The sequence below is a fragment of the Dasypus novemcinctus genome, chromosome 11, assembly GCF_030445035.2.
Source record: "Dasypus novemcinctus isolate mDasNov1 chromosome 11, mDasNov1.1.hap2, whole genome shotgun sequence".
NCBI classification, from domain to species: domain Eukaryota; kingdom Metazoa; phylum Chordata; class Mammalia; order Cingulata; family Dasypodidae; genus Dasypus; species Dasypus novemcinctus.
Window position 1 is genome coordinate 120,968,181 of NC_080683.1, and position 144,179 is coordinate 121,112,359.

The window sequence follows — 144,179 nt, forward strand, 5'->3', positions numbered from 1 at the left end:
ATAAATGTACAAAACATCCTCACTGAAGGGAGAATGAAAAGAGTGGAGGTGCTGACCTAGAATTGAATTGAGTAAATTCTGTCCAACTAAAGGAAAAAGGAACTGCACATGAGAACTGTATGTAGCCGATAAAGTTATTTCCCAAAGGCTATATATAAATAACTCTGACAGCACAGTGTAAAAGAATTGAACAATTAAGGAAATGAATGGCAGGTGGTGGGAGTGACGTCTCGTTTTTAGAGTAAGAAACAACATAGAAGTTAGGAGAGGAAGCTGGAAAGGCCCATGTGGTAATGGAAACATGGATATGACTGGACAGCAATATAAAATTCATGTCTAATTTAATACTGTATAGATACAAAGAATTACATACGGAAGTGTTTTTAGATAGGTATATATGCATGAGTTCATACCCAAACATGTTTCCTTACCCGGTCTGCTAAGAGTGCCTAGCAACATGGGCCACACCCCATCAGAGGTTGATTTTGAATACCATTCTCCAATGAGAGGAAACCAGGGCTCCTTGGAGAGATGGCTGCCTCTAGGTCTGAATGATCCTGGAGCATCTTGTAGTGACAGTAACTAATGAAGGGCTCAAAGAAAATCCACTATGACTGGAGTATGCCAAAGGGTCACAGGAGCCAACTGAAAGCTCTCCTACAGGACGAAGTTGAAACCAACTGATCAATGAAATCAATAAAATAGTACTGGTTTATAACCCAAAGTATACAATCAATATCCATAAGCACATATTGATATCAATAAATTGGGGATGATAAACAAACCTGTGCAAAAGACTTCCAAATAATTTGCTTAGATAACCTGCCCTCAAGGACTAGACATAGCCCCCATTTCTTAAGGGTGGGCTGCACATAATCATTTCCTTCCACACAGCATGAAAAGGGAGACAAAAGAGTAAGCTGGCACAGAGAAACCTGACAATGGCTGGGTAAGTCTGGTGACCCAGGTTTGAACGGTGATGAGTCATGTTTGTGACATGTACCCTTGATGTGATTTGACTAAACTGGCACTATTCCTTTGTGCTCTTCTTTCCCTAAATTCATCACCCCAGTTTAGTCATGAGAAAAGCATGAGACAAATCCTAATAGGTGGATATTCTACAAAGAACCTGGCCAGTATGCCTCCAAAGTGTCAAGGTCATCACAAACAAGAAAAGTCTGAGAAACTGCCATGGCCAGGAGGAGCTCAAGATGTCAAGAAATGTATGGTGTCCTCGGCGGAATCCTGGAGTAGAAAAAGGACACTAGGGACAAACTAAAGAAATACTGGTAAAATATGGATTTTAGTTAATAATTATAATATTAACTCAATAGTGACATTAATTTTTAACAAATCTAATGTAGGAATAGGCTAACCATATGGAAAACTAAGTGTGAAGTCTCTGAACTATTAATACCTTCACAATTTTGTTTTGTAAATCTAGAACTATTATAAAATAAAATGTTAATTTTCTTAAATGCTGAAGAACCAACTGGGCCAAATATTTTCAGCATAAACCACAGAAAATTTGCTTGTTTATTCAATTTTTAAAGTAGTTATAAATTATCAGTTGCTCTTTCACTGAACACCAGAAGTTCTGTTTCTGTATTTAAGGAGTCTCAATTACTTCAAAAATTATCTGGTGCTGATTTAATTACTTTCAAACATAATATATTATAGAAGCAAGCCAGCTATTTGAATTTTGCCAAGCTTCTACATGTTTATGTCTGAAGAGAAGAAAAATAGTTACATTCGCTATAAGAACAGTGATAATTATAGCTGCTTGAATTCTCAAATGATTAGGGGAAATTTCTAAATTCCGCTAAACCTTCCTCTTCCCTTCCTCTGGGGATATTGTCTGAGACATTGTCCACTCTCAGCATTGGTGGCAGGTATGTTTATATCAGTTATACCTGCTGCCTTACAGGAGCAGCACTGAGGTGCTCACATTTTCTGAAGATCAGGAACCCAGGCTCAGCTGGGCTGCCGCTTTCACAGGGACTTCTCCAAGACGGCAGGGCTGTGGGACTCTTTGGGCTCATTTGGGGAAGAATGTGATTTCAAAGCTCAGTCACATGGTTTGGGCAAGACTCCCTGCCGGTGGGCTATTTACCGAGGGCCTGAGGTCCTACTGGCTGGTTGGAGGATATGCTCAGTCCTTTGCAACTCCATAGATGCTCAGGGCATCTTACAAGACTCCGAGGAAGCACTACGGAAGCCACGGTCATTCCTAACTTAATATGGGAAGTAATAGCCCCTTACTTTTGCTTTCTTCTCTGTTAAAAGCAAGTTAGTGGATTACATCCATGTTATAGGAGAGCTGATTACATACTGTGAGTATGAGAAGACTTGGGTAATTAAGGACCATTTTATAAATTACTTATCACGATGTTTCTGTCCTTCTCCAAACCTATAAATGACAGATTGCTATCAGAAACATCAGTTACATTCAGTATCCTCTTGTCTCTTTATATGAAAAATCAGTCTGCATGGTTGACTGCCAAACAATATGCACTAAAGAATCATTCATCTTCACATTGGTCATTAGAAACAGCTGCCATCATTTAAAATTAAAACATAAAAAAAAATACCATGTGTATAAATAGAAATATTTGAAAACCTTTTCCTCATAAGATGTAGAGGCAGTTCAAGAAGGGAAATGTAGCCCTAAAAAAAAACTGACCCTGAAGGTCAGATGATGTCTCTTTTTCATGGACTTCCATTAAAGTCCATTACTGGAAAGCAGTAGAAGACCTCGTCAAATTGGATGTCTAAGCAGGAGCCACAGTCCACAGAGGTCTTTACTAATTGTAATCCTAAAGTAAATCATTAAGGCAAACCTTACCTTAATTAGATATGTTTAGCAAGTTGGAGGCAGAATACCAACACACCATGTCACGTGCCTGTGGTAAGGATTTTAGCATTGATTGCTTCCATTCTTTCACACTGTCAATGAAGTAAAACTTCAGTTCAATCAGATTGAGTTCAGTTCTCAGTATTTTTTAAGTGTTCTGATTAGCTGAAATTTGAGTTATTTTGAACTTTCCATCAAGAATTATATTTTCCAAACTGTGCTGATATTTCCATTGATTGGTATGAGCCTAATCGGTTTTTTGTACTCAGGCAAGGCCCTGGGGCCATTCAACTGAAAGGTAGAATTGAGCTCTGTGTTTTACCATGTAGCACTGCAGGAGGAAGAAAATAAAACGATGTGCCCATATTCAAAAATGATGACACTGATATCGAAATACACTATTTTATGCAGTACACAATCTGAAGGGTGAAATTGTACGAAATTGGAGATGGTTTATAAAAATGCTTCCTGATTCTATTTCATATTGGGGTGCTGAACTAGAGCCAAATTCCACCTGCTTTATAGTCAGTAAACGTAAGTAGCAGAAAGGGCATTCTTCTGAGGCAGCAGACTAAATGTTAAACCAGACATACAACAGCAAAACCTCAAGGGACTGCTATATATTTTCAGAGTTGAATTGGCCTTACAATAAAAAATTCCTCAGAGAAACACTAGATTATTTTTGGCAATTAATCCAATCTTTTATATTTCCACTCAAATATGTAGATAATCTTCTATGGATTCCATACAATCGCATTTGTTATGTTCCTATAATTGTTTATATAGGTTGGATTGTGGCTCCCCACCTTGTAATGTTTCTTCCAAGTGCAGGAAGCAGCACTAGCATTTCACTTCTTTCACCCTCTCCCTTCCTTTTGCTTCCTTTAGAAGGAGTAACAATCTGACTGGTGGTGTTACAAGGAGAAACAATACAATTATTCCAGTCTTCTTCTCCACTCACTCTTGCTTCCCACAGAGAGAGCATGTTCTGCTGTGCTCCTCCACTCTGTTTTGCAGAACCAGGCTGCCATATTGGAAAGTCTAAGGAGATCTACTGCTGTGATTGGTATATGGTTTTCAATATTCAGAAGCCAATCAGCACTACTAAATGTGAATTTATTAGTGATAGAGACACTGTTACAGTCTCCATCTACTTAACTTTGTTTTATGTTTTATTCATTAGAAGCTCAGGTAGAGAAAGGAATGCTATTACATATTGGACACTCTAACCCCCAATAATTTTGTGTATTATTTTCAAATTGTATTTCTTAATATATTATATTGGAAACCACTGAATTATTATCTTCTTTTAAACAACAACTCATAAGATTCTTAAACATTTATTGAATGACAAATTTGATTCTCTATAAACACCATCTAAAATAAAGATGTATTCATTTATTCCCAATATTGTGATTTTCTACAGTTATGCTGAAAATAAAACAAGTAGACTTTAAAGGGAGTGCAGAGGAAGTTTATTGAGCTAAAGTTGCATTAATGCGGAAGCAGCACCAAAAAGAGGTTTCTGCTCAAAGGGGGAAGGTGGGGGGAGGGGAGGGAAGCAGCTTATATGGCTCCTTGAGACAAAGGAAAGGTTGTGGAGGAATGGGAAGAGATAAGGAGACATGATTTATGATTAGCACACGTATTTCGTGAGTTGTGTGTGCTATGGGGTTATGTGGGCAGTGCATTAGTCGCCCAAAGCGGTCTTGATGCAAAATACCAGAAATCTGTTTTTTGTAAAGGGTATTTATTTGGGGTAGCAGCTTACAGTTACCAGGCCATAAGCATATGTTACTTCCCTTACCATGTGTTGGAGCAATAACACTGCCAGTGTCTGCCAGGGTTCAGGCTTCTTGGGTTCCTCTCTTCCCAAGGCTTGCTTCTCTTTCCTCACAACAGATTTCTTCTGTGTGCTTACTTCCCAGGGCTTCAGCTTAAACCTCCAGCATCAAAACTCTAACATCAAAACTCCAGCTCTCTTCTTTTGCCATGTCTTTTATCTGTGAGTCCCCACCCACTAAGGGGTGGAGACTCAACACCCTACAGTCATGGCCCAATCAAAGCCCTAATCATAATTTAATCATGTCCCAGTACAGATCAGTTTACAAACATAATCCAATATCTATTTTTGGAATTCATAACTGTATCAAACTGCTATAAGCAAGGGAGTCCTTGAGGCTCAGTTCATTAACTAGCAAGCAGGATGAGGAGATAGTATTGTAGTCATTTGGTTAATGTCAGCAGGCCTTGCTGGTTTAGGCTTTGTTGCAGTTCTTCCTCTCTGTCTGAGGCAGGAGGTTATATTACCACTGCAAAGGATTGTTGGTATGTCAACTTGCTTCAGTTAACCTCCATTTCTTCATTTTATGCCTCTAGATAAAATGGAAGCTCAGGCAAATCAAGATGGTTAGTAAACTCATTAGCCATTCCAATCTCACACCATCTTATTGCATTTTCATCAGTCTCTAATGATAAAATATAAATGCAGCATTTTCTGTTGTTTATAAGTGTAAATGACTCTAGGATTTACTATTTGTCTTAATTTGTCACTGGGCTGCCAATTCAAAGTGCCAGGAATGGATTGGCTTTTATAATGGGAATTTTATTAGGGGAAAATCTTACAGTTCCTAGGCTGTGAAATGTCTAAATCAAGGCATCAGCAGAGATGATTTCTCACCAGAGTTGGCTATTGGTAATCCTGACATCCAGCCAAATAGAAAAGTAAGATGGTGGACATATCTGCTGAGATCCCTGCCTTCTGCTCTGGGTTTACTATTTCCTAGAGCCCAGCTGTGGGCAATCAGGCTTACGGCTTGTCTCTTTTCAGGTCTCCTCTCTCACTCTCTGTTGATCCACTTTCTTCCTGAATTCAACGTGGGCTGTCAGGCAAATGGCTTGTCTCTTTAGCCTTGAGCTGTTCCATGGACCCAGCCTCTTAGGGTTTTCACACATTACCTTTTTCTGCTAACAATTCTTGAGCCCTCTCATGTGGCAGGGTCAAAATGGTGGCTTTCTTTACTGCATCTCTTTCTCTGTGTCTCCATTTATATAAAGCTCCAAGATAGAGACCCAACCTGAGTCATGCCTCACTGAAGTGGTCCAATTAAAAGCCTTCCCCCTCCCCAGGAATGGGTTACTTTAAGAACATGATCTTTTGGGGGGATTCACCAAATTCAAACTGTCACACTATTCAGTGTGATATAAATTTTGGTTTGTCACAAATCTTTTTTATGTATAAGGATGTATTCTTCTTTCATTGTTTATCAAGAGGTTGCTAAGTTAATTTTGTGTTCCTTGTTGCTATTTCGACATACAATGATTTAATTCCTTAATAAATAATTACCATAGTCTTAAAACCCACAAACTATGTATTTTCATTTTTCAACTTTCAAGTATTTTTATTATTTTCAAAGAATGACATACAGATGGCATTTTTGTGAGACCCAAATTATGAAAAGTTATTTATATAATCTTCATGCTTAAAAACCCACTGGACTGGACATAAAATTCAGAACTGTTGAACATTCTGCCACATTATATTTGGAGAGTCATATATTAGAGCACTTTAGTAATAGCACATAAATTACAAAGAAGCTAAATGCCCATCAAGAGAGGAATAGTCATGTATGTTTAATCTGTTAGTCAAAATATACAATCTCACTTCAAATTTTCATTTTTTTATGAAAGTCTTACTATCTGATGGGTTGAACCACTTCTTCTTGCATGCTAAACCAACATTTTATTTGTAATAGCCCAAATCTGAAACAATCCAAATACCCTTTGACAATGAATGTTTAAATAAACTGTGGTGTCTCCATGTGGTAAAATACTACTCAGCAGTGAAAAAAGAACTACCTATTGATGCACACAACAACTTGGAGAAATCTCAAGGGCATTATGATAAGTAAAAAAAACTCAATCTCAAAATCACATGCTGAATGATTCCATTTATATAAAATTCTCAAAGTGATAAAATTTTCCATAGAGGACAATTAGTGACTGCCGGGGATTCAGAATAGTGGGTGGTGTGTGCCCATAAACAGGTGGCATGAAGGAGATGTTTGTAGTGATGAAATTGCTCAGTGTCTTGACTGTGGTAGCAGTTACATGAATCTACACATGTGTTAAAATGACACAGAACTAAACATACATTATACCAATGCCAAATATCTAGTTTTGATATCAAACTATAATTAGATAAGATAAAACCACTGGGGAAAGCTGAGAGAAGGGTAAGCAGAAACTCTCTGTACTATCTTTGGAACTTCCTGTCAATCGGCAATTATTTCCAAAAAAAATTTTTTAAGTTTAAAAATAGTGAAGATTTTGAGTAATAAATTGCTTTTTGAGGAATTGATTAAACGTGGAACTTGTAAATCAGAACTGGAAATGCAGTTATCCAGGAAAGACTTGCTATGAACAACTGTCTACTGAGATTGGTGTAATCATACAATATTTCTGGGACAGATACCCAGGAGTGCAATTGCTGGATGATGTGACAGTTGCATGTTTAGGGTTTTAAGAGACTGCCAAAATGCAGACCCTTTCAGAGTTTACATTCCAACCAGAAATGACGGAAGATCCAGTTTCTCCACATCCTCAACAGTATTTGATATTGTCACTATGTCTTATCTTAGCTCTTCAAATAGATGTGTAGTGAGACCTCATTGCGGTCTTAATTTCCACATGTCTAATGACTAGTGATGTTGACCATTGTTCATGTGCTTATTGGCCACCTGTAATTACTCTCTGGTGAAATAGCTTGCCATGTCTATTGCCCCTTTCTGAAATGGATTGTTTGTTTTACTTTTGAAGTTTTGAGAGTTCTTTATATTTTCTAGAACTTCCACTGGTCTTTTGTCAGATAGGTGGTTTGCAAATATTTTCTCCCAGTCAGTATCCTCTCTTTTCATTCATTTAACAGGATCTTTCACAGAAAAATTAAATTTTGATGATTAGTTTTTTTAATTAAAGAAGTTGTGAGTTTACAAAATAATCATGCATAATATACAAGATTCTCATGCACCACCCCACCACCACTACCACCTTGCATTGTTGTGGAATATTTTGTTACAACTGATAAAAGAACACCCAAATATTATTTTTAACTATAGTCTGTAACTTACATTAGGTAGGTTTTCCCCATAAACCATCCTATTATTAACATCATTATTAATATTGTATATATGTTATAATTCTTGTAAGAATGTTCTCAGATTTGTACTGTAAACCACAATCCATTATCTACCACAAGGTTCACTGTTATATAGTCCCATGCCTCATTCAATCTGTATTAGTCAGCCAAAGAGGTACTGATGCCAAATACCAGAAATCTGTTGGCTTTTGTAAAGGATATTCATTTGGGGTAGAAGCTTACAGTCTAGTACTAAGCCATAAAGCTGAAGTTACTTCTCTCACCAAAGTCTGTTGCCACGTGTTGGAGCAAGATGGCTGCTGGTCTCTGCAAGGGTTCGGCCTTCCTCTTCCCCCTAAGACTCCATGGTCCCAGCTTCTTCCAATCTCAGCTGTAGGCTGAGATAAGTCTCGTCTCTCTCCCGGGGCTCTTTTCTCTCTGGACTCAGATGTTCCATTCTCTCTACAAGGTCAGCTGTAGACTCTCTAGCTCTTTCTCTTCCTGGGTCCTCCACCATGTCTATGGAGCCACCTCTATTACTCTGTGTTCTTCTCCTGTATATTTATTTCCCAGGGCTCCAGCATCAGAAACGCCAACTCTCTCCTCTGCCGTGTTGTTTTCTCTGTGAGTCCTTGCCTACTCAATGTCCTACTGATGTGGCCAAATCAAAACTCCAGTCTCAATTTAATCAAGTAAAAATGAAACCTCTGAACCTAATGCAATCAAAGGGGAGCACACCCAGAAGAACAGACCAGTTCTTACATAATCCAATATCTATTTTTGGAATTCATAAACAATGCCAAACTCCTACACAATGCATCCAAAATGTACACTCAGTGGCTCTCAGTTTCATTACAGAGTTGTGTTGTCATCACTTCAGTCAATTTTGGAATGTATTCATTACTCCAGAAAGAAAAATCCCTTACCCTTTAATACACCCCTACTTTTTTTACCTTAGCATTGACAGAGAATCTTCATAACTATTGTTGCAAAAATATTAAACTATTACCATTACCTATAGTCCGTAAGTTACACTATTTGTATTATACCATGTATCACCATATTCTTAACACCTTTTAATAGTGATATGTAATTGTTCTAGTTCATAGAAGAATATTCTTATATTTGGACTATTATCCACAAATCTCATCCACCATTGAGCTCACTATGTTAAACAATCCCCAAGATTATCCTCTAGCTTTTTTCTATTGACATTTATTTCCCCAGACTACCCTTTCAACCACATTCACATTTAAAAATGAGCGGTATTAGTTATACTCACTATAATGTGTTACCATTCAATCTATACATATTCTAACATTTATAATAAACCTTATTAAAAATTCTACATATGTTATGCATCAACTTCTCATCCTCAGTCCTCATTCTATCCCCTAGTGACCTATACTCTAGATTTTAACTCCATAATTTTGCACATTGTATTTCATTCATATTAGTGAGGCCATACAATATTTGTCCTTCAGTGTCTGGCTTATTTCACTCAACATAATGTCCTCAAGGTTCATTCATGTTGTCATTTCTTCTTACAGCTGAATAATTATCATATTTGTATATGACAGTTTTTCATTCATTCCTCAGTTGATGAACACTTGAGTTGTTTCCATCTTTTGGCAATTGTGAATAATGCCACTATGAACATTGGTGTGCAAATGTCAGTTCACATCATGGCTTTCAGTTCTTCTGAAGATATTACTAGTAGTGGGATTGCTGGATCATAGAGCAAATCTATATTTAGCTTCCTGGGGAGCCATCAAAGTGTCTCCACAAAGGCTGCATCACTCCATATTCCCACCAACATGAAGAGGGGAGTGTTCCTATTTCTCCACATCCTGTCTAGAATTGTTGTTTTCTGGTTTTTGTTTTTTGTTTTTTGTTTTTTAAATAATGGCCATTCTATACATTGTGAAATGATATCTCATTCTAGTTTTGATTTGTATTTCCCTTATAGCTAGAGATGTTGAACATCTTCTCATGTACTTTTTGGGCATTTGTATTTCCTCTTTATAAAAGAAGAAAGAAGTTGGAGGATTCTCACTTCTTTACTTCAAATCTTACTACTTAGCTACTGTGGTAAAAACAGCATGGCACTAGTATAAAAAGACTGACATATAGACCAATGGAACTGAGTTGAGAATTCAGATATATACCCTCACATCTATGGTCAAGTGATATTTGACAAAGCTATGAAGTCCACCTAGCTGAATCAGAACAATCTATTCAACAAATGGTTCTGGGAGGACTGTATATCCCTATACAAAGAAAGAAAGAAGACCCCTATCTCACACCTTATACAAAAATTAACTAAGAATGGATCAAAGAAGTAAGTATGGATGCTAGGTCCAGAAAAATCCTAGAAAAAAATATAGGGAAACATTTTCAAGATCTTGTGCTAGATGGTGGCTTCTTAAGTTTTATACCTAAAACACAAGCAATGAAGGAAAAAATGGATAAGTAGGACCTCCTCCAAATTAAGTACTTTTCTGCTTCAAATGACTTTGTCAAGAAGGTGAAAAGGCAGACTATTCATTGGGAAACAAATTTTTGGAAACCACATTTTGGATAAGGATTTGATTTCCATGTTATATAAAAAGATCTGGGCAGCGGACTTGGCCCAGTGGTTAGGGCATCTGCCTACCACATGGGAGGTCCACAGTTCAAACCCCGGGCCTCCTTGACCCATGTAGAACTGGCCCATCACAGTGCTGATGAGCTCAAGGAGTGCCGTGCCATGCAGGGGTGTCCCCCATGTAGGGGAGCCCCATGCACAAGGAATGCGCCCCGTAAGGAGAGCCGCCCAGTGCAAAAGAAAGTGCAGCCTGCCTAAGAATGGCGCCACCCACACGGAGAGCTGACACAACAAGATGACGCAACAAAAAGAAACACAGATTCCTGTGCCACTGACAACAACAGAAGTGGACAAAGAAGACGACGCAGCAAATAGACACAGAGAACAGACAAGCAGGGTGGGGGGTGGGAAGGGGAGAGAAATAAATAAATCTTAAAAAAAAAAGATCTTACAACTTAATGATAAAAAGTCAGGCAACTTAATTTAAAAATGGGCAAACATTTTGATAATTTTGATGAAGTCAATTTGTTTTTCATTTTTTTCCTTTATGGATATTGCATATATTGTCATGTATAAGAGCCCTTTGCCAAGCCCTCGGTTCCAAGGATTTTCTTATGTTATCTTTATAAATTTTATATTATTACAATTTATACTGAAACATAATCCAATTTGAGTTAATTTTTGCATAATGTGTGATGTTTAGGTAACGGTGCATATTTTGTGTATATGGATATCCAACTGCTCTAGCATCATTTGTTCAAAAAAATCCTTCCACTAATTTGCTTTACACCTTTTCTAAAGAGTAGTTGGCCATATTGTGTAGGGCTTTTTCTAGGCTCTCTACTGTTCCGTTGACCTATGTGTCCATCCTTCACAAATACTAGACAAACTTTATTGCTTTACTTATGCAAAAAGCCTCGAAATCAAGTAGAGGAATTCTACCCACTTTATTCTTCTTTTATTGAAATTGCTTCAAATTTGATAGGAATTGCATTAATTCTGTATATTCATGGATAGAATTGTCATCTTTACTATGTTGTCTTCCAATCGATGAACATTCTTTTGATATTTTTTAATTTATTTCCTCAGCATTTGGTAGTTTCCCTCATAAAATTCTCCTATATGGTTTGTTGATTTATATCTAAGTATTTCATTGGTTTCAAGAGTTTCAAAGTGGGATGGTATTGGTAATTTAGATTTCTACATATTCATTAAGAAGAACATTGTAGAAACACAATTGATTTTTGCATGTTCTATCCTGTGACCTTGCCAAATGATGCCATGTTGTGTAATCTATGAACAAGGTATACTATTCCATTTATTGTTCTTATTTGATTTACTTCAACAGAGTTTTGTAGATTGGGCCTACATAGTCTGTACATGTTCTGTTAGATTTAAACCTAAGTATTTTAATTTAAGCACCATACATGGTATTGCATTTTTAATTTTGGTATTCATCTGTTCATTGGGAATATATTGAAATTCAATTCAATTGGGCTTATGTAACCTAAGACCTTACTAAACTCACTAATTAAAAGTAGGAGGGTTTAACACATTACTTGGGATTCTCACCAGGTCATCTGGAAATAGGGACAGTTTTATGTCTTCCTTTCCAATTTTTATGTCTTTTATTTCCTTTCCTTCCCTTATTACACTGGCTAGACCTTTTGGTAATAAGTTAGATAGCAGTTGTGAAAGCAGACATCCTGCCTTATTGCCAAGCTTAGGGAGAAAACATTCAATCTTTTGCCATTGAATATTATGTTATTTGTAGGTTTTATATAGATGCTCTTTATGAAGTTTTGGATATTCTCTTCCTTTTCTAGATTTCTGGGATATTTTTAACATGAGTGGGTATCTGATTGTGCTTAATGCTTTCTCTGGATTAATTGATGTGATCACATGATTATGCTTGTTTAGTTTGTGAATATGGTAGATCACATTGTTTGAGTTTTGGCTATTAATACAGCCTTGGATGCCTGTAATAAATTCCATTTGGTCATGGTTTATATTTTTTACACATTACTGAATTATATTTTACAATATTTTGTTAAAAATTTTCAACTATATTCATGATGGATATTCTTTTTGTTTGTAATTTTATCTTGCTTTAGCACTCAGTAGTAATGGCTTCTTAAAATGAGTTTGTTAGGTTAGCATAGTTTATTGCCTAAGAGGTGCCTCCTGAAAGCCTCCTTGTCACTTAAATGTGTCCTCTCTTTAAGCCAAACTCAGTTTATAAATGCACTACCTTCTCCCCAGTATGGTACGTGACCCTTGGGGATGAGCCTCTCTGGCGTGGAGGGATTATTGCCAAGCACCAACTAGCAATGCATCTGGAAGGAGACCTTGACCAAAAGGGGGAAATGTTAAATACAAATGAGTTTTTATGTCTAAGAGATTTCAAAGTGAATTGGGTGTCCATTCCAGAGGTTACACTTACGCATGTCTCATCAGGGTCTTGTGGACTGCCACAGTGGACAGTGCCTCAAGTGGCAGGGCTCCTGAGAGCTCTAGAGACATCTAGATACTGTAGGCAGGGCAGACAATCTCAGGAACTAAGCACCCTGTCAGTGGGCCTTACTTTGGAATTTGTCATTCCCAATGTGATATAATTGGAGATATTTGTGATCTCTGCACATGGCTCTTCTGTCCCTTTTGTTTGAGCCTATAATTGGCACTGTACTTGTTGATTGTATGTCCCAAAGACTTGGGTCTTCAGTCTGTTTGTGTTGCAGCACCTACTCTCTGGTTTATTGGACTCATCCAGGAAATCTAACAGGGGGACGACGATGGATATCACCCACCCCTAAGAGCAGAGAGTGTCTGCAACTGCAGGTGAGACAGTTCCATCCATGGGATTTGGGCTCCTTCTCAATCAGAAACAGGGTGGGCATCACCCTATTTCTGATTCCTCATAAAGATTGAGGAATGAAAAAACATAAGAGGGTGAATGCAACTATGGGCTAAAGTAGACTTATTATTATTTTAGCAACGGAAGAACTTTTATCATTGATATAAAGGCAGTGGCAATCAGAGATTCTGAGGGAAAGGAGAGGGAAGAATATGTGTCACATGGCGGCATTTTTGGAATACTGTCCTGCATGATATTGCAATGCTGAATACAGGCCATTATACATTTTGTCAAAACCTATAAAATTATGTGGAAAAAGGTGTAAATTTATAATGTAAGCTATAGTCCATGGTTAGTAGCAATGCTTCAATGTGTGTTCATCAACTATAACAAATGTACCACCACACCAATAAAAGATATTGTTGATATGAGAAAGTGGGGGAGGGGGGAGGGGGTTATATAGGAATCTCCTGTATTTTTGATGTAACATTTATGTAATCTAAAGCTTCTTTAAAAATAAAAATAATAAAAATTTAAAAATTAAAATGAGTTTGGACACGTTCCCTCTTCTATTTTCTGGAAGGTTTTGTGTAGGATTGGCATTAATTATTCTTTAAATATTTGGTAGAATTCTCCAGGGAGATTATCTGTGCATGGGCATTACCTTTATGAATTTGTTTAGGACTATCGAAGTTCTCTATTTCATATTGGGTGAGCTGTGGTTTTCTACTTTTCCAGGATTTTGTCCATTTATCCACATTGTAAAACTTATGTGTGTATAGTTGTTCTTAGTACTCAAGGGAATACTTTTGATGTCTAAAGTGTCTGTAGTGATATCCATTGATTCATTTGTGACATTAGCAATATCCATCTTCCCTCTCTTTATCTTTGTCCATATCACTAAAGTATTGTAGATCATATTTATCTTTTCATGGAGGCATGTTATCTTGTTTATTGATTTTCTATATTGTTTCTCTGTTTTCAGTTCCATTGATATTAATTCTTATATCTTCACTGTTCCCTTCATTCTGTTTGCTTTGGGTTTATTTTGCTCTCTATTTTCTAATTTCTTAAGGTAGGATCTCAGAATATAGTTTTGAGATTTTTCCTCTTTTCCAAAGTAAACATCTTGTGCTATAAATTTCAATCTCAGCACTACTTTAGCTGTGCCCCACAAATTGTGATACATTGTATTTTCATTTTCATTCCATTCAATGTATTTTTTATTTCCCTTGAGAATTCTTCTTTGGACCATGGATTATTTATAAGTGTGTTTAGTTTTCCAGTTTTTGGAGATTTTCCTGTTATTGTACTGTTAGTGATTTATAGTCTGACTCTACTATGGTCAGAAAACAATTCTGTATGTGTTCAATTCTTTTAAATTTGTTAAAGTTTTTTTTATGGCCCAGAATATGATCTATCTTGATATGTCTTCTCTTTTTTTACTCTCTGTTTTCAGTTTTAGTGTTTCCTTTTTTCTTCTTTTCTGTGTATATGAGAACATTGTTTTAGAATTCTGTACTGAATTAACTATAATTGCTGATCAATTGATCTGTGTGTATCTCTCTCTCTGTCTCTCTCTCTCTCATGAGGTACTGGGGATTGAATTTGAACCTGGGACCTCATATGTGGGAAGCAGGCACTCAACCACTGAGCTATACCCACTCCCTGTAACTCTCTCAATAGGTCTTATAGTGACTGCTCTATGTGCTATATTATGTATGCATAACTTATCACAGTTGTTGTCATCTTCTCTATTCAAGTGATGTTTAGAGGCCTTATCTGCCTTCATATACCTTTATCCTCTCCCATCTATAATATACTTGATTTAAATATTTACATACATTAAGAACCACAACAGACAGTTTGAAGATTGTTGCTACAATCATCAAACATTATTTGAAAACCCAAGGGGAAAAGGAAAATCTTTTGCCTTTACCAAAATACTCCCACATTGTGTCATTCACATTGCATGACTCTATTGTTACATCATCAAGTTCTAGCATCTCCTCTAATCTCTTCATTCTGCTTTTGAGTTCATCCTTTGAGTTTTGAAAATTTAAGTTATTGCATTTATCCTTTCTTATATTCCCATTTGGAACTTTTCTATAACTTCTGTTTTTTCACTGAGGCTTTCTATTTCTCATTTGTTTAAAGAATGTTCCTAATTGTTCATTGAAGCAATTTTATAATGGTTGCTTTTCAGTCCTTCTCTGATAATTCTAATATCTGTTTCATCTCAGTAGCAGCCTAAGTTGATTATATTCTGTCATTTACTTAGAGATCTTTCTGGTTTTCAGAGTGATGAGTGATTTTTCATTGAAACCTGGACAGCTTGGGTAATACATTATCAGACCCTGGATGTAATTAAGTCTTGTGTTTCCGCAGTTGGTTTCCTGACACTGCTCCAGCTGGGGAAGGGGGATGGCACCCCTCATTACTGCCAGGTTGGGGAAGAAGTCCAGGTCTCCACCTGCCTTCCACTGACACGCAAAGGGAAGGGGCTCCGGGGCTGCTGCCTCCCTGGCTGGTTGGGGTGGGCCTCGTTACCGCTCTCCTGCGTCCTCCACTGTCACCACAGAGGTTGAGGTGGGCCTCACCACCCCTGCCCAGTAGTGACCATCCTGACCCCACACCAGCAAGGAGGGCGAGGAGCACCTCCTTACCCCGGGGTTGGTGAAGTCCCTTCTCCCCTGAGCCTGTGGGGGAGACCCTCTGTGCCCGTCCAGGGCCATGGAAATTCCGGACCCCCAATCCGCTTTCTTGGCACCACTTTGGCAGAGGCTCTGGGCCTGGGCCGTCTTTTTCCCACTTGGTGGAGGTGGAGCCACCTCCCCACTCAGCTTCTGCTGGTGGGGATGGTACCGCAGCTTCTCCGGGATGTTTCTCTGGGGTACAGCAGTTATTATTTAAAGGCTGTCTGTTTGTTAGCCTTCCCATTTCCTGGTCCTTCGGCCAGAGAAAGCGGGGTTTTCTTGGATCTTTTTTTCTGTCCATACTGTTGGCATTTCCTGGTGGCCGGGTCTTCTAGGACCTGTCTGGGATGTGTGAGGCAGAAGAAAACCCGGGAGCCCACAGCCTGCGGTTCCCCAGCTGCCAAATCCCCAGCCGTGGGCTTCTTCTCTCCACCTTTCCGGGGCCTCTTACCTTTGTTTTACAGACAGCATACAGGATTTGAGTTCTACTTACTGGAAAGAACAGGGAAAGGCATTTACTCTGTCTTCCCAGAAGTGGAAGTCCTGTCACTCTTATTTAATGTTCTTTTTTTTTCCTTCATGAGTCATCACAGAAATTTTAGCATAACTGTAGGAGAAGCTGGGTAAGAACTACTGTGCAGTAGAGATTTTAAGGTAGCAAACTGGAAATTATTTGATTGTATTAAGAATGGCACGTTCTTGAAAGCGGTGCCTCCGTTCCCACACCCTAAGACCTTGCACACAGTATCAACAAATTAAGTTCCTCAGTTCATGCTGAAACTAACCCAGGGCAGAGTGGGGAGACACATTTCTCTACTGGAGCTAATGAGAGTCTGATATGCATTTCAAAAATCCATACCAAGACTACAATAAACCACAGACCTTGTGCAAAAAATATGTCTCTATGGGCTCAAGAATTTAGCAACAGACTCTGAGCTAGTGAAATGTATATTGCAGGTCAGGGTGGAAGAGGCTGTGAGTCTGCAAAACGCGTGCTACTGCAAGTTGACTTTGTCTGTCAGGTGCCAGCAAGTGATCCATCCCAGCAGGCTTTAGTGGTCTGTTTACATTTAATGCCCAGGGGGCTTTTATTATACTTCTTTTGCTCTATGCATGGAGCTCTTTACAGTACCCCTTCCTAATCACCAAGGAAGTGTGAAGAAGGCTTTAAAAGTCTGTCATTCAAAGTTCTCTTACTTTGTGGCCAGCAACTATTTCTTCACTGTTAATTGCAGCAGGATTCAAAAACATTTACTTAAACCTTACACTTTAAATTCCTTTGTTTCTTTTTCTGAGACCCATAGAATAGTAAATATGTGGAACCTTGACCAAATGCCATAATTTTACTATTTGGTAAAAGGCTGCCCTTTCCCCTTTGAATTACCTTGGCATCTTTGTCAAAAAGCAGTTGTCCATACATGTATCAGCCTAATTTGGTTTCATTAATCGATACATCAATATCTATGCAAATAGCATACTGACTTTCTTATTGCCATTTTATAATAAATCTTGAAATTATTCAGTATAAAACATTCAACCTAGTTTTTATTTCTTAAATTGCTTTGACTCTTGCAGATCATTTATATCTCCAATATGTTTTAGAATTAACTTGGCAATTTCTTAAAAAGATGTGATTTTGAAATTGGGTAGCATTGAATCTATGATAACTTTGAAACTTGATATAGAATATTGTAATTTTCAGATTGATATACTTGGTATAACTTTGCACTTATTTTCTTCTTTAAGTTTTCTCCTCACATTTATCCCTAAGTAATTCATATTTTTAAATGGAATTATTTTATTTTTATTTTATTTTCCAATTATTCATGTTTACTTTTTAGAGATAAAATTGGTTCTAATGTATTGATTTTAAATCCTGCAACCTTTCTAAAGTCATTTTTTAAATTCTAGAATTTTAATAAATTCATACGTTTTTCTAAATACAAGATCATATTGTCAGTAAATCTTCCTTTCTAACCTTTAGGTTTTTAGTAAGTTTTTTTTCCTTATTCCAACAGTTATGAATTCTAATAAAATGCAAATTGAATCGCTGAGCACAGACACCAGGTTGTGTCCTTATATTCCTGGCAGTATTCAGTCTTTCCTTGTTAAAGTTGAGGTTTGTTGAATGTGTTTCCTAGATGCCAGTTTTCAAGTTAAGGACATTCTATATCTGGTTTGCTGCAAGTTTTCAGTATGAATAAGTGCTGAAAATTTATTCTAACATCTCTATACCATCTAGAAGAATAGTATTCTCTTTCCCCATTCAGTATTTGTATTTCTCTTCTCCCACTGTGAAAGCACTATTTCCTAACAACATCAATATATTTACTCATTGGTTTAACCTTACAATACACATAATTTTTGGAACTCTCACATGTGTAACACTATCAATAGAAAACCCACTAAGTAAAGGTCAAATTTTCTTTCCAGTTCTGTATCCAGCTGAGAGTATACATTCAAAGTACAAAGTTCAATTTTTTGTTGTTGTAATTCTATCTTTCTTCTCTGTGGTTATGTTATTAGTTTGATAGAGTTAGTTTACTTTTAAAATTTTAATTTCAAAAGCTACTGAATTATTTTACTTCATTGATCTTCACCCATAACAACAAAATAAAAGATATATAAAGTTCTCAAGGTCCTATATAAATTGTCAACCAGTGGCATTTTCTAGTTTTTGAATTTCAACATTGTTTATATTAATTTAAAGCAGCCATTTAGAATGAAGGACTGGTTGAAGAGTTTTAAAATAAATATATTTTAAATAATTTTAAAACATTAAATTGCATTTTATCATAAATGTATCTATGTTAAGAGCAGACTTGAAATTTCTCGATCATCTACTCTGAAGCATAAAGTATATGCAAATTTTTAAGCCTTTGCAATAGTATATTTTCTCTTTCTAAATACTGTATTCACAACATGAACAAAGCTCATATATTAATTTGTGTTTGACTTATTTTTCTACCATAGTATTTCTAAATAACATAACTTTTAAAGAAAACTTATTGCTCTTCATTTTTAAAAAAAATGGAGACACTTTGAAAAAGCTAATTAATGCATATGTGTCTCCTAGATTTTTATTTTATTTGCTTAAACTACTCAAAATTAGTCAGAAATATACATACCTGAAAATATGCCATTCCATTTTCAAATCCAGGATTATTTTCAGATTATTATTATTCATATATAGCATTTCAAACTATTATTCCTACCAAGTCAGCAAACACCTGCATTAATTGTGGCTGAAAAGCTCACATGTCCTAGAAAAGTTGATATTTATTTTCATTGTTTTTGTTACCTGAAACAGTTTGCCTGAAGTAGATGAGTCTTCAAGTTTTATGTGGTGGATAGGCAAACTATTTTTATTACTGGGTTTTGTGAGGGTAGACATGCTTTTTTTGCCTGGTGAAATTTGCATCATTGTACACTGTCATTTCTTTAGTTTATATGGATAATATTCTTAAAATAGAACCTACAGAAAAAGGAAACTGAAATTGTGAGCTGGGTTGGGAAGTCAGGACAGTTCTTGGGTAGAGTGAGGGTTTGTTCTATTCTGCTGAGTCCCCTAACTTGCATACGCAGACCCCTGGGAGCTGCAGCCCGAGAGAGACAACACTGATCCCAGTTTTCCTCCCCACCCCTAGCCTCAAGCTCCCACGCCTGGTCAGCCACGCCTGCACGGTTGGTGCGGTCCCAGCACAGAACTCTACGGGCCCAGGACCTCACCAAAGTGCAGGCAAGCACTTGTGATCCAATGGTCTTTTCTAAGCCCAAACACGTAGGTATGTGACATTCAGAATGAAAAGTCATTCTAGTCATTCAATATTTCTGACATGTATAATCATTCTAATACTTCATTGTCGAAGACATGTGTTTGTCTTGGAATTTTTGCCAAATTATTCACTGATCATCAAGGCTGGGGAAACACGGATCTTCAGCTTCACATTCTTTCTGTGGGTAAATACAACTCTCTTCTTTTACGAATTCAGGGTGGCTGATTATTTTGAGTGCGAACACTATTAACAATGACTCTCATTCTTAAAGTTGAAAAAAAAAGTTGCTTTCTGTCGTGAAGAAGATACGCAGGCTGGTCCCAGCTTAAGCCGTGGGCAGCTGCACCACTGGGTTTGGATATCTGTGGACATCCTGATGTGGATGGAATACAAAGGGTTCATTTCTGTCGTGCATATATGATGTTCCTGTGGGTCTTCTGCATGCTGCAGAATTCCACAGCTAGCTCCATGTCTATGGAGTTTCACAAACGATGGAAACAGTCACTGAGGTATTCCTGGTTTCCAAATGCATAAACAAATTTGTAGCCAGATGCAGGGACATTAAATGCTATTAACAAAGTTCTCGCTAATCTGAAAGGAGTGTTTCTGAAGGGAATGGCTGGTTTCTAATCTGTAGTGGAAATAAATCTCTCACTAAAATTTGAGGGTACATTATCACGATACTGTGTAGGGAGCAATGAAAGTGCATGAGCTGGCAATCAAATTTCACGCTTCAGGGCTTGAACTGTTTTTGCAGGAGTTATAATGGGATCTTTGCAATAAGCGAAGGAATTTTTCTTGCCTTAAAAAGTCTAGAGTTATCTATATAGATCATGGTCCAATCTGGAATTTCAAATATGTAGTGACTAACATGCTATTCAAAAAGGGAATTCAATAGACATGTAAATCTCTCTCTTAGTTTTCTCTCAAGTGACACAGAAGACTGTGATAGGAAACCTTTTGGAAACAAAAGGACTCTCTGATGTTATTCAATGGGTTTTCTCTCTCATCTCAGAGGGAACTGACACCTTACACCTTCCTGTACAAGTCATAAAAATAAATATCTTTATTCACACCTGCTAAGGGCCCCCTTCTACTCTCCAGGCCTTAGATTGTGCTCAGAATACCAAGGGGGAAGGTCATCAGGGAAGGAGCTGATGTCATCTATGTACTGCGAATCAATGCTGGATGTGTCCAAAGACAGTCTGCTGTCTTTCCCATAAGGGAATGTAGCAATTTGGTATTGTTTATGAATCCCAAAAATACAGATTATGTTTGTAAACTGGTCTGTTCCTCTGACATGATAACCCTTTGATTGTATTAGATTCAGCTGAGATGTCTGATTAAATTATGTTAAGATTAGGGCTCTGATCCAACCATGTCATTAGAATGCTTTGAAGAGAATTTGGTATTGAGGAGTGGGAAAGTGGTTTTGCAATTACCAAAATGCTGGAATGGTTTTTTAAATGGGTAAGGGGTAAATTTTGGAGGAATTGCGAGACACTTGATAGAAAAGGCCTAGATTGCTTTGAAGACACTGCTGATAGGAATATGGATACTAAAGAGACTTTTTAAGATGCCTTGGAAGTAAATGATGAAACTATTATTGGAAACTGGAGGAAAGATGATCCATGTTTTAAAATAACAGAGAAGTTAGCAAGATTGACTCCTTATATTTTATGAAAGAAAAAATTTCCTTATATTTTATGAAAGAAAAAATTTGAAAAAGGTGAGCCCAGGCATTTAGCTGAAGAACTTTTCCGAAGTAAACTTGGAGAATGTGGCTTGGTTTCTCCTTGCAGCTTATAGTAAAATGCTAGACAAGAGAGGTAACCTGAAAACTGAATTGTTGGGCACAAAGAAAACAGAAACTGATTCCAGAAATTCTAAATCAGGTTTGGAAATGCAGTTATCCAGGAAAGACTTGTGGGAAGTCTTACTGTGTAAAGGCTTGGACCCCTGCTTCTTGCATGCTAAACCAACAAGCCTTTTGTGAGCTCTGTATGAAAAAACCCACTGTCATACTGGACTAAAAAGGATATCGATGAGAGATATGCAAGGTAAAATAGCTTTAAGAGGAAAACCATGGAAGCTGAGATCTGGAATTATGACATCTCCTTGGGCCAAGAGAGGAACCCCACCCATGTGTACAGAGAGAGTGATTTTACCCTGGCAGTTGAAGAGGGTGGATGTTCCTACCTGCTGTTTAGGGAGAGTTTTGCCACCCCAGGGTACAGAGAGGATGGAGCACATTCACCAAGAATTAAGAAGGATAAGATCATCACCCCATAGGTCTGAGAGGGGTGGGCCTGTCCCCCATGAATTAGGGAAAGCCAGGTTGCCAACTTGTTGCTCTGAGCGGGTTGAGCCTGTATACCAAAGGTTAAAGAGTATGTTGGCTTTACTTCACTGTACTGGGGGGGTTGAGACTCTACTTCAAAGACTGGGTAAAATGTAGCCATCACCACAAGGTACTTGGAGGGTGATGTCTGGAGCTCGGTCATCACCCAGATGGTTGATGAGGGTGGAACCAAGAAAATGGCCACTGGGCAAGACTGTGGAAAGTGTGGGTCTCCACAAAGCCCCAGAGAGGAAAAAAAAACATCATCTTGAGTATTACTCTCAGACTTTGAAATCTAATGGAGTGTGCGCTGCACGTTTTCAGAACTATAGAGAACCTTTGACTCATGTTTCCCTCCCAATTTCTCCTTATGGTAATGCAAATGTTTATCCTTTATCTGTCCCTTTGTATATTGGAAAAAGATAAATGATTTTGCAGTTTTCAGAGGTCTACAGCCAGATAGGATTTTTGCCCCAAGATAAGGTGTATATCTTTAAAACTGATTGTGATATGATTTTTGTACTTAGCATTGTTATTGATTTAAGTATTTTTTTAGAATATTGTAATGTCTTTTTGGAACTCAAAGGGTGGAGTGTGGCAGTTTGGTATTCTTTAACAATTGCAAAAAGAAATATAGATTGTTTGTAAACTGGCAGGCTCCTCTGGAGTGATAACCCTTTGATTGTATTAGATTCACCTGAGACATCTGATTAAATTTTGTTAAGATTAGGGCTATAATCCAACCACATCATTAGAGTACAACTCAGAATAGAGTCCCAGCCCCCTTGGGGATAAAACAGATGCTCACACAGAAGCAAGCACATAGAGAAGGAGAACACAGAAGCAGGAAGAGAAACAGCTCATTAGACATGGCAGAGGACCTGGGAAGACAGATGAGTCCAATAGTCTACAGCTCACCTTATGAAGAGACCTGAGCAGCTGAACCCAGAAAGAAACAAGGCCTGGGGATAGAAATGAGCCCTATACCAGCTGACAGCTGAGATTGGAAGAAGCCGCGACCACGGAGCCTTACGAGGAAGAAGGGAGGAGAGACCTTCGCAGACATTGCCCACCATCTTGCTCCAAAATATGGCCAATGGCTTTCAGTGAGAAAGTACTTCTTATGGTACTTGAGTTGGACTCTTTAAAACCTTGTTACTGTAAGCTTCTACCCCAAACAAATATCCTTTATAAAAGCCAACAAGGTTCTAGTACTTTGCATCAGGGCTCCTTTGGCTGACTAATACAGAATTGTGTTTTCTTATATTGTGGGGTCTCCTTGATTAAATTGCCTTGTGTGGAAACTAATGAAGATTTTTTTAAAAAATCTTCAATTTCTATTTAGTTTTATAGCTCTGCTTATAATTTATTAAAATAATGTTATGTATTCCATTTTATTCTCATAAAATCACCTTACAGGACTCTTTGGGGAAATGCACCACTCTGATATTTAAATACCCTAGCAGCCTCCTCTTTCAAAGAGAAAATCAATTATATCAAAATTTGATCTGCAGAAAGTGGGACCATTCAAAAGAAAAACACTTCTCAGAAGGTATCTAACAATCAGAACATATGCATAAGAGGAATTTTATAGTGTTATTCATTAAATGAATGTTAGTGTCTGTGTTCTAGCCTCTAGTGAAGTAAGAATTCCCCTTATATCTCCTAGTAAGAAAAAACTTGATCAATTTACCCTGAACTTTGCCCCAGGATAAGTTCATATCAGAGAAACTGAAGTATAAGAATCAGTAAGCTATTTACCCAAAGTGACATTAACATAGCAATCCACACTACTTCCCAGTGTACTGGAATTGTTCTCTCAAGTTTAACAACACAATTCATCAATATTAGAGAGTTAGTTGGCCTTAGTAAGAGAGGTCAGATGAGAGGTAAGTCATCCATAAATTATTTCAGCCTTTCAAATTGTGTCATAAAGTGTCTAGATAAACATTCAAAGGGATGAGAAACTATTTCAAATATTTGTTAGTATGAAATATATGGATCCAGTCTCAAACTTCTATATCTTGAAGGTCTTAACTTACTTTCAATAAATAACACCAGAATAATTTGAAAGAAAAGAAAAAGTTTATAAGTTTATTGTTTTCTCAAAATAAACATTGTAATCATTGAAAGAAATTAATCCATGCCTTGCTAAAATACTGAAATGTTGATTGCATTAAATTACTTTACTAATTAGAAGAAAAAGCACTTTATATCCCAAATATAAAGGCAGTGGGGAGAACTGTCAAATGTCTCCTATTGTTTTCTGAATGAGACTTTGTCTCCCCAAAGCATTGCAGATATTTAAAAATATACCTAAGTCCATATTTGTGAAGAAAAAGTTTCTCCAAGAGACATAAATCATACTTTGGAAAAAAAACCAAAACCTGTCATTCTATAATCCTTATTACACGGCATCAGTTCTGTTGCTTTTTAAAGATATTGGCCCACACATAACCTGAAATGATTTTAGTATTTATTCTTGACATATTCAGAATGATGTTATGAAAAACTCATATCCCATTGTTGGGAAAAGTTTTTCTCCTTCTCTGTTTCCTCCTCCTCCTTCTCCTTGATATATTCCTCCTTGTTTTTGTTCTCCTCCTCCCTTTCCTCCCCCCTTCTCCTCATACTCTCTCCCATCCTCTTCCTTCTTCTTCAACAAACTAACAGCACAATATTAATAAAAGAAATTTTTCTAAGCAAGTGACATTTAAACTTGCTTCCTAAAAGAATAATTGTTGTTTAACTATTTTTCATTAAATGTGACATTTCCTGCACTGAAATTAAAAATCATTCACAAAGAACATGAAAATAAAACAAAAGCACATTAATATGAATTTTAATTTTTTAAAACTATAAATTTTTCTTTTTAATTTCATTTTATACAGTGCGTACACATATAAGCTTAACTATGGAAATGTCCAACAGTCTAGACATATAAAAACTGTTTCAAATTCTCATTTTATCTAGGTTGTCTAGTTTGCTGGCATACAGTTTTTCATAATATCCTCTTATAATCCTTTTTATTTCTATGCGGTCAGTTTTAATGTTCCCCTTTTCACTCCTGATTTTATTTATTTGCATCATACTCTTTTTTTTTCTTTGTTATTCTAGCTAAAGTTTTGTCAGTTTTATTAATCTTCTCAATGAAACAGCTTTTGATTTGGTTGATTTTCTCTATTGTTTTTTGTTCTTCATTTCATTTATTTCTGCTCTTTGTTATTTCTTTCTGCTTTCACTAGCATTGGTTTTCTGTTATTTTTCTAGTTCCTTCAGGTATGCAATTTACTTTTTTTTTATTTTAGCACTTTCTTTAAAAAAAAGAAACAGGCATTTGGAGCTATAAAATTTTTCTCTCAGCACTGCCTTCACTGTATTCTATAAGTTTTGGAAAGTTGTATTTCATTTGTTTTGAGATATTTACTAATTTCTCTTGCAATTTCTTCTTTGGCCCACCAATCGCTTATGAGTGTAGCCCCCATCCATTTTCAAATTTAGCCTTTTCCCACCAATTACTGATTTCCAGCTTCATTTAACTATGATCAGAGAAGGTCCTTTGTATAATTTCGTTCTTTTTATGTTTACTGAGACCTGTTTTGTGACCCAACATGTTGTCTATCCTGGAGAAAGTTCCATGAGCCATTGAGAAAAAAGTACAACCTACTGATTTGGAGTGCAATGTTCTTTATACATCCGTCAGGTCCGGCTGGTTCATCATATTGTTCAAGTTCTCTGTTTCCTTGCAGATCTTCTGTCTAGTTGTTCTATTTATGGAGGTAAGAGGCATGTTGAACTCTCTAGCTAATATTGTGGAGGCATCTATTCTTCTTTCAGTTTTGCCAGTTAGGCTCATGTGTTTTTGGGCATCCCAGTAGGTACATAGCTATTTATGACTGTTACTCTTTCCTGGTGGGTTGTCCCTTTAATGAATATATAATGGTCTTCTGCATTTCTTATCATTTTATGGCATTTTAAGTCTATTTTTTTTCTGACACCAGTATAGTTACTGCTGCTCTCTTTTGGTTACTGTTTGCATGAAATATCTTTTCCCAAACTTTCATTTTCAGTCTATTTTCATCCTTGGGTTTAAGGTGATTCTCCTACAGACAGTATATGGATAGCTCATATTTTTTTGTTTGTTTGTTTTTTGTTTTAAAGATTTATTTATTTATTTATTTCTCTCCCCTCCCCACCCCCACCCTGGTTGTCTGTTCTCTGTGTCTATTTGCTGCATCTTCTTCTTTGTCCGCTTCTGTTGTTGTCAGCGGCACAGGAATCTGTGTTTCTTTTTGTTGCATCATCTTGTTGTGTCAGTTCTCCGTGTGTGTGGCACCGTTCTTGGGTGGGCTACACTTTCTTTCATGCTGGGTGGCTCTCCTTACGGGGCTACTCCTTGCGCGTGGGACTCCCCTATGCGGGAGACACCCCTGCGTGGCACGGCACTCCTTGCGCGCATCAGCACTGCGCATGGGCCAGCTCCACACGGGTCAAGGAGGCCCAGGGTTTGAACCGCAGACCTCCCATGTGGTAGACGGGCTCCCTAACCACTGGGTCAAGTCTGCCGCCAGCTCATGTTTTCTTATCCATTCTGTCACCTACATATTTTGATTGGGAAGTTTAATCCATTAATATTCAATGTTACTACTATAAAGGCATTACTTACTTCAACCATTTTATCCTTTGACTTTCATATGTCATATCTTGTTTTTCTTCATCTTTTTACCTTTTTGGTTACCCTTTCTGATAGTCTTCTTCCACACTCTCTTCCAAGCCTAAACATGCAAGAAAAGGTCTGGCTACCTCATATTCAGTATACATCACCCTTCTTATCAATATGGTTAATCCTATATCCTCAGAGCTCACATCCAAAATGTTAATAATTCTACCAGAACTAAAAACTCTGAACATATATTGTTCTGATTCTAGAGACAATTAGCCATTTCCAAATTGCTTGGATCCTACCTGATGTAAATGAACCATAGAGGTTAGGAAATAATTTTTAAAGTAGAATATTTAAATATAGTCTGAATTAATTCAAGACTTCTCTCATGACATTTCTTCTTTGGGTAATATGTGGATCTAAATTTCCTAGAAACCTTTAGTATTTTCTCATCTACTATTCAATGATACATTTCTCATGTCACCAACTGAGCACAAAAAGAATGGTTTCTCCAAATAGCTGCTACTACTTTATCTACAGCTGCTACTCTATTTGATTCCAGGAAAGACTAGAATTGTGTTGTGACTGGAGGATGCATGTAAATAATGAAAATTATGGCACTGATGAGCAATGCTGTAGTGCCAAATGAATGATAGCCTCTCATGATTTGCTGGATAAAGCTGCCTGCCCCTCTTTGCTCTGAGCAGCCAATGCTCTGAAGTATCACTGGCAGTCTCATTCCTTACAGCTGCTAAACATCCTCATTTCATTAAAAATTTGGCTTATTCTGAGTATCTTAGAAAAAATATTGACCTGGAGTCTGGCAAATAAAAAGCATGGTAAAACTTGTGAAGTGAATTGGTTTGGAAATATTTGTAGTTGGAGAAGATGTAAGTTGGAAACAAATGGGTAAAAATGACAGAATTTGGATCACAATGGAAAAGGTTGAAGAAATTTAGGAGGGCCTCTTCCATGTGTAAGTCAGACACCAGGTTATAGATGCATCAGTCATAACCAAATAGAGGGAGAGAATGTTACAATCAATAAATATCTTCTATGTATATTACAGATGAAATGTTTTTGTCATTTATCTCTCAGACCAGATAATCTACATTGTCTAATTTAATTTTTCTTAGCTTGATTTGGCTTTTTAATTCAATTTGGAAAGGCTTCTTTGGGATGTAGTGTGCATACCATAAAATCCACTCATTTTAAATGAACAACTTAATGAATTAGTAAATGTATTGGGTTGTGCAACTTACAACACAAACCAATTGGAGAACATTTCTATTAACCCAAAAATATGTCTCAAGCCCAATTGCAGTCACTTCCTGTTCCCACTGTCAAACGAAGAGCACAAGTCTATACTTTCTCTGACGATTTGGTTTTCTGGACATTTCATGTAAATTGAATCATATAATAATGTGTTCTTTTTTTGGCTTCTTTCACATAGCATACTAGTTCTGAGATTCATCCACATTGCAACATGTACCAGATATTTGTTTCTTTCTATAGCTGAATAGTATTCTATTGTATGGTTATACCACATTTGTGTAATTTCTGCTTTGAGGCTATTAAGAATAATGATACGATCAATATTCATGAAGAAGCTACCATGGTATTGCTAGCATATAGAAATTCAATGGATTTTGTATCATAATTCTATATCCTTTGACAGTGCTTAACTGATTCTAGGATGTTTTCTGGATTTGTTGTTATTTTCCATATAGACAATCATATTTGTGAGAAGAGACAGTTTTATTTCTTCCTTTACCATTTGGATGCCTTTTATTTATTTTCTTTAACTTGCTTCCTGTGCATGTTAAATAGTTCTCAATGAAAGAAAATATCCTTGCCTGCTCCTAATCTTAGGGAGAAAGCTTTCAGTCTCTCCCCATCAAGCATGATGTTAGCTGATGGTCTTTTGTTCATGACCTTTATTAGGCTGAGCAATTTTCTTTCTATTCCTAGTTGGCAGAGAGATTTTTATCACAAATGAATATTGAATTTTGTTGAATGATTTTTCTGCTACTATTGAGAAGCCCATGCTTATTTTTTTCTTATCTTGCCTGTTGATACTGTGAACCACATTGATTTATTTTTTAATGCTTTTTCTCTTGTTTTTGTGATACTTTAAGCCTGGATTCCTGGGGGTTCTGCTCTTGGTCAACCTAATTTTATGTCAGTCAATGATTGGTCAGAGGTTGTGCTTAAAAACAGCTTGAGCCAGAAAACTTCTGTGCTGCCAATCGATCTCTATGGGCTGGGGAACAAGGGCAAGGGGTGGGCAGTTTATAAAATTACACGCTTCTCCTTTCTGTGGGTGCAAGGCCTGGCCAGTCATGGGGGTCCTCGCCTTCTCCTTTGTGCACAGTCTTCCAGACCCCAGGGGGAGTAAGGTGCACTCTGACAGCCTTATCCTGCACAACTCCCTTGGGCATTTCTGGCTGGTCTTTGGCGTTTCTTGTCCTTATCAGGCTGACTGTGACGCTGGCCTTGTCCAATTGTTTGACACTGATATTGCTCTTGTTTTCATCAGTCATTATGGACATGGATGTTTCCAAGTTCCCACCAAATCGAACCAGCTTCTCTGGCTCTGAAGACCCCCCATGGCCTGCCCTGCCCACCAACCCCAACTGTTTTTACCAATCCTTCTCAATTTATTCTATGCCTTTGATAAATGTCCAAGGTTCAGGGATGGGCTATTTTTTTTTAAATATTGTGCAATTTAATCCTTGCTTTTAGAGGAGAGGATTTTTACTGAGCTCCTCACTCAGTTTTTTCTGAAGTCCTCCTCCTTCCAGTAACTATTAATTTACTTTTTACCAAAGTTACACATTAAAAATGATACAAAGTTACATTAAAAATGATAAAGCTTCTAAATGATTTTCCAGGGCTTGTGATGTAAACCAAAATTTCCCCTTCTAACCCTCCTGTAACTTCCATTCTCTTTATCTAGGTTTCATCTGTTTTTCCACTAAAGTCCTTTTGCTGTTCTGGGATCCAATTCAAGATACCACCTACTTTCAGTCTTCACTTTTCTTTAGTCTCTTGGAATGGCATGTAGTTGAGTCTGGCTTTAGAATCCACTCTGGCAATTGATGTGACAAAATCGCTCAGATTTAAACTAATTTTCTATATTGTTACATCAAAATCTACCATCTTGCTTGCAGTTTTCTATTTGTTATATTTGTTTTTTATTTTTCTCTATTTCTGCCTTCTGTGGTTTTAACTGTGTGTTTTATAATTATTCTGTTTTAACTTCTAAGTTGATTTATTATTTCTTCTTCTTTTTATTATTACATGTTGAATGGTTGCCCCAGGATATAAGGTACACATTTTTAAATTATTGAATACATTTAGCATTCTATTATGCTGCTTCATATAACATATATGGACCTTGTAACAATATTCCCAACTCCTGCTTCCCACCTTTGTGACATTTTGTCATACATTTCACTTTTACATATGCCATAGGCACACAATGCATTGTTACTCTGTTTGCTTTAAACAATCAGCTCTCCTTTAAAGCATTAAACACTAAGAAAAATGATTTTATTTTTCCCTCATATATTTTGTTTCTAGTGTTCTTCTGTTTTTCTGCCTATTCAATTACCTGACCTATGTCATACTCCTTCTGCCTAAAGAACTTTCCATAACATTTCTCACAGAGTAAATCTTCTGCTAATGAATTTCTTTGTTTTGTGGTTTTTTTTTTGTTTTGTTTTGTTTTGGTTTTTTTTTGGTCTAAGAAAGCATGTATCTCTCTTTCCTTTTGGAAATAAAGAAATATAGAATACTGGGGATTTTTGTTTTTGTTTGGGTCTTTTTATTTTTACTTTATTTTTGTTTTTGCTTTTCTTTTACTCTCAGCACTATGAAGAACTCAATCCATTCTCTTGTTGCTTACATAGCTTCTTACAAGAAGTCTGCTGAAATTCTTACCCTGTTCTTTGAAATATAATGTATATTATACATTATATTTCAAATCTTGGATACACTCAATTTTCTAAATGTCTTTGGTTTTAAGCAGCTTGGATATAAGTACAGTTTTGGTAATTTTCATTTTTATCCAGATTGGCATTCTCTGAGATTTCTTTATGTCTGTTACTGTGGTTTTGATTTCTAACATTGTCAGTTCATAAATACATAAACACATATCTAATCTTGCATATTGTCTAATTTTTCCATTAGAGTCTTTAACATAGTAATCATAGTTATTTTGAATTACCTGCCTGATATTTCCAAGTTGTGCCACATGTGGGTCTGGTTCTTATCATTGCTTTGTTTCTTAAGATTATATTTCTTCTTGCCTTTTTTGTAGTTCACAGTTTTTTACTGAAAGTTTGGCATGCCCTATAGGCCAATGGATAGTAATATATATGCCTTGATTTTATCCCTGCACCTAGTTTTTCTTACCTTTCTACTGTTCCCTAGACATTATGTTTGTGACAACTCTCTTCAAGCGTGTTCCACTTTGACTTCCATTTGGTGTTTGTCATTGTGGCAGTAGGTGCTTGGACTGGGGTTGGGGGCTTTTGAAGTCACTGGTCCCCGGTTTCAGGGCAATCATCTTCACACATGCTCTGGCCTCTCTGTAAGATGCAGCGCTGACCCTGGCGTGTATTCCTGTCCCTCTCCTCCAAGTACAGCTCTATATCTTGTGGGTTCTACTAGTTCCCATAGGCTTCAGGTTCTGACAACCTACAGGCACATGAGCTATGACAGGTGGCTCTGGATGAGGTTTGGGCACTGACAGCAGCTCCTTGCCCAGCAAGCACTGTGGCAGAAGCTTAAATCCTGCAAGAATGCAGGATTCCTGCTAGTCTGCTCCCCTCGGGGGCTTTCCTCTTTCATCTTAGCACATACATGGCTTCAGCAAGTCATCAGTGATTTCTAGTGGAAGTTGTTGGTGACTTATATGTCATTCCTTGGCCCTTGCCCCATGTAGACAAATGCCCAGGACGTGTTTGTCCTTTTGAGTAACCCCATGGCTTTCATTCTGACTTAAGTTTGTTTGTCTCATTTTCCCAATGGGTTCTCCTCATTTGCCCAATGGGTTCAAGGGGAATTATTTATTTATAGTTTGTCCAGCTACTTTCCTTTTTATAAATTTAAGAGTGGAGCCCTTTTCAGCTTTCTGCATCCCTGAGCTGAAATCAGAAATTTAATTGTTATTATTTTTATTACTATTTCTCCCTATTTTTTTTTTTTTCTGGTTCTACTTTTCTACAACTTGGTATGTCAGATATTGGACGTCCTTGATCAGTTCTGTAACTTTCTCATCTGTCCCTTTCCATTTTCTATACTCTATCTTGACATCTTTCTGGATGAATTTTTTTACTTCATCTTTCACAACTTCTAACAGCTTTTCATTTTTATTATAATAAATTTAAGTAGACATGTTTTTGGAGTTATTGTTCAACCATTCCTTGAATGACCTTTTATGAAAGTATCCTTGTTACCAGATTTTGTCTAGGTTCTTGACTATGCTGCAGAAATGAAGAGCACGTTGGGTGAGTTGGGCCAGTAATTTATTCAGGTAGGGATGGACAAGAAATGGGAGAAGATAACAGATCAGGGTTCCCAGGTGAATAGGAAAGGGCTGAAGAGTGATAGAGAGGGCTGATTTACAGACTACAATTTCCACTATAGATGATAAAGTCCCAGGTTCAGTTGCATAGTGATCCAAGCAGGGGGAGAAGGTGGCCAGAGTTGGGGTCCAAAAGTGAGAGAAAGAGTACTCAGGCCTCACGTCTGCTTTTTTGAATTGTTTATTATTCCAGCCCTTTGCTAATGGCAGGGGAGGGGTTCCAGCTGTTTGCTATTTTGATTGATTACCGCTCCCCTCAATTGCCCGTGGGGGCCCAATGATAAAGTCCTTGGGGAATATCCGGGGCTTCTCCTGGTTTCCGGAGGAAACCCTGTACTGAAAGGCAGAATCTTGGGGAGGGTCCTCCAGCAGCCATCTCAGGGGTTACTGATGTCCACGTGGACTCTCTGCCAGGTTCCAGATCCATCTGTTGATTCCCTATTTTACTAGCTGGCTTCACCCTCATCGCTCTCTGTGAATGCTATTCTTTTCATTTTTTCCTTGCAGTATCTGCTTCTTCCAAAGTATTTTTATCCAATCTATTTGTTTTGAACTCTTTCTTTTATATCAGGTAATTTCCTCTGCTCTCTTATCATCTTTGTCTGCCCACTGAAACTCAAGTGAGTGGAAATAGAAAGCTGAACTAGGTATTTCAGACCAAATGTCTTACTGAAAACAAATGGAAACACTTAAAAAAATGAAAACAAATTTGCTTGAAGCATATGATAGCTTGAAAAATAGTAAAGTTTAGTGGATTAGGATTCAGGAAAATGAGGCTAGTGTTTATGGCTGATTTTCCTTTGAGGGCTACTGATGACACTAGTGTGACATCACAGGCTAAGAAGGTAATCTGTGCTTTGATGGTATTTGAGCACCAGGGGCCAATACAAGGAGTTCAGAAGATCCTAAATGTTGTCAAAGTGTGAATAATTACAAACTTGAAACTTGCAGGCCTTGGCAGAGATTGGGGCTTATATTTGAAACAGCTCAATCCCCAAATTACGTTGAAGTAAATCTAGATTGCTAATGCCTGGCTGAAGTCAAAGAAAGTCCTCTCTGGAGGCAGAGAGCATCACCTTCGATTGGACTTTAATTCCACAAACAATTTTGCAAATATAATGAGTGGCATAAAATAGAGCATAACTAGACACATATGTGAAAAGCAATAGCATAAAGGGAACACAGTAAGAAAAAAATTAAACAAATAGAAACAGAGCCACATAATCCCTATATTAAAGATAACTGTCATGTTTTGTTAAAATAACTGTGCTTGCTATGGTCAAGGATATAAATGATAAAATGAGAGTTTGGGCAGGAAGAATAGAAACTATACAAAATAATGAAGTGGCAAAATAGACCTAAATATAAAGTACCCAAATAATAATGAAATGGATACATTTAATAGAAAATTAGACAACTCAAGAAAAAAACTTAGTACACTGGAAAATAGGTTGGCAGAAATTATACAGAATTAACATAGAGAAAGGAATGGAAAGCAGAAAAGAGAGGATAAGGGACATACATGGTACACTAGAAAGATTTAAATCCTATGTAGTTAAAGAATCATGGGAAAAGGAGAAAGAAAATGGGCAAAATCAAAAAGAACTACAGGTTAAAAAGGACAAATAACCCTAACATTTTGGTAAATTTTAAACAAAAAAAAATTGACAACTGCATCAAAATTAAATGGGTCAGATATTCCACTTAAAAACAGATTGTTAGATTAATCAATAATTGTGTTTCCACAAAAGACAACCTTCTATAATATGGATCAATCATGAATATTAACATTTCTTCTATCAATAAATAACATGTTTCCCTTCATAATCAATCAACACACAAATCTAATTATATTGTTTTAATGAAGAGCCTATTGGGATTATAAACTGTTTTCTTCAAAATGTTTGTTTGAAAAGCAGAAATTACAGAAAATACAAGCATTTCTCAACCTGACCAACATTACTCCCGACTAATTCTCAAACTGAGCAACATACATTTCTAGAAAAAATTTCAGAATGAATACTTATTGCATTTATGTAATTAGTGTCAGAATTGACCCTTGTTGTAAACATTTTTGAGGATTAACATTAGTTAATACAAAGAAGTCTGAGTTTGGAAATATTTTCCACCATGGACAAAATTAACTGACTTTAATATTTTCATTACATGAGAAAATAGTCTTCTTGTTAAATAGTTGCATGCTGACCCAGAATTATACCTAAATTACAACTCCCCAGGAGGAGACACCTCTCCTGAAAATAGCTACATGCAAAGAAAAAAGAAAAAATCACCATTCAATGAAAACAAAAACAACAAAACTCTTGGGATACAGAAACTAGAAGCTTGGGGTTTAACTGTAGCTCTATTACTAGGGTTTGGAGAGCCTCAGATGACAAAACTAGCAATTCATTCAGTGATTCAGCATGTATTTATCAAATCTCCTATTTTCCAGGCATCTCCATGCCATTAAGTAGCATTAGTATTTGTTTGTAGTCTGCTATTCTCATAGACTTAGAAATGAACACCTGCAGGCAGTGGGATAACATTTGCGGTCAAGTCCACGGGTGGCGCTGAGCTCAGGGCCAGGGGGGCGACTGGGTGCTTCCGGGTCGTTTCCCGTCGTGCTCTTACTCTTAGCGGAAATTAAGAAAAACAGGCTCCTTGAAATATCCTCAGGGGGGAAGTTCCTTTTAAACAACTTCAGTTTTTGTCACTACTGTTCACAGAATACTTAAGACAGACTGATGGCTAAAACCTGGAAGATCATAAAATATTTAATACGAAAGAGATTCGACAAAGTCTTTTGGGGCCTAACAGTCCTCAAGTTGCAAAAGATTGTTCTTGTCTGTACTACATCCAATAATTATTTATGCTGCTTCCAAACAGTCCTGATTTACAGAGCTTTGTAAAAAAGCCTCAGTCGACTATCAAAGTTCACAAACAAATGCAGTACCTTCTTCCTAAAATTCAGTTTACAATTATATTCTAAGACAAACAAAAAGAAAGGTTGGGCTTACAAATTTTAAGCAAAAGAAATGAGGGTTTCTAAAAAAAAAAAAACAATTACCACATTCAAAGATATGTGTATGCATGTGTGCGTGCTTTCTTTTTTTAGTTACAGGGCAACACTGCATCTTTTTAACACAACTTTAACCATCTTTTTCAAACATTTGTCTCCAAATTCCTAATCCAGATGAAGTGTCTGTCTGATTTCTGAGATACACATTGGGGATCCATCCACTATCTTTATCAATTACAATTCACTGAGTGTCCCTTTGGTTTTCAGATTCATAAAGAAGCCCAGTTCTCATTGTCCAATATCTCACCAAGGACTGTCAGCAGATTGGAAAGAGAATCTACAAAGTGGTGATGGTAACCTTGAAACAAGGTATCAGGAGGTGTTTGTTTTTTCCTTCATGTTCTTCTCTATGCCTTGCTGCCTTCTTTTCTGCTCTCTACCAGCTCTGTTTCTCACTTGCCACGGTGAGACATCCACAGAACATCATTTCAAGAACAGGGAAATCTAGTCACCCCATGTTTGCACATAGCTTAATGAGATTGTCTGCGATTCCGCAGGCAAACAGAAGAACACTGAATTGCACACAAAGTCTCTCGTCCTATCATCTGTGGCTACAGATGGAAAACAGTCTGCACAAACAGGAGGAATTGCTAGCCAGGTGGATTACCAGTTTCAATATGTTTGAACAAATCTTTGGGCAACACAAAGACATTAGCAACTGTGCTATGCTGACAAGGTGTCAGGAGAAGGCCCTCTCCCTTCCAGTCCCGAACAGTCTTCCGAATTATCTGCAGAATCTTGGCAGACCAGAGCCACCTGCGTGCGGACTTGGGTCATTTCCGCAATCACCACAGCAACAGCACACTCAGGACACCCACGGCCCACGTCCCCCTGTCCCTGAGCTCTGCGTACCTGCGCGAGGAAGGAAGCCAAACCCAGACCCTCCGGAGGCGCCCACATTCTAAGGAACTTAGACTCAGGAGACAGGGCCGTTCATGCCGCGCCTGTTCTCGCCTCTCATTGGCCCTTTTTCCTTCAAGGAAAGCCGAAGCTTGCCCCTTCAGCGCCCTGAGGAGCAGCCTGGGAGAAGACAGAACTCCCTGCAAGGGCTTCTCCCATTCCCCCACCCGTCCCCGCACGTGACCTCCACAGCACGTGACCTCCACGCGGAGTCTGATGAAACCGCGAGGGTGGCGCCCCCAGGCCTGGCGCCCGCGTGTGAGCCCCACGTCTGAGCCGCCGCTTGAGCGCGTTCAGCTCCCTTCCCCCTTTCCCTCCTGGCCCTCCTCCCTCCTTAGTCTGTCCTGCGGCAGCAAAAGGGGGACCTGCCCCTGGCGGAGTCTCCCCCAGCTGAAGACGCCGCCGGCCACGGGAGCAACACAGCTTCAAGGAGAGCCTGGCTTTATTTTGCTGATCGCCCGTCGCAACGTGGTGGAACCACCACAGCCCTGCAGCAGGCCTGGCCCCTGCAGCGCCCCTCGGGCCCCGGGCCCTGAACGCCGCGCTGGTGCCCGGCCCCCGGGACCAGGAGGGGCCGCACGGCGCTTCCCTTCTCCTCTGTGTTGGGTCAGCGGCCCTCCCGGGGCCTTTTCCTGTATCCTTGAAAGAGGTTGGTCTCTTTGCCTTTAAAAGTTAAACCCACGTTCCTCGCACAGTGGAGGAAGAAGGGAATTAAACGGCAGTGTGTTCCGGAGGAGAAAACGTACTTTCCCCGGCTCCCAGCCCGCCTCTGACTCGCAGTGACCTAATTAGAGCCGGCGCGCGGCGCGGGCGCGAGGAGCGCTGCTGCCCCCTGGTGGCCGCGCCCGCGGGAGCGGGGAAACGCGGCGCCTGCGCGCCGGGGACCTTCCCGGGGCTCCGGGCCTGCGTCCCCGGGAGCCGCGTCTCACCTTGGGAGAGGCCAAGTGGCCCCGCCTTCTGAAGAGCTCTAGAGAAGGCCGAGTTAATGGCTCTTAGGAGAGCTTGAAAACTGTTTTAATAAGAGGATGTGGCATTAGAGGAGAGTGGCAGTGGAAAGGACAGTGCCTCTTAAAGCAGTCTTTTGAATGTTGGCTGCTGGATTTAACATTTGGAGGTGGGAGCATCCTGCCCCACTGAATCCCTGAGGCTACCCCGCAGCCCCGCGCGGTGTAGCGAGCTGAATGGGTTACCGCAGCGCCTTCCTTGGCTCTGGGGATTGGGAGTGGACGTTTAAGATTGCTTGGTTCTCTTTCTCTGGCTTCATTAACGAGTTATTGATCAGTGACTTGAAAGAAAAACTTGGATGAAAAATGTCGTCCGCCCCGAGTCGCTGATGCTAATTAAAACCATGGAAAGGAAGGGAGATGAAAGGCACGTAGAGACGCAATGTCAGGGCAGCCCGTCTCCTCCACCGCCAGAGCAGGTGGCCTTGCTGCCGCTCACAGAGCAGGAAACGCCCCCCGCAAAGCCTCTGCTGCACAGGGGAGGAAGGAATGGGCTGTGCAGAGTGGGCCAGCATTCTGGAACCAGGTAAGAAGGGTGCAGGGTGGGATTTGCACCAGACCCTTTCAACAAAGCACTCGACACGGTGTGGTGCTTTCCAGTGTCATATTTGGGATACCGTTCAAGTTCACCGGCTCTTTCTAATTCTGCAGGCCCTGTCTCAGTTCAGAGGCACTCTCTTTTTAGCCTAGATTATTCCAACGGCTTCCTCACGGGTCAACCGATGATTGCTTTCTGTCTACTGCAATTCAGTCTCACTCTTTCCATAGAGTTTCTGCCTGATTAATTTTTTAGGGAAGTTTGGTAATAGGGGGACAAAACAAATTGAAGTATAAGTGAAGGTATTTTGTGATGAATGTTGTAAGCAGGGGAAGGGTGGGTTGTTTGGCACACAGCGTTCAGGAAAGGCCTTTCAGAGCAATGCTCCTGGGAGGGAACTCTTGGCCGTTAGCCATGCGGTGTCCATGGGCAGGGCCACACCGGAAGAGGCAGCGGCGAGGGCAAGCCGAGGAAGGATGCGCTGGTCGGCCAAGGCCCGCAAGGGCTGGCGCACAGGGACGGAGGGAAAGGACGCAGACGGCCCTCAGAGGGCCTTTGGGCATGGGCCGACTTTTCCATCAGGTTCTGCAGGCTCAGAGCCTGGGACCCACCTACATTTAGAGGCCCACCAAATAGTATTTTTAAGCACATCCATTTTATTGATATATATTAAGAAAGCATACATTTCACCCAAACCACCAAAATGTTTTAATTTGAGCTCAGGGGAGAAATGGACTTTTAGATTGAACAATGTGTCTTAACAATATATTCATCTTTATATCAATGCAATCACAAAATCTTTATTTTTAATCCTTTTATGGAGGAAGGAACCCACCAAGACAGACATGCCTGGGGCCCTGCTGTGGATGCCACAGGGAAATGTGCGTGAAGCAATGGAAGGCTGCCATCGGGGCAGGGGGGTGGCTTGAGAAGAGAAGAGGCAAGACCTGAGAACTGGGCAGGCTGGGAGGTTCCAGGGAAGGAGGCTGAGGAGGAGTGGTTAGTGAGGCTGCGGACCCAGGAGCCTCGGTCCTGGGAACTGCGTGAAGGCGTAGGAAAGAGTGGGGCTAGATTTTCCTGTCGAAATGCAACATCAACTTGTTCCTTTGCTTTGTTTTTGAGTTAAATTAGAAACAAAGAGGTCCAGTGGGAAGAGCCCAGATGGCTTTCCCCTTGATTGCTAATAGATGCCATTTATTTCCAAATTATTTGACCTCCCTGGATATTTATTGGTATCCCAGGGATAATATCTTCTACTCAAAAATACTTTGATTTTACTAGGAAAATTTTGCCAACTAAGATCAGGCACTATAATTATTATTTTTTAATCATTCACTTAATAAACTGTTTAGTATTATTTAAGATAAGAATGCTTAAAAAACAATGATAAAATTCACTTCCTTAAGTATCATTTGTCTTTCTTATTTTATTTAGCCCTATTTCAATTTAATGTGATTGGTATTATTTGATAAAATTCTTGATTTCACTTTTCCTTCCCTTTGAGCTACATCTATGCTACTCATTTAAATTCTCTCTATTTCTTCCCACCAAGTTCTTAGTTGAGGAAACTGATAATAATACTGCACAGGATTGTCGGGAAACCAATAAGATATTACAAGGACAGAACTGTACCTGGCACACAGGAAGTGTTCAGTGGTTTTTATCTTACATATTCTTTATTTCATTAAGTATATGCTGAGCTTGTTATGTATATGAAGCACTATTCTAGGCTCTGGAAGATATATCAGTGAAAATACCAATTGATAAATCCTTGCCTGATACAACTTAAATTTTAAGAGGATAGACAGTAGGCATCATAAATGAGGAGAGCATTAGATAATAAACATTGAAAAGAAGAACAGTGCAACAAGAATTGGTTATGTTGGATGGGAGTTACTGCCAGGTAAAACTGATGACTTCTTCACAACGTGGATGAATATCTGGGCCGGTACCTGGGGAAGAACCGCCCAGGTAGAAGGGGCAATCAGTGCAAAGGCCCTGAGGTGGGACCTAGTCTGACATGTTCCACAAGGGGTCAGAAAGCCAGTGAGGCCGGAATGGAGCAGGGGCGGGGGAGAGAGAGAGAGAGGGAGAGAGAGCTGAAAGAAGAGCAAGAACATGCTCCAGGCCATCGTGTAGATCCTTGTTGGCGTTTATGTAAACTCTGGCTTTTTTTTTTAGGGAGTTAGAGCCATTAGAAGATTTTAAATAGAGGGGTGAGCTATTTTGATTTAAGCTACTTAACAGACTACTGTGTTAAGATAACTTTATTTGGAGAAAAGTTTGTAAGCTACCACAGTAATCCAGGTAAAATACAACAATGGCTAGAATCCCAGTGTTCGTATAAATATTTCCATTCTAGATATAGTTGATGAAATGTCTGTATTTCTTGAAGAAATCACTTGGGCTTTAGAATGAAGATGGAAGTGAAGGAGATGGCGCCAAGGCTTTTCATCTTTAAAACAGAAGGAGGGAGTTGACACCGAGACTGAGGTCAGAGCAAGTGTTTTGGGAAAAGATCAGAAGCTGTGTTATGGACACAAGCCTGAGATGTCTGTTTGAAATGCAAATAGAGTTGATGAGTAAGCCCTTGTATATCTGAGTCTGTAATTTAAGGGAGAGATCTGGACAGGAGATAAATTTGGAGGTTTCAGAATACATGGTATTTAAAGCCTTGAGTCGGTATGAGGTCATCCCAGAGATTGGAAAGAGAGCAAAAAGCAGAGTTTTAAGGACACTCACTATTCTCGGCCATTCCAACCTTTAGAAATCAGGAAGAAAAAAAGGAGTGGCCATTGAGATGGGGAAACCAAGCAATGTGCTAGTGCTGCTACGTCAGGTAGGCTGAGAACTGACCATTGGATTTTTCAACATAGGGACAACTGAAGATTCTGTACAGGAATACCAGTGAGTGGACCAGACATACATAAGTGCCTTGTATCTTCAAGGTATGTACTATTAATATAAAAATGAGAAAATCATAAAATGCAGATATTTGCTTTTTTTTATTAGACAAATTGTAGGTTACAGGAAAATCATGCATAAAACAAAGAGTTCCCATATACAACCCTATTATTAACACCTTGCATTGGTGTGTTAATTGATGGAAGAATATCTTTATAATTGTGCCATTAACATCTTTATAATTTTGCCATTAACTATAGTCCATGGTTTCCATTGGGGTTTAATGTTTGGATTGTAGAGGCGTATGTTTTCTTTTCGTTTCAGTAACATACAACCTGAAATTTCCCCTTTTCATTACATTCAAAAATATAAATCTGTATTAATTACATCCTCATTGCTGTGTGTTACCATTACCACCATCCAATAACAAAATATTTCCATCAATCCAAATAGAAACTCTATACCAAATAAGAATTAACCTCCTTTTTCTTACTCCCAGTCCCCAGTAACCTGTATTCTAGTTTCTAACTCTATAAATTTGCTAATTCTAATTATTTAATATTAGAGAGATCATATAATATTTGTCCTTTTCTCTCTGGCCTCTTTCATGCAATATGATATTTTCAAGGTTCATCACGTATATCAGGACTTTGTTCCTTTTTATGGCTAAATAATATTCCATTGTGTGCATATACCACATTTTCTTTATCTATTCATCAGTTGATGGATAATTGTGTTGCCTCCATCTTTGACATCTAAGAATAACACCACTATGAACATTGGTGTGCAAATATCTGTTTGAGTGCCTGCTTTCAATTTTGTTAAGAGTATATGCCTAAGAGTGGGATTGCCTGGTCATATGATAATTCTGTACTTAACTTTCTGAGGAACTGCCGAACTGTTACCACAGAGGCTAAATCGTGTGACATTCCCACCAACAATGAGTGAGAGTAACTATTCCTATCTCTTCACATCCTCTCCAAAACTTGTAATTTTCAGTTTGTCTGTTTTTAACAAAAGCCATTCTAATGTATGTAAAATGATACCTCATTGCGGTTTTGATTTTCCTTTCCCTGATGATTAATGAGATTGAACATGTTTTCGTGAGCTTTTTGTCATTTGTATTATCTTCTTTGGAAACATGTTTATTCAGGTCATTTGCACATTTTTTAATGTTGTGGGTTTTTTTTTTTGTCCCTTTGTTGAGTTGTAGGATATCTTTATATATTCTGGATATGTGGTTTCCAAATATATTTCTCCCACTCTGTTATTTGTCTTTTTACATTCATGGTTAAGTCTTTTGATGAACAAAATTTTAAATTCTGACAAGGTTTCATCATGTATCTATTTTTTCTTTTGTTGCTTGTGCTTTGGGTGTAAAGTCTAAGAAACCACTGCCTAACCCAAGGCCTTAAAGATGCTTCCCTATGTTTGCTTCTGGGAGTCTTAGAGTCCTGGTTCTTAGAAATCTAAGGTTTTTGATCCATTTTGAGTTGATTTTTGTATATGGTGTGAGATAGAGGTCTACATTCATTCTTTTGCATATGGCTATCTAGTTTTCTCAGCACCATTTATTGAAGACACTATTCTTTCCCAAATTAGCAGACTTGGCACATTTGTCAAAAATCACTTGGCAGGAGATCCAAGATGGTGGCAGAGTAAGGAGTTCTAAGATTTAGCTTTCCTCCAGGTCAGCTTGTAATTAGCCAGGAGCCGTCTAACTCACCTGTTCAGGGGCTTGTAGAGACCAGATGAGCATTGTACATCATCCAGGGAAAAGCAGAAGGAAGAGGATTTGGCTCAATAGATAGAGCATCTGCCTACCACATGGGAGGTCCAAGGTTCAAACCCAGGGCCTCCTGACCCGTGTGGTGAAGCTGGCCCACACGCAGAGCTGATGCACACAAGGAGTGCCTTTCCACACAGGGGTGTCCCCTGCGTAGGGGAGCCCCATGCACAAGGAGTGCGCCCTGTAAGGAGAGCCTCCCAGCACGAAAAAAGTGCAGCCTGCCCAGGAGTGGGGCTGCACACACAGAGAGCTGACACAACAAGATGACGCAACAAAAGAGACACAGATTCCCAGTGCCACTGACAAGAATACAAGCGGACACAGAAGAACACTCAGTGAATGGACACAGAAAGCAGACAACTGGGGTGGGGAGGGGAGAGAAATAAATAAAAATAAATAAATCTTTTTTAAAAAAGAAGGAAGAGACTGATCATCTGCAGTAAAGAATTGTGAATTGATCGTTCCACACTGTAGAGGCTGGTGCCTATCCCCAACTGGCAGGAGGGCCCACCTCAGGAGCCACTTCCTGGCTGCAATTAGAAGCTCTGTCTCTCAAAAGCAGGGGAGTGGGACATAGCCAGATACTGACTATGACTACTGATTTGCAAATCCATCTAGCTAGATTCCAATTCTGAGCACAGCTAAACTTTAAACCCTCCAAAGTAAAAAAGAAGCAGGTGCCTTCTATTTGAACTATGCCCTCAGCAAGACTGGAAGCAGGGTCCATGGAAAAATAGAGTGACTTCAACTCCAACCCTGCCCCTGGCGGGGGAGGGAGAGGGCAGAATTCAAGCAGTTTCTTGGGGGAAATTCAGAGAGTTTAAACCTACCCAGTGCAGAAATTTTCAGCCACTGCTTCTACCCTGCCCCAGGCAGGAGAGGAAGGTGGGTGGAATTTAATCAGTTTCTAGGGGTAATGAGGTCCTCCTCCCAGCACAGAAGACTGCCCCTGCTCCAGCCCCACCCCCAATGCAGGAGGGAGGGAGCTGAAGTGTGAGCAGTCTCTTGGAGAAACACAGATAGTTTAAACCCATCCAGCATAGAAAGGCAACTCCAGCCCCTGCGCTGACTCTGTCCCCTGCAGGAGAGGATAGTATGTGGAGTTTGATATGTATGTTGGGCAAAAGCAGAGAGTTTAAATCTTCCCAGCTCAGAAAGCAAACAGAAGCCTCTGTTCCTCCAGCAGAGGAGGGCCTTGGGTGAATTTAGAGTCACAGCACCTTCTTGGAATGGTGGGGACTGAAGAGCGGGGCTCTTCCCCAAGTCAAGGACATCAAGACCCAGTGAAGGCTCTAACAGTTGATGAGAGAACTCAGGTCATAGGAACTGGGATCTGTGCAATAGTTTCATCCAGGCATAGCTAGCCACATCAATCATACCCCACACACACACACTCAGGGGCTAAGGCTACTAAGAATTAAAGGCACAACACCACCTCAGGGCTTCTAGGAACAGCTGGCTAAGAAGCACCACCTGCTGGGTACATCAGGAGAGTGCAGATTCAGGGAGCTGTCAAAGAAAAGTTTGGTGGCCTTTCAGGTCTCTTCCCCTGGGCACATTAGAAATGATCAACAACCCCTTTGTGAGTCCCTGGGCCTGTTTGGGCAGGGAAAATGGATCTGAGAACATTGTCTCCAGGGGAAGCCTACCAACAAAATTAGCCCTCCAGAGAACACCAGCCAGAGAAAATGAAAGGAGTATTGAAAATATAGAGAAGTAAATAAAAAATAATACAAGATTAACATCCCAGGGGAGAAACAAGGGAAGGGAAACTTTATCTTGGGAATGAAATTAGTGGACAAATACTGCAATACCAAAACTTGTACTATATATTCAGGGCAAGAATCAGATTTGAATAAGGACTGAAAAAATTTAATTAACCATGATCTACTATAAAGCTCTAACCTAAGTTGAGCCAAGTGTCAAAGTAGAACTATAGCATGAAGCCAATTAGGCTAAAGAGAAAAGCTGGGCCCAGAATAAACATATCAAGAAAATCAGATGCTGAGACACCAGAAAAAAGTTACAAGTCATGCTAAAAAACAGGAAGATATGGCCCAAAGGAACAAAATAAACTTCCAGATGAGTAACGAGAATTGAGACAATTAATTATAGATGTTCAAACAAATGTCCTTAATAAATTCAGTAAGATGGCTGAAGGGATTAAGCATATTAAGAAGATGCTAGGTGAGCACAAAGAAGAATTTGAAAGTATGCAAAGAAAATTAACATGGAAATGAAAGACACAATAAATGAAATTAAAAATACACTGGAAGCACACAACAGCAGATTTGGAGAAGCAGAAGAAAGGATCACTGAGTTGGAATACAGGGTTTCCTAAATCAAAAGGACAGAAGAACAGACAGAAAGGAATGGGGAAAAAATGAGCAGAATCTCAAGGAACTGAATAGCAGCATGAGTTACACAAACATGTGCATCATGAGTATCCCAGAAGGAGAAAAGAAGGGAAAGGGAAAAGAAAGACTATTTGAGGAAATAATGGTTGATAATGTCCAAACTATCCATGTCCAAAAGTGCAATTAATCCAAACAGAATTAATCCAAATAGACCTACTCAGAAAACATACTAATCAGAACATGAAATGCCAATGATAAAGGGAGAATTCTGAAAGCAGCAGGAAGGTATACAAGGGGATGCCCAATAAAATTAAGTGCTGATTCCTCATCAGAAAACATGGAGGTGAGAAGGCAGTGGTATGATATAACTAAGATACTGAAGAAGAAAAACTGCCCTCCAAGAATTTTATAGCCAGTAAAATTGACTTCAGAAGTGGGGGAGGATTTAAGATATTCACAGATAAATAGAAAATGAAGGAGTTAGTTAGCAAGCAAACTTCCCCATAAGAAATACTAAAGGGAAATCTGCAGGCTAAAAGGAAAGTACAGGAAAGAGCCTTGGGAGAGAGTCTGGAAGTGAAGAGGATCAGCAAAAGTACCTAAAACTGTAAAAAGTTATATAAGTAATATGTGACATATAAAAGCCAAGGGTAAAACTGATGAAGTCAGTACTGCTTTTACAGTAATAGCATGCAATGTTAATGGATTAAACTACCCAATCAAAATACACAGACTGGCAGAATGAATGAAAAAATATGTATGAGTTGTCTACCATAAATTCACCTTAGACACAAGGACACAAATAAGTTGAAATCGAAAGGCTGAAAAAAGATATTCCACTCATGCAGTAACTGAAAAAAAAAAAGAAAAAAAAAAAACAAAAACATCCAGGATAGCTATACTAATATTGGACAAAATAGACTTTGAAAGCAAAGTTACTATTAGAGCCTAAGAAGAACATTAAACATTAATAAAAAGAGCAATTCACCAGGAAGAAATAACAATCATAAATGTGTATGTGCCTAAACAGGGTACCCCAAAATATAGGAGGTAAATGCTGGTAGAAATGAAAGGAAATAGTACACATTCCTACAATAATAGTTGGATACTTCAATACATTGTTTAAATCAATAGAGAGAACATCAGGACAGAATATCAATAAGGAAATACAGAACCTGAATAATGTGATTAATGAACTAGACTTAACAGACATTCACAGAAAAATGTACCCCAAACTGCAGGACACACATTCTTCTCAAGTAATCATGTATCATTCCACAGGATAGACCAACTGTTGGGCAATAAAAGAGGTCTTATTAAATTTATATTCATTGAAACTCTACAAAGCACTTTCTCTGATCATAATGGATTGAAATGGGAAATGAATAACAGGCAGAGAGCTGGAAAACCCACAATGAAGATAAAAAGCACTCATAAACAATCAATAGATCAAAGAAGAAATTGAAAGAGAAATCAATAAATATCTCAAGACAAATGAAAATGGGAATACAACATATCAAAATTTAGAGCATTCAGCAACAGTAGTGCTTAGAAGAATACTTATAGCACTGAATGTCTACATTAAAAAGGAAGAAAGAGTTAAAAATCAGAAACCTAACTACATACCTGGAAAAACTAGAAAATAGCATAGCAAACTAATCCCAAAGCAAGCAGAAGGAAAGAAATAACAAAGATTGGAGCAGAAGCAAATGAAATGGAGAATTTAAAAATAATAGTAATAATAGAATAAATAAAACCAGAAGTTTGTTCTTTGAGAAGATTAACACAATTGACAAACCTTTAGTGAGACTAACAAAGAAAAAATAAGAGAAGATATAAATAAATAAAATGAGGATTACTATTGACCCCACAGAAATAAAAAAGATCATGAAAGGATAGATTGTGAACAACTGTATGCCAATATTACTAGACAACTTAAATGAAATGAGCAAATTCCTAAAACACACATACAACCTACCCTGACCCTAGAAGAAATCCATTCCTGCTCAAACATTTCCAAAATATTTTTTTAAGGATTTATTTTTTATTTATTTCTCCCCCCCCCCCCCCGTTGTCTGCTCCATTTGCTGTGTGTTCTTCTGTGTCTACTTGCATTCTTGTCAGCAGCACCCAGAAGCTGTGTCTTTTTTTTTTAATATTTTATTTATTTCTCTCCCCTTACCCCCACTCTCCCCTCCAACCACTGTCTGCTCTCTTGTGTCCATTCGCTGTGTGTTATTCTGCATCTGATCTCATTCCCGGTGGTACCGGGAATCTATCTCTCCCTTCGCTGTGTCATCCCACTGTATCAGCTCTCCACATGCATAGCGCCACCCCCAGGCGGGCTGTGACTTCCTCGCACAGGGCACACTCCCCACACATGGGACTCTCCTACGTGGGGGACACCCTACATGGCATGACACTCCTTGAGTGTGGCAGCACTGAGCATGGGCCAGCTCATAACACAGCCCAGGAGACCCAAGGTTCAAACCCTGGACCTCCCATGTGGTAGGTGGACACTCTATCAGTTGACCCACATCCGCCTCCCCTGTGTCTCTTTTTGTTGTGTCTTCTTGCTGTGTCAGCTCTCCATGTGTGCGGCTCCATTCCTGGGCAGGCTGCACTTTTTTCACATGGGGCAGCTCTCCTTGAGGGGCACACACCTGCGTGGCATGGCACTCCTTGTGTGCATCAGCATTGTGTGTGGGCCAGCTTACTACATGGGTCAGGAGGCCCTGGGTTTGAACCCTGGACCTCCCATGTGGTAGCTAGGCTCTTATCAGTTGAGCCAAATCCTTTTCCCACTTTTCCAAAATATTGACAAGGAAGGAACAATACTATCAAACTCATTCCATGTAGCCAACATCATTCTAATACCAAAGTCAGATAAAGATACTATGAGAAAAGAAAATTGCATACTCATTTCTCTAATTAATATAGATGCAAAAATTCTCAACAAAATACTTGCAAATTGAATCCACAAGCACATTAAAATAATAATACACCATGCTCAAGAGGGTTTTATCCCAGGCATTGAAGGATGGCTCAAAACAAGAAAATCAATCAATGTAATATATCACATTAATAAATCAAAGGAGAAAACTTACATGATCAACTTGTTTGACTCAGAAAAGGCATTTGACAAAATCCAGCCTCATTTCTTGATGAAACACTCTGAAAGATAGGAATAGAGGAAACTTTCTTTCATCTGGCTGTGCTATGAGATTGGTATCGGAATATTCCCTCCTCTTCAATTTTTGTGGAAGAGTTTGAGCAGGGTTGGTCTTAATTCTTCTCAGTATATTTAGTAAAATTCACCTGTGAAGCCATCTAGTCTTGGGCCTTTTTTTGTTGGGGTTTTCTGTCATTGATTCAATCACTTTGCTAATTATTATTTTGTTGAGATCTCCTATATCTTCTTGGGTAAGTATGTAATTTGTATATTCTAGGATTTAGACCATTTCATCTAGATTTTCTAATTCATTGGCATGCAGTGCATTTTAATTTGCCAAAGGGCTTCCTATGCAAAGTACCAAAAATGTGCTGATGTTTGTAAAGAGTATTCATTTGTAGTAAAATCTCACAGTTCCAAGGCTGTTTAAAGTCCAACTTGAAGCACAATAAGAGGTGCTTTCTCATCAAAGTCAGCTACTGTTGATCTTGGTATTGTTACATGGTGGAGAAAGTGGCTGCCAATCTCTGCAGAGGTCTCTGCCTTTCCCTCCAGAATCTACCACCTCTTGGAGTTCAGCTTCCGGCAACCAGGCATAGGGGTTCTTTCTTTCAAGGCCTCCTGTATCAGTTTTGACTGTTCTGCTCTTTTCCCAATTTCAGCTGTAAGCTATAAGGCATATAGCAGGACTGGTCTCCTCTTGAGCTGCTCTTTGGGCCCAAAAGTCTTGCTCTTTTGGGGATTCATAAAATAATCTCAAACTGCCAAACAGTGTTTCATAGATTCCTCTTACATTTCTTTTTATTTCCTTGACATTGGTAGTAATGACCCCGTATTCATTTCTGTTTTTATTTATTTGTGTCCTCTCATTTTTCTTCATCAGTCTGGCTAAAGTTTTGTTGATTTTATTGATCTTTTCAATGGACCAACTTTTGGTTTGATTGATTCTCTTCATTGCTTTTGTAATCTCTGTTTTATTTATCTCCACTCTGATCTTTGTTATTTCCTTCCATTAGCTTTGTGTTTAGATAACTTTTCTTTTTTAGTTACCTTAGTTTCGAGATGAGGACTTTGATTTGAGCTCCTTCTTCTTTTATAAGAGCCATAAATGTCCCTCTCAGCACTGCCTTTGTAGCTTCTCATAAGTTTTGGTGTATTGTGTTTTTATTTTCATTCCCTTCAAGACATCTCTTAATTTCTCTTGTGAATTCTTTTATGACTCATTAGTCATTTAAGAGTACACACATGGAGATATTTTTGGAACTTGGAGTTGTCCTGAATGATATTGCAGGGACAGATGCAGGACATTATATATCCTCCCATAACCCACTGAATGGACTGGAGGAGAGTGTAAACTACAATGTAAACTATAATCCCTGCAGTGTAGTAGCACTCCACAATGTATTCATCAAATGCAATGAATGTGCCCACTGATGAAAGAGGTTGTTGATGTGGGAGGAGTGGGGGTGGGGGAATATATGGGAACCTCTTATATTTTTTAATGTAACATTTTGTATTATCTATGTATCTTTAAATAAAAGACAATAATGTAAATAAATATATATAAATGTCCTTTAACAAAAAAGAGTACACATTTAATTACCACATATTGTGAGGTTTCCACTCCTCCCACTTTTATTGATTACTAGCTTCATTCCACTGTGGTTAGAGAGGATATATTGCATGATTTCAATATTTTTTTAATTTGTTGAGAATTTTTTTGGCCTAACACATGTTCTATCGTGGAATAATCCATGTGCACTAGATACAAGTGGGTATCTCATGATGTTGTGAGAAGTTTCTATGTATTTCTATTAGGTCTAGTTGTTTTAGATTATTGTTCAAGTCTGCTGTTTCTTTATTTGTCTTCTGTCTAGATTTTCTATCTATTACTAAATGTGACATATTGATATCTCCTACTATTAATGTAGAAGTGTCTATTTTTCCCTGTAATTCCGTCAATATTGGTTTCATATATTTCGGGGCTTTGCTGATAGACACATATATATTTATAATTGCTATGTCTTTTTTTTTTAATTCACCCTTTTATCTGTTTATAGTGCCTTATTTGTCCCTCTTAACAGTTTTTTTTTAAATTTAAAATACATTTTATCTGATATTAGTATAACTAACCCAGCTCTCTTTTTGTTACTACTTACATGGTATATATTTTTTCCATTCTTTCAGTTTCAGCTGAAACTGAATGTCTTTGAATTTAAGGTAAGTCTCTTGTGAAAAACATACAGCTGGGTTATTCTTTTTTATCTGTTCTGCCATTCTCTGATTTTTCCATAGTTTTGAGGGAGGTTACTGTCTTTAAGATTGCTCTCCTATCTTTACCCAAGATAGGAGTTTGGAACAATGGCCACTCTCGGAGTCAGCCTTCAGTGATCTGAAGTAGCAGATCAAAGTTAGAGATCTGTGATCAGAGCACACACCTCTGGAGTTTGGAGGACTAGGACTTTATGAATTCCCTTGCAACAACTATTCAAAACAGGAGCCTGGGATACAGTCCCCACTGCTGCCAACCAACCATGAGGCCAAGCGATGGGGGTAGTAGCTGCTGCAGAGAGGGTGAAACTCACTGGTATTTACTGCAATTTACCAACCTCTTCTCTGGATACTTCACAATGTTCCACAAGACTCCAGAGTTTCATAATATTTGATTAAGATGGTTCCTGCCAGTTCAATAGCTGTTTAGGTGGAGGGATTGATACCCAGAGCTTCCTATTCTGTCATCTTCCCATATCGGATCTCCATATATGTTTTTTATTCATTTTTTAACACACTTTTTTATTTTTTATTTTTTTAAAAGAAACTTAGATTACATAAAAGTTACACAAAAATATAGAGATTACAATATGCCCACTCCCTAGTCCTCCCCACATTTTCCAACATCAGCAACATCCTGCATTAGTGTGGTACATTTGTCACAATTGATGAACACATCTCGTGGCATTGCCACTAAGTGATGAGTATAGTTTAATTGTAGTTTATGCTCTCTCCCGCACATTTTTGCAAGTTACTATGTGATATACAGTGGACTGTATCTCATTGAAATGTCATTAAGGATAATTCCCAAGTCTCAAAAATGCCCCCAAATTACACCTATTTTTCACTCTCCCTCCCCTCAGAACCTCCAGTGGCCACTGACTCCACATCCGTGATAAAAGTTCTTCCATTGCTGGGATCACAATATGTCTACAGTAGAACAACTGTAAGCCCACTCTAGTCCATCATCCATTCCTCAATCCTGAGGATTCCGTGATGGTGATGCCCACTACATGTGTAATTGAGAGGGGGCTTAGGTCACGTGGGGCAGATGGATGAGACATTCTTGCTTACAGTTGCAGATCTCTGTTCCTTGAGATGGTTGTTGTCAGTCATCTTCTCCTTGTTAGTTGTCCTGGTTGAGTTCAGTGAACTGGAGAATAGGTGTTACAAGTCTGTAGAGATTCAGGACCCAACTGGCACATGGACAGCCCAAAGCTTTAAGACTCTTGGACATACAACCATCAACAATAGTACTAACTATGGGTTCCTATAGAGGGGCAGCAGAGCCATGTGTAGGGACTGCACATGTTCACAACTGAGTACAACTCTAACTCTCTGGGGAATGTAAGTTCCAAAGTAGGGCCCACTGTCAGGAAGCTAAACTCCTTAGCTGTCTTCCCTGCCTATAGTGTCTGGGTATCTCCAGAGCCCTCAGGAGCCTCACTATGTGAGGTAATATTTACTTTGGCAGTTTATGAATTCCTGCTGAGATGAACATAAGTGTAACCTCTGAAATGTCCTCCCAACTCACTTTAAGTCCCTTAGCCATATAAACTCATTTGTCTTTACCCTTTCCCCCTTTCAGTAAAGGTCTTTTTCCACTTGCATTGCTAGTTGGTGTTTGGTAGTAATCCCTCAGTGCCAGGGAGGCTCTTCCTTGGGAATCATGTCCTATACTGGGGGGAAGGTAAGGCATTTATATGCTGAGTTTTGGCTTAGAGAGGGGCCACATTTGAGCAACAAGGAGAATATCAGGAGGTAACACTGAGGCACCCTAAAATACTATACTAACTTTCAATTTCACAAGTAAAGATTCATAAATACAGTAATCACAATCAAGGATCTGTCAATCATCCATCCTTCTTCACTAGTCTCTGCCCCTGTACTCAGGGGATTCTTGCTGTCCCATTAGAGAATGTTGTGGAGCTCCCCAGGATAGGAATTTGATATTTCTTTGGTTATTGTGTGGATCTCCACCCACTATGACCATGCCCCATGAACACTTGAGCACATTCATATGTCTTATAGGTGTGTCCCAGGTAAACCTCCTCCCATGCATCCCCCTTTCTGATACCCCACACCAATGATCCTCCCCTGCTACAGTTGTAACCCTTTTGTGATCCAAAACTTCTCCAAAATGGAAGCCAACAAAATAACCAAATTCAATTAATAGGAAAATGATATAATAATGTTGGCTTTAAAAATAAATTTTTTTAAAACTTTGAAATAATGAACTAAATAAAAATGAAAAATGAAAAATATAAAATTAAAATTTTTTTAACATTATGTCTTTCATCGTAAGATCTGTTGTCTTGCATGTATAGTGACACTTGTTTCCATTTATTTGCTGAGAGTCTAATTTTTTCATTTTGTTCAAAGACGCTTTAGGTTTCAGAAAAGTCACATATAGGATATAGGTGATTCCCATATATGCTTTTAAATGAAATAGGTTCCAGAAATAATTGTAAACAAAAAATTCATTTTCCTTCACTATAATCATGGTTGATGAATTGATAGAGGTTAATATAATTTACTGTGTCACAAGGCAACATAAGGAAAACAAAGACAATTACTTGTTGCCTTATCATTTACTTGGGATCAGTATCCCAGGAAGTACCTCATCTTTATTTATCGCATTAAACAGAAGAGAGCACAATTCCTAACCACAGAGAGTAGAAATATCAAGCAGCTAATTTGAATATACTATTTTAAAAGCCATTCAAAAATATAATCAGAAAGGGTAGACACAGAATTCATGTATCACACTGTTCTAAGCATAAAGTTTAGAGGACAAATAAGAAAGACATAAGCTGCTAGTCAACAAAATCACAGAGATCCTTCTTAATAAAAAGCAGGGCCTGGATATCTGACTCTTCTCCCCAAAGCATGATGACATGGAAAAGCCCTCCCTATTCAGTGTAAAATGTGTGCCTGGGATTAGATTATTTCATGGTTTTATTATGAAATGTCTTTAGGTTTTGACTAGGTACTTTCCAGACTCTTCTTTTAAGTGATTTATATTTTAGTCCTATAGAGCTTGAAGTTGAGTTTAGCAAAGAGAAATGAAAATTTCACTTGATTATCTTAATTCTTAAAGCAAAAAAAACAGGCTTCCCCTAGAGAAGAGAAAGCACTTGAGGAAATGACTTCTCTGGTCTTTCTGTCTGTAATATTTTAGATCCTTTTTTGTATCCTCTCATTCAGCTTTAACATTGTAAAGTCAGGAATTAGTATTTGATCTGTATGGACAAACATATGCCCACTATACGTCATTTGATGAGTTACGAATAGATTCTGTTGAAATGAAGTTTGAACTTTAGCACACAGTGTTCAACATTAGTAGACGCACACAACAACAACAACAAAAACACATATGTATTGTAAAAAGAAATAAAATAGAATATTTGTTCAGTATTAAAATTTCATCATAATATTGGGGAATAAAATATATTCACAAGCTGTTTTAAATATGTAATACAAAGTTTCTTCCTACCAAATACATTCACTAAAGAGTAATTTTAAATTAATGTTTTCCTTTTAATAAATATACTAGCTTTATTTATCCAAATCTAAATAGTATAGAAGGTAGTGAACATTAAATCCAGTGTAATTTTACTTTACGTTACATTACATTCATTGATAGCAATTTAAGTATGCATTGGTAATCACCAAAATATTTAATTGCTCAGAACAAAATTTTACTTGATCATTGCCAAACTGAAAAATTAAGCACCATCAAATGACCCATTTTGTAATGTATCCTACAAAATTATTTCATATTTTTAAACTAGAAAAAAACATAATCAGGCCATTTTTAAGTATTGTTTTTATTCAATAAATAGGATGTTAAAAATGACCATTTCAGGAAAAGTTAGGTTCTTAGATTTACAAAAATTAAGTTCTAAATGAGTGTCTACAGAATCTGTTTTCTTCAATTCTATTTAGTCTTCAAATATTAATAATCATGCTTCTCTTGAATGACCATGTGTGCATTCATTGGTCTTCTGTTTGATATTCTTTGAATTAGAAACTCAGTAGTATCAGAAGACTTGCAGGTGAGGCTCATTCCAACTTAGTAGGAAATAAATACATAGTTGCTGAATGCATGTATATTAGAATGGTTAGTGTTTTTAAAATAAAGAAATGAATGCATGTTTTAAATCTCACCTCTTCCACTGTTTTAAAGATGAAGACATTGAAGAGATGTTATTAATTGCTTACAGAGAGTTTTAATTGAGAATGAGGCAGACCATGAATGAGATAATTCTGGGCTTGATTAGGATTGTAGTTACAGAGATCGAGAGAAAGAAAGCAATATTGTGGATACCTCAGAGAATAAATCTATAACACACGGTGACTGAATGGGTAAATGAGACAGGAGTGCTGAGAAAGCAAAGGAAACTTAGAGAATCATTTTTCTTGAGGACCTAAAGAATAATGTCTCCATTTTTATTAAAAGGAGGAAAAAGATGTCATGCTAAGGAAAATATAATGATTCCAAGTTTCAAAATACTGTGTTTTAAAAAGAGCAAAGATTTTTAAATGTCCTCTAGGAATTAAAAAGCACGAGATTCAAGAAAATATTAAAATGGCAAGTCTGGTAACGAAGCATTGGGCTTTATCCACATGCAGAAAGTACTTGAATTCATACAAATGAACAAATAATCTGCTGGTTTTCTTCCTTTGCGTCCAGGAGGTCAAGCTTCTTTCATCTTTGAACTTTATATTGTTGTATCCTCTGCCTAGAGGGTTTTTTTGGCACAAATATTCTTACAGATGGTTTATTTTCATTATTCAATTATCAACCCAAATGTCACCTCCTCAAAGTGGCCTTCTCTACACTTAGTATTTATTTATTACATGAAATGTATCATTTATGATTTTACAAAAATTAACTCTTTTCATCCTGACTAAAATCCTAAGAAGTAAGTATAATAAAATTCTTAGACTTAGAGAAAAAGGAGAAAAAATTTAAGAAGTTTGTAACAACAGCGAGAAAATTGTTAGGTTACTTAATGAGAAACCATGACTTGGGTCAAGGTATATTTTGGCTGAGACCAGCTCTTCATGACTAATCATCACTGCTCTTCTAACTGCTTATTAATCCTTACCTATCATATCTTAGAATGCATCACCTTCTCAAGTTACCTTATTTGTGTGTTTCTTAGAATACTCTATGAACTCTGTTCATATAGATAAAATGCCAAAATAATATAAGTACAAATGAAATGAACCTGCATTACCCAGGCAAGAAATTTGAAAATTGCCTCAGGTTGGATTGATTTATATATTCATGCCCTTTGCACCATGTGATTTTGCAGGCCCTCCCATGAAAAAAAGTGGAGTCCATCTTCCTGTCCCAGGACTTTGCATTCAGCCCTGTGGTTTGCCTTGGCCAATGGGATACCAACAGGGCTGACCTGACCAAAATTTTGGAAAACGTTTAGGCAACTGCTGACCTTCTGCCCTAAGACGCTAGCCTGCTGGCCCAGAGAGAAGATCCACCTGGGATGAACCCAACCCCCGTGTCCCTGCCACCTCCTGAGGTAAGTACTGCTTAGCTTTATTCACTGCACTTCTGTGGATATTTGTGATGAGCATTATTATTTTTTTTGTAGTATAAGGGCTGATTGATACAGAAATTGGTACCAGGAAACAGGAATTGCCATTATAAAACCTAAAATTCCTGACATGGTTTTGAATAAGAAGGCCATGTAGAAACTGTCAGAAAGGGTTGGGCAAATTAAAGAACGGCCTTAAGAGGAAGAAAAATTGGAGATGTGTTTTGTAGTAATGAAATACTTAGTCAAACTCTTGCCTGAAGTTGCTTAGAAGATTGAAAACATACCTATGAATTTTTGGAATTGGAAAGGAGAGCTCCAGGAAAATAAAATATTGACAACTTGGACTTTGTCCTTTTAGTTGCAGAAAAGAAGTACTGTGAGTAAGAGATGGGTTTTTAAAAAACAGTTTGTAAGACAAACTTCAGGATATGTACATTACAGAACATGCCAAGTTGGAAAATATAACTCCCCCCCCCCCCCTTCTTCCCACATCTCCACCCAATGAAACATTTTCAAAGTAAGATACTAGGGAACAGATGTGGCTCAAGCAATTGGGTGCCTGCCTCCCACATCGGAGGTCCTGGGTTTGGTTCCCAGTGCCTCCTAAAGAAGACAAGCAAACAATGAGCAGACATCAAGCAAAAAAACAATAAGTAGACAATGAGCAAAGAAACAAATGAGTAGGGAGTAGATGTGTCTCATGCAGTTGAGCACCTGCCTCCCACATCCTTGGTTCAGTTCCCAGTACCTCCTAAAGAAAAAAGAAATAGACAATGAGCAGATAACAAGCAAAAACAATGAGCAGACAATGAGCACAAACAATGAGCAAAAACAACGAGCAAACAGATGAGAAGGCATCTTGGAGGGGAGGAGGATACAAGATAGTAGCAGTAAAGAGCTTCTTTTCACTATTATGTTCATGCATGACAATAAACATATACAAACAACCCTGTTAGGGACTAAAATATATTGCAAAATTTGTGTTATTTTAAATGTATGGTACTGGTGAAAGAATGGATAGATTAATGGCATAAAACAGGTACAAAAAACATATTTTTGGCGAATCCTAATTGCTATTCTAGGTATTGTTAAGCAGCAGTTAAAAAGCCAATACCCTGCCACCAATAAGCTTACATTAAGTTGGGTAGACTGTGATAACAAATATGACCCTAAATCTCTTTCTGCTTTGCTACTGAGAGGCAGAGACTGATTCCATTCCGTTTGGATTTGGCCTTGCTGACTTGCACTATGATTGGAATGAGCCACGGGGTTAGTTTCCTAGCCTGTCAGAGCACATCCCATAAAATGGACTGGATTAAACAATGGAATTTATTTGCTCACTTTTTTAAGGCCAGAAAAATATCCAAATCAAGGCTTCATCAAGATGATGTCTTTTCTTCCCAAAGACCGGCTGTCGGTGATCTTTGGCTCTCCCACCATATGACAAGGCACATGGCGGCATCTGCTGGCTCGCCTTCTCTTCTTCTGGGTCTCACTGATTTCAGCTTTTTACTTCCATGGCGTTCTTCTCTCTGTCTGAATTTCACTCTTTCCTAAATGACTCCCGTGGTAGGATTAAGACTTATCCTGATTGAGGAAGGCCACACCTTAGCTGAAGCAACCTCATCAAAATTTCCTACTTACAGTGGGTTCACAGCCACAAGAATAGATCAGATTTATGAACATATTTTTCTTGGGTACATACACCTTCAAATTACCACAGATGGTGACGTCCATGATCAATACAGCAAGCGTGGCCAACTCAGTGGACTTTTCAGCTGACCGCAGCCATGGGATGCCAACTGCAGGCAGGAGGCTGAGCCCAATCAACCCACAGAAATGTAAGTGACAATGATACATTGTAGTTTCAGTTACTAAGCTGTGTGGTGCTTTGTTATACATCAATAAACAACTAGAATGATCTAGATAATGAAGGCTTGAACTAAACAAATAAAATAAATTCAGGTAACAGTAATTGCTAAGGAGAGAAAAAATTTAGCTATCCATGAATTGATTGACTTAATTTTCACAATACTATCATCTTACAGTTAGAAACACTAGGTCCAGGAATTATCTTGCCTTCATTTGGGGCAGAATTAAATTAATATGAATGGCTTATTAATAAACATTTGGATAAGTGGTTAACTACAAATCAATAATAAGTGCCTTCATTTATCAACAAATGATATATGGAAGAAAGAATCCTATATCTCTATTAAAAAGTATGTGAGTGATGCCAAAATATTTGTAGCTAAATGTCAAAAATATTGGATTATTTAATATATAAGGAACTCCTAAAAATCAGTAAATTGAAACTGAGCAGCCTAATTTTAAAATGCACACTATAGACCAATGATTGTTAAATAAATTCATAAAGAAATGCAAATTAAAAATACATAAAATCTATTGAATCTCATAAATATTTGTAAAATGGAAATTAAATTTATTGATACATTTTATAATTTTTGTCCTTAATAAAGAAGGGCTTAGAAAACAAAAAATTAAATCTTTTTTAAAATGTATTTTATTTAAAATTTTTTTTGTCTTTTTTTTTAAAGATACATAGATCACAAAAAAATGTTAAATTAAAAAATATTAAAAGTTCCCATATACCCCACACCCCAGCCCCCTCACTCCTCTCATACCATCAACCTCTTTTGTCATTGTGGCACATTGGTTGCATTTGATGAGTACATTTTGGAGCACTGCTGCACCACATGGATTATAGTTTACACTGTAGTTTACACTCTCCCCCAGTCCATTCAGTGGGTTATGGCGGGATATATAATGTCCAGCATCTAACCAGCAATATGATTTAGGACAACTCCAAGTCCTGAAAATGCCCCCACATCACACCTCCTCTTCCCTCTCCCTGCCCTCAGCAACTACCGTGGCCACTGTTTCCACATCAATGATACAATTTCTTTCATTGATAGAGTCACAATAGTTCTATAGTAGAATACCAGTAAGTCCACTCTAATCCATATTTTATTCCTTCATCCTGTGGAAACCAGTCTATTGACAAGATTGTAAAAAGTGAACACTTAATATACTGCTACTAAAAAATATATAGTTACAGCACCTGAAGTACATCATGGAATCAAATATCACAAAACTGAGTAAGACTCAAACAACTTAACATCTTAATATATTCAAATAAATTATCAGAAAAATATGTGAGTATAAGTATATTAAAATATTCATTGCTGTGTTATTTGTACTAACACTATCTGTCAAAAATATAAAAATGCGGGATATGTTAAATAATAAATAACTTTCAAATACAAATTGCAAGACAATACTTAGTAATTACGGCAAAATGTTTTTGAAATGTTGCTTCATAGAAAACTTAAAAAGTAGGAATAGTATTGTAGCATTTTTTAAAATTAAACTGTTTCAACTTCAAAAATAAAATAGACAAAATGCAGCTTAACGAATTATGTAAGCATTACTCTAAAAAATTCTGCCCAGGCACATTTCACTCATATGATCCTAAAAACAAACTCAATTGTTTCTCCAGTATTCAGGAAGATACATAAATGAGCACAGATTGGTTAAATGATATGACCAAGATTTCCTTGCAAATGAGAGGAAAAGGACAAAATGCTTAATTATATTCATATTCATAAAACTATTATTTGACCTTTAGCATTGATAGAGCATCTTCTTTGCCTTTGCAACAAAAATATTACAATATTACTCTTAACTATAGACCATAAGTTACATTAGTTGTATTTTTCCCATATATCACCATATTCTTAAAACCTTGTAGTAAAAGAACATACTTATATTTCTATTACTAACCACAATCCTCATCTACCATCAAAATCACTATGTTCTATAGTCCGTAGATTATCCTCTAGCTGTCTTTCAATTAACCTCCTTAGTCTACCCCTTTCAGCCACAATCACATTTATAAATTATCAGGGTTATTTATATTCATTATAATGTGCTACTGTCAACTCGACTCCATTACCAGCCACAATTGTCCTTATTAATGTACAAATGTACATTCACTATCAGCTTCTGCTTCTCCACCCACATTCTGTATCCTACTAACCTATACTCTGTATTTTAACTCCATAAATTTACACATCACATGTAGTTTATATCAGTGAGACAAGACAGTATTTGTTCTTTTGTGTCTGGCTTATTTCACTCAACATAACATCCTCAAGTTTCATCCGGGTTTCCATGTGGTTCCCCGGTTTGTTTCTTCTCACAGCTGAACAGTATTCCATCATTTGTATATACCCACATTTTGTTTATCCATTTATTGGTTGACGGGCACTTAGGTTGTTTCCATATTTTGGCAATTGTGAATAATTCTGCTATGAACATCGGTGTGCAAATAATCTGTTCATACCCTTGCTTTCAGTTCTTCTGAATACATCCTTGTAATGGGATTGCTGTGTCATATGGCAGTTCTTTATTTAGTTTCTGGAGGAAACACTGAACCATCTTCCACAGACCAGACACTGAACCATTTTACCCTCTCAGCAACAGTGAAAGAGTCTTCCTCTTTCTTCACATCCTTTCCAGCACTTGTAGTTTTCTATTTGTTTTGTTGTTGTTATTTTAAGAATGGCCATTCTGTAAGGCCTGGGATGAGATTCATTTTAGTTTTAATCTGCATTTCTTAATAGCTAGTGATGTTGAACATTGTTTCATGTGCTTTTAGCCATTTATATTTCCTCTTTGGAAAAATGTCTATTCAAATCTTTTGTTAATTTTTTTAATTGGGTTACTTTTCCTTTTGTCATAGCATTGTATGATTTCTTTATTTAACATGGAAATCAAAACCTCATTGAATATGTGGTTTCCAAAGATTTTCTCCCATTTAGTAGGCTGCCTTTTCACCTTCTTGACAAAACAATTTGAAATACAAAAAATATTTACTTTTGAAGAGGTAGCATTTATTTATTTTTCTTTCATTGCTTGTGCTTTGGGTATAAGGTTGAAGAAATGACCATCTACCACAAGATCTTGAAGATATATTCCTACACTTTCTTCTGAGAGATTTATGGTTCTATTTTTTTATATGTATGTATTTGGGTCCTTGATTCATTTTGAGGTAATATTTGTATGGGGTGTGAGATTGGGATCCTCTTTCTTTCTTTTATACATGGATATACATATTTTCCAGCACCATTTGTTAAATAGGCTCTTCTGCCCCAGCTGGGTCGGTTTGACAGCCTAGTCAAAAGTCACATGACCAAAAAAGAAAATAAGTAAAAATAATCACTTGACTAGGGCTATTCAGTGACCCTTACCCTTCCGATAAATTTGATAATTGGCTTTACCAACTCTACAAAGAAGGCTGTTGGAATCTTTATCAGGACTGCATTAAATCTGTAGAATAGTTTACTTAGAATTGACCCTTTAACAATATTTATTCTTTCAACCCATGAACACAGGATGCCCTTCCATTTATTGAGCTCTTTGGTTTTTTTGGCAGTGTTTTGTAGTTTCCTGCATACAGGTCCTTCATGTCCTTAGTTAAGTTTTATTACTAAATATTGGATTCTTTTAGTTGCTATTATAAATGGTATTTTTTCTGACTTCTTCATCAGTTTGCTCATTTGTAGTATTTGGAAATGATATTGATTTTTGCATATTACTCTTGCTTCCTGCCATTTTGCTAAAATTGTCTATTCTAGTAGTTTTGTTGTGGACTTTTGGGATTTTCTAAGTATAGAATCATATCATCTGTGAATAGTTGAAGTTTTACTTCTTCCTTTTCTATTCGGGTGCCATTTATTTCTTTATCTAACCTAATTGCTCTAGCTAGAACTTCTAGCACAATATTCAGTAACAGTGGAAAGAGCTGGCATAGTCTTTTCCCCCAAGCTCACCGGGAAAGCTTTCAGCCTTTCACTGTTGAGTACAATGTTAGCTATGGGATTTCATATATGTACTTTATCATATTTGGAAAATTTTCTTCTATTTTTATCTTTCAGAATGTTTTTAATCAAGTAAGGTTATATTTTTTCTTCAATTTATTAATGTGGTGTATCACACTGATTGATTTTCTTATGTTGAACCACCTTTGCATATCTGGTATAAAACCCACATGATCATGGTATATATATGTGTGTGTATATATATATATGCTTATAGTACCATTCTGAAATGAGGTCTAGAGTAAGAGATAGAAAAACTGAAACTGAAATATAGATAGAAATGGAGACAGTGATAAAGCTGATAGCCTTAAAGATAGCAATAGAAAACCCTCTACAGTAGAAATAACGAGAGAACATGCACTAAAATGTTAAGAAAATATAATGGGTAATAAACTTGGGTAGAATTTTTAAATCAACTTTATTAGGGTATCATTTATATAAAATAAAATTCTTTCATTTTATGTGTAGTTAGATTGTTTTTAATAGATTTATACCCCTGTAACCACCCCTGCTATTAAGATAGGGAAATACTCCCATTCCCACAAAATAGTCCCTTTTGATCCTTTACACGGGTGTCTTACTTTACCGGGCTAAGATCACAAATACCACACAATGAGTTGGCTTAAACAAAGGGAACTCATCAGAGCATGGCCTCCGAGTCCAACATCGAGATGCAAGCAAGGTGTATTTGGCCCCCAAATACTGCACACCCTGGTGCTGGCTGCTGGTGATCCCGGGTGTTCTTTGCTTCCACCTGTGCCTCCCACCCCATGGCCATGTCTTCTTTCTTGGGTCAACCCTCTGGGTTCTGCAGACTTCAAGCTTCTGGTTCCTTAAAATGCTACCAGTCATGCAGATTCAGACCCACCTTCATTTAGGTGGGCCATACCTTAACTACAGATAACCTCACAAAGGGTCCTACTTAAAAAGGGCTTACACACAGGAATGCAGTTACCATTAGGAAAAAGTCTAAACCGGGGTACAGAATTCAATCTACCTCAGTGGGTTTTTGTGGGACCACATTGATTATTTTAGTTAAATTTGTTGATGTGTAATTTATATATGGTAATATGCAATTACTTTTAATTTGCCATTTGATGAATGTTGACATGTATACAGCCAATATTTCCACCTCCCAAAAAAGTTGCCTTATGTACTTTCTTGGGGTACCCCTCAATTCTGCAACAGAACCACAAATCTTCGTTCCTTTAATATACTTTAAAAAAATTAACATAGTCTGCCTTATTTTCCCAATATATTCTATTTGCAGCTCATACATCTATCCTGTGTTTAAATCCCAGGTGTAATTTTCTCCCAGCCTAAAGAACATATTGCAATGTTTCTTGTAGGGCAGGTCGCTGGAGACAAAGTCTCTCACTTTTTGTTTTCCTGAACATGACTTTGTTTTATCTTGATATTTGAAAAGTTGCTTTCATTTACTGTAAGAATCTAGGTTGATAGTTAACTTCTTTCAGTACTTTAAAGATGCCATTTTCTTGTTTGTTTTTTACTTAAATCATTACTGAAGAAAATTCTGTGATTATTCTTATGTTTGTTGTTTTGTGGTAATATGTTTCTTATTCATTGGCTGCTTTTTATGATTTTCTCTTTATATATATATATATATTTTAGGAATTTAGGTATGATGTCCCTATGTATCTGGTGTGGTATAATTTGTGTTTAGAATGTTTGAGTCTTACTGTAGGTTTATAGTTTTCAAAAGATTTATAAATTTACAGCAATTATATAGTGAAATATTTCTTCAAATAGTTGTCTTATGCTTCCTCCAGGATGCCAATTATATGTGTGTTCTACAACTTGTTATGAGGCAATAGGTCCAGGCATACATACCACCAAAAGAACCATATTCACCAGAAAACTTTTAAAAGTAGAAAAAGGAACTCCCTTTTACTTTTTATGTAAATGCATCAATTACTATTTTCCTCCATTTACTTTATCATTTGTTCATTTTCTCTCTCTTGTTCTAATTTTTGGAACTGCTTTTTCTATTTCTATTTGTCAATTGATCTATATATGATGTACATATTTTTCTTAAATATTTGTAATTAATAAGAAATTTCTTGGGAGAAATTTTGAAACTATGTAAATGTAATTGTTTATCATTTAATTTTTAAGTGCTAACTTTAGCAACCTTAATTTTTAGCTGAAACAATTATTAGTATTAGTATGACAGTTGCAAAACATTACTTTTCTAACTCCAATCTTTACTCTGCATATGAAATTTCTTTTCTACTAAAGGAAATGCTTTCCATTCTCTGTCTATATACTTTCTTTCTATACATTCACTTTTCTTTTATCTACATTTATTTGGAATATTTTATTATTATTTTATTCCATGAATATCAGGTTACTATCATTAATTTGATGGCCATATTATCTTATATTTGGTCAGTGGGAACCCTGTAAATTTGGCATTCACATTATTTGTTTTGTGTCACAACTGAACCTTCCAGACTCATTGTGGTTTTTGCTTTTGTTTTTTTTTCCCCTAGCTCTGGGTACATTTTCTCAAGGAATCCTGAGGCCCTTTATTGGGAAATGGTAATTTGTAATTAAATGGTCTGGACACTTAACAAATTTCTTGTGAAGGATATGTCTTTTCTTTTAAGACATTTTAGCAGCTGGAGCTCAAAAAAAAAAAATCTGAGAGAGACAATGTTCTTCCTTTCCATATTTTACATTCAGTTTTAATTTGCAATTTTAGTTCATAAAATTATCTACATCAATTGACATATATTTTTGAAATCATACAAGAAAAATAAAGTAAAGATGGCAATAATTTTAAGGGTATAATAATGTTAAGGAATTTTTTTCAAATTTCCTTCTAAATTTCCATATAAAGCCCCTTAACAGACCCTTCTATAAAATGATTTTCAAACATTATTTTCTTGAAAAAGAGAGTATTATATTTTCATATTAAAAGTTACTTGCCACATAAATTTGTTTCTCTAAAATTCCAATAAATTTGAGTTTAAAATTTAATAATATTTTTAAGTCATTTTTAAATCTCCTCAAGAATGGATGGTGATGAATTAAGAGAGCAATGGCATAGTTGCAAACTAAGGAAAAGGAAGAAATAATTCCTATGATAATGATCAGATAATGTTTCCTCATTTTTAAAATTTTTATTTTTAGAAGGTATCAGAGATTGAACCCAGGACCTGGACATGGGAAGCAGGTGCTCAACCACTGAGCTACATCTGCTCCCATATTTCCTCATTTTTAAGTCAAGATGATAATAATGTACTTACTTTATAGGGTTGTTGTGGAGGTTAAGTGACTAATTAAATAAGAAAAAGCAATAATGTGCTTAAAAGTGCCTGGTATATAAGAGCCATGTAAAAGTTATCATTATTATTGATATCATCATCATTATCAATATTGCTATATCTTGAAACTAAAAATTCCTTATGAGTTAAGGAAAATAAAAGACTGATAGCAGGATAAATGGGTATGTGACATAGTAGAAATATCTTGTAATTAAAATCCATCATTTCGTATTTGAATCTGAGGTGCATTACTTACCGGTGATGTTATTTTCTTGCTATGTGATCTTATGTGAAATTATTTAACCTCAGTAGTCACTTTAATTAAGTAGGTATATGCATTGACCTGTTCCACTAACCATAAAGTGAAGATAAGAATTTTGGTGATTATAATATTTTTACCTTAAAGACTTTTGAGTGCAATTATTTTATAAAATTTTTATTATAAAATATCTCAAAATACAGAGAAACTCTAATGACACCCATGTACTCACCATATATATTTAGGAAATATGAATATCTTGACAGATCTGCTTTTAAATGCAAGTTCCTTAACATACACAGCCCACCTCTTCTGCTCCAAACCCGTTCCATCCCCAAAGGCAAGCACTACGTTGAAATTGAGTGATATTTTTCCTGTCCATTTGCTGTATAAATGCTTCTGTTCTTCCTGTTCTTAGTGCTTTCTTTTACTATAACCTCTACATTCCTGTTACATTTTATACACACTTATTTTGCTGTTTATTACAAATTATGTTTTACATCATTTGGGTGGGTGCTATTATTTCTGTTTGCCATTTCTATTGACTCTTCCCTAAAGTCAATTGTTAACTTTTATGACAGCAAAATTTTAAAAGTGAGCTCTTCTTTAGCAAAAGCCAAATGAGTGGTTTTAATGCATTATCAAATGGAACACAAGAATATATGTGTATGCCCAGGTTTAATCAGAGAGACTTGAACACAGTCAAGAGCTTTCCAGGCCCACAACATCATGACTGTAAATTTCACTGGACTGTTGACTTGTAAGAAAACACAAACTAGAAAACATTTGTTCAAGCTTTAAAAAAAAATTCTATAAAGAAATCATTATAGGAAGACATTTTAGAAAAATATTAATCCAATGTCCTAATTTAACAAGTGAAGAAAGGCACAAAACCTAAGCAAACCACAGTGTCTGGTTCTGGTCTGGAAACTGGATCTCCTCCTGAACCGGCTTCCTTTCCTCCTTGCATTTTGTATCCCTAAAGTGAATCCAGGAAATTTAGAATCCTTATTCCAGTCCACCCAGGATATAATTTGCTGTTTGGGTAAGTTAACTTAAAGCTTAATTCTAGTCATTCACTGCAATGCTCTGCCCTATATAAGAAGCAATTGCTAAGCAAAATAATAAGCATTTTATACCATCAAAAATTTATAATTCTCATAAAATTTAAATGTTATATTATTTTAATTACTCATTTCCTTCACTGCCTAAATCCTAAATTTCTGTGTTGTGTGAGAGCTAAACTCATGAAACTACACAGCTTTGACTGTTTAAACCATACAAAAACAAAAATAATATTTAAAAACTCTAGTTTGTGAACCATAATTCTTGCTACAGCCTAAACACTGGTACGGGAGGCAGAAAATCACAAAAAGATTTATAGCGATCCCAAATGTCAGACAAGAAGACAAACTGCTAATATTTGCCATATGGCAAATAGACTAAGCAAAAGAAAATTTGTGAAACCTACACAACATTTTAATGTTTTATGAGGATTCCTAGGATCCAGTTCACTTTGTTTCTATTACTTTTAAATTATTCCATCACCATCACTTCTTTCTAGAAGTGGAGTTAATTTGCTTTCCAAAGACAGTCAAAGATTGCACATAGATTTGAGAAGTGCGAGGACTGCTAACTGGAGGCAGAAATTTTGTCTTGATTTGCTGTGCCTGGATGAAAAATAATATATAGAGAGAAATAGAAGAGCAACTTAATTACTATAAAAGATATATTGGAACCATTGGGAAATTTTGATATAGACTTGTATATACATTAGATAATGGTAATCTATTGAAGAAGAATTTCTTGAATTAGGTGATAACTCTGTTAAAGGTAGAATGTGTCCTTGCAAAATGCATGACAAAATATTAAGGTTTGGGAAGCCAGAATAGTCTCCCCTAAGTACGCAGTGTGATGGATCCACCTCTAAACACTCTCTGTGGCTCCCTGCTGCCCTCTCGGCAAATCCCCCAGGTCTGATTCCAAGGGCTCTGCTCTGCACAGTCATCCTGGTGCTTGGTTCTTGGCATTTGCTCTAACTCTTACTCTGAAGGAAATTATTTCCCTGCCATCTTCTCCTGTCAAATTCTTGTACCTCCATCCGTCTCGTGTGAGATTTCACTTCCTTCAACATTTCTTCTTCAGGCCCTGAGACGATCCTGCACACCCTCACTCGTGTCCCTGTGTGATAATTGTCCTTTAGCAGATATTATGCCTGCATTAGCTCTGTACGCCAGCATCTGGCAGCGTGTCGGAAACATGGAACACACTCAGTCCATAGCTGTCAAGCGACTATTGTTTGGACAATACAGTGAAACCAACTGATAATTGAATAGCTATCAATTCAGTTGCAATGTTAGAATAGGGCCACGTTGTTGTAGAAGTCGAGAGAGGTTCAATTATTTACGTATAGAAAGGCTAGGACTCAGGAATAATTTTGGGAAGGAAAAAAAGATTTATTTACTGCGGGCTGGACTCGGGAGCTTTCTATTCCAAACCCCCAAGCCTCAAACAAGATTTTCAAGTTCCTTTTATACAGGGTGGGGAGAAATGGTGCTTTTATGGAAGAAAACGACTTTCTTTGTTAGTTAAGTGTTTGTCTGAGTACCAGATAGGTTTTGAATTAACATATCACCCACAAGATGCAAACTTGAATACACATCCTTTCTGAACATTCAAAGTCTAAAGGGCCTATATTACTTAATTGGATTTCTAGGTACACTTGAACACAGAATTAGATAATTTTGAATTCATGCACAGGCTATATTATATTTCCCCATTCGTGGCCAAGTCCAAATCCCCTTAAACTTCAGCATCACCATCATCAGAGTCTCCCCGGACTGACTGGTTTGTACATAGAGTTTGCATTGCTAAATTGTTTCCCGGGACTGGAGTCGTTGCCATGGTCACCAAGGGCAGGACTGCAGCCTCTCACTGTCCCACACCCACAGCTCAGGACACAGACAGCTCAGGTTATCTCCCAAGAGACCAACAGCCTCCCACCCATAACCCACATCAATGTGAAGGTGCTAGATGACCAGTGGGAAAGATGTAAGCATTCTCTAATTTCTATTTAAAAAGGAAAGGAGATATTTTAGTCTATATGGATTAAGACGTAACTTTGATTCATTTTCTTATCCTTGAAAGAGGGTCTTAGAAAAGAGAAAACAGGGCAGACAAATACTGAAATAATCTACGGGAGCAGAAACTTCAGTGGTCGCCTGGGCTGGGAGCGCGGGGCGCGGTGGAGCCGACTGAGAAGGGTGCTGCTTGATAGAAATGCTCCAGTTCTTGACGGTGTGCTTGTGATGTGGATGTATTCCTTGGTCTAAACTCATCAAAGTGTGTACTTACAGGTGGTGCCGGATATCTCAATTAATATGATTTTTAAAATGCCTGAGCAATTTAAACAGCTTCTCAATAACATTTCCAGCAGCTAAAGCATTTAACAGTTTGGGTTTCAGAGACCAATGCTATATGATCATATTATTTAAATTTTCTCAAAGAGTAGTAATAGTGCTAGAATCAGTTCAGATAGCCCCTTTTTATGGTAGTTTGTATGTAAAAGGAAATTAATGGGATTCACACTAATTGTAGTCAGTGATCTTTTCCTTCTTTTCCTGGCTTAACTCACAGCCTGTCAGGTCATTAGGCCTGTGTTTTCTATATCGTCTGCCAGCTGTGAGGAGAATGAGAACAATGATTATTCCTTTTCATAAGATCATTAGCACTGAGATCAGGTAAACAGGCCTATTGCAAATGTTAACAACCGGACTATATATATTTCTTCACCATTGTCTGCATACTTACTGAATAAAGGCCAAGAGCCAACAAGAGATTTAGATGTCTATTTGCATATACAATTAATTTATCCAAATTTATTTGAGAGCCATCTCATATTATAGTAGCATTAGGATAATTTATAGAGATTAAGGAAAAAGTGCCTAGCAGGCATGGGATACCTCGATGTAACTTGCAGAAACACCTTTCCTGACATGTATCAATCATTATCTACAAAGTTCATACTGAATTTCTAATAAATACCATGTTGGACCAAATTGATATAATGCAAAGAGAGTCAAATGCAGTTTTTGATCTCTTAAACTAAAAATCCTCTTTCCTCCTATGTCTCAATATCAAATCTATTACACATACACACCATACATATATAACATGATTAACATTGAGGAAAATTAATGGGAAAGTAAACCATAAGAATATTAATAACTATGAGAAGAAAAATAAAATCATGGTGTATAACAGTTGGAAGCCAGGTGGAACTAACTAAAAACATCCCTTATTGTATTTGAAGTATAATTTACATAAAATAAAATGTACATACCTTAAGTGTTCCAGTCAGTGAAATTTAATATTTAAATAAACTCATGTATTCACCACCCAAAAGATGATAGAGCACATTTCCATGACCAGACAGTTCGTTGTGCCACTTTCCAGTAAATTCCTCATACTGATTGACATAATTATCGATTTAGTTTCTCCTATTCTTTAAATTCAGGTAAATGGAATCATATGAAATGTATTTTTTTGTGTCTGGCTTCTTTCACTCAAAATAATTTAACATTTACTAGTCATTGCCCCTGTGCTCGGGGGATTCTTGGTGTTCATTAGAGAATGTGGCGGAGGGATGGGAATTTGATATTCCTCCGGTTATTGTGTGAATCGCCATCCACCACACAATGCTCCATGAACATTTGTGCACATATGCCTTATAGGCATGCCCAGGTGAGCTTCCTCCCAAGTATCCCCCATCACTGACTCCCCGCACAATGATCCTCCCCTGCCACAAGTGTAACCCTTCTGTGATCCAAAACTTCTTCCAAACTGAAGCCAATAAAATAGCCAAACACAATTAATTAAAAAAATGAAATAATAATGATAGTTTTAAAAATAAGAAATACAAAAAAAATTTTTAAATAAAAATTTGGAATAATAAAAACTAATGAAAAAATATTAAAGACAAAATTTTTTGGCATTTTGCCTTTCTTCACTGTAAGATCTATTGTCCTATATGTACAGTGACATTTTCTTCCATTTATTCCCCCAGTGTCTTACTTTTTTCATTTTGTCTTCAAAGAAGTTTTAGGTTACAGAGAAGTCACATACTGAATTCAAGGGAATCCCATATAGCCAACATCCTCCTCCTTTTCCCCCTTTCCCTATTAATAGCATTTTATATGTGGATGGTACGTTTGTTACAACTTATGTACAAATATTGAAACATAGCTACCAACCATGTTTTTGGTTTTCATTTTGGACTATGAACTTTTATAAATTTTGATGTAGTTTGACATGGCCTGTATCCATCATAGCAAGATCATGTAGGACACTTCCATCACCCTCAAAATGCCCCCTGTTCCATCTATTCTATTCCTCCCTCCCTCTCCCCTCAGGACCCATGGGAACCATCAGGCTTCACTTCTTGAAGGACAAGATTCATAGTTAACTTGTAAAAGCCCTGAAGATTAGACACACTGGTCTGTCCTTCCCTATTACGTACCTCCCATGTTCTTGAGAGACTCTCACTCCTCTATTTGAGAACATAGCAGGCCTTCCCAGGATGACTAGTGAAGGATGGTCCATTGACAGGCCCTTGAAATTGATGACTGTGCTTATGAATCATTACTCTTGAAATGGAAACTTAGCCTAGAATTATAGGGTGCTTAAGAGTTGCCTCCTGGAAGCCTCGTTGTTGCTCACATGTGACCTATCTCTAAACTGAACTCAGCATATAAATACATTACCTTCCCCCCAGCATGGGGCATGACTCCTGAGGATAAGCCTCCCTGGCACTGAGGGATTACTACCAAGCATGAACTAACAATGCAATGGAAAAAGACCTTGACCAAAAGGGGGAAAGGTAAAGACAAATGACTTTGTATGGCTAAGAGACTTCAAAGTGAGTCAGCAGGATCCCAGAGGTTACCCTAATATACATCTCAGCAGGATCTCATTGACTGCCAAAATAGATATTGCCCCAAATAGTGGGGCTCCTGAGGGCTCTGGAGACATACAGGCACTATAGTCAGGGCAGATAGCTTAGGAATTTGGTGCCTTGCCAGTGTGCCCTGCTATGCAACTTATGTTCCCCAGGGTGACAGTGTTGGGCTCAGTTGTGGTTTCCCTACACATGGCTCTTTTGTCCTTCTATTTGAACCTATAATTAGTGCTAGAGTTGGTAAGTGTATGTCCAAGAGACTTAAATCTCTGAACTGTCCATGTGCCAGCTGGGCTCTGTATCTCAATGAAGTTGTAATACCTACTCTCCAGTTCATTGGTCTCACCCAGGACAACTAACAAAGAGGTGATGATGGACAACTACCATACCAAGGAACTGAGAGAGTCTACAACCATAAGCAAGAGAATCCTATCCATTGGCTCTAAAAGATCACAGTCCCCTCTCAATTAGAGGCAGAATGGACATCACCATCCTAGAATCCTCAGGATTAGGGAATGAACTATGGACTAAAGTAGACTTACTGAAATTCTACTATAGACTTATTTTGATTCTAACAATTGAAGAAGTTATATCACTGATGTGGAGGCAGGGCCACTGGAGATTCTGAGAGCCAGGAAAGAGAAAAACAGGTGTAATATGGGTGCATTTGGGGGACTTGGGAATTGTTCTGAATGGCACTGCAATGACAGTTATAGGTCATTATAAATCTTGCCATAACCTACAGAATTGGGTGGGAAAGAGTCTAAACTACAATGTAAACTTTAATCCATGCTTATTGGCAAGGCTCCAAAATGTGTTCATCAATTGGAATGAATGTGCCACACTAATGAAGGATGTTGTTAATGTGGGAAAAAATGGGAGTTATGGAGAGCAGGGCATATGGGAATCCCCTATATTTTTTATGTAACATTTATGTAACCTGAGTATCTTAAAAAAATAAAGTTGTAATAAGGTGGCATTTTCAGGACATTGAAATTGTTCTGAATGATGTTGCAGTAATGGATACAGCCCATTGTATATCCTGTCATAACTTACAAAAGTGTTTGGGAGAGAGTTAAAATTATAATGAAAACTATAATCCTCACTTAGTGGCAATGCTCCAAAATGTGTTTGTCAGTTGTAACAAATATACCACACTAATGAAGGATGTTGTTAATGTGGGAAAGTATGGAAGGGGTAAGGTGTGGGGCATATGGGAACCCCTTACATTTTTAATGGAATATTTATGTAATCTAAATATCAAGAAAGAAAGGAAAAAAGAAAGAGAGAAAGAGAGAAAGAGAGGAGGGAAGGAGGGAAGGAAGGAAGGAAGGAAGGAAGGAAGGAAGGAGGGAGGGAGGGAGGGAGGGAGGGAGGGAAGGAAGGAAGGAAGGAAGGAGGATTTTGTCAAATGCCTTTTCTACATCTACTGAAATGAGAAATGATCATGTGATTTATCTTCAGTTTATTTATGTGGTGTTTTAAACTGATTTTCTAATATTGGGGGAAAAAAGTAATCTAAACAAAGGTCCCTCAACTGAATTTGATATTTTCAAAAGGTATCACACCCAGAGAAACAGATTAGTTTACAAACATAATATTTCTCTTTTGGAGATAAATAAAATAATTCCAAACTGAAAAAAACTTTAAGATTTATAGAGCAATATGGTTGTGCCATAGTAGTAGCCTAATGCTTATAATACACCTTTTCCTCCTTTTCATGCCTGTAGATGCTTACAATCTTCTCTTGCCATCATGAACAATCTTACCATGAATTTATCAACTTCATTAATCTCATGAAAAGTCAATGCTGGAACTGGCTGTGGCTCAAGCAATTAAGCTCCCATTTACCATATAGAGTACTTGGTTCGATCCGCAGGACCTCCTATTAAAAGAAGAAAAAAGGCATCCAAGACTTGCGAGGTGAGGCACAGGCTCTCCATGCAGCAAAGACAATGATGCAACCAGATAGAAAAAAAATAAAGAAAAGTCAATGTTGACCTGATCATAAAATTATTTCTCCATTTTTTGCATCATTGATTTCTACTCCTATTTTTCTTATGACCTTTTCTTATTTTGGATTCTGAGGTTTTAGATAAAATCTTCTTTTCTAATGTAAAGATATTTGTAATAAAAATTCATTATTAAGTAATGCTGTATATCTCCATTTAAGAACCACTTAAGTTTCAACCCACAAATTTATGTTCTGCTTCTTTATCATTCAACTCAAATTATTTTCTCACAGTTTTTGAGCTAGGTGTTTTTGACAAGTGCATTTTTTTATTTTCACGTATATGTGGATTTTATCAGTACCTTATGGTAAGTGATTTCTAATTTAATGTGATTGTCATCAGAAAACATATGACGCATTTGGTGCATTGCTTTGATATTTATTGAGCATTTTTATTTATGGTCAAACCTATTGACTCCGTTGGCAAATATTTCTATGTATAATTGAAATGAATACATATTCTTCATTTGGGTTCAGGATACTAAACAGATCACTAGATTACGTTGGTGGATAGTATTATTCAATTCTTCTGCATTGTTCCTGAGTTTGTGTATATCATATGTTTTGAATCTCTGTTATTAGATACACATATAGTTTGGATTGTTATGTCTTCTTGCTAGATTATCTAATATTCCCATATATATATTCAGGAGGTGCTCATGTTTCTTTCTTGGGGTCTTGTTCATTTCACATTATATTTAATCAGATATTAATGTAATGGTCAGTGTTGGTGCACATTGTTTGCATAGTGTATATATATTCAGTGCTCTTATGTCCATCTGTTTGATGCACACTGCAACACACACATGCCCACACACAGGCACATAAGCGCACACACAAATGTATAATTTTTCTTATGCTTTTCATTCCTTTTGCAAATCTGAGCTTTCATCTGGTATTAGTTCTGATCAACTTCAAGAAATTCTTTTAGCATATTAGCATATTTTTTAGTGAAAATCTTCTGGAGACAAAGTCGCATGCCATTCTTCCACCTGAAAATATATTTATCCCCCATTTCCATTTATTTTTGCTTCTTTGGAAGGCAGAGGTTTTAATAGCTTAATATTTGCAACCTATGGAGTCAGAGCAAGAAATGTATTGACCATCTCTTTGAATATGATTGTTTTCAGACACAATATTTTTTCAATTATTGAAGTTATACATATTCTTTGTAGAAATTTTGGAAAATACTGAAAAATATAAAAGAAAATAACATCTGCCTATGATCCTAGATGCATATCTATCATTTTGATGTATTTCATCCAGTTTTTATCCCCATCTATATGTACCTTTCGTTGTTACTATTGCTTGTTATCCCTGGATATCAAATCTAGATTATCCTTTTTCCAGCACTTTAAAGATGTCATTTGTCTCTGATGAGAAGTGCCATCTTCTGTATTCACTGCTCCCCTCTATGTAATGTGTTTTCAGTCCTGTCAACGGTGAACACTTTCTTTGTACCTTTAGATTTGAGTAATTTGACTATGGTGCTCCAGGTTGTTTTTCTTTATTTTCCAATTTTAAAAATTTTTTAAGGTTTTATATGTATTTGTATATGTGTGTGTGTGTGTATATATATATATATATATATATATATATATATCAGTCATACATGAACTCTTACTATAAGTGTATAGGAAAAGTTGTAAACTTAAAAAGTAAACATGCATAACATCATACTGTGGTCCCATACATCACCCCTCTTACCATCACCTTGCATTGATTTGAAATATTTGTTACAAACTCTGCAAGAGCATCATCAAAATATCCCTGCACAGGAATTGTGGGACCATGGCAACACATTAGGCAGAGATGGCACAGCTCTCATATAAACAACAGAGAAACAGCCAAAGGCTGCCTCGGACCTGTTTTGGAGGTCAGCAGACCAGGACAATGCTACACAGCTCCCAGGAGGCTGAGGGACAGAGAGACAAAGAAGGCAAAACAACGAACTGTGAGTTACTAAACCTCCTGGCTGCCGGGAAGGGCTCCCCTCCCCCACCCCCAAACATTAAGCTGGGGTAAAACCCCTGCTCTTCTCAGCAGACTGAAAGGGGGGGCAGAGGTCTTCCTTCCAGCTATTACAAGGGAAAAGGAAGGGGGGAACTGGGGGGTTTTTCTTCAGTGAATTCAGCCAGTGGAGCCTACTTTGAATTTCAGCTCTTGCCAGACTACAACAAAGGAAAACCCAGAGAGATTCACCTCCATGGAAAAGTGTGCCAACACGTGCCATCTGCCAGCTGGTCTGGAAAATACATGGAAAGAAACTGCTTTTAGAGTTCTCTTTACCCCACAGCTGGGAGAAAATCTGTGACCAATTTGTGAGTCCTTGGCATGATTTTGGTAGCTTAAGCTGGGCATTTTTAAAGACTTAGGATAAGTTGAACTAAATATCAAAGAGCTGTGAAAAAATAATAACAATAGGCAAAAGAGAGAAATTGACCATCAGAGTAAATTCACCAACATATCAGATGCCTAGACTTCAGCAAAAAATTACGAGCCATATTAGGAAACAGGAAGAGATGTCCCAGCCAAAGGAACAAACCAAATATCCTGAAGAGAGTCAGGATTTGAGACAATTAATGATAATCACACAACTCTCCTAAATCATTTTAAAGAATCAAAAGGAAATATGATTGAAAAGATAAAAGATATTTAAAAAACTAATGAGCATAAAGAACAATTTGAAAGTCTGCAAAGAAAAGTAACTGGCCTTATGGGAATAAAAGACACAATGGATGAGATTGAAAGAACATTAGAGGCATATAAAAGCAGATTTGAAATGCTTGAAGACCAAATTTGTCTTTTTTTCATGTAATTTTACTTTATTTTTAATTTTTAAATGTTTTTATTATTTTTAAAAGATATATAGATTACATAAAATGTTACATTACAAAAAATATAGGGGATTCCCATATGCCCCTCTACCCACACCTCCTACATTTCCCACATTAACAACTTCTTTCCTTAGTGTGGTACATTTAATGCAATTGATGAACACTTTTAGAGCATTGCCAGTAAGCATGGATTATGGTTTACATTGTAATTTATACTCTCTACCACTTCAGTAGGTTCTGGCAGGATATATAATGTCCTGTATCTGTCTTTGCAATGTCATTCAGGACAATTCCAAGTCCTGAAAATGCCCCCATATTACACCTCTTTTCCCCTCTCCCTGCCTTCAGCAACTCCAGTGGCCACTGCCTCCACATCAATGATATAATTTCTTCCATTGCTAGAATCACAATAAGCCTATAGCAGAATACCAGTAAGTCCACTCTAGTCCATATTTTATTCCCCAGTCCTGAGGATTCAGGAATGGTGATTCCCAATCCACCTCTAAATTGAGAGGGAGCTTAGATCCCATGTGGTTGATGAATGGGACTCTCTTGCTTGCAGTTTTAGACTCTCTCATTTCCTTGGTGTGGTGGTTGCCAATTCTCATCTCCTTGTTAGTTGTCCTGTGTGAGTCCAATGAACTGGTGAGTAGATGTTGCAGCTCCACTGAAGCTCAGGGCCCAGCTGGCACATGAACAGCTCAAAGATTCAAGTCTCTTGGACATAAAACTAACAACTCCAGTGCCAACTATAGTTTCAATAAAAGGGACAGAAGAGGCATGTGTAAAGAAGTCACATCTGAGTCCAACTCTGTCACGCTCAGGAGCAAACTTCAAAGTAGGGCCCACTGGCAAGGCACCAAACTCCAGAGCTATCTACCATGACTGTAAGACCTGGGCATCTCCTTAGCCATCAGGAGCCCCACTATTTAGGATAGTATCTACTTTAGCTGTCTATGAAATCATGCTGAGATGTGCATAAGTGTTACCTCTCTGATGACTTCCAGACTCATTTTGAAGTCTCTTAGCCATATAAACTCATTTGTCTTTACCATTTCCCCCTTTTATTCAAGGTCTTTTTCTGGTTGCATCACCAGCTGGTGCTTGGTAGTAATCCCTTGGTGCTAGGGAGGCTTATCCCTGGGAGTCATGACCCATGCTGAGGAGAAGATAATGCATTTACATGCTGAGTTTGGCCTAGAGAGTGGCCACATTTGAGCAACATGGAGGCTCTCAGGAGGTAACTCTTAGGCACCCTGCAGCTCTAGGCCTAGCTGGAATTTCAAGCTCAAAAGGCTTATAAGCATAGTCATCAATATCAAGGGCCCATCAATAGACCATCCTTCTTCATTAGATATTGCTCCTGTACTTGGGGGATTGTTGCTGTTCTATTAGAGAATGTGGCAGAGATCCCCAGGATGGGATTTCAGTATTCTTTCAGTTGCTGTGTGAATATTTACTCCCTGTGGCAATGCCCTATGAACATTCGATCATATTTATATACCTTATATGTATGCCCAGGTAAAATTTCTCTCATGTATCCCCTATAACTGACACTGCACACCAGTGCTTCTCCCTTGCCATAGTCGTAACCCTTCTGTGATCCAAAACTTCTTAAAAAACAAAGCCAAATACATTGCCAAATTCAATTAATAGGAAAATGAGATAGTAATGATAGATTTAAACATAAGAAATAAATAATAATTTAGAAAAACTAAAAGTAAAAAATGTTGGGGTGTTAAAAAAATGAAAAATATTTTTAAAAATTTTTTGATGTTTTGCCTCTCATCGTTTTAATAACTGTTGTCCTGTATGTACAGTGGCAATTTCTTCCTCAGTGTCTTTTTTTTTTTTTTCATATGTCTTCAAATAAGTTTTAGGTCATGGTAAAATTACATACAGAATATAGGGGACTCCCATATACCCAATATCATCTCTCTTTTCCCCTTCCCTATTAATGATTATTTTACATGTGGATGGTACATTTGTTACAACTGATGTACAAATATTGAAACATAGCTACTAACCATGGTCAGTAGTTTACAATATAGTATACATTTTAGACCATACACTTTAATAAATTTTTGTGAAATTTTACATGACCTGTAGCCATCATTGCAAGAGCATGCAGAACACATCCATTGCCCCATAGATATCCCCACTTCCATCTAGTCTGTTCCTCCCTCCTCCCCCACTTGGGGCCCACAGCAACCACCAGGCTTCACTGCTTGAAGGACAAGATTCACAGATACTTACAACAATGCTAAGGGCTTGACACACTAGTCTGTCCTCCCTTATCTGGAACCACTCATGTTCTTGAGAGACACCCTCCCCTCTGTTTGAGAACGTATTAGGCTTCCCCAGGATGGAAGTACACCTTCATGCTCATTAAATGGGTCTCCATCCACTGGTATAAAACACTATGACAAGATGAGTGCTCACATACTCCTTAGAAGTCTGCCCCAGGTGTGCCCTGTCCCAAATGCCCTCCCATCCAACACCCTAAACCAGTAACCCTTCCTTGTCATATTGCCAAGAGAGTTTTCTCAACATTGTAGTTTCAACTATGTACCTGCCAATCCCCAGTGTTCACCTGCCCCCTCCCCCAAACCTTCCCCAAGTTTCATGGACCATCTGATACAGACACATCCTCTCCACCTTAGATCCCTGTCAAGCTTGTATCACCCAACCTAATAGTACCCCTACACCTCTGTCATAAACCTTCATTGTGCGACTACTCATTCCATCTTATCATAGATTTTGCCCCTGTGGTTGTTGGCTCACAAACTTCTCCCTTTCTAATTCCTGTAAACCTATCTTCCAGACTCTAGCTCTCTGATTCAGCTTGATTTGCTTAATTCATATCAGAGAGGTATGTAGTACTTGTCCTTCCATGCCTGGCTTGCTTCACTCAACATAAGGTCCTCAAGATTTATCCATGTTATCCGTATGTTAGTACTGTCTTCCTTCTTACATTTGAGTAGTATTCCATTGTATATATTTATCCATTCATCTGTTGATGGACATTTGGGTTGATTCCAACTTTTGGCAATAGTGTATAATGCTGCCATGGACATTAGTGTGGATATATCTGTTCATATCCTTGTTTTCAATTCTTCTGGATGTATATCCAGCAGTGGAATTGCTGGGTCAAATGGCAGATCTATAGTTAGTTTTTTGAGGAAACACCAAACTGTCCTCCACAGTGGCAGGACCACTCTACATACCCACCAGCAGTGGATGAGGATTCCCATTCCTCCACATCCTCTCCAACACTTGTAGTCCTGTGTTTTTTTAATGGCTGCCAGTCTAATGGGTATAAAATGGTATCTCATTGTAGTTTTGATTTGCAATTCCCTAGTAGCTAGTGATGTTGTGTATCTTTTCATGTGCTTTTTAACCATTTATATTTCTTCTTTGAAGAAGTCTTTTCAGATCACTTGCCCAGTTTTTAAATGGGTTGTTTGTCTTTTTATTTTTGTAGGATTTCTTTATGTATGCTGGATATTAGGCTCGTATCAGACACATGGTTACCAAATATTTTCTCCCATTGGGTAGGCTTTCTTTTCACTTTCATGATAAACTCCTTCGAGGTGCAAAAGGTTTTAATTTTGAGGAAGTCCCATTTATCTATTTTTTCTTTCACTGCTCATTCTTTGGGTATGAAGTTCATGAAGCCATTTCCTTTTTACAAGGACCTATAGATGCTTCCCTACATTATCTTCCAAGGTTTTTATGGTCTTGGCTTGTATATTTTGACCTTTGATCCAATTTGAGATGATTTTTGTATAATGTATGAGGTGGTGTTCTTCTCTCATTCTTTTGGATTTGGATATCCAGTTCTCCAAGCCCCATTTGTTGAAGAGGCCATTCTCTCCCAGTTAAGTGGGCATGGTGGTCTTGTAAAATATCAGGTGACTTTATATACAAGGATCTATATCAGAACTCTCAATTCGGTTCCATTGGTCAGTATGTTTATCCTCGTGTCAATACCATGCATTTTTGACCACTGTAGCTTTATAGTATATTTTAAAAGTCAGGTAGTGTGATTCCTCCCATTTCATTTTTTCTTTTTCAACATGTCTTTGGCTATTTGGGGTCTCTTGCCCTTCCAAAGAAATTTCATAGTTAGTGTTTCAAATTCAGTAAAATAATGCTGTGTTGATTTTTATTGGGATTGCATTTAATCTGTAGATTAGTTTGGGTAGGATAGACATCTTAATGATATTTAGTATTCCTATCCATGAACAAGGAATATTCTTCCATTTAAGTCTTCTTTGATTTCCTTAAACAGGGTTGTGTGGTTTTCCATGTATACATTATTGACATCTTTAGTTCAATTTATTCTTAGATATTTGATTTTTTTGTTACTATTGTAGATGGTGTTTTTTTTCTTGATTTACTCCTCAGATTGCTCATTTTTGGTGTACAGTAATGCCACTGATTTTTGTGCATTGATCTTATAACCTGTGACTTTACTGAACTCATTTATAAGTTCTAGAAGCTTTGTTGTAGATTTCTCACGGTTTTCTATTTGTAGGATCATGCCTTCTGCAAATAGTGAAATTTTGACTTCTTACTTTCCAATTTGGATGCCTTTTATTTCTTTTTCTTGCCCCAGTGCTCAAGCAAGTACTTCTAGCACAATGTTAAATAGGATCAGTGATAGTGGACATCTTTGTCTTGTCCCCAATCTTAGAGTGAAAATTTTTAGGATTTCACCATTGTATAATGTTAACTATGGGCTTTTCATATATACCCTTTATCATGTTCAAAAAGTTTCCTTTTATTCCTTTCTTTTGCAGTGTTTTTATCAGGAAAGGGTGCTAAATTTTGTTGAATGCTTTTTCTACATCTGTAGGGATGATCATGTGATATTTTTCTTTCAATTTTATGTGGTATATTACATTGATTGATTTTCTTATGTTGAACCATCCTTGCTTACCCAGGACAAAACCCACTAGGTCATGGTGTATAATTTGTTTGATGTGTTGTTGAATATGGTTAGCAAGTATTTTGCTGAGGATTTTAGCATCTAGGTTCATTAGAGAGATTGGTCTGTAATTTTCCTTTCTTGTGGTGTCTTTGTTTTGCTTTGGTATTAGGGTAATGTTAGCATCACAGAATGAGTTAGGAAATGTTCCTTCTACTTCAGTTTTTTGGAAGAGTTTAAGCAAGATTACTGTTAGTTCTTTCCAGACCATTTGGTAGAATTCCACTGTGAGGCTGTCTGGTCCTGGTCTCTTCTTATTTGGGAGGTTTTTTTTTTTTAAGATTTATTTATTTATCTATTTCTTTCCTCTTCCCACCGCCCCCCCAGTTGTCTGTTCTCTGTGTCTATTGGCTGCGTGTTCTTCTTTGTCCTCTTCTGTTGTTGTCAGCAGTATGGGAATCTGTGTTTTTTTTTGTTGCATCATCTTGTTGTGTCAGCTCTCCATGTGTGCGGTGCCATTCTTGGGCAGGCTGCACTTTCTTTCACGCTGGGTGGCTCTCCTTAGGGGCACACTCCTTGTGCATGGGGCTCCCCTACACGGGGGCACCCCTGAGTGGCAGGGCACTCCTTGTGTACATCAGCACTGTGCATGGGCCAGCTCCACATGGGTCAAGGAGGCCCGGGGTTTGAACCACAGACCTCCCATATGGTAGACAGATACCCTAACCACTGAGCCAAGTCCGCTTCCCAGGAGGTTTTTAATAACTGATTCTATCTCTTTACTTGTGATTGGTCTGTTACATTCATCAGTTTCTTCTTTCAGCAATGTAGGCTTTTTGTGTGTTTCTAGGAATTTGTCCATTTCCTCTAAATTGTCCTTCTTGTTGGCACTTAATTTTTCAAAGTATCCTCTGATGATACACTTTATTTCTGTGGTGTCAGTGTTGATATCCCATTCCTCATTTCTTATTTTGTGTATTTGCATCGTCTCTCTTTTTTCTTTGTTAGTCTAACTAAGGTTTGTCAATTTTATTGATCTTCTTGAAGAACCAGATTTTGGTTTTGTTTATTTTTTCTATTGCTTTCTTATTTTCTAATTCATTTAGTTCTGCTCTGGTCTGTTATTTCTTTTTTTCAACTTCCTTTGGGGTTAGTTTGTTGTTCTTTTTCTAACTCCTCCAAGTGTGCAGTTAAGTCTTTGATTTTAGCTCTTCTTTCTTAATATATGCATTTATGGCTATGAATTTCAAGTACAATTTTTGCTGCAGTCCATAAGTTTTGATATGTTGTGTTGTCACTTTCATTCATTTCAAGTTATTTCAAGTCATTTCATTTCTCTTGAAATTTACTCCTTAAACCACTGTTTGTCTAAGAGTGTGCTGCTTAACTTCCATATCTTTGTGCCTAATCTGGTTCTCCAGCCTTTACATATTTCCAGCTTCATTCCATTGTAGTCAGAGAAATTATTCTTAGGATTTCAATCTTTCTGAGTTCATTGAGTGTTGTTTTGTGGCCTAACATGTGATCTATCTTGGAGTATAATCCATGTGCAGTCAAGAAAAATGTATATCCTGCTATATTTGGGTGTAGTGTTCTCTATATCTATTAGGCCCAGATCCTCTAATGTATTATTCAAAGTCTTTGTTTCTTTACTCATATGTCATGATGTTCTTTCTTATGGTGATAATGGTGTATTAAAGGTCCCCACTATAATTGTAGAGGCATCTATTTCACCACTTAGTTTTTCCAGTGTTTGCCTTAAGTATTTTGAGGCACCCTGGTTAGGTGCATAAATGTTTATGGTTGTTCTTTCTTCCTGAAAGGTTACCACTTTTACTAATATATAGTGTCTGTCTTTGTCTCTTAAAATAGTTTTGCATTTAAAGTCTATTTTGTCCAATATTAGTATAGCTACTCCTGCCCTGTTTTAGTTATCATTTGCTTATAAGATTATTTTCCAGCCATTCACTTTCAGCCTCCTTGAGTCCCTGGATCCCTGGGTCTAAGGTTGGTTTCTTTTAGAAAGTATATTTTTGGGTCATACTTCCTTATCCATTCTGCCAATCTGTGGCTCCTGACTTGAGTTTAATCCATTAACAATCAGCGTTATTTATCTTAAGAAATTATGTACATGAGCCATATTTTTTTGGGTTTATGTATGCCATATGTTGTTTTTATTTCTTTTTGTCTTTTTAGCTGTTCTTACACTCCCCCACAACTCTCTCTTACTCCTGTTTTTTCCTTTAAACCTGAAGAACTCCCTTTAGTATTTCCTGAAGGGCAGGTTTATTATTGGCATACTCTCTTAGTTTCTGTTTATCTGTGAATATTTTGAACTGCTCATCATTTTTGAATGCCAGCTTTGCTGGATAGGGAATTCTTGGCTGGAAGGTTTTTTTTTTTCTTTAAATACCTTGACTATGTCATACCACTGCTTTCTCCACGTGGTATGACACTGCCTCTCCATGGTTTCAGATGGGAAATCAGCACTTAATCTTATTGAGCTTCCCTTGTAGATGATGGTTCCCTTGTCTCTTGCTGCCTTCAGTATTTTCTCTTTGTCTTGAACCTTGGAGAGTTTGACAAGCATATGTCTTGGAGTAGGCCTGTTGGGATTTATACTGTTTGGGATTCACTGCACTCTTGGAAATGTACATCCATCTCCCTCAGTAGGGTTGGGAAGTTTTCAACAATTATTTCCTTCAACACCCCTTCTGTCCTCTTTCCTTTCTCTTCTGCCTCTGGAATGCCTATACTGCATATATTTGTGCATTTTGTATTGTTCAAATCACTAAGTCCCTGCTTGACTTTTTCTATCTTTTTATCTATCTGTTTCACTGTCTGTTTGATTTCAGTTGTACTGTTTTCCACATCGCTAATTCTTTCCTCTGTCTGTTCAAATCTGCTGTTATTCACTGAGAGTGTATTTTTTATTTCTTGGATTGTGCCATTCATCACCATCATATCCACTGTCTTTTTGTGTATGTTTACAATTTCTTCAGTATATTCCCAGAATTTTCTTAATATCCTTAATCTCGTCCTTCACTTCATTAAGTTGGTCCAGGATATTTTTTAGACAGCTTGATTAGTTGTTTAATGTTCTGCTTCTCTTCCTTGTTTTTAGTTTGTTCATTGGACTGGACCATATCTTCCTGTTTCTTGGTATGGTTTGCAATTTTTTTGTTTCTCTCTGATCATCTTTTTATCTTGATGGGTTTATTCAGTTGATTATCTTCTCCCTCTAACTTAGGGTTTTCTTTAGTTGCTGTTTTTGTGTGTACATTAAGTTTACTCTTTTACACTTTTTTCTTCTTCTTCTTCTATTTCTTCGTTGTCTATGTTCCCTTGAAGGGAAAACAATTTGGGCCAGAGAAAGCAAAAAAGGTAAGAAAAGAAAAAGGATAATGGAATAATGATAGTAAAAGTTAGAGAAGGAACCATATAAGACCCAGGAAAATGAATATTTAACTCATGTAAGCAGTATAGAGTAATAGGAATTAAAAAGTGGAATACCTACAATGAAATAGGAAACTGAATATAGTGACGTTTATAGAATGAATTAAAAGTCCAGAATGATGAGAAGACAGGGGAGGAGAAAATAAAGGACAAAAAGCAAAAAATTAATAAAAGACTGAAAACTGAATAGAAGAGTTAGAAATTTAAAAAATCAGAATAATTGGGTACTAAACAAAGAGAGGTGGAATGTAAGAGCAGCAACAAAAGGTAGAAGATAGAAAGATGTAGGAAGGAAGTGAGATAGCATTAGTAGCCAAAATCTGTATGCACAACAAAGAGGAAATCAAGGAAATCCAGCTGCCTCAGCAGCTTTGCCTCTCCCCTCTTCCTGATGCCACCTTGAGCCAGCTGGTATGCTCCTCAAAGCTATAAAAAGGTGTCCAGGAATCAAACCCACAGAAGGGAAACCTCTTTCTAAACCTCACCAGAGCCCTTCCATTCTCAGAGAATGCTTCCTGGCTGGGTGACCAGTGGAAGCTGGGGCTTGCTGCAGCTTCCTGACCTGAGAATGGGGTTTAGCCATCCTGTAGCTCCAGCCTCAAGGGCCAGAAACTCATAGTTTTACCTTTACCTATCAATCTCTTCATAGACTTTTTCTCCAGATTGATGCCCTGAAGCCTCCAAAACAGTTCACTCAGGTGGGATCTTGCCCCAACTCAAGTCATTTTTTGCAAGAGAAGTGATGAGTGTGCACTTAATCCAACACCATCTTGCCCCTCCCCTCAGAATTTGTGATTTTGAAGACAGAACATCTGAACTGGAAAATAGAGGAGAACAGTAAGAGAAGAGAATGGAAAAAATAAAATGGGGTCTCAGGGAATTCAATGACATTGTGAAACACACAAACATTCACATTATTGGTGTCCCTTAAGGAGAATAGAATGGAAAAGGGACAGAAATAATATTTAAGGAAATAATGACTGAAAACTTCCCTACCCTAATGAAAGACATAAATATCAATATTAAAAAAGGCCAACACACACCAAATAGAATAAACTCAAACAGACTTACCCTGAGACACCTACTATTCAGAATGACAAATATCAGAGATAAAGAGAAGATTTTGAAAGCAGTGAGAAAAGCAAAGCATCACATACAAGGGAAACTCAATAAGATTAAGTGCCAACATCTCATTAGAAACAATGGTGGAAAGAAGTAAGTGGTATGATGTATTTAAGGTATTGAAAGAGAGAAACTGCCAGCCAGGAATTCTGGATCCAGTAAAATTGTCCTTCAGATATGAATGGAAGTTCAAAATCTTCACAGACAAACACAAACTGATAGAATATGTTACCAAAAGACCAGAATTATGAGATATGCTAAAGGGAGTGTTGCAGCCTGAAAGAAAAAAAAACAAGGGCAAGAGATTTTGAGAACAGTGTAGAATGAAAATGTTAGAAAGGATAAAAAGATAAACTATAGTATGATATGACAACAGAAAGTCAAAGGGCAAAATGATGAAGTAAGGAATGCCTTTAAAGTCATAACATTGAATGTTGATGGCTTGAACTCCCCAATCAAAAGACACAGACTGATATAATGGATTAAAAGATATAAGCCATCCATATGTTTTCTTCAAGAGACTCACCTCAGATGTAAGGACACAACCAGATTAAAAGTGAAGGGTTGGAAAAAGATATCCCATGTAAACAGTAGCAAAAAAATAGATGGAGCAGTGATACTAATATCAGACAAAATAGATTTTAAATGCAAAACTGTTAAAGGATGAAGAAGGTCATTATATAGTAATAAAAGGGACAATTCACAAAGAAGAAATAACTGTACTAAATATTTATGCACCTAACCTGAGTGCCCCAGGATACATGAGGCACACACTGGCAAAGCTGAAGGGAGAAATAGATGTCTCTACAATAATAGTTGTAGGCTTCAACACACCACTTTCAGTACTGGTCAGAACATTTGGATGGAGGATAAATAAACAGAACTTGAATAATATGATAAACAAACTAGACCTAACAGATATCCATAGGGCATTAAACAGCAGGATATAAATTCTTTTCAAGTGCTCATGGATCCTTCTCCAAGATAAACCATATGTTGGGTCATGAGACAAGTCTCAATAAATTTAAAATAATTGAAATTATACAAAACACTTTCTCTGATCACAACTGAAAGAAACTTGAAATCAATAATGGACAGAAAAAGGGAAAAGTCAAATATAGGGAGATTAAACAACACAAATTGAACAATTAATGGGTCAAAGAAGAAATTTCAAGAGAATTCAGCAAATATCTTGAGATGAATGAAAATGAGAACACAACATATCAAAACCTATGGGATATGGCAAAGGCACTCCTAAGAGGGAAATTTATAGCCCACAATGCTTATATTAAAAAAGAAGAAAGAGGTAAAATTGAAGATCTGCACACCTGGAAGAATTAGAAAAAGAACAGCAAACTAATTCTAAACCAAGCAAAAGGAAAAGAAATAATAAAGATCAGGGAAGAAATAAATGAAATTGAGAACAAAAATATCATAGAGAGAATGAACAAAACCAGAAGTTGTTCTTTGAGAAGATCAACAAAATTGGCAAACCCTTAGACTGACCAAAAAATAAGAGAAGACACAAATAAATAAAACCAGAAATGAGAGGGGGGACATTACCACTGACCCTGTAGAAATGAGAGATCATAAGAGGACATGATGAACAACTGTATGCCAAAAAACAGTAAATGTAGATGAGATGGAAAAGTTCCTGGAAACATGGGAAACATCTATACTAACTTTAGAAGAAAAATAAGACCTCAACAAACCAATCACAAGTGAAGAGATTGGAACAGTCATCAAAAACCTCCCAAAGATGAAAAGCCTGGTACCAGATGACTTCACAGGTGAATTCTACAAATCATTCAAAGATGAACTAATATTAATCTTGCTCAAGCTCTTTCAAAAAATTGAACAGGAAAGAATGCTACTAAGCTCATTCTATGAAGCCAACATCACCCTAATACCAAAACCAGATAAAGATCTTACAAAAAATGAAAATTACTAACCAATATTTCTAATGAGTATAGATGCAAAAATCCCCCACAAAATTTTGCAAACAGAGTCCAAAAGCACATTAAAAGAATTCTACATCATGATCAAGTGGACTTTATCCCAAGTATGCAAGGATGGTTCAACACAAAAAAATTAATTAGTATAATACCACATTGATAAATAGAAGAAATAAAGATAAAATGATGACCAGACAGCAACAAAAAATTACAAACCATACCAATAACCAGGAAGACATGGCCTAGTTCAATGAACAAATGAAAACCAGGAAGAGGAGCAGAACATTGAGCAACTAATCAAAGCTCTCCAAACAAATAACACAGACCAACTTAATGAAGTGAAGGAAGAGATTAAGGATATTAAGAAAGCACTTAGAGAGCATACTGAGGAAATTGTAAACATACACAAAAAGATAACAAATATGATGGTTATGAATGGCACAATCCAAGAAATCAAAAATACTCTCGGCAAATTACAGCAGATTTGAACAGGCAAAGGAAAGATAAATTGAAGAAGAAAAATCATATGATCCTCTCAATTGATGCAAAAAAAAAAAAGACATTTGACAAAATATAGCACCCTTTCTTGATTAAAAACACTCCAAAAGATAGGAATAGAAGGAAGCTTTCTCAATATGGCGAAGTGCATAAATGAAAAACCTACAGCTTACATTTACTCAATGGTGACAGATTGAAAGCTTTCCCACTAAGATCAGGAACAAGACAAGGATGCCCACTGTCATCATTATTATTCAATACTGTGCTAGAAGTTGTAGCTAGAGAAATTAGACTAGACAAAGAAATAAAAGGCACCCAAATAGGAAAGGTAGAAGTAAAACATTCACTATTTGCTGATGACTTCATCCTATACCTAGACAATCCAGAAAAATCCACAACAAAGATGCTAGAATTAATAGATGAGTTCAGCAAAGTGACAGGATACAAGGTTAACATGCAAAAATCACTAGTGTTTCTATACACCATTGATGTGCAATCTGAGAAGGAAATCAGAAAAAAAAATCCATTTATAATAACATCTAAAACAATAAAATATTTAGGAATAAATTTAACCAAGGACATAAAAGATGTGTATTCAAAAAACTAAAAAACATAGCTAAAAGAAACTGAAGAGGATTTAAGTAAATGGAAGGACATTCCATGTTCATGTAGAAGAGTAAGTATCACTAAGATGTCAATTCTACCCAAATTTACAGATTCAGTGCAATCCCAATAAAAATCCCAACAGTGTTTTTTGCAGAAATCAAAAAGCCAATAATCGTATTTATTTAGGTGGGTTAGGGCCCCCAAATACCAAAAAAAAAAAAAAAATCTTTAAAAAGAAGAAAGAAGTTGGAGGACTTTCACTTTCTGACTTTAAATCATCTTACTTAGCTACAGTGGTCAAAACAGCATGGTACCAGCATAAGGACAGACAGATTGACCAATGGAACCGAATCAAGAACTCAGAATTGATCCTCACATCAACAGTCAAGTGATTTTTGACAAAGCTGTTAAGCCCACCCAGCTGGGCCAGAAGAGTCTTTTAAACAAATGGTGCTAGGAGAATTGAATAGCCATATCAAAAAGAATGAAAGAAGACCTGTATCTCACCCCTTATACAAAAATTAACTCAAAATGGATCAAGGACTTAAATATAAAAACAACAACCATAAAACTCCAGAAGAAAATGTAGGAAAACATCTTCAAAACCTTTTTTTTTTTTTTTTCAGGTAGCAGACTTCCTTTTAGTTCCCATCTTCAAAATCTTGTGGTAGGTGATAGTTTCTTAAACCTTACACCCAAAGCATGAGCAACGAAAGAAAAAATAGATATATGGGACCTCCTCAAAATCCAACACTTTTGTACCTCAAAGGACTCTGTGAAAAGGGTGAAAAGGCAGCCAACTCAAAGGGAGAAAGTATATGGCAATCACATATATGATAAGGGTTTAATATCATGATACACAGGGACATCATACAACTCAACAAAAAAAAGACAAACTACCGGATTTAAAAATGGGCAAAAGACTTGAAAAGACAACTGTCTGAAGAAGAAATGCAAATAACAAAGAAACACATGAAAAAATGTTCAACATCACTAGCAATTAAGGAAATGCAAATCAAAACTACGAGATACCATTTCATACATATTAGACTGGCTGTTATTAAAAAGTCAGAAAACTAAATATTGGAGAGGATGTGGAGAGATAGGAATGCTTTTTCACTGTTGGTGGGAATGAAGAATGTAGAATGGCACAGCCACTATGGAGGACTTTTTGGCAGTTCCTAAGGAAATAGAATATAGACTTACCATGTATATTAGTCAGCCAAAGGGGTGCTGATGCAAAATACCAGAAATTGGTTGGTTTTTATAAAATGTATTTATTTGGGGTAGAAGTTTACAGATACCAGGCCATAAAGCATAAGTTACTTCCTTCACCAAAGACTATTTTCACATGTTGGAGCAAGATGGCTGCTGATGTCTGTGAGGGTTCAGACATCCTGGGTTCCTTTGGGCTCAGGTCCTCTGTTTTCTCCACAAAGTCAGCTTGTGGAGAACAGCTCTGTCTCTCTTCCTGAGGCTCAGCTCTGTCTGTCTTCCTGGGGCTCAGCTCTGTCTCTCTTCCTGGGGCTCCAGCTTCAGCATCAAACTCCAACATTAAAACTCCAGCAGTAAAAGCCCTCAACTCTGTCCTTCACCATGCCTTTTATCTGTGAGTCCCTACCCTTTGGTGCCCTACTGGCACAGAGGTATACATAATTACTTAATCAAGGAAACTTATGAATCCGATATAATCTAGTATGCCCAGAGGAAAAGATCAGTTTACAAACATAATCCAATATTTCTTTTTGGAATTCATCATATTATAAAACTGCTGTACCATGGCACATGTCATTGCTAGGTTTATACCCAGAAGAACTGAGAGCCAGTGATATGACCAGGTATCTGCACACCAATGCTCATAGCTGTGTTATTCACAAAGCCAAAAGTTGGAAACAACTCAAGTGTCCATCATCCGGTGAAAGGATAAACAAATTATGCAGTACACACATTATAGATTATTATTCAATGGCAAGAAGAAATGAAGTCATGAAACATATGACAACATGGATGAACCTGGAGGACATTTGTTAAGTGAAGTAAAACAGACACACAAGGACAAATACTATATGATTGCCCTATTATGAACTAAATATATTGTGTGAAATATAAATATATGAAATGTGAGTATGGGTAGAATTGCATATACAAGACCATTATTCTTTGAAGCTGAACAAGTGTAAGTAAATAGTTCAAATTGCTAATATCAGATAAAAAAAAAACAAAGAACAGTGTACTAACTAAAGGAGATCAGACACAGAGTACCTCATATTGTATGCTTCCATTTATATAATATGTAAATATAAATCAATTTATAAAGGTAAAAGGAGATTCGTGGTTATGTAGGTCTGAGGAAGGAATGCTAAGAGATATGGAGTCTTTCTTTCTGGAGTAATGAAATTGTTCTAAAATGTTTGAGATGATGAATGTACAACACTGAGATTATACTACAAGCCATTGAGTATATACTTTGGCTATAATAGCCAGAAATAACAGCTATGTACAGTGGGGGAAGCATAGAGGGATTGAGAGATGAGGAATTTTCCTGTTTGTCTGTTTTATGTTTATTATTATTATTGAAATAATGAAAATGCACTAATAATGATTGAAGTGATGAACGCACAACTGTGTGGTTATACATGATTATACATATCAAATACCATTGATTGTACATGCTGGATGAATTGTGTGTTTATTAATATATATTAATAAAATTGATTTGTTATTTTTAATAAAGTAATTATATGAAAAAATACTACTGATAACTATAGTCCATATCTTACATTTGTCTATTTTTCCCCCAATGCACCCTATTATTTTTTTAAATATATTTGTATTAAAGAGATTGTGAACTTGTAAAATAATCCATCACATATGTAGAATTCCCATACAACACCCTCACTGTGGTGGAACATTTGTTACAAATTATGAGATAATATCATCAGGTTATTACCAGCAACCACAGTCCATACCACACATTTGGCACACTATTTCTGTACCTCCCCCCCCCTGCACATTTTTCAAAACAGTGCATCTTTGGCATTGATGCAAGAATATTACAGTATTGCTGTTAACCACAGTCTATAGGTCATACCAATTGTATTTTCCCCATGCTTTTCTACATTCTCACTACCCTGGAATAGTGATGTATATCTGCTTTAGCTCACAGAAGGACACTCTTACATCTATACCATCAAACACAGTTCTCACCCACTTCTGGGTTTACTGTGTTATTCAGTCCATAGATTATCTCTAGCTTTCTTTCAAATGACATTTACATCCCTAGACTAAACTTTTCAGCCACAATCCCATTTATAAACCAGCTTCTACTCACTATGTGTTGCCATCAACTCTATCCATTTTCACACTTTTACAGTCAAGTTAATTAAAATTTCTACATACATAAAGCATATGTAGTTCTTCTCAGTCTTTCTCTTATTGCCTAATAATTTATACTCTAGGTTTTAACTCTGTGCATTTATTCTTGGTATTTAGTACATATTAATGAGACCATGCGATACTTGTCCTTTTGTGTCTGGCTTACTTCACTTAGCATAATGTCTTCAAGGTTCATCCATGTTATCATGTGTGTCTGAAATTCTTTTCTTCTTACAGCAGCATAATATTTCATTATATGAACATAACACATTTTGTTTATCCATTCATTGGTTGATCAGCACTTGTGTTGTTTCCATCTTTGGCAATTGTGAATAACACCAGTATGAACATCAGTGTGCAGATGTCTGGTTGTGTCACAGTTTTTTGTTCTTCTGGATATATTCCTAGTAGAGGAATTGCTGGATCATGAGGCAGTTCTATATTTAGCTTCTTGAGGAACTGCCAAACTGTCTTCTACAGAGACTGCACCATTTTACAATCCCACCAACAGTGAAGGAGTGCTCCCATTTCTCCACATCCTCTCCAGCACCTATTGTTTTCTGTTTTTATTTTATTTTATTTTTTTAATTCATTTTTTAAAAATATTACATTAAAAAAATATGAGGTCCCCATTAACCCCCCACCGCCCCCACTCCACCACTCCCCCTACAGCAACACTCTCCCCCATCATCATGACACATCCATTGCATTTGGTGAATACATCTCTGGGCATCGCTGCACCTCATGGTCAATGGTCCACATCAGAGCCCACACTCTCCCATTTTCCATCTAGTGGGCCATGGGAGGATCTACAATGTCTGGTAATTGTCCCTGCAGCACCACCCAGGACAACTCCAAGTCCTGAAAATGCCTCCACATCTCATCTCTTCCTCCCATTCCCCACACCCAGCAGCTATCATGGCCACTTTTTCCACACCAATGCCATATTTTCTCAATTACTAACCACAATAGTTCATGAATAGAATATCAGTAAGTCCACTCTAATCCTTACTGTATTCCTCCATCCTGTGGACCTTGGATTGGTTGTGTCCATTCCACATCTATGTCAAGAGGGGCTTAGATTCCACATGGATACTCCTGCTTTCAGTTGTAGGCACTCTTGGCTCCATGGTGTGGTGGTTGACATTCTTCAACTCCATGTTAGCTGAGTGGGGTAAGTCCAATAAACCAGAGTGTAGGAGCTGAAGTCTGTTGAGGCTCAGGGCCTGGCTATCATATGGTCAGTCCAGAGATTCAGATCCCCTAGATATATCTTAAACCCCAGCACCAACTACAATTCTGGTAAAGTAACAGGAAAGGCTTATGAAAAGAGATCACATCTGAGTCCAGCTCCATCATGCAGAAACACCAACTCCAAAGAAGGGCCAACTGACATGACAGTGAACTCCATCTGCTATGACCATAAAACCTGTGGGTCTCTTTAGCCCTCAGAAGAACCAATACCTGGGGTTGTATCTACTTTATCTGTCTCTGAGACTCTGCTCAGGTGTGCATAAGGGCAACCCTTCTGATAACCTTCAGACTCTTTTAGAGACTCATAGCCATATAAACTCATTTGTCCTTTCCATTTCCTCCTTGATTTAGGTAAAAAAGCATTTTTAACTCTTGTTATTATATGTAGACAGGGATATTCTGTTGGTCCAAGTTGAACCTTTTATTCAAGGTCATTTTCTAGTTACGTCATCAGCTGGTACTTGGTAGTGATCCCTCGGCGCCAGGGAGGCTCATCCCCGGGAGTCATGTCCCACGCTGGGGAGAAGGCAGTGCATTTACATGCTGAGGTTGGCTTCAGAGACTGGCCACATTTGAGTAACACGGAGGCTCTCAGGAGGGAGCTCTTAGGCACACTGCTGCTCTAGGCCTTGTTCTTATTTCAGGTGCACAGGCTCACAAGCATAGTCATTACTATCAGGGGCTCACTGTTGGACCCTCATTCCTTCCTGGTCCTTGCCGTTGCACCCAGGGGACTGCCACTGCTCCCCTAGGGACCGTGACAGAGCCCCCGGCCAGGAATCCAGCTGTTGTTTTTACCCCCCAGCTATTGTTTTTAATTGTTTCCACTATGAATATATCCAAACATTTCCATGTACCCCGGACACATGCCCTGTATAACTCCCTGTCAATCATATGCCCCCTGTCAATAACATCCTATACCAGTATTCCTCTGCTGCCATTGTTGAACCACTCTGTGATCCAAAACTTCCTGAAAAGTGAAGCCCAATATAATGCCAGGTTCCCTTAATAGTAAAATGGAATATAGCGATGAGTTTAAAGGTTAGATATAGAATACATATTAGTTTGAAGAAATTCTACATCCCATCTTTTTCTTTTCTTTTTTCTAATTATTAAGCTTATCTTCACAAGAGTTTTAGATCATGGTAATTCATATATACAATATACAGTACTCCCACATATCCAATATAAAACCTTTTCCCTTCCACAGCAATAATCTTTTTACATATTCATGCCATATTTACTGAAACTGATGTACAGATATTGAGGCAATAGTTTTCAAACAAGGTAACATTTGTGTTTACATTGTGGTTTATACTTTAGGCTATACAATTTTCTAAATTTTTAGTTATCTTATGTTTTACATTATGATTTACATTATTAGTCTGTCAGCCCCTATATGTTTTTGGTGTAATATTATATGTTTTATATCCATCCTTGCGTACTCTTGTGAAACACTTCTATTGCCTTCACAGTTACGTTGGTTCCATCTATTCAATATCTATTTCCCTCTCCCTTTAGGGCCCACAGTGACAGTCAATCTTCATTTCTTGAAGAGCCATGTTCAGAGATACTTGCAACAGTGTTGAGGGTTTGACTTGCTCAACTGCCCTAATGCCCTGGGAGCCACCCTTTCTCTTGAGAGATACAGTTCCCTCTATTTGATGGCATTAGTCCTCCCCAGGATGTGGGTCTACCTTCACTCTCATTATATGGGTCTCTGCCCAATGGTATAACCCACTCTGGCAAAATGAGCATTCAGGTATTCCCTAGGAGTCTGTCCTACATCAGATTATCCCCTTTGAGTATCTTAAGCAGGTAACTTTCCTAATTATATTTTGAAAAGGTTTTCTCAGCATTACACTCTCAACGAACACCTGACAATCTCCTATGTTCGTATGTTGCCCCACCCTCCCCCCAATTTCTTGGGCAATATTACCCATCCGCCCATCCCTAGCCCCCCTCAAGCCTGCAAAGCCCCACCCAAAGGTAACCCTATGCCCCCATTTTATCCCTTCCTTGTACACATACTTACCTCCAGCTTATCATAGATTTCACCCATGTAGATGTCAGCTTACATCCTTCCTCTACCTCCCGATTTCCCATAAGCCTATCACCCAGTCTCTAGCTCTCTGAGGCAGCTTGGTTTACTTATTTCATATCACTGAAGTCATGTAGTATTTGTCCTTCAACGCCTGGGTTGCGTCACTCAACATAAGTTTCTCAAGATTCATCCATGTTATCACGTGTGTTTGTAGTGTATTTGTTCTTAAAGCTGAGCAGTATTCCATTGTATGTATATGCCACATTTTATTTATCCATTCATCTGTTGATGGGCATTTGGATTGATTCCAACTTTTGGTGATAGTGAACAATGCTGTGTGTTTTTTTTAAAATAATGGACATTTTATGTGGTGTTAGGTGATATCTCATTGTTGTTTTGATTTGCATTTCCTAATAGCAACTGATGTGGAAATTTTTTTCCCATTTGTATTTCCCCTTTGGAGAAATGTCTATTTAAACCTTTTGCCCATTTTTTAATTGGCTTGCTTATTCTTTTATTCTTGAGTTGTATGATCTCTTTATACAGAATGGAAATCAACCCCTCATTGGATATGTGGTTTCCACACACTTTTCCAATTGAGTGGGTTGCCTTTTCACGTTCTTGATGAAGTCTTTTGAATCACAAAAGTATTTAAAGTTTGAGAAGGTCCCATTTATCCATGTTTTCTTTCATTGCTCAGGTAAGGTTTACGAATGCATTACCTACCATCAGGTCTTGAAGATGTTTTCCTACATTTTTTCTAAGAACTTTATGGTTCTTACTTTTATGTTTTGGTCTTTGATCCATTTTGAGTTAATTTTTATATAATGTGTGAAATTGGTGTCTTCTTTCTTTCTTTTGGCTGTGGATATCCAGTTCTCCCACCACCATTTTTGAATAGACTGTTCTGTCCCACATGCACACATTTGACAGGCTTGTAAAAATCACTTGAGCATGGATGTGAGGGTCTGTTTCTGAACCATCAGTTTAGTTCCATTTGTTTATTTGTCTATCTTTATACCAATACCATACTGTTTTTACCAATGTAGCTAGGTATTATGATTTAAAGTCCAGAAGTGAGAGTCCTCCAACTTTGCTTTTCCTTTTTAAGATGTTTCTGGCTATTTGGGGCCCCTTACCCATCCAAATAAATTTGATAATTGTATTTTTCCATTTGTTTTAAAAATGTTGGTGGAATTTTATTTGGGATTGCATTGAATCTGTATAACAATTTGGGTAGAATCAACATCTTAATAATATTTAGTCTTCCAATCCATGAGCATGTAATATTTTTCCAATTATTTAGGTCTTTTTTTTTTATTTTATTGACTTTGTAATAATATTACATTAAAAATATATATGTAAGGTCCCATTCAACCCCACCCCCCCACCCCACCTCTCCCCCCCCCCCCCCCCAGCAACACTCCCTCCCATCATCATGACACATCCACTGGACCTGGCAAGTACATCTCTGGGCACCTCTGCATATTTAGGTCTTTTTTGATTTATTTAACAATGCGTTATAGTTTTCTGAATGCAAGTACTTTGCATCCTTGGTTAAGTTTATTCCTAAATATTTGATTCTCTTAGTCACAATTGTAAATGGATTTTTTCCCCCTGATTTCCTCCTCAGATTGTACATTACAATTGTATATAAACACAGCTGATTTTTTAGTATAAATCTTGTATCCTGACACTCTACTGAAATTGTTTATTATGTCTAGCAGCTTTGTTGTAGTTTTTTGGGATTTTCTAGATGTAGGTGCATATCATCTGTGAATAGTGAATGTTTTGCTTCTTCCATTCTGATTTGGATGCTTTTTATTTCTTTTTCATCCTGATTGCTCTAGCTAGAAACTTAGTACTAACTTGCTGATTTCAATGGGAAAGATTTCAGACTTTCACCATTGAGTACAATGTTAGCTGTGGGTTTTTCATATTTGGCCTTTATCATGTTGAGAAAATTTCCTTCAATTCCTATCTTTTGTAATATTATTATCAAAAAAGGATGCTGTATTTTGTCAAATGCCTTTTCTGTGTCAATCAATAGGATCATATGATTTTTCTTCTTTGATTTATTAATGTGGAATGTTATGCTAATTGATTTTCTTGTGTTGAAACCACCTTTGCATGCCTGATATAAAACCCACTGATCATGATGAGTATTTTTTAATGTGTTGTTGGATTCAATTAACAAGTATTTTATTGAGGATTTTTGCATCTGTATTTATTAGATAAATGGGTTAGCAATTTTCTTTTTCGTAATATCGTTATGTGTTTTTTTGGTTTTAGTGTGATATTGGCTTCATAGAGTGAGTTTGATTCAATTTCTTCTTGTTCAATTTTTTGGAAGAGCTTGAGTAAGACTGGTATTAAACCTTTTTAATGATTGGTAGAACTCACTTGTAAAAGCATCTGGTCCTGGGCTTTTCAACTTGGGGAATTGTTTAATGACTGTTTCAATTTCTTTACCTGTGATAGGACTGTTGAAGTCTTCTATTTCTCTTATGGTCAGTGTAGATTTTTCATACATTCCTAGGAATTTTTCCATTTTGTCTACATTGCCTACTTTTTTGGCATACAGTTGTTCATTCTTACAATCTCTTTTATTTCTGTGGAGTCAGTGGTAATGTCCCTATTTTCATTTTTTATTTCATTTAATTGCATCTTCTCTCCTTTTTTCTTTGTCAGTCTAGCTAAGGGTTTGCCAATTTTGTTAATCTTCTCGAAGAACCAACTTTTGGTTTTGTTAATTCTGTGGTTTTTTGCTCCAAATTTCATTTATTTCTGCTCTGATCTTTGCTATTTTATTCCTTCTACTTGCTTTAGGATTAGTTTGCTGTTCTTTTTCTGGTTGCTCCAGCTGTGGAGTTAGGTCATTGATTTTAGCTCTTTCTTCTTTCTTAATGTAGCATTGAGATGTATAAATTTTCCTCTCAGCACTGCCTTTGCTACATCCTTTAGATTCTGATATGTTGTGTTCTCATTTTCATTCATCTCAAGATATTTATTGATTTCTCTTAAAACATGTTCTTTGACCCATTGATTATTTGAGTGTGTTATCTAATCACCATGTATTTGTGAATTTTCCCTTTTTCTGCCTTATATTGTTTCCAACTTTATTCCATTATTATCAGAGAAAGTGCTCTGTATAATTTGATCTTGTTGAATTTGTTGAGATCTGCTTTGTGACCCAACAGATGGTCTATCCTCAGAAAGTTCCAAAAGCACCTGAAAAGAATGTATATCCTACTGTTTGGGAGTGCAATGTTCTGTTTATGTCTATTAGGTTTAGTCCATTTACCATATTATTCAAGCTCTCTGTTTGTTCATTTATCCTCTGCTCAGATATTCTGTCCAATGTTGAGGGTAGTATATCGATATCTCCCACTATTATTGTAGAGATATCTATTTCCCCCTTCAGTTTTGCCAGTGTTTGCCTCATGTGTCTTGGGCATCCTGATTAGGTGCATATACATTTATAATTGTTATTCCTTCCTGGTGAATTGCCCCTATTATTAATATATAATGTCCTTCCTTGTCTCTAATAAGAGTTTTGCTTTTAAAGTCTATTTCAACTGATATAAGTATAGCTACCCCAGCTTTTTGTTGTTGTTGTTGTTGTTGTTGTTACTTTCACTTTCAATCTATTGGTATCCTTGGGTCTTAGGTAAGTCTTTTACAGACAGCATATGGATGGCTCATATTTTCTTATCTATTCCTCATGTCCATGTTTTTTGATTGGGGAGTTTAATCCATTAACACTCAATGTTATTATTGACAAGGCAGTTTTTATTTCACCCATTTTATCCTTTTGACTTTATTTGTCCTATTTTATTTTCACCACTCTTTTTACACTTTTAGTACTTTTATTGATATAGTCTTCATTTCTAAACTCTCTTTTAAGATTTTCTCCCCTGTCTTTTTCAGACTGTAACACTCTCTTTAGTATTTCCTGCAAAGTTGGTCTCTTTGTTATACTTTGTATAAACTCTCTCAGTTTCTGTTTATTTTTTTCTTGCCCTCATTTTTGAATGACAATCTTGTGGATATAAGATTCTTGGCTGGCAATTTTTCTTTTGCAGTATCTTAAATATATCATACAACTGCCTTCTTGCCTCCATGGTTTCAGATGGGAAAATGGCACTTAATCTTATTGGGTATCCCTTATATGGTATGTATTGTTTTTCATTTGCTGCTCTCAGAATTCACTCTTTGTCTTTTACATTTGGCATTCTGATTAGTATGTGTCTTGGACTTAGTCTCTTTGGATTTATTCAGATGGGAGTATGTTGTGCCTCTTGGATCCATGGGTATCTATGCCCTTCAATAGGGTTGGGAGATTTTCTACCATTATTTCTTCAGATATTCCTTCTGCCCCTTTTCCCTTCTCATCTCCTTCTGAGACATCCATTACATGTATGTTTGCATGTCCCTTACTGCCATTTAGTTTCCTGAGACCCTGTTCAATTTTTTCCATTCTTTTCTTCATCTCTTCTTTTGCATGTTCACTTTTGGAGACCATGTCTTCAAGCTCACTAATCCTTTCTTCTGCCTCCTCAAATCTGCAGTTATATGCCTCCAGTGGATTTTTTATTTAATTTGTTGAACCTTTCTTTCCCATAAGATCTGCTATTTTTCTATGTATGCTTTCAAATTCTTCTTTGTCTTCACCCAGTGTCTTCTTAATATCCTTAATCTCTTTAGCCAGCTCATTTACTTTAATAAGAAAATTTGTTTGAACATCTATGATTAGTTGTCTAACTCCTTTATGTCATCTGGAGCCTTTTCTCATTCCTTTAACTGGACCATGTCTTCCTGTTTCATGTTATGGATTGTAATTTTTTATTGATGTCTTGGCATCTGGCTTACTCTATGTATATATTCTGGATGTAGTTTCTCTCTTTGTTTTAGGATTTTCTTGCCTTTTATCTCTGGTTGGTTGTGTAGTAGGAGCTGAGGATATCATTGGTACTGTAAGCTGTGGAGACTGAAACTCCCCACATTGCCCTAGGAATTGATGATGCTTCTCCCACCTTTCTCCTCTGCCAGGGGTAGAGACAGAGCCACAGCTGTGTATAATAATCCAAGTTGTGCAGGACAAGACTGTCTGTAGTTGTCTGGAGACACTGATGAAGCTTCAAGGCCCTTCATTCCCTGTCTGGGGTGTGGATGGAACTGCAGACGTAGGCAGCAATCTATATCATGTGGGTCCAAAATGACCACAGTTGTCCAGGTAGACTGACATAGCACTGCCCCCTACTCCCTACCAGGGGTGAGGGTGGATCCTCTGGAGTGACCAATGATCTAACCCATGTAGATTGAATATGTCTGCAGTTGCCCTGAGAGGCTGAGGGAGTATTTTCCCTTCTACCCTTTAGGGGGTGAGAATGGAACCACCAACACCCAACAGTTTAGTCCATGTAGCCTGAAAGAGCCTACTGTTGCCCAGAAAGGCTGAGGAAATACCAGCCCCCTGTTATCCTATTGGGTAGTGGGAGTGGATCTATGGGTGGCCAACAGTTCAGTCCTCGTTGGATGAAAGTAACAACCCTTGCCTGGAGAGGTTGTGGAGACACCAGACCCCTCCTCCCCTATTGGAGGTGCAAATGGATTCACAGGCACCCAGCAGTCCAGGGTGTATAGGCCAAAAGTGCCTGTGATTGCCCAGAGAGGCTGAGGAAACACAAGCCCCCTCTTTTCCTATGGGGCAGAGGTAGAGATGGAATTGAAGGCACTCAACAAACCAGTTCATGTGGGATGAAAGCATCTGCAGTTGCCCAGAAAGGCTGAGGAAACACAGCTCTTCTCCTATCCTATTAGGGTGTGGAGATGGTGTCCTAGGTGACCAACTATTCAGTCTATGCTGGCCAAAAGTGTTTGCAGTTATCCAGAGAGACTTGTGCAGGTCCCCCCAGCTTCTTCCCTGCCAGAGGTGGGGCTGGATCTTTGGCTAGGGCTGAAATCTGATCTTGGTGGAAAGAAGCCAGTGCCTAACTTGACTGTGATTTTCAGTTAGCTGGAGACAGTTAAAACGGTGGCTACTGGCATCTTTCCAACATGGACAGGTTCAAACTTTAGCCGTTTTTATTATTATACTTTAGTCAGCCAAATTTACCTATCAGTAGCTGAAATTGGTGCCCAACCATCTCTACCTCCCCTACTTTTGGGCAACGGATCTTCCAACTTTAGCTATGGAATATTCCCTGAGGCAGCTAGTGCCATGGGCACCAGCTTCTGTAGCATGGAGTGCTTGATTCACTTATCATCTCTGCAGTTGGGCAGCCTCCTTATTCTATACTTTCAAGGATGTTGCATGATACTCTTCTGGTCTCCTGGGCCCCCAAACAGGAGTTTTAGATAGCTTTGGGTGAATAACTGCCCTGTAGGACAAGCTGACTCTTGGAGCTCCTTTGCTGCCATCTTGCCCCTCCCCTTTACTTTACTTTTTCTGCACAGAGTTCACTGAGATTCTTAGATTTTTAGGTTGATGTCTTTAATCATATTTAAAATTCTCCTCTATGATCTCTACAATTATTTAATCTGGTCTATTTATCTTCTTTTTTAATTGTTCCAATTTTACATATGTTAGACTATTTGATATATTCTCATATATCTTGGGAATTTTATTTTTTACATACCTTTTTTTGTCTTGGTATTATATGTTGGATAATTTTTGGTCACCGATATTCAAGTTCATTCTGTTGTTAAAACTCTGGTGTAAACTTTTCATGTCTAATATTGTGTTTTCCTTCTCTTACATCTCTATTCAACTTTTCCTCATAGTCCCCATATATCTGTTGATATGTTCTATCTCTTCATCCATATTATTCATTTTTTCATTTGATCCTATGATATATTTATCACAATGACCATGAATCTCTTTTCTAACTTTTTTTATTGTTCTCAATGTTTTATTGAAACAAAATATTGTTTAAAAGAACTGTTAAAAATATAAGATTTTGTCCCATCAGAAAATAACACACTCCTTACTATCAGACCACTAGAATTGAAATATGAGTCAGTTCAGTTTTTGAGTGGGTCAGAGCTAGATTTTATGTTTTCATTTTTCCTTTTGTTTTTCATTTAAATCTGTGGTGAGTTCTCTTGGGCCTTCAGCCACTGCCTCACATTTCACCCTTCAGAATATCTCACTTCAACCTGTTCCTGTTCTAGTCTTTGGAGAACCAGGACTGTGTACTCTGCAGAGGTGTGAAGTACCTGGAGGTACTGAGCCCACGCCCCTCCCTCCAGCCTTCCATGGCTGGACTGGGCTGAAAGGGACAGGAAAGGACAAATCAAAGGAAGAATGACTTCCAGGGCAGGCCTGGGAGCATATGTGTGGACTAACAGTCTCCTTGGGCCAAATGAGCAGGCTCCCCAGCACTTGGCGGGACAGGCCTTGCACCCCATCGTTCAGGAAGAGTGCCACCATACCAGTGCTAGGAGAGGGTAGGGCCTGTCCCCTGGCTGTTCATGGAAATCCTGGCCACCATCAGAGAGGTCCTTGGGGCATCATAGCCTGAGCATGCGTGCTTAGAAAGGGTGTGGCTATTGTTGCCTCAGGCCTAGAGGACAAGTATCAAGCCACAGATGGCTCTCCGAAATTGAAGTCTAATGGAGTTTGCCCTGCTGCTTTTGGGACTGTTTGGGACATATAATCCCTGTTTTTCTTCTACTTTCTCCCATCTAGAATAGGAATGTTTATTTTACTCCTTCCCACCATTGTATTCTGGAAGCAAATAAGTTGTTTTCTAAATTTCACAGGTCCATTGGAGAGAAATTTTGCCTCAGGACAGACCACAGTCATAACAGATTTTGATGAGACTTTGTAGTTAGCTTTGTTACTGAAATGACTTAAGGCTTTGTGATGTTGTGATAGAATGAATGTGCTTTGCATGTGCTAATAATAAGTCTTTCTTTTTGAGGTCCAGAGGGTAGACTGTTGGGGACTGCATCATGTCCTCCAAGAAAGGTAAATTCAGGCTCAGGTCCCACACCCTGGCCCTGTGGGTGTGAACCCATTTGTAAATAGGGCCTTTGAAGATGTTATTAGTTAAGGTATCAGGGTGGGCCTTAATCCAACATGGCTGAAGTCCTTTTAAGCAAGGTAAGTTGAACACAAAAAAGGAAGCCACGGAGACCATAGAGAAACTGGAAGTCAACAGAATTTGGAAGAGAAAGAAGAAGTCTCTGCTATATGCATACCATGTGATACAAAAGTCAAGGAACCCCATGATTGCTGGCCAGCCAGATGATGCCAACTCTGAGAGGAAGCAAGCAATCTAGCCTCTGAAACCATGAGCCAATCAATTCCTGTCTTTAAGACAACTCATTGTATAGTATCCATTTTAGCAGCTAGATAGCTAGGACAAGTGCCATCAGTGTTGCTTCTGGTATTTTAAAGTTCTGTTATCAGACTAATAAAATTTAAGATTGTAATGTATTGGAGATGAATCAATCTCATTGTGAAATGACAATCTTAACCCCTGATAAGAATCTTTGCTCTAAAATTTACTTTGTCTCATATTTATAGAGTTATTGAAACTCTACTTTTTACTGTTAGTATGGTATATGTACTTCTGTTTTTTACTTTTTAAATTTTTCCTAAAACTCCCTCTTCCCCCATCCTTCCATACTCCTCCCATTGTAACCTCTTATTGCTTCCTATTCCTAAGAATTTTCTATTTCTAGTCATCTCTTGACATCATACAATTTTTGTCTTTATGTGCCTTGCTTATTTCACTGAGCATAATATTTTCAGTTCTTTCATGTTGCATCATGTCTTATAATTTCATTTTTTCCAAATAACATTCCATTGTATATATTCTTTTCTGATTTGTATATAGGCATGCCTCGTTTTATTGCGCTCTGCTTTATTGTGCTTCATAGATTTTGCATTTTTTCACAAAATTGGAGGTTTGTGGCAACCCTGCATTAAGTAAGTGCATAGACACCATTTTTCCAACAGCTTGTGCTCACTTTGTGTCTCTGTATCACATTTCAATAAGTCTCACAATATTTCTAACTTTTTATTATTATTATATCTGTTATGGTGATCTGTGAACAGTGATCTGGCCACTCCCAGAGTCTGGGTCAAGTTGCCACATCCCTGGCCATTTCCGAAACTTCTGCCACAGGGCGAAACAAAGGTTCTGGTCACTTACAAAAGCTGAGCTGAGTTCTGGCAGCCTCTTGCTTCCTCTGTTCCTCTTGGATTTGTTCTAAATGTCCATTCTGGTCTCCAGGTGACTACCTAGTTCATTCCAGTCTCCTTTTCCACCTTTTTCATTTTTCTAGTGGAGAGAGAGATTGGTATAAACTTTTTGCTCCACCATTTTGTGCCTGCACGCCCATGGTTTTTTGTTTGTTTGTATTTTTTACTTTTAACCTGTTTGTATCTTTAAATTGTAAGTGGGTATCTTTGGGACAGCATTATAGTTAGGTATTTTCTTAATCTAATCTAAAATATCTACTGTTTAATTGGGGTATGTAGACCATGTATTTATTGTGATCACATGGCTGTATTTAGATCTATTGACTTGATATTGGATTATCAATATTTTATTTTCATCTTGCCTACACACTATATCCAACAAGCCTAAAACATGAACAGAATAGTCACACTCAAACCCCAAAATTTTGTTCTCTAAAATAACTGCGAATATCTACAATGCTGATAATTGCCAGTTTATATGTAAATATTAATTTTCCCAATCTACTATGTGCACTGTGGAGGAAGGAAATGAGTATTACTCATATTTTAATTCCTCTTAGCACTCAACCCTAGTTGTTGTCACAGACTGTACTCTGGCATTTGTGACAAGCAAAGCAGGCTTAATGTCAGCTACTAGAATTCACTGTAGATTGTCCAGGGGGCCTTTGTTTCCAGATTGGGTGATTCTCATAGCAAAAGAGTCATAAATGAAATAAATCATGGTATGCCTTTACATATCTAAGCATTTAATTTTTCTAGGAAGAAAGCACTATTGTATTAACTAACGTATAAAATCTATATACAATTGGTAATTTCTTAATATGTATGTTTTCATTACATTCCTACTTATTTTAGTTAGCTAAAACACAAAGCCTAGCATTAATGTTTTATTACTCTTATTCTCTCACTGCCATATTAAACACATCAATAATCTATACTTTTTCTATGTATCAGTTCCTCCACTCTGTTCTAAATATCCATCATCCTTTACATGGACTTCTGCAGTTGCCTTCTAGCTTGTCTCCTTGCTCAATTTGTCTCCTACCAATCTGGTTCACAGTTTTACATGGTTTCCTACTATGTTTGGAAGTAGCATGATATTGTGAATGTAATTAATAGTACTGAATTTGTATGTGGGTAAAAGGTGAAATTTTAGATTACATGGTTGTTTGAGGCAGTATGTACCTCAGAAAAACATGTACTGAACTTTAAATCATTCCTGTGGGTGTGAACCCTTTGTAAGTAGGACCATATGATGAGGTTACTTTAGGTAAGGTGTGGCCCAGATCAATCAGGATGGGTGTTTGTCGTATTAATGGAGTCCTTTATAAAAGAATGAATCTCGGACGCAGAGAAAGAAAGAAACAGTGGGAGTATCCAGAAGCTGAAACCAATGGAACACAGAAAAGAAGGAAGAGGCCAAGAGAAGCCGCCATGTGCCTTGCCATGCACATTCACAGAAAGCCACAGACCAAGGATCACCAACAGCCAACCCAAGAACAGCACAGGTTTAGGGGAGAAAGCATCACCTTGATGATAGCTTGATTTGGACTTCTCCTAGCCTCAAAACCATAAGCCAATAAATAACCATTGTTTAAGCCAACCCCTTGTGGAATATTTGCTTGAGCAGGCAAGGACACTAAAATAGGCTACATATATGTTACAAGAATAAAAGTTTTAAAAATAACATACAATGTACAGCAGAAAAAATGAATCTAAAGTACATTGTGGGCTATCGTTAATAGTACAATTATAATATTCTTTCATCAATTGTAACATATGTACCACATTAATGCAAGGTGTTAATAAATAGGGAAGGAGGTAAAATATGAGAACTCTATATTCATGCATGATTTTTCCACAACTTCTCTAATAAATAAATTATTTAATCATAGCATTGGCCTCTAAGTATCTACAAGGTGGTCCATTCTCAATGTATCCCATGTTATCCTTTGGGTTCTACTGCTTATGTAATTGTCTCATCCCACAAGCTCTATACCTGTCTGTGTTTTCAACTCACTGTCCTTTCTATTCCTATTATTATTCCCATATTAAAGTCATTTTAATAGTCATTTCCCCTCCCTATCATCCAGTCTTCCACTCAAATATCATACCTGCACATAAATTCTCCTGCTAACTGATTTAGAGTAGCTTCCGCCCAACCTCTATTGTTTAAATCTTATAAATTTTATTTAAAGCATTTATAGTTTTTGAGGTTATCTTATTTCCTAAGTTATTATATGTCCACCCCTAGTAGAGTAAAACTCTGAGATTAAGAATAACTCCTATCTTCTTCACTCTTTTCCCAAAAAAAAGCATTCAGTAAAACTATACTTTGTGGGACAAAACTTAATGCACATTGTTTTTTCTACAAAGCTACATATCCACACATTCCACTATCTATAAAATTAAGTAATAAAAATATGTAAAATTGGTAACCTTATATTTTCATATACTTGATGTATTAGTCAGGTTTCTCTAGGGAAACAGAATCAATAGGAGATATTGGTCAATAATGTAAGATTTTATAAGCATCTGTCATGTGACCCTGGGGATGCACAAGTCCAGGTTCCTCATGCAGGCTGCAAACTAGGGGCTATGATGAAAGGCCAGTGAAGGTCTTTGATGAATTTCTGGGGGACGATGGCTGTTCAGAGATGAGCTGGGAAATTCTCTCTCAACGCTGAAATCGCTTCCCCTTTTCAGGCATCCAACTGATTGGATAAAGCATCACTCATTGTTGGCAGCAATCTCCCTGGTTGATGCAGATGTGATCAGCCATCTATGCAGTAAACTCACCAAGGAATAAAGCCCATAAATGTCCTTGTGTTACAATTATCCCAGTGCTTGCTTGACCACACAACTGGGCACAGTTACCTGGCTGAGTTGACACATTAGCCTAGCCATCCCACAACTAATATAATTCTCATAAAACCTATAAAGTAAGAAGACAATGCTGTTACTATTTATTATACAATGAGAAAAGTGAGGCTCCTGGAAGAAGATATGACTTTATTGAGTTCATGTAATTATAGAGGTAGAGCTGATACACAATCTAAGGTTTCTGATACTAAACTATCCATTCATTTTATCAGCTTTATTTTTTTTAAGATTTATTTATTTATTTCTCTCCCTTCTCCCGCTCCCCCAGTTGTCTTGTTCTCTGTGTCTATTTGCTGTGTCTTCTTTGTCCACTTCTGTTGTTGTCAGTGGCATGGGAATCTGTGTTTCTTTTTGTTGCATCATCTTGTTGTGTCAGCTTTCCTTGGGTAAAGGCGCCATTCCTGGGCAGGCTGCACTTTCTTTTGCACTGGGCGGCTCTCCTTACAGGGCGCACTCCTTGTGCGTGGGGCTCCCCTATAAAGGGGACACCCCTGCGTGGCAGGACACTCCTTGTGCGCATCAGCACTGCACATGGGCCAGCTCCACATGGGTCAAGGAGGCCCGGGGTTTGAACCGTGGACCTCCCATGTAGTAGACGGATGCCCTAATCACTGGGCCAAGTCTGCTTATTTTTATATACCATAAGAATTAGATGTGATATGTAGTTAGTTTTCAATATACTTCAAAGCATCAATTTGTTAAGAAACTAGTAAATATCATATTAACTTATTTTATAAATAAGCTTTTATTTTGTAGTTTTTAAAATCTGAGATTTTAATTAACTTGGTTTTGTCAAATTATCAAAGGACTCACAGTCTTAGAAAAGACAGAACTGAAAAGATAAATATATTCATGAGGTATGATTTGAACTATATTCAAACACAATCTTTATTATAGATGACTAGTGTTTCAATATAAAGCTACAAAAGAAATATTTAAGGATCAGAAAATGTAATCCCAATTTTCATATGACCATGAAAACGTAAGTGCCAAAATATCATATGTCTTAAACTACTTAGGTCGAAATCTATGGCAAATGTGGTTTACCACCTCAGATGTGGAAATCACTAAGAAGTGGTACGTTCAACCTGCTTGAGAAGGCCAACTTAGAAACTTGTCTAAAAAAATGTACAGTCTCACTAGTACTGATTTTAAACTTTTGTTTCTAGTCTCCTAATTTTTATTCTCCTTACATGAATTTTCTGTTTTGATCATAGATTGAAATAAAACCAAAACATGTCTTTGTGGCACATACATCCACACCCACAACTGGAGGAAGCTACGCCAAAGGTCAAGCCTTGGCCGAGGCCCATGCATTCAATAAACTCACTAGATTCATGCGTCCCAAAGCAACCTGCATTAGATCAGGCATATCACAGAGAAAAGGTTCCCATCATGAGATTTAGATTTTAAGCTTTGGCTAAAAAGCAGGAAAAGACAGAAACAGAAGAAAATTGTCTATGTATCACTCGCATCACTCCTTCCTGCCTTCATAAATGGACACTTAACTCCCTGGCTGTCAGCAAAGCCCTGGGAACATCTGATTCAGTATTTTATGACAAACTTCACACATAAAGGTAGAGGGAGGGTATACCATGTCTTGATGTGTTAACACTTTCATATTGCTGGAAATTAAACTCGGCCATAATTGAAAAGAGGTCATTCTGTCTGTATTTGATTACCTAATGCAGTGCTAATGTGCAGGCAGTGTTTGGTTAAATCTACAATTGTCCTTTGGCACACAGGAAAGGCAAATTTGGTTGCTGAGCAAGACAATGAGAGGGATTGTGTTCCAGCTTAAAGTCAGATGAATGTTGGGTCAAACTGTAAAAATAGAAACTGCCTTAGGACAGTAATGAAAGCATCCAGCGTCATCTCTCAAGGTGACCAGACCTCTGCTTCTAAATGCAGGATGCCCGTGAGAAAAGAGTCCAGTTAAATGAACTCTGTGGATGAAGAGTTCATCTCTCCTGCTCTTGACTCTTTCAGTTCCTTCCGCAATTTTAAAGGGAACAACAGGCATCAGTTAACTTTTACTGCTAATGCAAGGTTATCATTAATAGCCACAGTGCAATCAATTATTATAACTTAGAGCAATGGGGACTGGAACTAAATATATTATAGCCACTAGTGGAAAATATATTCACGCACATTTATAGAAAATACTGGGAATTATATTTTAAACTTCATTTTTCTTCCCAGGCTTTAGGAAGTACCATAATCCTCTTGTTTTTTCACTCCTGTCTTTCAGTTGTTGTTGTTCATTTATCATCCAAATGACGTATATGCTATTAATGTATTAAGTTTAGTCTATACTACAATATTTTTAAAAGACAATTCATGAGCACAATCAAAAAGAAGTGATGAAGCTCAGAAAGGGACAGTGTTGCTTCCACATTTGTAACCAGAAAAATCTCAAGAAATTGCAAATTAATGACATTTCTAAAATCGATCAGAAAACTGAGGTCTTAGTGTAACCAAGTAACCAGAAATTTAGAGAAAGATGAGTTCTTGCAGGGAGAAACAGGGGTCCAACTTCGCTTAAATGGGGAAGATGCTATCAGACTCCATATAAGCCAATAATGACACAGGGTTCCTTGGGGGCTGACTGGATGTGGAAGTGGTGGAGAGGGGCTGATTCACAGCCAGAGTCCTCTCTTTTTTTTTTTAAGATTACATTTTAGATACATAAATGCTGCATAAAAAATATAGGGGGGTTCCCATTTGCCCCACCCCCTTCCCTTCTCACATGTTCCCACATTAACAACATCTTTCCTTAGTGTGGTACACTTGTTAAAATTGACGAGCACATATTGAAGAACTGCTGCTACCCTGGACAATAGCTTACATTATAGTTCTCACTCTGCCCAGCACAATTTTGTAGGTTATGACAAAGTATATAACGGCCTGTATCCATCATTGCAAGGTCACGCTGAACAATTCCAATGTCCCTAACATGCCCCATGTTTTACCTATTCTTCCTTCTCCCTCCCCTCAGAACCTCCGGAGGCCACTACCTGCACATCCATGATCAACGTTCCTCCATGGATTAACGCACTGAATCCTCACCACAACACAATGAGGGAAGACTATAATTATTTCCATTGCATAGGTGAGAAAACTGCAGCCCATGTAGTGAAGTCGGTTTTTCTCTACTCAACCCCTCCAATCCAGACTGTGAGTCATTAATGATTTTAAAGGAAAGGGAAGTGTATTCCTCCATGTCCTTGCATACCTAGTGAGAAAGATTGTCTTGAACCTTCATTGTACAGGTAATACAGGACTGTTCTCTCTGTAAATCATTGAAGCAGTGTAGAAAGAAACAAAAAGAAAACACAGCCCCCATGTGAATCCACCCTTCACCTTTGCCCTCCATTTCAGTCCACTCCCCTTTTGCAAGGTAGCTGTCACTGAAGTCGGGTACAAAGGATTCCATACAGTAATTTCTATTAAATTATGAACATGTGGAAATCAACTTCTTCTGATTTTTCTATTTCTCAGATGGAATCATACCATGCCTGGTTCTACAACTTGGCTTTTAAAATTCATCTTATATAACTATGTCTATATAGGAAGCTTCCTCATACTTTTTAGAGCTGTGTAGACTTCCATTATCTGAGTTTGCCGTAATTTTACTTATCTAGGCCTCTGTTGCTCCTACTGATGGAGGTAGAATGAAGGTCTGTGTCCATATACTCCTTTTCACACATGTGTCTGTGAGATAAATGCCTGGAAGTGAATCAATGGGCTAACAGGAAACTGTGTTTGAAATGGTCATTTGGTAGATTCATACAGGCTGAACTGATTCTCACCTCCAACCACAGAGGAGCCCATTTTGTCCCTGGATACTGGTGAGGTTGAGTGTTACTTCATGATGTTACTGGCCATTTGTACTTCTCTTCTGTGAGGTTCAAATTTATCATTTTCATCCTGAGCTGTCATTTTCTTGTTTATATGTAGTAGCTCTTTATATATTCTAGATCTGAAATCTGTTATACTTGTTAACAAATATTATTCCCAGGCTGTTGCCTTTTGACCCTGTAAATGATGTCTTTTGTCAAACAAAAGTGTTGGTTTGGTTTTTGGTCAAAACTTTTCCATTTTATTTTGGTCTTTGGGGAGATTTCTTCAATATAAAATATTTATAAAAACAGAGCAAGCAATTTATAAAAGAAGTGAAGGGAGAGATGGGGAGACTTCATATCAGAGCTGCCTTCCCCTACCACATCCCCTAGAATATCCTTGCTTAAAGGACTATTCCAGCTGTTCCTTCCCCCCCTCCTACCTTAAATAAAAATAAGATACTAAATCCTCATGTAAAACATGATTATGGGTGATATTGCATATATAAGACTGTTTTTACAAAATATAAATACAAATATACTAGAAAGAAGGAAAAAGAATAGCAGTTATGTACATGAAGAGAAGCATAGAGAGATTGAGAGGTGATGAGTTTTGTTTGTGTGTTGTTATTATTGGAATAATGAAAGTGCTCTAAGAAAGATTGAAGTGATGAATGTACAAATATGTGATTACACCAAATAACATTGATTGTACACTTTGGATGGATTTATGCTTTATTACTATGTATCAATAAAATCAATGTATTAAAAAATAAAAAGGAATGTTCTCCTGACACAATAAATATTCAACACTAAGTATAAATCCTTTCGGGCCCATCAATATAAGGGGAGTGGCATCTTCTTGCCAGAATATGAGGGTTACTCTTTAGAAAGCTTTTCTTGTGGTATTAGCAGGAAAAGAGAACAGCAGAACACATGCCTTTATCTACAGGGGGAAGGGAACAACTGGTAGAAACCAATTGTCATGGGGGAAGGAAAGAGAGCAAAAATCCCTAATTTAGGGAGATTTAGGAATACAACATCCAACACTGGGAAAGCGGGCCCTAAATATAAGATATCACTAGAGGAACTTAAATCCTGGGATGCCCTGATGGTGTCCATAGCAAAAGTAGGCATCACAGTCAGCCCAGGTACTGGCAGAATGAACATAACCCCACACTGAAGGCCTCCAAGAAGAAAAGGCATGCTCAGCCTAAACTTAAAAAATATTCACTCCAGCATCTACTGTCTTACACAAGATATCCCACTTGCAATTTAAAATTACCAGGTATACGAATGAAAGAATAAACTTACCCTGAGGAGACAAACATTCCTTAGAAGCCGACTCAGATATAATACAATTATTGTAACGGTCATACAGGCAATTTAAAGTCACTTTGATTAGAAAAAACACAGAGGACAAGTGAAACAAACAGCAACAGCTGCTACGATGGTGGATTTAGATCCAACCACACCAAAAATAACTTTAAAGGTGACTGTTCTAAACAAACCAGTTAAAAGGCAGTGCCACACTGCATATAAAACATGACTCACCTATGATACAAGGATTACATAGTATATATAAAGAAATATTACACGTAAATGGAGAAAGTTATACCATGTATATAAATCAGCCAAAGGGCTGCTGATGCAAAACACCAGAAATCTGTTGGCTTTTATAAAGGTTATTTATTTATTTGGGGTAGAAGCTTACAGTGACCAGGCCATAAAACATAAGTTACTTCCCTCACCAAAGTCTATTTGGAGCAAGATGGCTGCCGACGCCTGCAAGGGTACCCTCTTCCTCTTAAGGCTCCATGGTCGCAGCTTCTTCCAATATCAGCTGTAGGCTGGGATAAGTCTCTCTTCCAGGGCTTGTTCCTCTCTCGGCTCAGCTACTCTGTTCTCTCCACAAGGTTAGCTGTAGACTATCAGACTCTCTTGCTTCCTGGGGCCTCTGCTATGTCTAACGGAACTTTCTCTCTTCCTCACTATCTGCTTCTCTGTGTGTTTACTTCCTGGGACTCCAATATCAAAACTCCAACTATTTCCTCTGCCGTGTCATTCTCTAGTCCCACTGATGCCACCCAGTCAAAGCCCAATCACAATTTAATCATGCCCAGAGGAAGAGACCAGTTTACAAACATAATCCAATACCTATTTTTGGAATTCATAAACAATATCAAACTGCTACACCATGCTAACACTAATTAAAAGAAAGCTATATATCTATTATAAATCATATTAACAAACTTCAGAAAAAGACATACTGTCAATGTAAGGAGGGACATTAGATAATGAGAAAGTGGTAAATTTCCAAGATGTAACATTCCTCAACATGTATGCACATAACACAGAGCTTCGATATGCATAACATAAAAATTGATAGAACGGAAAAATCTATATTTATAGTTACAATATTTAACACTTCTCCCAGTAAAGAAATAGAACAATGTTATCCACTAACGTAGCCTAGTTGACCTTTATAGAACACTCCACCCAGGAACAGCAGGAACCACACTTTCAGCAAGGACACATGAAACATTCATGAGAAGAGACCATATTCTATCCTTAAATATTAAAAAATTGAAATCATATGAAGAATGTTCTTGGAAAATAATGAAGCTAAAGATCAATGAGAAAGTTAATCAGAAAATCCCTGAATATTAGAAAAATTAACCAAAGTGTTTCTAAATAACCCCTGTATCAAAGTGGTGTTCTGAAGGAAAATAAAAATGTTTTGAAATAAGTGGTAATGAAGATTCAAAATATGTGGAATGCAGCTTAAGAGCTAATTAAGGGAAAATTTATAACATTAAATGCTTATATTAGAAAAAAAGATGGGTTTCAAATGAATAATTTAAGCTACCATCCTAAAAATCAAACAAACAAACTACAAGAAAAGAGCTAACGAAACCGAAAGGTACAGAATGAAGGAAATAATAAACATTAGACAGAAGTCAATACAATTTTAAAAAGGAAAACAATATAGAAAGTAATGTAAATCAAAGTGGGTTCTTTGTAAATATCAATACAATTGGTAGACCACGAGCCAAACTGACCAAAAAAAGAAAGAAAAAAAGAAAGAATACACATTATCAATATACAGAATGAGAACAGGGATATCACTATTGACCTCACAAACTTTAAAATAACAAAGGAATTTATAGCCCTGTCTGTAAAGTCAGCCACCTGGTAGAAATGGATACATTCATTGAAAGACAAAAACTACCAAAATTCACTCAAGAAAAAAATTGATCACCTGAGTAATATAATGTCTATTATAGAAATTAATTTGTAGATAAAATTTTTTTTTTTCCAAGAACAAAATCCTACACCTAGAAGTTTGCACTGGAAACATTCGATCCTCTTCAGAAAACAAAAGAGGAGGCACTACTTCCCAACACAAGTGCTGATATCACCTTTACCCTAACAGCCAAATAAGTCAAATGCACTGCATTGATAGATCAGTAGTCCTAGGAACACAGGTGCAAAAAATAGTCTACGAAACAGGAGGTCCCTTAGATAATTTGGGAGAGCGATAATGATACCTTCAACTAGGATTCTACAAAATTTGAATATATTTAAAAACTTTTTTTGGGGGTCCAGACTTAATCCAGGATTGAATGTTAGAGCCGTGTTAAGAAAAAGAGTCATCAAGATGACTCTTGGGATTTGAATTTATGTAACTGAAAGGACTGGGAAACCATTTATTCAGCTGAAGTACGGTTGAAATAAGCAAGTTTGTATGTTTAAGAATGGGGAAGACAGGATTCTTTTTAGGTTATGTTAATGTTCACATTTTATAACACATTCAAATGGATTCAACAAGCCTCAAGTGAATATGCAAGTTGACGGGAGAGGGTAAGACTGGAAACATAATTTGAAGAGTTATCCTCTCCAAATGCTTCCCCCCCCCCCCCCGCCTCAGGCCCCTGAGCTGCTCCTTGCTGGCGCTCCCTAAGGGGTGCTTTGTGAGCAGCCAGCCTCCTTATTCACGGACTTATAAACACCTTTCTCTTGGGTCAGCCCACTTCAACGCACAATCCTTCACAGTCTGCGATTCCGGGGGCGCCTGCAGCAGTGGAGTGGGGAGCCGTTGGCCTCCACCCAGAACCACGGCTCCCCGTTTCCAGCAGGTGCCCTGGCCCGCTGCAAGTGGCGCTCCGGGTGGCGGTCAGGCCTGGCTTCTCTGTTGTCCATCATTTCACTGTTGCCGTCGTTGTTGTTTTAAACAGAAACAGGATTTAACATAAGACACAAAAATGATAAAAAGGACAAATAATTACAATAAATAAGAAAGACTTCAATATTTATGTCGCTATTAATTAGCCTTTGGAAAGGACTGTGTAAGTAGCCTCATTGCTAAATACCACAGGAGACAATTAAAATGCCTCCAGCAAACTTCTGTTCAAACAGCTCCCAAAGTGAATCATCCACCTCAGACAAATTTAAAAATTGAAGAAATGCCGATGATGATCATTGTTAATGTCACCACATTGCTAAATTCCAGCAAGTGGAAAGGCTTGCAGTAATCAGAGATAATTGCATTACACTGACTGTTAACCTAAAACCTGCATTTCCTGAAAAGATTAAAGTTTAAATCTTTTAGTTACTGAATAGAGAGATTCATTAAATGAAATGAATTTTCTGTTTCGGCGATTTTTAAAAAATTTATCTGAGCAGCAGCGACTGAAAGAATTTGATTTTCTCAATTCTTGATTCATTTGGTAGGAATAGCAAGTTCAGTATTTGCCAGTAAATGGAATAATCTGCTAATTAGTAGCACTTGTTTTTTATGAATATTCAATTACCAGAATAGAAAAGAGAAAAGATGCATCGTACCTTAGTAAATTAATTCCTTTTCCCGAATTTGCATCCACCTGGCAGCACAAATAAACAGTCTCTTAGTAAAAACCCTGGGAGATTTGCCAAATTCAAGAAATTAAGGGCAGCTTAACCCATTTCTCTCTTTGTCAGATTACCATTGTCCCTCACAGATGTTTTCTTTATAATGCCATTGGAATTAATCATATCTGTCTAAAATGAGCATATTTTACAATGCTAACAAAGTTAATTAATGCATTGCCCATCATACTGAAAGATAAAATATTCCTATACTTCATATAGAGATCTGTAAGGAAATATTAAAAAACTAAATCTACGTATTAGACAACAAATAAGAGGTGATATTCGAGTTGCAATCAAATCATTTTTTAAAATCCTATGAATACTATTGCTACCCAAGGTATTTTCAATAAGTAGTAAATTTTCCTTTTTTCTTCCAACTGTTTTTCATTCTCTAGGTATTTACTTTTCCCCCACATCAAATGCCTTCCTCCCAATGTTTGAGGCCTGAAAACTGAGATGTGTCTCTTGACAATTTACCAAGACATTTGTAAAAATTCCAGGAAGTGCCAAACCCTCTCACTGTTGTTAGTGGAAGAAAAGATCTGTTCCAGAGGAGAGAACCAAGCCCTTCTGCAGTTTTTACAGACATGATCCATTTCCACAGTACTTTGCTCCTATACACCAGCCAAGTCAAAGGCCAACTGCAAAGGTGGAACTTGCTCTGTGTGTTGCAAAAACAGAGCGAGTTCTAGGTCAGTTAAATGTAAACATGTTTGAATGATGCATTGCTGAAAGCATACATTGGGAGTTTGGAAATATTATTTGGGCTTCAACTCTGATCTTAGGCTATGTACACTATTTAGGGTCTCTAGTTTACTTGCTTGTAAAAGGCAAACATTCCATTTGGAAATTCTTATAATATTTACTCTTCTAATAATCTAGAGAGTTATGATTTCTTGAATAGGGAATGGCCAGCCTCAATTTGCATCCAGCACAGATCATAAAATGAAGTGGTAACATTTAGAATGCTCTACTGATTTTCCCAGGTTGCCTGATCCTAGATCACAAAAAATTGCAGTTAGTGAACTGAGGTGACAATAGCTTATAAAACTTTTTCTTGTACCATGAATCCCCCTCTATTGTAGTGAAATTTGATAACAGGAATCTTTAAATGTATCCAAGCCTTAAAATGAATTTCATCAGGAAATTTGATCTCATAATACAAGTGAAATTCAGGAGTATTCAATTAGTGCCTATTTTAATTAGCTAATGATCCAATTTAGGATTGATTAAGTTAGAGTGCCACTATTAGATAAATTTAATACAACAACATTATTTAGAAATGATTGCTCATTCTTGTTCAAGGAAACATAATTGATTATGGATGGCTTTCCAATGTGATTAAAATGATGTATGTGGCCTATTTTTTTTTTTTTTTTTTTGCCTTTAAGTTATTTTTCCTAATTACTTAGGATTTGATGATGGACTTATTGATGAGACATCATGGTAGTTCCTGAGAGGATTTTGATGGAATGGATTTCAAAATGTCCTTCCCCTGCAAATCTCTTTAGGCTTCAGAAGTGAGGGTTACAGTGAAGTCAAAAACACTGGTCAGCCCTTCCGGTAAGGGAAGTTAACGGTCCTCCTTGCTGTACTGAGGAATATCGAGGAAAGGATTCATTACAAGAGCATTTCCCTCTTTTCTTTCCTGGCATCCACTAGCTGGACTTCATTCCTTTTTCCTATTACAGGGGCTGGATTAAGAAATTATCTATATAAATCTCATGTTAAACTAAATCTGTTTTACCTGGGTAGCATACTAGAAATAATAATTTTAAACTATGGTGAAAGTTTTGAATATAAAGCTTTTAGAGAGTTTGAATTCAAGTTTTGTATAACTCAATTTGTAGGTCCTCTTTAAGAAACCTGCTTCCGTGGAATTGTTGGACCCTTCCCATGGCCTTGGAATAAGTGTGAGTGAGGGACTCTGCAGCTAGAGCTCCCTTACATTTGTGGTCTCTCTCCCTCTGAAACTGTAGTGACAGATAACCAGGCCTGTGGGGCTGCAGGTGGCACTTGGAAGTGATGATGAGAAATACGGCAGCCGGGAGTGCAACGTCGCAGACACAGGGTGACTTGTTTGTCCCATGAAAAGATACTGAATAAAAAGGTGAAATAGAAATGCTCCTATGAAAAACAATGTCTTATGAAATATTTTCCAAGAGCCAGTGTCCCCTGCATCTTTCTACTGTTGGTAGTACTACATTGTTTTATAATGACCCAATTATGCATCTGTCTCCCAGCTAGGCCACATTCTGCTTGGAATCATGAAAGTTTTCTTATTCATCGTTTTTATCTCCAGCACCCAGAAAACTTACATCACCTAATAGCTAATAGCCCATTGATAAATGATTGCTTGATTGATTAATTAATGCATGGTTGAATTAAGGAAGAATGAGCGTCCTGAAATTGCTTGCCTATGTGTCTCATGGGAAAATCTAGGTTAAAATGGCATTACCTTTTTAAAGTAATCAGGCCTCTTGGAATAATTGCTCAAATTTTGAAATTTAAAGTTCTGGACTTCAGGTGGATTCCCTGGGTTCTCTTTTTTCCCCTAGCAGAATACATACACTCTCAGTCACACACCTAGCACGCATGGGATTTCACAAAAAAACTCTTTGGGTCAGGGAAATAATGTGCCTGCATGCCAATCGATGTACCACATTTTATAAAATAATCAACATCTCTGTTATTTAATTTTGTCTTATTACCAAAGGTCCTGAATCTTTCTTTCCATACAAATGGAATCAGAAATTAAATGGTGATATTAATAAAGAACAGAGAAAGCTATAGTCAGAACTCTACTATTCCAAGTTAAGTAGACATAATATTTAAAATACTTAAAATGCATCATTTTTCAAATTAAGGAAAAAAGATCATCTTTAACCCGATAATGTTTGCTTTATCTAATTTCTAATATTACAATATCCCAAATCATTTCTATTCATCATTTGATTCTTAGAAACTTTTCCATGTTTTTAATCCACACATCCTCAGCAGAGAATTCAGTGGCCTCTTTCCCCTCCCAGATTTATTAGCATTGTAATTTCTTACCAAGAGAAAAGAATCAACCTAATACCCTGGAATTCAACTTCAAGGTGAAGTGTACAATAAACCAGTTAAAGTCTGGATTTACTGTAAAAATCTACAAATTTGATAAAAATTAATGAATTTCCTAATGTTTTGTCAAATATGTTTATAATGATGGAAGATATCTAGGCACATTTCTTTCATCACAGCACCATAGCATGTCTTGAAATTAAACATGAACACAATTCTTCAAATAGTGAATAACTGGTAGTCTATGTTTAATAAAATTATTTTCTGATTACCAGATTATTCATATTCACTTGACTTCCAGTTACCAAGGAATATGGTCCTTTTTGTAGGGTTAAAACAAACAAACAAAAAAGCAGGCCAGTGAATTGTTTATATATTTAAGTCTTCCTCAGGGATGAAAAGCATTTATTAGGCTGGAGAAAATAATTTCCTACAAGCCTCTAAAAATAAGAGAAGCATAGAGAACAAGCTAGCGTTCCCAAACCAGAGCAACCACATGCCATGGTGCGCTTGAAACATTCTTGTCATGAATGTTAAATGAACAAAGGTGCTCTTACAATATGGATTTGGGTTTGAATTTCTGTAGGAAATGCAAAAATAGAACACTGCATTTCCATTCTTACTTGAGTCCTTCACCATGCCCTGCATCAGAAATTACCCAGATTAAATCAGGCGTACTTGCTTATAAGCAATCACCGGCAATGAGATGACACTGAATCACGAAAGAGGTGTGGAAATGCAAAACTATTATGGAAAAGAAAGAACAGATGTATTCTCTCTGACTAGTATAGTTTGTTCTTTCCTACTGCAGAGGCTATTAGACTCCTACTTGGAAAAATTCTCAGAAGTAAATCACCTCCCTCCCTCTGCATTAAAACCTCAAGATTCCTAAATATATTACTTTATCACTTTTCCAAAGAATATAACCACACAGTGCCAGGAAGAAATTAAATTTAATTTCAGGAACATTTGAACATACTGGAACAAAAAAGCAAATGGACATTTGGGGAGCAAGTTGCTGCACAGCGTGTTATGGAAACACAGGCTCAGGTACCGCAGAAACTTTCAGCAAATGACTGTTCCGTTACTCACACAAAACAAAGGGTCCAAAGGAGAAGGGAAAGAGGTCCTGCTGTGGCCAGTCCCCTGGGGAGGCCAGGTGCTGGGATGAGAGTCGTCGGTGGAAGCTCCTGAGAGCTGGGTATTGGTCCATCCCAGGGGGAGAGCCCCTGCCGCTGAGCGTTCCCACCCTCTCAGGGAGCTGGAACTCTTATTCCGGGTTTTGGGCTCAAGATATGGTCAGGCTTTTCCATGAGACCTCATGCCCGACTTGGGCTGTGGAGTGGAAAATGATCAAAACATCTGCACCCAATCAAACAAGAGGGGCAAAGGAAGGAGGTGGGGAGGGTTGTGAGATAGCCTCTGAGTGTGTCCAGGACTGAGTGCACCCCAGAATGTTACAGTTTATGAGCCACAGGACCAAATCAAGGTATCTAGCCACCGAAGGGGGTTTCGTACAACCCCATTAATGTATCACATGGCCCTGGGGAAAAATAAAAAGTGAGAAAATTTGATGTCTTTGCTATTGCAGGCAACAGCAGAGCTGAGTAGTTGTAACAGATACAATATGGCCTGCAAACCCCAAAATACTCACTACCTGGCGGTCAGAGAATCAGCTGACCTAAACAAATACTTCACCAGTTTCCTTGTCCCAGATTTAAAGCAGGAATCACCTTTGTCAGTACTCTCTTTCTTCCTCTCTCTGTGTCTCTTTCTTAGCAATGATTCCTATCATTTCACCCACCAGAATACTGAAGTACTCTCCATGTTTATACTTCCTTGTATTCTGTTCAAGAACCTCATCTTCTTTACAGAGATTACCAACAGTTACTGCTCCTTAGCTAACCTTCCAGATGAATCTAGACTAACCCTGTACCTACTTGCATTACATACCCCTTCTAGCTCTAACCCTTCATCTGTCCTTCAAGACCCTCTGAGTCTGAAATCCTTGCAGTAGCCTGAACACCATGTAGCATCTTCCACACTTAACCGTCCAAGGCTTATTCCATAGCATTCCCACCTTGCTCCCGCAGTTCTGAGTCAGCTGTCCTCCTGGCCTGCCTTGAACATACTGCTTGCTCTGGAACCTTTCAGCATGGGCTCTCACAGTTACCCTCTCCCTCATGGCTTTCACTTGCCTTCTCTGCATAATGTAAAATATCTCTTGCTTTTTATAAGTCAATTTAAGATCACTGCCTCCTTGAAATCTTCCCTGACTACTTTAGGACTCTCTTCTTTAAGGATTATGGTTTCTTTAGAGCAGGCCATTGATTTTTAGGTTTGCAAAGGACACGCACCTGTATATCAGCCAATTATGCATTTAGCATGACAGAAAGAAACCTTAAGTAGCTCAGCTTAAATAGTTCAGTTGACATTAGATACTCATACTTAGCAAGTTATCTATTTTATCAGTGATAACCCAGAATTAAAATAAGCCAAAAATTCATTTCCTTGCCAAATATATCCATTGGTCCTGTTTTTTCAGTTCCATTCTTGAGTCCATATAGAGTAAAGAATATTGCCTTGTCAATAATACAGACTACTAAATTACTAAAGACAGTTTATTCTCCCCTAAGGCTTTCTCCAGGAGACACATTCCCACTTTACTTGATTGTCTTTTGTTTTAATAAGTCATGAGCAGAGTAAAATATGACATGTGTCTCTCAGGAAGCTTGATTTAGCTTCAGTTGTCTGATTTCGAGAGTGACTCTTAACTGCCTACTTTCGTTTGCAATTAGAGTTCATCATAAAATAATGGCTTTGATGTCAGACAGATGTGGGTATGAATCCCAAATTTCCCTCTTAATAATTGTATTGCCACTTAAATAACTTCTCTAAGCTTCAATAGCCTTCTTGGTAAAGAGGAGGTGTAACATTTACCATAAATAGTTAATTAAAATAATGGTTAGATAACATAATTAGCACAATGCTTGGTAGACTTAATAAATAGTGTCTGTAACAGCATAGTTTTTTTTTGGCCTTGCGTGATGGGGATCTCATGAACACATTAGAAACTGTGTTATATTGATATGGCCTATAGCTCTTAGTGTTAACTCATGCCCTTCCAGCACACTGACAACTAGTATGGATGTGTACATTGTTTTGCAGACCTAACTTTCTTATCATATTGACTATGAGAGGGTAGGAAGGAAATAGTTCCAATCACATACAGAATTTCAGTGGAGAAGTAAGCTCAGAAATTTGTTTTTCCACAATGGTAAATGGAAATAGTCCAACTCCTGCCTTCTTCATCAATTACCTCCCTCACCTCTCAAAGATAAATATCTGACAACCTGGGTGAATTCTGTGGTATCTCTAAAGAGACAGCATCTCTTGTTTGACTTTTAGGGTGTTTGCAGGGCATTACATATCCTTTATGCACATTTCCACCATCAATTTTTGATAAATGAGGCAGAGACTGCTGGTTGACAACTGATTACTATTTTCTCATCATTCTTTCAAAAGAGAAAAAATTTCTTTGGAGATGAGGCACACCCAACTGAAATACTATACTCCCTTGCAGCAAGAAGAATCCATTTTATCAAGTTCTGCTCAGTGAGAGATAAGTTGCCTTGTTTAAAGAGACCTGACCTCCATGGGAAATGCCCTGGTCAGGACTGTCAGAGCCCTAGCAGCCCTTGATGATGGATATTTGGAAGGTATCAGAGAAGAGGAGGAGGACACCGTATGACTGATACCAAGGAGACTCCAGCCTAAGCTTGAGCTTCCATTGCCTGGGAGAAAATCGGACTTCTACCTTTTGAAAAAACTGCTCTTTTGTGCTTTTTCCTATGTGCATTTCAACCCAATTCTGTTGTTTTCCTAAATCTAACTGGGGATAGACTTCAAGTAGACATCTGAGTCACTAATAAAGGGGATTTGGGACCCCATAATTTGATTTTTTGATTGTCTGCAATTTCAGGAAGTTCTGTGTTTTGCACTTGATCTTGTAATTGTCAGACTCTTAGGTGTTCTCATTTAATTGCTTATTTTAATACCATTTACCTTAGCATCTGACCCCACAGTTCAGAACTCCCTTCTCCTTGTGCAACTGAACCGCTGGACCATTTGGCCCTTTGCACTATTACCTTAATGGAGGTTTTAGTTTCCTGGATGCTAAAACAAATACCGTGCAATGGGGTGGCTTAAACTGTGGGAATTCTTTGACTCACAACTTTCAGGTTAGGAAAAGTCCAAAATCAAGGCATCTTCAAGGCAATGCTTTCTGAAGCACAAAAATATAAGTAAGTTTGTATGTACTTTTAATGAATTTATGGATGCCTTGAAGACCATCCATGAATGCATTTGCTCACCTAACTGCTTACATCATTCCACTTGAATATAGAATATTTGCTTTACAAATCTTGTATCCAACTCACTTTATTCAGGGATTCAACTAGTGATTCAATTAGTTACACACAGATAGGTCTGGTTTCTTTGTGATCAACTGGTATCGATTGTGCCTTACAGGTTGGTAAATATTTCTAACATCATCCTTGCCTTCGTGCACATGAATATCATGGGTCTGCTTACTGCTTATCAATTGTCAGCATAAATTACAACAAATTCTGCATCCCTGCTCATTTTATCATCTAAGTGTGTTGTCTTTCCAATAGGACTAGTAGATTAACAGTTAGCCGTAATGCAGATATTGATAAAAGACTACCATTCCCAATATAAACAAATTACTATCCAAAACATATTAAATAACTCCTTTCAAGCACAGGATTGAGAAGGGAAATACACTTGGTGAGCCCCTAAACCACCCTTGCTTCTGCCTTGAGACACTTTTCAGTCAGTGGTGCAAGAAAGGGGAACCCTTGTTGAGCACAGCAGTCTTACCAACCCTGACGCCAGGGAGGCGGGGGCGGCATTTGCATAGGGTGGAGAAGCAGGAGCTGCACAGATTAGCACCCTAAATCTGCAAGGTAGTCCTTTGAATCTTTATTGAATAGCAAACTGTACATGTATTTTCTTGGCTGGGTCAAGGAAAATGACTGGGAAAAGCAACTACGAGGACCAACCATAAGCAGAACAGGCTGGGAGACATTTATATTTTAAGCAGATACAGGAAAAGGATTTTATTAAGCACCCAGAATGTTTTGAGAGACCCCAGAATTGTACATCTTTGGTGTGTATTAAATTAAGTCTTATATAAAGGACTACTCTAGATTTGTTCTAACAAAGCTTAAATCAACTGCCTACTGGAATACATTCCAATGCCCTTTAAAGGAAGACAAAATCCGCATTGAATTAAAATTGCTGTACTCACATGGAGGCAGGAAAACATAACCCATGACCAGAAGAAACCATAGCCAATATAAACAGAGTTAGAAATGACAGAGATGATGGAATTTGCAGGCAAGAACTTTAAAAAACAGTTATAAATATATTGGAGTATTGAAAGAAAAGTGTGAACGCAATAAGGAGATATATAGAAACTATAAAACAGAATCCATGAGAATTCTAGACCTGAAAAAAAAATGCAATATCTGAAAAATATACTCCAAGCCAGAAATTGGCAAAGTTTGTCTGTAAAGGACTTGGGGTCTCTATCACAACTCTTTGATGCCAAGAGGAACAGCAGCCGCCATATATGACATATAAATAAATGTCATTGTGTTTCCCTGAAACTACGTTTTACAAAAATAGAAGGCTGCCTGGATTTGACCTGAAGTCCAGACTTTGCTGACTCCTGCCTTAAACCATCCAAACATAAAGTCCAGGATAATTTGTGGTTAAAGAGTTAGAGGAATGAAGCAAGGGCAGCAGTCTGTGCTAGAATGTTTCTTTGTGTGATGTTACCAGATAACTTGAATAATAAATACCTGGAGCAGGTACAACACCTGAATGGCCCCAGACTTGATTGTTCCTTTAGAGACATTTGACCTCAATCTCATCTCCTAACTAGATCACAGGAATTTGTGACATGCTAATGCTTCTGCTGCAACACTAGGGAAAAATTAGATTTAATAAGGCTCATAAAGAAATACCTTGAACTATTTAGACAAACTAAAATCCCAAAGAGGGAAGAACTTTCTAAGACGAATTATGTAGATATAAAAAGAAGATGACCAAATGAGAACAATCAGGAGGTATTTACTCAGATTGCTATAGCAAGAGAGTCAATAACCATCAATTGCTTTTGGCAGAGATACAAAGGCAGACAGAAGAGTGGGAAAGCTTCATAAAGAATAAAAAGGCTTCAGGTATGCTCTAACTGGAGGCTGTTGGCATGGGGAAGCTAGAGGTGGGCTAACTAGAAGTAAAGAATCCTATGGGATTGGATGGGGGAACATATCTGAATTTCTCTCACTGGTCCTGAGTTGGAAGTCAGGCCAAAAATTAAGGAAACTGGCCGTCATTGACCAAGTTTTTTAGGCAAATTGTTGCATAAGTTGCAGGGCAGAGTTCTATCATCATCTACGGTCTCGACCTTGTCCATTTGTCTATTCACTTTGAGTTTAAACAATCTCCAAACATTCTCCTCCTAGGGGCATTTGCACATCCTGAGCACTGGTTGATGACTGATCTTGGCTCAAGTTGAAAGATTTTGCAAAGCAGAAGACAACAGCTATTTTAGCCTCTATGTATAGCCAGAGTAACGCACTGTAAACCTGAAAGGCCTCAAGTGCACAACTCATTTCTTCAGGAGACAATTGCTCTTCAAGCTATTCTGGCCACAGTGTGAGGGGCTGAAGAGTTAGAATGAAAGCTTTTAAGCAGAGTGGTATCTGCAGTGCTTAGGGAACAAAGACTTGCTGGAGAGAGAGGGACAGCCTTAAACTCAGGACTGGCCAGTGTCATAAACATCTGTCTGTTTTTGAAGCTGTGTGGGACAGGCAGCTAAAGAATCGGGCAGGAAATCTCTGAACTCCTGCCAATTGTTAGAGCTGAAGAGGCAAAAAACTATGAGTCTCCCAATCCAGCTTAGAAAGCCATGACCGTAAACAAAAGTGAAACAAAAGGAAACTGATTCTTACTGAAGTTGAAAACCAGCCCTGGCCTAGCTAAATTTCTGAAAAGATTGAGAGAAAGTGGCCCTTACTTTAGTTGCTTTACAGCAGAAACAGGAAAACTTCTCTGATATATAAATGTGTATATTAGAAGTTTTATTTTAAAAATTCCTGGAAATAGTATAAATATTCATAAACACACAAAGAAGTGAGTGTTTATAAGCAATTATCAAGAGAACAAAAAGACAATAGCAGCAGATCCATAAATGACCCAGATGTTCAATTTATTTTAGCTTGTAGCATATGTAAGTCACATGTACTAAGAATTAGGAATCAAATATTTTAGAATACATTTTAAGATATTTGGATTTTTAAAGAAACTATATATTTAAATGAAAATTTAAATGGAAGAATAAATAAATAAACCTAAAAATTAAAATTAAGGGCTGATTGAACTAACACACCATAAGGCATCTTGCACAGTAATAGACATAAAAATCACGAGGGTTGTCTCAAAAACAGAAAAATAAGCCATTGGAACAAAGTGAGGATATTAGAGACAGACTCACGCATACAGATAAATTTATGATGGAATATATTTAATACCACATATTGACAATGAAATAAAGTATTGCTGTAGGTAGTGAGGTTAAAAATAGCTCACTTACATGGGGAAAAGTGAAAACTGGGAATACTCCAAAGACGTTAAAAAAATTATGTTAAGAAAAATATAAACTTAATAGAAGAACATGAAGAAGTATAGATTTGCTGCAAAAGGGCAATGGCAGTGGCAGAGAAGCACCAGGGAAAAATTCAAAATACAAGCCATAAAACAAGAAACAACACAAAAAGATGAATGCAAAGCATCAAAACTGAGGTTTTCTATTCACTGAAGGACACAAAGAGCAAAGTTATCACAATTACAGAAGATTGGGAAAAGATCTTTGTTTTGCCCAAATCAAAAGGAGAAAATATTGGGAGTGGATATAGCTCGGTGGCTGAGCTTTGCATATATGAGGTCCTGGGCTCAATCCCTGGTACTTCATTTTTAAAAAAAGGAATATATTTAGAATATATTAAAATACAAAAGGGATTTCTGCAAATCATCAGGAAAAATTCTGCAACTCCATTAGAACAATAGGTAAAGGATATGAATCTGCTGTTTTCAAAAAAAACCTCAAAAATGTAACAAGAACATGGAGAAATTAAAATTAAAATGATTATTTTTTAACTAGCAAAAATCAAGAGCTGGAACATATCAGATGGTGATAATATGAGAATATAAGCTTTCTAGTAGTATTTCAGTCAATCTGAGCAGCAATCTGGAAGATCTTCACCAAATCTAGAAGGTGTATATATTCTAACATAGATTTTATGCTCTTGAGTATGTCCAAAAACAAAAAAATCATTACACAGATTCCTGAGAGAACAAGTACAAAAACAAAAATCCCCATGTCCAAGAAACCCAAGTGTTGCAAACAAATTAAAGAAAATAGAATCCCAAAGGAAAGGAAGTGCTAAAACACACACACAAACAATGATGGGGTTACATGAAAGGGATAAAGGAGCCAACTGAAAATGACCCCAGTAGCCAACACTGGAATAATTTGAGCAAGAAGATAAAGTAGTATTGAATGATTTAAAAAAAGATTCCACATGTAGACACATAGACATAATAGTCTAACTTTATAAATGAGTCAAAAAAATTAAATATAGCCAAAAGAATACAAACATAAAAAAGATTTAGTTCAAAATAATAAGACTGGCTCCAATTGACTGACTTCACAATAAAGTGAAAGGAAAAGGAGAATGATAATATCTTCAGTGTGTTAAAAAATACATTATCTTAAGAAGAAGACATTTTACATATTTATATTAAACCAGAGAATTTTCCAGCAATGGACTCCCCAATAAAGAAGTTCCTTTAAGCAAAAGTAAAAAGATCTTAAGTGGAAAATGTGAAATACCAAACGTAATAAAAAAGAAATAAAGTAGAAGCTATATTAACAATGTGAGATGAAAACCATATAGATAATGTCTTACAGAATAAAATTACAAAAGAGAGAACTAAACCAAATGATAAAAATTTCATAAAATTTCATTAAAATTTGAATAAAGATGAGATATTCTAAATTCTTGGTATTAGAGGAAATTGAAGATATAAATGAATATTAGACTTAATATAATAAGTGAAGAAGTTCTATTTTCTAGGGTAAGGACTGAAATAACATAAATAAAATGTATGATATTAAATTAATGATAAAGATAGAGTAAAGAATAACTTCACAGTAAAGAAGACAACAGCAACAAGAGGAGCTAAATACCATAGAGAGACTGCACAGAAAGCATGGCCTTAAATGGTGCACATGAGTCAAGGGGTAACAGCAATTGGGATAAATCCATGTATATTTGTCCAAGTAGAGGTATGAATCTATTATAAGTAGCCAAAATAGACACTGAGTGAAAAGTACTACTAAGATTACTATCAATTAGTCAACATGAAATAGTAAAAGTCTAATTCATCAGCAAGATATACAAATTCTAACCTTTGCATATCCCTAATAAAAAGCTTCAACATATATAAATCAAATAGTCATAGAACTTAATAGAGAAAACAAGCATCACTGTGACAGAATTTGACATCTCTCCTTTAGAAATGGCTAAATCACTAGGGCTAGAGAAATTTAAGCAACAAATGGGCAGGAAACACATGACTTCATCTAGACCACATCCTCTGACTAAAATTAGTTATATAAAATCTAAATTTATAAAACTAAGAAAACTGTACATTTTCAGTTTAAGAACTTAATTATATTTAAGTCAAGGACAGAAAAGTAAAAATTAAATTAAGAATCTGTTATGCTATATAGCTATGGTGTTACCCAGAGAAAAATACATACACTTCAATGTCTTCTTAAAAAAAGTGTAAGAATATGAATACACAGGTGTATATGTATAGTCCTTAAAATATATTATACATCTAAATTCCTTTATGAAAATTTAGAACTCAGTGTAGGAGAAAAACATTATACAAAAAATAAGAGAGGCAAGGAAATACCAACAAATAAAAGAGACAAAACACAAATCAAAGATACTATAGAGGATCAACAAACCAATGCAAAAGTTTTTCTTTTGAAAAAATTGACAACTTTGACAAATCTCTGGAAAAAGCAATTTAGAAAATGAAAAGAAAATACAGTTACAATGAAAACTTGAAAAAATAATGATACAGAAATTTAAAATTGTTGTAAAATGCCATGAACAATGTTGCCATACTATCTAACACTTGGAGTAAATGAATTCTTGTATACACAAAATTTAAATAACTTGAATCAGAAGAAAAACAAATTCTGAGTGACCCTGCAAACATTAAAATTATATATATATATATATATATATATATATATACAATGTTTTAATTTCTTCTAACAAAGATGACAGCTGTCCCAGATGGTTCTACCATCACATTTTACTAAACCCTAAAGGAACAATTAACTTTATCCTTAAATTTTTCTAGACCATGAAAAAGAAACAAAAAAGGAAGTAGTCATCAGTTAATTTTATAAAGCAAGCAGAAATTTTACACTTAAGTCTGGCAAGACAGAATAAGAAAATTACAACCATCTCAATAATGAACATATGTGTAAAAGCTTAGCTAAGTATTTGCTTATCAAATCCAGAAATGCATAAAAATATATCATATCATGATAAACAGTGTTTACTCCAGGAATGCAAGATTGGCTAAATACTAGAATATTAGAGATACTAAATACTAGAAAAGCAATTCATATAAATTCACCATACTAAAGGGAAAATCACATATTTTGAAGCAGAAAATCAGCATTCCATAAACTATGACATAAACTCCTGCTAACAATATTTAACAAACAACTAATAGAAGGATATTTTCTTAAAACATTAAACTATATTTACCAACAAACTGGAGAGTAGGTGCTGCAATACCACTGAGGCTCAGGGCCCAGTTGCTGCAGCAAACATTGTACAAGGAAAAATGTAATCACGTCAAGGTTACTCTCTATTAAGAACACTGATGAAATTACTTATAGATAATATAACTGGCTACCCAGAAAACTCAAAAGATTCTACAGCTAAATTAGAGAACTCCAAAGTTCATTAAGATTGCAAATGCAAAATCGTTTTAAAAATCAATTACATTTTTATAAACCAGCAATAAATAAAAGATATGTTTTAATAATATGTAACATTAACAAAAAGATCCAAACTATAAAATAATCTTTATGAAAAAAGTTTACAACATTCTATAGAAAGAAGTTAAAATATCTAAATAAATGTGAAAATGGATCACAAATGTATCAACTTTTACTAAATATGCCTATCAATTAAATGTAATTCTAACACAAATGGACATTGTAAATCCTCACAGGGCCCACTAGATGGAATGGGGGAGAGTATGGGCCATGATGTGGACCATTGACCATGAGGTGCAGAGGTGCCCAGAGATGTACTTACCAAATGCAATGGATGTGTCATGATGATGGAAATGAGTGTTGCTGGGGGGGGAAGTGGTGGGGTGGGGGTGGTGGGGTTGAATGGGACCTCATATATTTTTTTTAATGTAATATTTTTACAAAATCAATAAAAAAAAAATAAAGTAAATTAAAATTAAAAAAAAAAGATAATTTGTAGAAATTGACAAGCTTATTCTAAATTGGCTATGAAAAGCCTACAGTATGCCTAAGGTCCTCCTAAAGAAAAACAAGTTATCAATTGTTTGCCCAATGTAGTATTTGTTCCATAATAGCCTTATTTTAACTGGAATATAATAGGATCCCCAGAAATATAATTTATACTTACATACACACTCATATTTGAAACTGGACAAGTTATTATACATTTCTGAGAAAATAAATTAAAGATGATTTAAAAATGTAAACTTAAAAAGCAAAACTGTAGAATTTTTTAGGGGTCAATATGAGAGAAAGTTTCTCTAGGTATTAAATTATAGAATAATAAAATATTTTATTTATTTCTACAGAATTCACTATAGAACTTGTAAAGTACAGGAGGAAATATTTGCAAAACACAGAATTAGAATCCAAAATATATTAAGAACTCTATTTTTCAAAAGGCTACTGGTTCTATTATGAACATCATAATAAGGATGGTGCCTGATCAATAACTACATGAAGTTTTGCACAATCATATGGATATTGTAGGATGCAAAATAAAACATATCACCTATTTAGAAAAATAAATTTGTAAAAGTAACTATATAAAAGGATGCCAAACCTCTTACACAAAATAGAAGCAGAGGGAGCACTTCCTAATTCATTCTATGAGGCCAGGATTTTCATAATATCAAAACCAAATAAAGATATTACAAGTAAGAAGCACTACACACAGATATCTCTCATAAGCATTAGTGCAAAAATCCTCAACAAATCGTTACCAAATCAAAGACAATAATGTATTAAAAAATTTTATGCTGTTACAAAATGGGATTTATTTCAACTATGCTCTAGTATTCAAAAATAAATTAACATAATCTACTGCAGCAACAAGTTTATGGAGAAAGGATTGTGGGAAGATGGTGGAGTAGGAAGCACCAGGAATCAGTTCCTCCACCAAAACAACTATTGAACTGTCAGGAACTCCCTTTATCAAACACTTTGAAACTGTGCCATCTAGGGGAACACTGTGCAACAGCCAGTGAAGAGCTGGAGGAAGAGGCTGGTACATGGTTATAAATACCAGTGAGTTTCACACTCCCTGAAGTGGCTACTACCCGCCCCCATCCTCCAGCTTTCTGGCAGGCAGAACAGTCTTAAAGACAGTACCCTTCCTCAGAGCTATGGAAAACCATTAAAGGGCAAGTGCTGAATCAAGAAAATGCTTCTTCAAAATCACAGAAGCTCTTAGAGCCCTTGCTGTCCCCTCCCCTACACCATACACAATGCAGGATGAAATTAGCTTGTCCTCCCATTTTTTGGCTCCTGGCTTTGTTCCAACCCTTTCAAATACAAGGGAGAGATTAAGGAATTCACAGCAAAACAAAATCCAAGGGAGTTCATCACCACTAGGCCAGCTTTATGAGCAATGTTAAAGGGATTTTTTTACAGATGGAAAGGAGGGACAGCAAACAGTGTATCAGAGTGAAAAAAAAAAGCAATAAATCCTCCCAGAAAAGTTAACCATATTGGTAATTATAAGTTCCATACTACTGTATTTTAATTTTTGGTATGTAAGTGAAATTCTTGTTCTTAAAGGTGCCAAAATGCAAATGCATATAAAGTAATGATAAAATGATGGTTTTGGACATGCAGTGTACAAAGAAATAATTTGGAACAACTACAAAATAGTGGGGAATGAATAGGAATAGGGATGGTGTGTGTGTATATTATGGAAGTTAAGTTGGCATCAAATCAAAAGATCATTATAAATTTAAGATAGTAAATTTTACCCCTTGGTAAACACAAAGAAAATAAATTTAAAAATATATTAAGAAAAAAATTAAGAAGGGTCACAAAAAGGTACAATATAAAAAATATGAAACTAGTAATTAATGGAAGAATTGAGGTTCAAAAAAAGGTATAAGACATACAAAGACAAAATAGCAAAATGGTAGAAGAAAGTTCTGCATTATTAGTAGTTACTTTAAATATAAATGAATTGATGTCTTGAGTCCAAAAGAAGAGGTTGGTAAAGTGGATAAAATTTTGTTTTTAAAAGACACCTAGTATTCAATATCATAAGTAAGTTGAAAGTGAAGGGATGGAAGAAAAATATACCATATAAGTAGTAACCAAAAGGGAACTAGGGTAACTAAACTATCTCATAAAATAGACTATAAAATACTCTTATAAAAAAACTATTATGAGGTTCAAAGAAGGTCATTATATAGTGATAAAAGGGGCTATTTCAACAAGAATACATAAAAATAGTAAATATATATGCACTAATACCAGTGCCCCCAAAATATGAAGCAAATATTGATAGATTTGAAAGGAGAAATAGAAGGTCGACATTAACAGTAGGAGACTTAAATACACAACTTTTAATAATAGAACTTCTAGAGTGAAGATCAACAAGGGAATAGAAGACCTGAATGATACTTAAACCAACTTGAACTAACACAGGAATATTGAACATTTCATCCAAAAGCAGAAGAATATGCAGTCTTCTGTAGTGCACATGGATCACTCTCCAGGATATACCACATGTTAGGTCACAATACAAGTCTCAAAAAATTCAAAATATTGACACCATAATATGCATTTTCTCTGAAAACCATGGAATGAAGCTAGAAATCAATAACAGAGGGAGAACTAGAAAATTCACAAAAATGTGAAACTTAAAATAATGCACTCTTGAACAAGTCAAAGTAGAAATCACAAGGGAAATTAAAAAATATCTTGAGGTGAATGATAATGAAAACATAGTACACCAAATCTTAGGAGATGCCATAGGGAAGTTTTAAGAGAGAAATCTAAAGCTCTGAATGCCTACATTAAAAAAGAAAAAAGATCTAAAATCAGAGATCTAACCTCAAACTGGAGGATGTAGAAAACAAAGAACAAACTAAATCCAAAGTTATTAGAAGGAAAGAAATAATAAAGATTAAATCAAAGTTAGATGAAATAGAAAATAGAAACACAAGCAAGAATCAACCAATTAAAGTTGGTTTTTTTTTTTAAGATTTATTTTTATTTATTTCTCTCCCCTTCCCACCACCCCCACCCCAGTTGTATGTTCTATGTCCATTTGCTGCGTGTTCTTCCTTTTTGTCCCCTTCTGTTGTTGTCAGCAGCATGGGAATCTGTGTTTCTTTTCATTGTATTATCTTACTGCGTCAACTCTCCATGTGTGCGGCACCATTCCTGGGCAAGCTGCACTTTCTTTCCTGCAGGGTGGCTCTCCTTATGGGGTGCACTACTTGTGTGTGGGGCTCCCCTTTGTGGGGGGCACCTCTGCATGGCACAGCACCCCTTGTGTGCATCAGCATTGCACATGGGCCAGCTCCACACGGGTCAATGAGGCCTAGGGTTTGAACCGTGGACCTCCCATGTGATAGACAGACACCCTATCCACTGGGCCAAGTCCGCTTCTCATGGTTCTTTTAAAACATCAATAAAATCAACAAACTAGCTAAACTTGAAAAAGAATAAAGAGACAGGACATAACTAAATTATAAATGAAAAGAGAGATAGCTCTATAAATGCCACAGAAATAAAAAGGACTAAAGATAATACTATAAAAAACTGTATGCCTATAAATTAAATAACCTAAATGAAACAGAGAAATTCCTGGAAACAATCGAACTCACTGTATTAGCCAAAGGGGTGCTGATGCAAAATACCAGAAATTGGTTGGTTTTTATAAAAGGTACTTATTTGGGGTAGAAGCTTACAGTTACCAGGCCATAAAACATAAGTTACTTCCCTCACCAAAGTCTCTTGCCATGTGTCAGAGCAAATGGCTGCTGAAGTCTGCCAGGATGCAGGCTTCCTGGGTTCCTCTCTTCCTCATTTCCCTCCGGTCTCAACTACTATGTTTTCTCACAAGGTCAGTTGTAGACTATGAGACTCTCTAGGGTTTGCTTTTCTCCACAAGGCCAGCTGTAGACTATCAAGTGACTGACTCTGTCTCTCTCCATTTGACATGCAGCAAATGGACTCTGATTCTCTTCAGGCTCCGCTGCTTGGTCCTCTGTGTGCTGACTTCCCAAGCTCCAGCACAAAATCTCCAGCATCGAAACCCCAACATTAAAACTCCAGGTAATTCCTCTGCTCTACTGTGTAGTTTTATCTGTGAGGCCACACCCATAAAGGGGGAGGGGATTCAACATCCTACTGACATGGCCCAATCCAAGCCCTAATCATAATGTAATCATGCCCAGGTACAGACCAGTTTACTAACATAATCCAATATCTATTTTTATAATTCATAAACCATATCAAACTGCTACACTCACCTTCCTTGAGTCATGAAGAAATAGAAGATCTCAACAAGCCAATAACTACTAATCAATGAACTCCCAACAAAGACAGCCCAGAACCAGATGACCTCAGAGGGGAATTTTGCCAAACAGTCCAAGAAAAATTAATACCAATCTTTCTCAAAATCTTCCAAAAAAATTGCTGAGGAGGGAAAACTTCATAAATTATTCTATGAAGCCAAAATCACCCTCAAACCAAGTGGCATTGGATTGGGAAAAGTGGACATAATGGACAAAGGGTATGGGGAAAGGCAGGAAGAGATGAGAGGTGGAGGCGTCTTCGGGACATGGAGCTGCCCTGGATGGTGCTTCAGAGGTAATCACCGGACATTGTAAATCCTCACAGGGCCTACATGATGGAATAGAGGAGAGTATGGGCCATGATGTGAACCAATGTATATGAGGTGCAGAGGTGCCCAAAGATGTACTTACCAAATCCAATGGATGTGTCATGATGATGGGAACGAGTGTTGTTGGGGGGGGGGAGAGGGGGGGTGGGGGGGTGGGGTTGAATGGGACCTCACATATATATTTTTAATGTAATATTATTACAAAGTCAATAAAAAATAAAAAAATTAAAAAAAAAAAAAAAAGATAACAAGTGAAAAGAAAATTACAGACAAATATCACTTACGACTATAAATGAAAAATCCTTAAGAAAATATTTGCAATCCTAATCCAACAGAACATAATAAGACTTATATACCATGAAAAAGTTGGATTTATCCCAGGTGTGAGAGGGTGTTTGAACAAAAGAAGATCACTAATGTAATAACCACATTAACAGAATGAAAGCAAAATTGCATGATCACCTCATTTGATGCAGGAAAGTCATTTGACAAAATTCAGCACCACTTCCTCATATAAATACTTACAAACTAGTAATAAAAGGAAACTTCCCAACATTATAAAGGGCATATATAAAAAAGCTACAACTACCATCATGCTCAATGGTAAAACACTGAAAGCTTTCTCTCTAAGATTAGGAACAAGACAAGGATACGCACTGTCACTACTGTTATTCAACATTGAACTGGAAGTTCTAGCTAGAGCAATCAAACAAGAGAGAAATAAACTGGAAAAGGAGACGTGAACCTTTTTCTATTTGCAGAGGACATGGTCCTAAATACATAAAATCTTTTAAAAAGCATGACAAAGCTACTAGAACTAATACACGAATTCAGCAAAGTGGTGGGGTACAAGATTGACACCCAAAAAGAGTAGCGTTTTTATACATTAGTAATGAACAATCAGAAGAAGAAATTAAGAACAAAATTTCATTTAACCTAGCAACTAAAAGAGTCAATTACCTAGGAATAAATCTCTTTATGAATATAAAGAACTTGTACACAGAATCCTACAAAAAATTGCTAAAATAAATAAAAGAAGACCTAAATAAATGGGAAGACTTTACATGTTCATGGATTCAAATGTGAAATATTGTTAAGATGTCAGTTCTACCCAAGGAATTTGAAGATTTAATGCAATCTTATTCAAAATCCCAGCAACCCTCTTTGCAGAAATAGAAAATCAACTCATCTAATTAATATGGACCCTGATATAGCCAAAGCAGCTTGAAAAAGAAAAGAGATCACACTTACTGATCTCAAAACTTACTACAAATTCACAGTATCAAAAAGAGTACGGTACTGGCACAAGGACAGACTTATAGATCAATGGAATTGAATTGAGAGTTCAGGACTTCTGACGTACTGATTTTTGACAAGGGTGTGGAGGTCACTCAATTGGGAATGAATATAGTCTTCAACAAATGGGTCTGGGGAAACTGTATATTCATATGGAAAAGAATGAAGATGTGTCTCTACATCACACCATATACAAAATCAACTCAAAGTGGATCAAAGACCTAAATATAAGAGGCAGAACTACAAAAGCACTAGACTAAAACAGAGGGAAGCATCTTCAGAATATCATGCTAGGCAACGGTATCTTAAACTCTACACCCAAAGCATAAGAAACTAGAGAGAAAATAGATACATAGGACTGCATAAAAATTTGAAATTTTTGTTCCTCAAAGGGCTTTATTATGAAAGTAAAAAGACAACCTGCACAATGGGAGACTATATTTGGAAACCACGTAATTGCTAAAGGTTTAATATCAGAATATATAATGAAATTTTTCAACTTCACAACATAAAGTCTAACAACCCAATTTTAAAAATGGGCAAGAGGCATGAATAGACATGTCTCCAAATCAAATATACAAATGGCCAAAAGCACATGAAAAGATGCTCAACATCATCAGCCATTAGGAAAATGCGAATCAAAACCACAATTAGATACCATTTCATACCCATCAGAATAGCTGCTATGGAAAATGACAAGTGTTGACTTTGTATGTAGCATTGTTACTGAAATAACTGAGGACTTGTGAGATTGTGGAATATTGTGATGGAATGAAAATATTTTGCATATGGAAAGAACATGTCCTGTTGGGGACCAGAGGATGGATTGTGGTGGTTTGAAGCTGTATTGTACCCCGCAAAAACATTCTGAATGCTAATCCACTCCTGTGGGTATAAGTAGGATCTTCTGATGAGACTAATTCAGTTACAGTGTGAGCCACCTCATTCAGGGTGGGACTCAGTCCATTTACTGGAGATGTTTATAAGAGAATGAAATTCAGAGAGAAAGCCACAGAAGCAAGAAGCTGAAAGCAATGGAACCCAGAAGAAAAGGGAGAGACCAGCAAAGGCTGTGAGCCTTGTTATGTAGCAGAGGAGCCAAGGATGGCCAGTGATCAGGCTTTAGGAAGAGAAAGCATTGCCTTGATGAGACCTTGATTTGGACATTTTGTTGGACTCAAACTATAAGCTAATACATTCTAATTGTTTAAGCCAATCCATTTGATATTATCTACTTTAAGTAGCCTGGAAAACTAAAACATCATACAGTGGAATATTATTCAGTGATAAAAAGAAATGAGCTGTCAAGCCACAAAACTTGAATAACTCTTAAATGTTTATTGCAAGGAGAATATAATTATATTATATTACTTCTAATTATATTACATCTTGAAAAAATAAAAGTATAGGAATATTAACAATTATCTGTGACTTCCAGGGGCTTCTCCAGGTAAGGAAGTGGGGAGGGTTAAAAAAGTGAAGCACAGGGAACTTTTTAGGGTGGTGAAACTATTATGAATGAGAAATTGTGAAGGTGGATATACAGCATTATGCATTACTATAATAGATGTAATGTATCTTAGGTGGGATCCCAGAACAAAAAAGGGATTAGGTTAAAAAAATTTTTTTAATTAAAAAATAAAACTCCATTGAGCAACAGTTCCCCAAGTGTAATGGCAAAAACCAATAAAGAAGGATGGTCCAACAATGAGCCCTTGATACTGAGGACTATGCTTATGAGCCTGTGTGCCTGAAATATGAACTAGGCCTAGAGCTGCAGGGTGCCTAAGAGTTACCTCCTGAGAGCCTCCATGTTGCTGAAATGTGACCACTCTCTAAGCCAAACTCAGCATGTACATGCATTACCTTCCCCCCAGCGTGGGACATGACTCCCAGGGATGAACCTCCCTGGTGCCGAGGAATTACTACCAACCACCAGCTGACAATGTAACTAGAAAAAGACCTTGAATAAAAGGGTCAACTCAGACCAGCAGAATATATCAGCCTACATATGATATCAGGAGTTAAAAACTGCTTTTTGACCTTGAAAAAAAGGGGGAAATGGAAAGGACAAATGAGTTTATATGGCTAAGAGTCTTCGAAAAAGAGTCAGGAGGTCATCAGAGGGGCTGTGCTTATGCATGCCTCAGCAAGGTCCCAGAGACAGACAAAGTAGATACAAGCCCAGGTACCATTTCTCCTGAGGGCTACAGAGACCCACAGGTTCTATGGTCATGGCAGATGGTTCTGGAGTTCAGTGCCATGTCAGTTGGCCCTACTTTGGAGTTTGTGTTCCTGAGTGTGATGGAGTTGGACTCAGATGTGACCTTTCTACACATGCCTCTTCTGTTACTTTTACCCGACTGTGGTTGGCACTGGGGTTGGTGTATACTCAGGAGACCTGAATCTCTGGACTGTCCATGTGATAGCCAGGTCCTGAGCCTCAGCAGACTTGCAACTCCTACCCTCTGGTTTACTGGACTTACTCCAGTCAGCTAACAGGGAGGTGAAGAAGGTCAACCACCATACCAGGGAGCCAAGGGTACCTACAACTGCAAGCAGGAAAATTGCACCCATCATCCATGTAGAATCTAAGCCCCCTCTCAATATAGAGGTGGAGTGGACATAACCATCCCAGGGTCGACAGGATGGAGGAATAGAGTATGGATTAGAGTGGATTTACTGATATTCTACTATGGAACTATTGTGATTAGTAATGAAAGAAACTGTAGCATTGATGTGGAGAAAGTAGCCATGGTAGCTGCTGAGGGTAGGGAGAGGGAAAAAGAGATATGATGTGGGGACATTTTTGGGACTTGGCATTGTCTTAGGTGGTACTGCAGGGACAGATGCTGGACATTTTAGGTCCTGCCATAGCCCACTGGGTGGACTGGGGGAGAGTGTAAACTACAATGTAAATCATTATCCTTGTGGTGCAGCAGTGCTCCAAGATGTATTCACCAAATGCAATGAATGTCCCACGATGATGAAAGAGGTTGTTGATGTGGGAGGAGTGGGCTGAGGGAAGTGGGGGGTATATGGGGACCTCATATTTTTTTAATGTAACATTTTAAAAAAATAAAGAGAGAAAAAATAAAAATAAAGAAATAAAATTCAACAAGGAAATCTGCATAAAGAATACTTTAGTTACATAAGATGTCTGTAAGAGTAGAGACTGGGTATGAATATATGAAACAATCTGTGCTACCCTCACAATTTTCCATATATATAAACTATTCTCAAAAATAAAACTTATCAAAAATAATTAATAACAATTACATCCAACAACATGAATGAATCTCAGTTATTTGCACTAAATAATAAGTTGCTGAATAATGAATATATTAAAATTCTAATAACATTAAAATTAAATCATGTACAAATAAATACTATGTTGTGTGTGGAAACAAATGCATAATAAAGCTATACATATAAAGTAAAACAAATATGTGAAAAATGAGATTTCATGATAATGTTTATTAATAAGCATAGACTAAATAGATGAGTTTCATGAGAGGGAGATGATATGCAGAATATTTTGCCCTTAGCAAATATTTTGCCTTTAGTCTCTAAGACTAAGGTAGTCTAATGAAAATAAAGGCATTTTCATAAATCTGGACTTTCCTGCTTTCTGGAAATGGCAATTCTGAATTTCCAGGGATTATTTTGAAAGAATGTGTGCTCTTAAGTAAATTCAAGCCTTTCCCCAAATTAGATTTGCATGATTATTTTATTTTGCATGTTTATAGGCTACACAAAGTTTCTCAATGTAGTCCAAAATCTCAGAAACAACAAAGTACTTAGACTTCTTAAAACCATTGGTACAATTGAGGAAGGACTCTCTTTCATATCAGCTCATTTTTAACTGCCAACCAAAATTCAAAGAAATGAGAAAGCAACCCAGAACAGAAAGGATACATGTTTTGAAGAAATTATCAAGATTATGGTAATATGACCTATTTATTTTAGGCTTTTATGTTATCTGAAAGGCATTGAAATGATTTTTCAATATCATTTTATGAATAAATATTTATTTGCACCTCCCTGAAATCAGATAGAAATCACACCATTTTCCTTACATTTAAACCACAATTGTTATACTGTGTCAAGTTTAATTACCATTAGACTCATTCATGGTTTCCCCTCACCAATTATTAGCATGAGGATTATTTAAACATACAAATTTCCTTTCAAGTATAAAAACATTTTTCAAAGGCCAACTGCTTTTACTTATTTTATAGCCACCATTGCCAGCTATTTTCATACAATAATTAGTTCTAGTGAATTGGTCACAATCTTGGAAACCATCCTGCATAAATAAATATAATCTGCCTGTTTCTTTGTTGTCATAGAAACTGATAATAGCAAACATGTTCAAATGCAATACATATATTATACATAAATGATTAACATTTTTATTAAAGTTTAAAAATGAACCTTATCAAGACATGTTTACACAACTTCCGTTATTCCTCTGTATTTTATCTGTTGCATCCTTTATTTTTATACTTGAGCTAGTCCCAAAAAAGGTAAAATATTGAAATGAATAGATAAAAGGATGTGCCTTTCCAGCTAATATTCAGTCCTTCCCTCAACAGGGAAGAATTCTGTCAACCCAGGTGTCATTCCAAATGAAACAATGTATCAATGTGCCTTGCCCAAGCAATTGAGTTGCTCTTGCTTCAGATGTGTTCAGCTGCTCTAATCATTGCTCAACTGTAATAATTTGGGAACTGAAAAGAATGGCAAAATCAAACATTAGGATGCACTGAGCTGCATCATCTTAAGGATTTGAAATGCAATTTCCTAGGAATAAAAAGGAGATGACTAGAGCATTGAAACAACTAAATACAGTGTTCTGTCCAATTATTCTAGATCCAGTCAATGAAATATTTTATTCATTCATGGGCTTCATAAACAAACCATTAGGACAAAATTACAAATCACTATTTTACATGAAATGCATTCTTATAAAGTCCTTCCTTTCAGGGATTTGAATAGGCAGTATCAAACATAAAAAAATTATGAGAGCAGAATTTCCTACCTAAATACAGATTATTACTAACTTAGCATAAAATTTATGTATTTTCCATTAAAGTAAAACATTCTGGGAAAAAAGCTAAAAGAGGAACAAGAATATCTAGGGACAGCTTTTGTTATATAAACATATAACTTATATATTTGTATAAACATGGGTATATGTATATACAGAGATATAGCTATGTAGATATAACAAGAGATGGTACTGTAACCATTTACCATGTACCCATCAGTCAGCCTCAATGATTAAAAACACATGGTCACTTTTGTTTCATCTGTAATTCCAACAGTCAACCCCATTCACATTATTATGAGGTGGATCCCAGACATTTTTTTTCATGTTATAAATACCATTCCTTTTTATTTTATTTTATTGTCTTTAATTATTTTTTTAATGTTACATTAAAAAAATATGAGGTCCCCATATACTCCCCCACCCCCCTCACCCCACTCCTCACCCCATAACAACAACCTCCTCAGTCATCATGAGACATTCATTGCATTTGGTGAATACATCTCTGAGCACAGCTGCACCTCATGGTCAATGGTCCACATCATAGCCCACACTTTCCCACAGTCCACCCAGTGCACCATGGGAGGACATACAGTGTCCAGTAACTGTCCCTGCAGTACCACCCAGGACAACTCCAACCCCTGAAAATGCCCCCACATCACATCTCTTCCTCCCGCTCCATACCCCCAGCAGCCACCATGGCCACTTTCTCCACACCAATGCCACATTTTCTTCGATTACTAATCACAATAGTTCATGAATAGAATATCAGTAAATCCATTGTAATCCATACTCTATTCCTCCATCCTGTGGACCTTAGAATGGTTGTGTCCACTCCACATCTATATCAAGAGGGGGCTTAGATTCCACATGGGTGCTGGATGCAATTCTTCTGCTTTCAGTTGTAGGCACTCTTGGCTCCCTGGTGTGGTGGTTGACCTTCTTCACCTCCATGTTAGCTGAGTGAGGTAAGTCCAATAAACCAGAGGGTAGGAATTGCAAGTCTGTTGAGGCTCAAGGCCTGGCTATCACATGGTCAGTCCAGAGATTCAGGTCCCCTGGATGTATATTAAACCCCAGCACCAACTACAGTTGCGGTAAAATTAACAGGAGAGACTTGTGGACAAGGATCACATCTAAGTCCAGCTCCATCACACAGAAACACAAACTCCAAAGTAGGGCCAACTGAGATGGCACTGAACTCCATCTGCCATGACCATAGAACCTGTGGGTCTCTGTAGCCCTCAAAAAAAGCTGGGAGGTTATCAGAGGGGTTGCCCTTATGCACACCTGAGCAGAGTCCCAGAGACAGACAAAGTAGATCCCAGACATTAAATCATTTCTTCCGTATCTATTTCATATCTGTCACTAAAAAATCAGCAATACTTTAAAAACATAATCAGAGTATACTCAGCTACCTTTAAAGCTAACAGAAATTCCATTCAATCATCAAATATCCAATCCTTTTAAAAACACCTCAGTTTTCTTGTAAAAGTTTTACAGTTGATTGTTTGAATTAGGGTCAAATAAGACCTATGCAATAGAATTAACCATGTCTTTTAGGTGTCTCTTAATTTATAGGTTTCTATTTCCCTCCTTTTCAAATTTCTTCTTCCCCTGGCAAAAATTTGTTGAAAATAAATAGGTCTTTTGTTCTTTAGCATTTCATGCATTTGAATTGTCCAGCTTCCCTCTCTGCTATGTCTTTTAACATATTCCTCTATCTTCTGTATTCCCTGTAATTCAGGGATTCTGAACCTTTTTTCCAGGGACCCCTTGTCCAGTCACGTGAAAATCACAGACCCCTTACTCAGTCCACACTAGACTGTGTATTATTTTAATAAATATATCACACCTGCACTAACACATCCCCACAATAATAGTGTTTTTTGAATTTCAATTCAAGCTTATGGATCCCTTGCTAAGAATCCCTGCTGTAATTGATAATTTGCCTTGAGAGTCCATTTTTAATGTTTCCTTGCAATGGGAGACA

The 144,179-nt window shown here is 37.2% G+C and overlaps 1 long non-coding RNA gene across 2 annotated transcripts; it reads left to right on the top strand.

Annotated features, from left to right (window-relative positions):
• Positions 1–37,335: 37,335 nt before the first annotated feature.
• On the top strand, positions 37,336–112,302 carry LOC131280474 (uncharacterized). Of its 2 annotated transcripts, none has more exons than XR_009188088.1 (7): positions 37,336–38,010; positions 40,899–40,970; positions 55,840–56,064; positions 57,806–57,923; positions 73,221–73,413; positions 75,280–75,455; positions 110,680–112,302. It is a non-coding gene; the product is annotated as an uncharacterized lncRNA (long non-coding RNA). The 2 variants fall into 2 exon arrangements; XR_009188086.2 differs by having other exon boundaries at positions 37,403–38,010; positions 57,433–57,923.
• Positions 112,303–144,179: the final 31,877 nt, after the last annotated feature.